General features: G+C 50.9%; 32 protein-coding genes across 32 annotated transcripts; 16 read left to right on the top strand and 16 right to left on the bottom strand.

Moving 5' to 3' along the window:
* Positions 1-10,924: 10,924 nt before the first annotated feature.
* RHO25_010121 (uncharacterized protein) lies at positions 10,925-11,434 on the bottom strand (the record flags this gene model as incomplete). The annotated part of the gene is made up of 1 exon (XM_065603251.1): positions 10,925-11,434. One exon carries the CDS (start codon positions 11,432-11,434, stop codon positions 10,925-10,927), a length of 510 nt encoding a protein of 169 aa, XP_065459323.1.
* A 195-nt stretch (positions 11,435-11,629) lies between these two features.
* Positions 11,630-12,619, top strand: RHO25_010120 (uncharacterized protein; the record flags this gene model as incomplete). Its single annotated transcript, XM_023601638.2, has 1 exon — positions 11,630-12,619. The coding sequence occupies one exon, from the start codon at positions 11,630-11,632 to the stop codon at positions 12,617-12,619; it is 990 nt and encodes a 329-aa protein (XP_023453273.1).
* A 1,194-nt stretch (positions 12,620-13,813) lies between these two features.
* On the bottom strand, positions 13,814-16,123 carry RHO25_010119 (uncharacterized protein; the record flags this gene model as incomplete). Its single annotated transcript, XM_065603250.1, has 1 exon — positions 13,814-16,123. The coding sequence occupies one exon, from the start codon at positions 16,121-16,123 to the stop codon at positions 13,814-13,816; it is 2,310 nt and encodes a 769-aa protein (XP_065459322.1).
* Positions 16,124-17,194: 1,071 nt separating this feature from the next.
* Positions 17,195-17,950, top strand: RHO25_010118 (uncharacterized protein; the record flags this gene model as incomplete). Its single annotated transcript, XM_023601636.2, has 2 exons — positions 17,195-17,819; positions 17,880-17,950. The coding sequence occupies 2 exons, from the start codon at positions 17,195-17,197 to the stop codon at positions 17,948-17,950; spliced, it is 696 nt and encodes a 231-aa protein (XP_023453271.1).
* Positions 17,951-18,995: 1,045 nt separating this feature from the next.
* On the top strand, positions 18,996-19,910 carry RHO25_010117 (uncharacterized protein; the record flags this gene model as incomplete). Its single annotated transcript, XM_023601635.2, has 3 exons — positions 18,996-19,202; positions 19,259-19,581; positions 19,643-19,910. The coding sequence occupies 3 exons, from the start codon at positions 18,996-18,998 to the stop codon at positions 19,908-19,910; spliced, it is 798 nt and encodes a 265-aa protein (XP_023453600.1).
* A 1,557-nt stretch (positions 19,911-21,467) lies between these two features.
* Positions 21,468-27,562, bottom strand: RHO25_010116 (uncharacterized protein; the record flags this gene model as incomplete). The annotated part of the gene is made up of 2 exons (XM_023601634.2): positions 21,468-21,530; positions 21,587-27,562. 2 exons carry the CDS (start codon positions 27,560-27,562, stop codon positions 21,468-21,470), a joined length of 6,039 nt encoding a protein of 2,012 aa, XP_023453262.1.
* A 798-nt stretch (positions 27,563-28,360) lies between these two features.
* RHO25_010115 (uncharacterized protein) lies at positions 28,361-29,008 on the top strand (the record flags this gene model as incomplete). Its single annotated transcript, XM_023601633.2, has 3 exons — positions 28,361-28,723; positions 28,775-28,889; positions 28,938-29,008. The coding sequence occupies 3 exons, from the start codon at positions 28,361-28,363 to the stop codon at positions 29,006-29,008; spliced, it is 549 nt and encodes a 182-aa protein (XP_023453261.1).
* A 964-nt stretch (positions 29,009-29,972) lies between these two features.
* RHO25_010114 (uncharacterized protein) lies at positions 29,973-31,272 on the bottom strand (the record flags this gene model as incomplete). The annotated part of the gene is made up of 2 exons (XM_023601632.2): positions 29,973-31,167; positions 31,220-31,272. The coding sequence occupies 2 exons, from the start codon at positions 31,270-31,272 to the stop codon at positions 29,973-29,975; spliced, it is 1,248 nt and encodes a 415-aa protein (XP_023453260.1).
* Positions 31,273-31,644: 372 nt separating this feature from the next.
* RHO25_010113 (uncharacterized protein) lies at positions 31,645-33,216 on the top strand (the record flags this gene model as incomplete). The annotated part of the gene is made up of 1 exon (XM_023601631.2): positions 31,645-33,216. One exon carries the CDS (start codon positions 31,645-31,647, stop codon positions 33,214-33,216), a length of 1,572 nt encoding a protein of 523 aa, XP_023453259.1.
* A 2,274-nt stretch (positions 33,217-35,490) lies between these two features.
* RHO25_010112 (uncharacterized protein) lies at positions 35,491-36,413 on the bottom strand (the record flags this gene model as incomplete). The annotated part of the gene is made up of 5 exons (XM_023601630.2): positions 35,491-35,715; positions 35,774-35,857; positions 36,006-36,104; positions 36,155-36,259; positions 36,336-36,413. The coding sequence occupies 5 exons, from the start codon at positions 36,411-36,413 to the stop codon at positions 35,491-35,493; spliced, it is 591 nt and encodes a 196-aa protein (XP_023453797.1).
* A 5,589-nt stretch (positions 36,414-42,002) lies between these two features.
* RHO25_010111 (uncharacterized protein) lies at positions 42,003-44,882 on the top strand (the record flags this gene model as incomplete). The annotated part of the gene is made up of 4 exons (XM_023601629.2): positions 42,003-42,130; positions 42,183-42,955; positions 43,011-43,145; positions 43,876-44,882. The coding sequence occupies 4 exons, from the start codon at positions 42,003-42,005 to the stop codon at positions 44,880-44,882; spliced, it is 2,043 nt and encodes a 680-aa protein (XP_023453800.2).
* Positions 44,883-45,088: 206 nt separating this feature from the next.
* On the top strand, positions 45,089-45,798 carry RHO25_010110 (uncharacterized protein; the record flags this gene model as incomplete). The annotated part of the gene is made up of 3 exons (XM_023601627.2): positions 45,089-45,134; positions 45,187-45,347; positions 45,397-45,798. The coding sequence occupies 3 exons, from the start codon at positions 45,089-45,091 to the stop codon at positions 45,796-45,798; spliced, it is 609 nt and encodes a 202-aa protein (XP_023453790.2).
* Positions 45,799-46,064: 266 nt separating this feature from the next.
* RHO25_010109 (uncharacterized protein) lies at positions 46,065-46,813 on the bottom strand (the record flags this gene model as incomplete). Its single annotated transcript, XM_023601626.2, has 2 exons — positions 46,065-46,690; positions 46,753-46,813. The coding sequence occupies 2 exons, from the start codon at positions 46,811-46,813 to the stop codon at positions 46,065-46,067; spliced, it is 687 nt and encodes a 228-aa protein (XP_023453791.1).
* Positions 46,814-51,443: 4,630 nt separating this feature from the next.
* Positions 51,444-53,139, top strand: RHO25_010108 (uncharacterized protein; the record flags this gene model as incomplete). Its single annotated transcript, XM_023601624.2, has 3 exons — positions 51,444-52,077; positions 52,134-52,273; positions 52,324-53,139. 3 exons carry the CDS (start codon positions 51,444-51,446, stop codon positions 53,137-53,139), a joined length of 1,590 nt encoding a protein of 529 aa, XP_023453792.1.
* A 1,326-nt stretch (positions 53,140-54,465) lies between these two features.
* On the top strand, positions 54,466-55,838 carry RHO25_010107 (uncharacterized protein; the record flags this gene model as incomplete). Its single annotated transcript, XM_023601623.2, has 2 exons — positions 54,466-55,716; positions 55,779-55,838. 2 exons carry the CDS (start codon positions 54,466-54,468, stop codon positions 55,836-55,838), a joined length of 1,311 nt encoding a protein of 436 aa, XP_023453511.1.
* A 447-nt stretch (positions 55,839-56,285) lies between these two features.
* On the bottom strand, positions 56,286-57,862 carry RHO25_010106 (uncharacterized protein; the record flags this gene model as incomplete). The annotated part of the gene is made up of 2 exons (XM_023601622.2): positions 56,286-57,620; positions 57,680-57,862. The coding sequence occupies 2 exons, from the start codon at positions 57,860-57,862 to the stop codon at positions 56,286-56,288; spliced, it is 1,518 nt and encodes a 505-aa protein (XP_023453512.1).
* Positions 57,863-58,187: 325 nt separating this feature from the next.
* Positions 58,188-59,235, top strand: RHO25_010105 (uncharacterized protein; the record flags this gene model as incomplete). Its single annotated transcript, XM_023601621.2, has 2 exons — positions 58,188-58,319; positions 58,393-59,235. 2 exons carry the CDS (start codon positions 58,188-58,190, stop codon positions 59,233-59,235), a joined length of 975 nt encoding a protein of 324 aa, XP_023453513.1.
* A 1,202-nt stretch (positions 59,236-60,437) lies between these two features.
* On the bottom strand, positions 60,438-61,691 carry RHO25_010104 (uncharacterized protein; the record flags this gene model as incomplete). Its single annotated transcript, XM_023601620.2, has 3 exons — positions 60,438-61,425; positions 61,489-61,602; positions 61,657-61,691. The coding sequence occupies 3 exons, from the start codon at positions 61,689-61,691 to the stop codon at positions 60,438-60,440; spliced, it is 1,137 nt and encodes a 378-aa protein (XP_023453514.1).
* Positions 61,692-62,027: 336 nt separating this feature from the next.
* RHO25_010103 (uncharacterized protein) lies at positions 62,028-64,114 on the bottom strand (the record flags this gene model as incomplete). Its single annotated transcript, XM_023601619.1, has 2 exons — positions 62,028-63,702; positions 63,966-64,114. 2 exons carry the CDS (start codon positions 64,112-64,114, stop codon positions 62,028-62,030), a joined length of 1,824 nt encoding a protein of 607 aa, XP_023453231.1.
* Positions 64,115-64,735: 621 nt separating this feature from the next.
* On the bottom strand, positions 64,736-65,222 carry RPL43A (60S ribosomal protein eL43; the record flags this gene model as incomplete). The annotated part of the gene is made up of 3 exons (XM_023601618.1): positions 64,736-64,799; positions 64,865-65,029; positions 65,173-65,222. The coding sequence occupies 3 exons, from the start codon at positions 65,220-65,222 to the stop codon at positions 64,736-64,738; spliced, it is 279 nt and encodes a 92-aa protein (XP_023453821.1).
* A 459-nt stretch (positions 65,223-65,681) lies between these two features.
* Positions 65,682-66,988, top strand: RHO25_010101 (uncharacterized protein; the record flags this gene model as incomplete). Its single annotated transcript, XM_023601617.1, has 2 exons — positions 65,682-66,646; positions 66,709-66,988. The coding sequence occupies 2 exons, from the start codon at positions 65,682-65,684 to the stop codon at positions 66,986-66,988; spliced, it is 1,245 nt and encodes a 414-aa protein (XP_023453839.1).
* A 688-nt stretch (positions 66,989-67,676) lies between these two features.
* On the top strand, positions 67,677-68,181 carry RHO25_010100 (uncharacterized protein; the record flags this gene model as incomplete). The annotated part of the gene is made up of 3 exons (XM_023601616.1): positions 67,677-67,813; positions 67,866-68,048; positions 68,100-68,181. 3 exons carry the CDS (start codon positions 67,677-67,679, stop codon positions 68,179-68,181), a joined length of 402 nt encoding a protein of 133 aa, XP_023453838.1.
* A 3,084-nt stretch (positions 68,182-71,265) lies between these two features.
* Positions 71,266-73,312, bottom strand: RHO25_010099 (uncharacterized protein; the record flags this gene model as incomplete). Its single annotated transcript, XM_023601615.1, has 5 exons — positions 71,266-72,069; positions 72,128-72,211; positions 72,270-72,400; positions 72,454-72,960; positions 73,012-73,312. The coding sequence occupies 5 exons, from the start codon at positions 73,310-73,312 to the stop codon at positions 71,266-71,268; spliced, it is 1,827 nt and encodes a 608-aa protein (XP_023453236.1).
* A 2,811-nt stretch (positions 73,313-76,123) lies between these two features.
* RHO25_010098 (uncharacterized protein) lies at positions 76,124-79,000 on the top strand (the record flags this gene model as incomplete). The annotated part of the gene is made up of 6 exons (XM_023601614.1): positions 76,124-76,704; positions 76,757-77,255; positions 77,305-77,376; positions 77,435-77,638; positions 77,692-78,629; positions 78,688-79,000. 6 exons carry the CDS (start codon positions 76,124-76,126, stop codon positions 78,998-79,000), a joined length of 2,607 nt encoding a protein of 868 aa, XP_023453235.1.
* A 917-nt stretch (positions 79,001-79,917) lies between these two features.
* Positions 79,918-81,689, top strand: RHO25_010097 (uncharacterized protein; the record flags this gene model as incomplete). Its single annotated transcript, XM_023601613.2, has 3 exons — positions 79,918-80,241; positions 80,300-80,964; positions 81,029-81,689. The coding sequence occupies 3 exons, from the start codon at positions 79,918-79,920 to the stop codon at positions 81,687-81,689; spliced, it is 1,650 nt and encodes a 549-aa protein (XP_023453834.1).
* Positions 81,690-81,908: 219 nt separating this feature from the next.
* On the bottom strand, positions 81,909-82,850 carry RHO25_010096 (uncharacterized protein; the record flags this gene model as incomplete). Its single annotated transcript, XM_065603249.1, has 1 exon — positions 81,909-82,850. The coding sequence occupies one exon, from the start codon at positions 82,848-82,850 to the stop codon at positions 81,909-81,911; it is 942 nt and encodes a 313-aa protein (XP_065459321.1).
* A 1,128-nt stretch (positions 82,851-83,978) lies between these two features.
* Positions 83,979-85,334, top strand: CPA1 (Multifunctional pyrimidine synthesis protein CAD; the record flags this gene model as incomplete). The annotated part of the gene is made up of 1 exon (XM_023601612.2): positions 83,979-85,334. One exon carries the CDS (start codon positions 83,979-83,981, stop codon positions 85,332-85,334), a length of 1,356 nt encoding a protein of 451 aa, XP_023453832.1.
* Positions 85,335-86,260: 926 nt separating this feature from the next.
* RHO25_010094 (uncharacterized protein) lies at positions 86,261-87,550 on the bottom strand (the record flags this gene model as incomplete). Its single annotated transcript, XM_023601611.2, has 3 exons — positions 86,261-87,249; positions 87,307-87,465; positions 87,517-87,550. 3 exons carry the CDS (start codon positions 87,548-87,550, stop codon positions 86,261-86,263), a joined length of 1,182 nt encoding a protein of 393 aa, XP_023453836.1.
* Positions 87,551-87,826: 276 nt separating this feature from the next.
* RHO25_010093 (uncharacterized protein) lies at positions 87,827-90,985 on the top strand (the record flags this gene model as incomplete). The annotated part of the gene is made up of 1 exon (XM_023601610.2): positions 87,827-90,985. One exon carries the CDS (start codon positions 87,827-87,829, stop codon positions 90,983-90,985), a length of 3,159 nt encoding a protein of 1,052 aa, XP_023453232.2.
* Positions 90,986-93,334: 2,349 nt separating this feature from the next.
* RHO25_010092 (uncharacterized protein) lies at positions 93,335-95,178 on the bottom strand (the record flags this gene model as incomplete). The annotated part of the gene is made up of 4 exons (XM_023601607.1): positions 93,335-93,796; positions 93,846-94,923; positions 94,982-95,003; positions 95,133-95,178. 4 exons carry the CDS (start codon positions 95,176-95,178, stop codon positions 93,335-93,337), a joined length of 1,608 nt encoding a protein of 535 aa, XP_023453724.1.
* Positions 95,179-96,425: 1,247 nt separating this feature from the next.
* Positions 96,426-98,077, bottom strand: RHO25_010091 (uncharacterized protein; the record flags this gene model as incomplete). The annotated part of the gene is made up of 2 exons (XM_023601606.2): positions 96,426-97,051; positions 97,102-98,077. 2 exons carry the CDS (start codon positions 98,075-98,077, stop codon positions 96,426-96,428), a joined length of 1,602 nt encoding a protein of 533 aa, XP_023453725.1.
* Positions 98,078-100,150: 2,073 nt separating this feature from the next.
* Positions 100,151-102,489, bottom strand: RHO25_010090 (uncharacterized protein; the record flags this gene model as incomplete). Its single annotated transcript, XM_023601604.2, has 2 exons — positions 100,151-100,519; positions 100,600-102,489. The coding sequence occupies 2 exons, from the start codon at positions 102,487-102,489 to the stop codon at positions 100,151-100,153; spliced, it is 2,259 nt and encodes a 752-aa protein (XP_023453721.1).
* Positions 102,490-103,459: the final 970 nt, after the last annotated feature.

Here is a 103,459-nt window from a genome sequence, read left to right as displayed (position 1 = left end):
AGTACCTTTTATTATATTTATAGAAAGCTAAAACTTCTCTAGATAAGTTCTATAGTCTTAGTTACTCCTAAGTATCCTCTCGAGAGATCGTTATAATATTATTATATATATTCTTCTTCTCGGTTCTTTAGTACCTAGTATTTGCCTTATAGTATTAGAAACTACTTCTTAGTATCGTTAAGGATTCGTACTATATTATTAAACTCTTAAGTATTAGTACTAAGGCTTCCGTCCGGATTAGCCTTAAGAACGCGTTATTATATAGGTTCTTTTCCTTCTATATAGTCGACTCTTCGACTTAAGGCGTCTACTCTACTATTCTCTTTTCCTAGAGTATAGTAGATTTCGAACTTATACTATCCGAGTAGTTCCGACTAGTAGGCCTATCTATAAGTTAGTACTTTAGTCGTAGTAAAGTAGGTTAGATTCTTATAATTAGAAAGAATCGTTAGTCCTAGTACTCCTTTTATATAGTAGTTCTAGTATTATAATACTATAACGATAGCTAGTAATTCTTTATTATAGATATTATAGTTTTATTCTATAGGTAATATCTTTCTTAAGTAGTAAGCTACTAGGTATCTTTTCCTATTATATATCTACGTAAGGTATACTCCTATAGCTAGATCCGATACGTTAGTCTCGATAAAGACTAGCTTCTTTATATTAAATATTATTAGTACTAGTACTTCGTAGTATATCTATACTAGCTTATCGAATACTTTTTAATATTACTATTCCTATTTCTATTTAAGGTCCTTCTTCGTAAGGTCCGATAGTAGTATAGTAATCTTAGAATAATCTCTAATAAACTTCTAATTATAGTTAGCTAGTCTAAGGAATAATTATATATTCTTAACTATTTTCGGAGTTAGCTATATCTTAATAGATTCGATTTTTTCCGAGTCGATTACGATTCCTTTTATATTAATAATAAAGCTAAGGAACTTAACTTCCTTCTTATAGAATTCGTATTTTTCGAGTACGGTCTAGAATCCTACTTAGGAGAGTCTTTCGAATACGCCTTATACTTATTATTTATATTTCTTAAGAGATCCTTTAGTATAGACGAGAATATTATCTATATATACGATAACGTATATATCGAGTAGGTCTCTAAGAATATCGTTTACTATCTTCTAGTAGGAGGCTAGCGCGTTAGTTAATCCTATTAGTATAACTATAAATTCGTATAATCCGTAGTATATTCGAAACGCTATCTTCTATTCTTCGCCTTCTACTATATAGATAGTATCGAATGCGTCTCGTAGATCGATTTTCGTATACTAGTCTAATTTAGTAAGTCTATCTTATAATTCCTTAATATTAGGTAGTAGATATCGGTTCTTAATTATAATATCGTTAAGCTTTCTATAGTTAACGACGATTCGTATCTTCCTATTAGGCTTTAGAATACCGAAGATAGGTACGCCTATACTAGACCTAGATTTATATATCTAGTTCTTAGCTAGTATCTTACGTAGCTACTTATCTTCTTCTTAGAGCGCGTATTCGGATTTCTTAAATAGTAGTACGAATAGAGGCTCCGTTCCGAGTTTTAAGTTAATCCGGTAATTCTATATCTAGTATTTAAGTAAAGTAGTAATATCCTTTATCTCTTTAAAGAGTCTCGCCTATTTTTAATACTCCTTAGAGATATCGAGTTCCGAGGCTATATCCTTCGATAGTATATTACTTCTATCCGTTCTCGTAACTTATTTATCCTCCTTACTATTATAAGTAACTATCCGAGTTAGACTCGATTATTTCGTAGCTCCGAGCGACTAGAGTATTATTTCGTTAATCTATCTCCTAGCTTTATCTATTAGTAAACGCTATCGCTATATAGAGTTAATATCGATAACGTAATCGTATTATTTAAACCTAAGTACTCCTTGTCTCTAATCGATAATTAGATTATACTTTCTTAACTAAAGTATACCTAGTATAACGTTATAACTAGCTATATTAGTAATATCTAAGATAATTTCCTTATAGTACTATTAGATAGTAAGTAGTAATAGAATAGTTTCTCGTTCTATACTTAGTAACGATAATCCGTCGACTACGATTAATTCGTACTCTTCGTCCTTCGATTAGATAGCTATTCTATATCGCTTTACGAATAATTTAGAAGCAAAGTTCCTGCTCGCTCTAGAATTAATTATAGCTTAGACTCTATATCTATTAATAGTAATATTAGTACGAAAGACTAATATTAATACTTAAGCGCTTTCTATATTATAGAACTCTCTTTAGACGCTTATTCCTTAAAAGTCGATCCTTTTCTCGACTAGGTTTCGATAGTAGGTATCCTATACTATTCTCGGATCTAGTATAACGTATATTAGATTATTTCGTATATAGCTTTTTCTTCTAAAGTTTCGATATAAGTATATATCGACTAATATTATTATATCTTAGTATATTATTCGGAGATTTAGTATATACTTTCTCGTACTAAGTTCGGTACGATTTCTTTACTCGGTATAATATATTTAAATAGTATAATCGTACTTCCGATAGGAACGAGTTCTTATACGAGCGACCTAAAGTCGTATTATATAGAGACTCTTAGTTAGTTCTAGAGCTTAACGCGAAGCTCTTTAAGTACTCGATTAAACTTAGTAGAGTATAGGTATCGTTTCCTACTAATTTTTAGAAATATATCTTCTTATTATATAGCTAGGAATAGTATAACCTTACGTATTATTCCTACTTAGGTATATATAAATATTATAATTTCGTTATCTAGGTCCGATTCTTCCTTAGATAATTCTTCTAATACGTCTTCTTCGTCTATAGATAAGTTTTATTCTTCCTTCTCGGAGTCGTTTTTAGAAGAGATATCTTCTTAGTTTTTATAATAAGATTCGTTAGTTTCTTCCTTAGCGAGTCTAAAGTATAGTACTAGTTCTTATAGCTTCTTTAGAATAGGTAAGAGCCTACTTCTATTATCGTATTACTAGATTAGAGGATCTACTTCTCGAGTTAGTTTAGTTAGGAAGAAGTTATTCTCTCTTTTAGAAGAGATATATATTTAGTATATATTATCGTAATAGAATCGCTAATAAAGGCTTCTATATCTATAACGTTCTTCCTAGTAGATCTATATCGAGATACTTCGTCGCTATATTATTCCGAACGTCCGCTTTTCTTCTCGTATTTCGTCTTCTAGGATCTAGAGTTCGTCCTAGATAGTATCGTATCTTCTATCTAAGGTTTCCTATTATTATTTAAGTTCCTAGAACTATAGTTAAAGGTAAATCTCTTCCTTTTCTTATAAGATTTTATCTAGGAGGATTCGTAGCCTAGTAAGCTTAACGAGTCGGTTAGTTTCCTCTATAGTTTCCTTGTTTTTACGTTTCTAGGTTATTATATCTAGGAGTCGGACCTTCTTAGAAGACTAATTATCGTTATAGCCTCCTCGTTCTTCTTCTTTTCGTTATATTATATTAATAGATTATCGCTATACTATATTCTTAGAACGATAATCTCTTATAAAGTAGCCTAGTTTACTATAGCTATAATAAGTCTTATTACTACTTTATTTCTTATTTAGCCTACTCTTTAGCTTATCTTTTCCTTTAATCCTATAACCTTTCTAGATTATATTAAGTTCTATTAGTTAGAGTCTATAGTATAGTTTATTAGACTAGTTATTTAGCTTCGAATAGTATTCGTAGTTCCTTCTATAGTCTAGAGTAAACTCGGCTATTCCTCTAACTTTAGAGTTATACTTACGTTCTAGAGCTCTTTCGTAGAGCTAGTTATCGATCTTAATAGCTGCTTCGGTTAAATCCTTTAGAGTATCGAGTATTTCTCTATAGTTTATTAACTAGTCCTTAACCGAGTCTTTAAGTCTATATCTAAATATCGTTATTAACGCCTATTAGTTCTATCTAGTTACCTATAAGTATTCCTCGAACTTAGCTATATACTTAGATACTAAGGTTCGCTATCGGAGGTACTAGATAACTCTAATCGCTTAGGTTACCTCGTTAGAAGATCCGAAGATCTTCTTAAGCTTAGCCTTAAAGGTCGTATAGTCTCTAAATATACTAGTAGGATCCTAAGTTCTCTAGCTATCTAAGTAGACCTTAAGGTAGAGTTTAATCTAGTTCTAAGTACTACTTCTAAGGTACGTACTTATAAAAATAGTCTTAAGTATTACTTAGACTAGGTTAAATATAAGGTATATATCTATCTAGTTAACCTAATTATCGAACTTATTTCGGTCTCTATAGTAGTAGTTAGGCTTCGCTAGTTTAAAGCTTCTTAGTCTTAGGCTACTATCTTTATCGTTAGAGTCGTCCGGTAGAGTTAGTCTTAGAGCTTAAACTAGCTTACTACGGCTAGATCCTACTTTACTAGAAGTAGGATTCCTTCTAGAGCTTCCTATAGTAGATATCCTTAAGAGTATATAAAGCTATTAGGTTTATCGGCGCTAGGCTAATAACCTAAGATCTTACTAAGTAGAAGCTTAAGCTCGATCGGAGTTTAAGCTTATCGAGTAGTCTAGAGGAAAGTAACGAAGTAGGAAGAGTTACTTAATTCTAATTAGTAAGATAGAATAGTAAGTTATACGCTATAACTATCTAGAGAAGCGATACTTATCGCTACTAAATATAAAGGAGAATCCTCTATTTCCTTAGGTCTATTATATATACTAGAGACCCGGTCTATTACTCTATCGAGAGAGCGAGAGATCTATTCCTTTATATATAGAGGAGTCTTTCGAGATTAGAGAGATCTCTTTTATCCTATAACTAGGCGTAGCTATACGTCTCTAGGAATAATTAGATAGGAAGTATTATAATAGTTAGAACTATAATACTAGCTAGGCAAGTATCTAAAAAGTAAGATACCTAACCTATATATTAGTATATTAAAGATAGGTATAGAGAGATTAAAAAGTAAGTATAAATAGGAAAGGGAGCTAGGCAACCTATACTACTAACCTAAACTAGATAGGAGGAAATCCTCTAGATAGTATAAGGCTATAAAATAACGATATAGGTATACCTAGGCTATAAGGTATAGTAGGCTAAATATTAGTAGGATAGAAGATAGGAAAGGAATAAGGAAGAGAGAAGAGTAAGAGTAGAAGGGGAATAACTACTAGTATAGAAAACTACTACTCTCTCTACTATTAGACTAACTCTATATAAAGGACTTACTAGACTAGAGAGTATAATAGTTATACTCTTAAGGATAGAGTATATAGAGATAAAGTAATACCTTACTAAAAGAAGAGTTCTAGGATTTATACTAGACTACGAATATAGGTAGAGATATAAGATACTAAAATATATATATATATTCTACCTAAAATAGAATAAGAGAAGATACCTACTATTCTAAGTAGAGGGATCTATAAACTAGAAGGATCTAGCTAATATAAAGAGAGAGCTATATATAATAGTAAAGTAGCTTATCTAAGAAGGAGTCCTAGACTAATTCTTACTTATAAGAGAAGAGATATAGGAGAATAAGAGAAGAGAGAAAAGGAAGGATAGAGTCTAGTAAGAGGAGGACTTACTAGATACCTAGTATTATCCGAAGGAAAATAGAAGCGAAGGAAGCGGCTACGTAGGCTATAAATAAAGGGATATACGAGGGTTTTTCGAAGGCTTTTCCCTCGACCGATATCTATAGAGCGTACTACTTACTCTAGTTTAAAGAGGTAGACCGGCGTATAAGAACTATCTATCTATCTAGTAGTTATTCTATTATCTTCGGTTACTATAAGAGTTACTAGTATTCCTTCTATATCGCCTATTAGTAATAAACTAGTTAGACGATTATACTTTATTAATATTTAACTAGGTAGTAATAGATGTTCGTATAGTAGTAATTAGAGCCTCTAATAACTCGTAGTTACCTAGTAATACTACTTAATACTCCGGCCTATCTTAGTAAGTAAGGATAAGCTAGTTTATTACGTTAGTATCGTACTAGAGTAAGATTAGTAGTCTAGGCTTAATAGTTATTAGATTATCGTATATAGTTTAGAAATACTAAATTAGCGGCTTATTAGAGTTATCGTAGCAAACTTTAGTTAGAGTAGTATTACGCTATTCCGATTAGTATTCTAGCTTTAAGTTACGCGTTTCGAAGATATCTTAGATTAGTTAGTATACTTAATTAAAAGTTATAGAGGTAGGTATAATCCGTCGCTTCTATAGTTCCTCTACTTTTCTAATAAGTATAGTATATATAATATCCTTACGGCTTAATAGTAGTATCTATTACGATTTAAGATTCTATAGATACTATATCTCTCTATCTAATAGTTAGGCCTTAGGTAAGTAGTGCCTTAGGCTTTAGGAATTCTTAGTAGAGAGTATTTCTTTATAGGCTTATAGTAGATAGAAACCTAAGCCTCTCTAACTACTTACTATAGAGGGTTTTACTTTACCTTATTCCGCTATAACTAGATAGGTTAGACCTCTATATTTAATAGGTTATAAGCCCGGGTTTATATTATAGCTAGAAAGCTAGAAGCTAGAGGATATAATAGTAAGTACTCCCGGTAGGAGTTAAGGTACTCTAGTAAGAGACTTAAAGGTAATAGTAGGATCTAAAGCTATAAAAGAGTTAGAAGTAAGAGGAGTAGTCTTATAGGTATAAACTAGATAGTAGAAAGAATAGTATATATAGATAGATAGGATATCTAATATATATTAGTCCTAAGTAGAAGGATATACTATATAGCTATATAAAGATAGAGAATAAACTCTATAAGATACCTAGGCTAGGTACTTAGTAAATAAAAGTTATAGTCTAATAATACTAGGAGTTAGTCTAGTATTTCCTACTACTAGAAAGTAGAAGAGGATAAAGTTAGAAGAGTAGTTAGACTATTAGAGAGAGAAGGAGTCTCCTAAAGATAGCTATATAGATAGAACTTACTACCTATTTAAAGAAAGATCTTATAAGGCTAGAGGATTAGTTTATACTAGGTAGGTTATATTTAGTTAGGATAGTTATAAGGTAGGTTCTAGAGAGACCTACTATTAGCTAATAATACTTTAGAGACTAACTAAACCTCTTACTATCTCTAGAATCTAAAGAAGGATTAGATAATTAGGCTCTAGAGACCTAGTTAGATAAACTAATATACCTAAGATTAAGAGGAGTTATAAACCTACCTTTATTATAAATATAGTAGTACTAGGAGGTTCCTATACTAGAGAGTACTAGAGAGATATACTCCTTTAGCTATTAATATATATACTATATATAAGGCCTAGAGTATAATATCTACTCTAGAGCTACCTAGAAGATAGAGTCCTAGAAGCTCTAGCTAAGAGAGAGGAGTCTTAGTATAGTTAATCCTCTACTAGATAGTCTAGTATAAGGGAATTTCTACCTATATATATACTAAGAACTAAATACTAAGATATATAGGTCCTAGTTTACTATATAAAACAAATTTATTTCTTAGCTATAGTTAGAAGAACTTAGTAATATATATACCTAAAGTTAACTCTTTAGAAGATAAGCTTAATAGGAATAAGATAAGATAAATAGTACTTTAGTAAAGAGACTATATCTAGTACTCTCTAAGAAGAACTTAGAATAATAGTTTAGAAAGATAGCTATATTCCTTAAGAGAGAAGACCTATACTTAACTATTAAGACCTTAATATCTGCTCTAATAACTAATAAGGCAAACTATAAAGTAATCTACTAGATTTAGCTTTATATTAGTAAAGAGGATAAAGAGATAGTATTAGAGAAAGAGATAGTAAAGGCTATCTAGTAAGAGCTAAAGAAGAAGTATAAGAATAATAAAGTATTAGGAAGGAAACTAGTATAGTAGTACTTTACCTTTTAAATAACAAGTTTATAGAGTATATTATAAGTATAGTCTAGCTTACTATTACTTAGGAAGAAGATAAGGGAGGCCTAGCTAGTAATAGTAGAGGTAGTTAAACCTAAGAATAGAATCTAAGTTCTACTTAATAGCCTACCTAAATCTTAGTTATCTATTAGAGATACTATAGATACCTAACTATACTTATTACCTAATAATATCCTTTCTATTCTAAAAGAGAAAGAAGTAGGGATACCTAGGCAACTTAAACTAGAGAGAGGATTAGAGTATTTAGCTTATACTATAAGAGCTATATAGAGATAATAATAAGAGAGAAAGAGGATAGATAACTTAGAGTTATTTAAAGCTAAGTAGTATACTCTATATTAAGGGAAGAGATACTTACTATTAAGCTATTAGTATCTAGAACCTATAAGAAGTATAGTCTTAGCTTTTAGAGATATAAGTAAAGTAAGAGCCTTTGCTATAATAGAGGATAAGACTAAGGAAGGTTACTAGCTATTAAGAGATAGGCTATTAGAGGGAGTATTACGATTTAAGATTCTATAGATACTATATCTCTCTATCTAATAGTTAGGCCTTAAGTAAGTAGTACCTTAAGCTTTAGGAATTCTTAGTAGAGAGTATTTCTTTATAGGCTTATAGTAGATAGAAACCTAAGCCTCTCTAACTACTTACTATAGGGAGTTTCACTTTGCTTTATTCTACTATAACTAGATAGGTTAGACCCCTATATTTAATAGTATCCTTAATTAGTCGTAGCGTTTATTAAACCGAATTAGGTAGGTTACTAGTATCTTATATTTAGCCTCGGAGTACTTCTTCTAATTAGTATAGAGCTTATTAAGATTCGTAGTAGCCTTGCCTTTATTAAACTCTAGAAATATAGTAGTTTGTCTTATTTAATTACTAGTAGAGTTTTAGTTCTAGCTAGAGTATTCGTTCTAAGAGGTATAGATAGGCGTACGACTAGAGTTAGTACTAGAGTTACTAGTTAGTAGTAGAATTAGTTCTTAGCTTCTAAGAACTAGTTATTCTAGTAAGTTCTTAGAGTTAATCGTATCGCTACTTACTAGAGGTACTAGTATCGCTATTACTACTAGCCTTAGTACTAGTAAACTAGTCGCTTATCTCGAGGCTAATCGCTCCTTATATTAGCGAGACTATTATAGTTTAGTAGCTCGCTAAGAGCTATAAATTAATCGTTTATAAAAGCTAAGAGTATTACGTTATCGCTTTACCTCGTCTTCTAGCTAGAGTTAGTATTCTTCTAGTTCTAGCGCCTATCTAATACGTATTACTAGAGTTTATTTAGTAATTAAAACGAGAACTTCTTAGTAGCGTAGTATATTAATTAGTTTACGGAGTAATCGCCTATTAGTTACCTCCTATTACTTGCTAGTAAGGTAGCTAAAAGTATCTACGGCTTCTTTAAATAGCGCTCTATCGTAATAAAAGGTAAGGTTATTAAGGAAGCGTACGATCTAATTATAGATAACTTCCGGCGTCGCTTAATTATCTAGTTCGGTATACTTCTAGTTACTAGTATCGATTAAATTACTAAACTTCTATAGTTTCTCTAGTAGTTCCGATATTATCGTATTATTAGTATTATTACCGCGTACGTACGTACGGTATAGTAGTAGCTACTCGGAGGTCCTAACGATACTATACGTAGGTAATCCCCTTTCGTATAGTTAATACTTCGTACTATAGATATTAAATTAATCTAAAGGATATAGGTTTTAGTATTCCCTTTAGTAGCTATACGACTAAGATACTATACTAGTCGTAGTTTTGCTAAGAATTAGCTATAATTAGAGGTTAATTAAGGTCCTAACGATACTATACGTAGGTTTAACCTCGTTCTAATTACGCTCTTCTAGCTAGCTAATTTGCGTAAGAATTAATAAAGACCTTATACTAATTAGTATAGGTAGGCTCCTCTATAGAGGGTATTCGATTAAGTGTCAAAGTCGGTATAATAAAGATGTCTAATTCTATAGAAGGTAGCGAACGAGCTGGCTCTATATACCACTGCCGGAACGGAAGAACCGGCAGTTAGGGCTGATTCCGGTTCATGCGAGGTGGCTGCCATGGCCAAACCGACAAACTTTTCGATCTTTGGAAGTATACTTGAAATGTGAGAGAAACAGAGAAAGTAGCGGCGATCTTTATCAATGCCACCGTTGGAAGTCGAACGTGTACTTCTATATTACCCGAGAAGCGCACCAGAATACGAGGCCCTAACGAGTCGTGGAGCTGCAATGCTGTTTGTACGAGATGCCGCTCTGTCCTAGCTCCAGCCCTAAGAAGCTGCATTGAAAGTTAGCCGTCACCCCAGCTGGTAAAGATCCATGCTTACTGCCTTTACTGCACTTCACATCAAGGCCATATCCTTGTGACAACGCTTTGTTCAAAAAAACAATACGAACATCGTGGACGTGTAAAGACTCATTGTTCCGAAATGAAGCTCTTTGACCATGAATACGAACGTTCTATCTATGTGCAGCAGCTCTCGGTCTCTCCGGCAGGGGATATCCGAAGACCGTCCTGTCTCTTGGTGCCTCCATGTCTAGTGTCTTGTCGGAGAGGGACGTTTGAGTGTGTGAAATAATGTCTTCTGTTTGTGAGTGAATTAATCGTTTGAATCTCGGACAGGGCTGTGGAAGATGAGAGTCGTCTTGCAGCACGGGGGCAAGTAGAATATATAGATTCAATCAAGCATAGTGGAAGATAGTTCTTGAGAATTTTAAGCATTAGGTTAAGTGCTTCCAGTAAATGTTGTGAGGCCACGACCACAGCGTTCACTTTCAATGAGAAATTCACGGATTGGCACGACACGAGTAGAGGTGAATGGGCCGAATGGAGATGGTGAACAGCGAATAGATGCAGAAGACCCTCTCTGTAGGAGTTTTCCCGACGATGTGGTTGCTTGCTTGAAATGCTTGCTGCTTTACTGAGATATGCCTCCCGCACCATGTAGGGGGAAATTTGCGTTTCAGAAAGATCATGCGTCTCAGACTCAGTGGAAAAGAACTTTGTGAGGACTTTTGCAAAGAGTGGGTCGGCGTACAGATTTCAACTGGAAGACTGGGAGATTTGAGGTTTTGCGGCCTCAACTACCAGCCGAGCCATCTGTTTGTCATCCTCGAATGTGAGCAACCGCTCATAGTCGCAAAGATCAGCCCAGAGGGTCTCGAAATCTTCATCCTCTGGCGTCGGCCTATCGTGGTCACATATGGTTGAATCTGAGGCGGCACTGAACCAGAAAATGATCTTGAGTACACCATGGTTCACGCGCTGGCTGACTGCAATGGGCTCCTGATGGCCAAGCATCCCGTCGACCTGGTTAGTAGCCAGAGTGGGAAGAGGTGTCAGTAGAAGGACAGCCCGATGACCAGTCTCTTCCCATGTTTCCCGGAGAGCTGCGGCCTGGAGAGATTCGTCAATGTTCTTCCTGCCTTTTGGCAAAAGTACTTCGTTCGTCTTTCGACAGCAAATCAGCAGGACCTTTGCTCGCTGGACGTCCAAAGTGACCGTTCCACAGCTGATGACGAACTCGGACGCGAGATGCAATGACTTGTTCATGGCAGATGGCAGAGGGAAGTGGAAGTCGAGAGAGACTCCCGCGGCGATGGAACGAAAGAGGAAAGGCCCGAGCGTCTCTTGGCGTCGATCAATGGGCGACAACTTCTGTCAGTGATAGCATCATCGAAGACAGCTCGACATAGAGATCAGAGCACTCCCACTTCACTTCTCTCATTCACGGCCCATACAATCACCATGGCGAGCAAAAGCATTTGTACAAGCTGCTTACGGGCACTTCGCCACCAGCCCAGAGTTCAGCCAACGCGAAGAATAGCAGTTCAACGCGCCTTCACAAGCGCAGCGACACGCAGCGAAGAGAAGAAACAGCCTTATGCATCACAACCCATCCAACCACCTCCCCCGCAAGATTGGGACGCCCATACTCCCTCCACCGATCAAAATCCGATCACCAACTTCGCGGCAACACTCCGCTCCAACTCCGCCCTCCGCAGCACAACAGAACCCTACATTGCCTATGGCTCAACCGAAGACCTCTTCACCGAGTGCGCCCGACAATGCAACTACACGATCCCATCTGCACTTGAAACCCCACCCGAGAACCCGCCTCAGAACGCCGCGGGCGACCACTTAGGCTCAGGAACAGGATGGTGGCTCGAACCCAAGTCAGAAGGCGGCTTGGGGCTAGAGGTGACATTCAACAGCTGGGCACAAGTCCTCTTCATCCACATGTGGCTACTAACAGTCCGCCTCCGTTGTTTCCCAGAGAAATACGTCAAAGACTGGCATCAGAATCTCCTCGATCACTTCTTCTACGCTGCGGAAGATCGCATGGCGACGTGGCATGGCATGGCAGCGAGAGGAGTACGGAATAAGAATTTGAAGGACCTGTGGACGCAGTGGAGAGGTGTGCAGCTTGCGTATGATGAGGGGTTGATCAAAGGTGACGCGGTCATGGCGACTGCTGTGTGGAGGAACGTGTTCAAGACGGATCCAAACGTGGATATGAAAGATCTGGGAATGGTGACGGCGTACATTTACAGGGAGCTGCAGCGGTTGGGGAAGCTGGACGATGTGACTGTGACAGAAGGAAAAGTGAAGTTCGGGAATCCGAAGACGATTGTGGAGCAGACGAGTCTGAGGAAGGAGGCTATGCTGAAGCAAGCTGCGCAGAAGGCTGAGAGAGTGGAGAATGCAGGTATGCCGCCGGAGCATCAACCTTCGTAGGCATACAGGAGTTGTACTGTGAGAAGGCAATTGGAATGGGAGAAAGTCGTGTACAAGATTCTGAAGACAGCAACATACTTGCTAAACCGCTATTGTAGCAATCGACCCGAAGGATCAAGTCATACCAACCTAGACTATTTTCTCTCCATTAGCACGCAGCAGCTCATCGCCTCTCGTCTCTCGCCAAGAACGGCACGCGGAGAGGTACTGAATCAGAGTAACAACTAGTAACCCTCCCAATTCCGACCCCAGTACATAGAATCCGTGTACAGCATCGTTATCTCCTCAGCAAGCAACTTCAATCCGCCTCACATCCGGAGCCAGCAAGGCGCACAGAGAAGTGCTCGGGCTGAGTAGCGACAAATCCTGATTAGGATGCTGACATGTCAGCTCCTGGCGAGGTGCGGCCTCTCTAGAACTTGGGATTGCGGATCTGGTTGTGTGTCTCGCCGTGTCGCGGCTCAGGCATTGGGTAGTCGTCCGCGAGTTGTTGGAGCTGCTCTTTTGCAGCGATGTGGTCGTCTGCGCAGTCCAGACGCACGAGCCCAAATTTTACACCGATTGAGTCTGCTGGTTGACCTTCGGCGCCGCCAACTACCTCCTGCTCAGACCCGTGACTCACTCCTGAAGGTGGCAAGGTGGTGGTGCACTTCCATCGCGATTCAAGAGCGAGTTCTGGCAAGCGCCTAAGGCAGTGTCTGGGCACGAGATAGGCCGCCAGAATGTTCCTGGCTTTGAGTCACGCCGGTGATGATGTAGCGATACGTTCTTAGACCGTGACAACAGCCCTCTCCATAGATCCTTCTGGCTCGATTTATCCAACCTGTCCGGCTTTGATATCACTCACGAAACGGAGCTCATGTGCATTGTGGTATGCGTATCGCATAATCCTTCCTGAAAGATTTCTTCTCCCATCCCACCATTTGAACAGAAGACCTTTGCACTCCATATCCAGCAGACGACTCGTTGCCGGCCGTCGGAAGGCATGGCGGCGCGCAGAGAAGCGGTCAGATAGGAGACTGACTGGATCGAGCAGTGAGTATGCGGATCGGCAAAAGTCCCCTCAGCGATCAATCATCTTTCGCTGTCATTTGGTTTCCAAGCTGGCCAGAGCTACGTCCAAGCTTGCAATGGAGATCATGCGCATGCATCCCGGCGATGATGCGTTCACATTTTGTCCCTCGAAATTCATCCTCACCACCCTGGAAACGCGTGACCGGACTGCCCGCGATGCTTCCTTCTCCGGTCATGGCCAGGCAGATGGTAACTGCCGTGCTGTTGCCAATGCTGCTGAACAGTGTTCAGAAATCCACCTCCGCGACCTCGATTCGGACCTGGACCAGGATGTGGTTGAGGATGGTAGTGATGAGCATGCCCAGGTCGCGGAGGCTGCGGAGGAGCATGATGTCTCCCGCCCATGTGATGGCCTCGCGCGTGAGTTCTGCCCCTACCAGCGTGCGGCTGTTGAGGACGGCGGCCGGGCGAAGAAGAATATCTGAGAGGAGAGCTTTCTCTTCCGTGCGGTTGATCGCCTGACCCAGTCTTGCCCATGACCGCGCTCGCGATACCACCGACCGCCGCGCCGAGTGCTCCACCGCCTAGAGCTTCTTGAATTCGAGCCGGTGAAGAAGTCCTGCCTCCTTGCCCGCTACCATTTGACATGTTCGGCGGTATGCTCTGCGGTCGTGGACGATGTTGCTGCATCTGAGGCCTCGCCCCCGCGCCCACACCAGGCATACCAAGTGGTCTGCCGCCGCCATGCCCGCAGTCATGTACGCCATCCTTGTGATGTCGCGAAGCACGTACGCCCTCTCGCGAAAGCTTAGCTCTCAATTCCTGCCTTTCCCTATCTTTAAGTCCTCTCCACCAATTTTCAATACTCGAAAACATGACCATTCTTCCCTCCGCCGCATCTGAAGCCATACCGCGCTGTGCAGGATGATGAAATACGCCCGCCACAATTCGTGCAGCTACTCGCCTCGAGTCAATTGTATCATCATCCCATGCATCAACGATCTGTGGGACAATCCAAGCAACCGTATCCATCGCTGCGCGTCCACAAGGCTCATTGAGCACATTGCTGAAGTGGTCTTTTGACAACATACTATGTGTAGGATCCGTAGCATACGGATCGTTGAACACAATGTGCTGAGCGTCCTTACTTGACTTGATCACTGCTGAAGAGCCTCCCTCCACCTCCTTTTTGACTTGTCGAATGATGGGCAGTATAAAAGGCGCGATCAAGGTGAACACCCAGATGTTCAGCTGTTCAGAAATTTTGTCGAGGAGATCCGGTAGGATGGGGATCTTGCTAATTGCAGATGAGATAGCCTTCATAATTCGATCGTGGAACTCGAGGATTGGGTAGATCTGTTGACGGAGGTTCTCCATCTGTATCGTGATTTGCTTCGGATCTCTCGGAGACACCGACAAGTTCGCCATTTGCTGGGCCTGAGCGTTCGCTTGCAGTTGGTCCGCTTGTTGTGCTGGATTGCTATCCCTCCCACTGAAAATGCTACTCGGTAGCTTCATGAGCAGACTTTTCAGCGTACTGGTATCCTTCTTCTGGGCTTCAGCCACAATGTCGCCTAAGTCTCCAATCTCGCTAGCCTCCATCTTATCGGTGAACCCTCCCATGACGGAATGGAGAAAGTCCACTCCTCCGAATGTACCTGTCGTGACAGGATACACTGGATGACGTACACCTGAGATTCTCATTTGTGTCCTGTCACCTACATGCGCAAAGACATTTCTCTCTCCCAGCTCAAGCAGAGCTAGCTCGGCGTAATTGCTGTGGGCGAGGAAGTCTTCCAGGCAATGGCAAGCAGTCCCAAGTAGCCTCAAAGCCTCGAAATAGTCTTCATCCTTGTTGCTCCTCTTGTACCGCCTGCCGAGCTCGATCGCGTCCTGCAAGATACTCTTGCATAATCGTGAGCTCGTAGCGATCCCGATATCCTCGTTTGCAATGTAGTTCTTCATCCCCGTTCTTGGATCGACACTGAGTTCCCTTCTCTCGTCCACAGGTCCTCGCAATCTTGGATCATACTGTCTCGCATCCTGCCCATCTGCATATCCTCGAGGATTGTCGACGTGCTCAGCAGGTATGTATACTCCAAGCCTTTCTTTCGTGACTTCAAATTCTCCCGTTCCGTATCCGAAGCTCATGAACCCTAGGATCCAGACAACGAGTACGACAGCTTCTGCGCTCACGAAGCGAACAGATGCCACGTCGACTGCTTGGGAGTAATCGCGGAGCCAGTTCCCAAAATACAGCCTGCTGACATCGAGTTTGGAGAACTTCTTTGGCCGGCCTAAGAGTCCAGAACTAAAGGCTCGTGCATTCGTGAGGGTTAGCACCACGTCCATAATATCGCCATGCCGATAGTTTACGCCTTCGATTGAGGATATCGAGGCGATGTTGCCGGCACCGAAGGCGTGGGCAGGTCTTGCGAGGCATATCAGTAGAATCAGAAGTATTAGTAGCGGAGTATAATGAGAATACATCTTGCTGGTTAGACCATGCAAGCGACAGGAGTATGAGAGAGCAAGAAGGAGAAGAGGCAAGACCCATACTTAGTTATCACAGCCTTATGACCCCACAGATCTCATCCAGACTCTTGTGAAGCTTGATGTTGGCAGAGTCTCCGCGGAGTCACCACGCGGCATCCGTCGATGGCAAGGTCTCCATGCTTGCGACAAAGGCGTGGCTGCATGGCTGCCAAGGACATGGCAGGTACGCGTTCAGGCTCCAGGAGAGCGAAGATGGGGAAAAGCTGGTGGTCTAGAGACATGTTGCGAAGTTTTGCCCCAGGAAAGACCGAGAAATTGGTCATGCGTGCTGGAGATAGTGCTCGTATAGTCAACAGTTGCCAGTAAGAGGCACAATAGAGAAGTTGCGACAAGAAGAGAGGTGCCAAGTGCATGCAAAGTGACATCAGATGCCAAGACTGGCAACGTCAGGTGAAGAAGGTGACACAGCCGTTAGCTTCCGTCTGTCGGCACTCAATGGGAGAAGACCACTTCACCTCAACACTATGCTGGTCATGTGAAGATGAGTCTGAGCAGATCTCACACCATATTCTGATCATCCGACAGCCACCTCAAGGCTGAAATCTGCTCCCACGCCGGCTTCATGGAAGGGTTTTGACAGGAAGCACATCTAAGGAGACACAAGCAGCAGCCACGTTGGTACCCAAGGGAAGAAAAGCTCACACCAGAGGCAAATATCACTATCTGAGCGTGGCAATAGCCCACGAGCCCATTCCCTGGCGAAGTACGAAGACGAAGCCGAATTGGAACGCACTTCAGCCCGGAAAGGTCGATTTCAGCCAACAGCTGAAACCCAGGGGACCATGCCGCTGAAGACATCACTCTAGAGAGCATATCATTCGTGTAGAGGCGGCGGAAACGGGGAAACAAAATCATTGATGCGCCTTGTGACAACCAACGCTTCGAAATATCCACAGATTCCACAATGCAATCCACGAAAGACTGGCTAATGCTCGGTGGACGGATGAAGCACCGCTTTGGACCTCAGACCGTGTGGCTTGCCGAGGACCTCAGATAGAACTACTAATGTCGAGCTCGAATTTCCAAAATCTCAGGCAGACGTCTCCCAAACTCTTCGCAAACATGACTCCGCCACCTGCATCGAGACCATCATCCTCAGGCCGAACACTGTATCTCACAGTATACAACACAATCTTCTCGCTTTTGTGGCTCTACGTCCTGGTTTCCACGTTCAAAGCACTTCCCGGCGGTAGACTCCATGTCTACTCCGTGGTCGAACGCGATGCCCGCATGATCCAAACACTCTCGCTGCTGGATGTTGTCCACTCAGCCACAGGCCTCATACCAGCACCACTCGGCAGCACGTTCACGCAGATTGCGACACGCGTGATACAGGTCTGGCTGATCTGGGCTGGTTTCTCGATGACTACAGCGACTTCGAGTGCATTTCCGACATTACTAATCGCATGGAGCATAGCAGATACGATTAGATATGCGTATCTTGCGTTGAATCTGCACGGGAAAGCTCCTGGGTGGCTGGTGTGGCTACGCTATTCCATGTTCTATGCGCTTTATCCTGTGGGTATTGTGTGTGAGTGGTGGTTGATGTACCAGGCTGTGACGCCGGCGGCCGAAGTCAGCTGGATTTTGAGGCCAGTTTTCTACTTTTTGCTGGCGTTGTATGTGCCTGGTGAGTTGAAGTGGCGTAAACTCCAACTTTCAAGGGTCGCGGAGCGCTGACACGGCATAGGATCATACATGATGTTCACATACATGATCAAGCAGAGGCGGAAGGTCTTGAGCAAAAAGTCCAAGAGCTGAACCCTACGCAAATTGGCAACTTACGAGGCGCGTTCGAATGGGATATATCCGGGAGTTTTTGTCAGATCGAGGAGCCAGGACGATGAAAGACGCTCGAGAAGCAGTCACGATTCTCCCGGCAACGTTGAATGTCAAGAAATTTGGCCTGCCACGAGGAAGTAAGACCTTCAGCGCAAGGGCTTCTATCCGTCTCTGAGGAATTGGTGGGGAAAGTCGTCAGGAACGCCGAAAAGTTCAATACAAAGACATGACTCGGCCGATCTCAGCTTTGAGTCTGTATCATCTGATGCTCACCAGCTTCAGCTGCCATGACATTGATTCCTTCCGAGCTCTCAGCCATCCGGTGGCCCATCCCAGAAAGAGCAGAAAGAGCAGCCGTGGTCTGAAGTCTGCCCACGACCGTATCAATCCTCAGACGTACATGTCAGAATCATAGAATGACAGTACGGTTACCTGACACGTGTATGTCAATCTAATCTTCCAGCTTGAAGCGCGCAAGCTTACATATTTAAAGACACGTCCTATGCGCTTCCACAGAGAGAACTCAGCAAAAATGCCACCACCAAGATCTCCCACGCGCTGGGCCAGCTGGCATTAAGCAGCCCACGAGACCTAAGAACAGAGCAGAAAAAGAATCGTGCAAAAGAAGCAAAATTCAAAGGAAGACAAAAAAAAAAAGAACAAAGATTTCGAAGAGCAAAACATAAGAACAAGGATGTGGTGATCCGTCTTATGAAACCTGGCCAGGGTTTTTTGGGCGTAATCAGCGCCGAAGTTGGGGTCGCATGCTAGTTGACTTGACGGGGTCAACTACGCATGAGGTTCTGGAGCAAATGCTCCCAAGGCTGATTCGAACCAGTGACCTGGCTCCGAACAAACGAATGTTCCGCGTCGACCACGAAGCCACTCGGGTGATTGGCGACAGCAGCAGTTTGTTTGTTGCTCTTAGTACTTCAGCTGCAGCCCCGTTGGACCCCAGAAAGACTTAAGATTTACTAGCCGCAGATTTCACATGTGAAAATGCCAAGACCAACAAACAGTGCCAATGCATACCGAGCTCTTCTGCGCGACCACTTTTCTCGAGCAGGCGCGAACCAGACAAGCCGACAATATGTCGCCTCTGTCCGGGTCCACGGCCGACAACGACGTCGAGATGATGGATTCTCGTGGCGGAGAGCTCGAAGAAGGCCCACGCCCCAGTCTGACCGCGAAGAATTTGAGGCTTTTCTTGCGGCGCCAGAACGGTGACGAAGTATATACCTTCACAGTCGATCGCTCTGAAGCCCACGATTGCTGACCAAGTTATAGGACGAGATGGACGACGACGAGGAAGAGGAACATGAAGACGGAGACAAGAACAAGGCGCAGCTTCCAGAGAACCAGAAATGGGATCTCTCGCGACTCGAGACAATGCGCTTCGCTGAAAGCCGCGCATTCTGCCGCGAAGCGATCAACCACTACTGGGGCGATGATTGGGAAGAGAAGATGCCAGCACATCTGAAGCCAAAGAAGGGCCCAATTGATCGAATCTCAACCGAGCTGATCCCGCTGGAGTTCGTCAAGTGGCCTGGGTCCATGCACACTGCCATGGCCTACTTCGCATCGAGAATTGATTTCGACCGCGCAATGGCGTAAGTTCAAGCCAATTGGCTATGGATAATCTCCGGTTTCGCTGACAGGTCGCAATACCAGTGTATTTGAAGAGTGGTCGGAGAAACGGGAGTCCAAGTCCATCTCCTTGCTAGGACTGACATCGTGTGTGGTCTGGAAGGAGTACTACGACATTTTTGGGCGTGTGGAGTTCCAGGGAGTCAGTGGATATGGCTCAGACACAGAGAGGAAGGAGGATCTTGTGGATGATGAAGAGGAGACGTTAGACGGGGAAGAGGATGCAGAGATGCAGGAAGAGGAAGCGAACGGGCTCAAAGCCGGCTGGACAGCTACTTTTGCGCACCGCTAGTAGGGAGCTGTGTACAAGGTGCGTACTGGCCATGTGAAATGCCGAGCCATCCTGTACATTCTTTCCAGTCTATGCTAGGAAAACTTGGTCTTAGTAGCTCTGTCTCGATATTCATTTGATGACAGCATGCCACTCGTTGTTCCGGACACCAACGAGGGTCAACCCCTAGATTCTGGAGATACGCCTCAGTCGAAGCGTTTCTCTGCTAGGTGCAACAACTGCATGCTTCCAGAGGTCTACAAAGTTCCCCGAGCACGTTGGCGATCATTCCGGAGTCAGTCATCAATGGACCGCTTCTCGGAAAGAAGACAATAATTCGATGCTGTGTAGTGTCCGAAACACCAGAATGGTGTGATCTTGTTTGTCCAGAGACGACTCTTTTACGTATTGTGTCTCCAAGACCAAATGATAGCTCCACGTCATTGAAAGCTCAAATAGGTGTGTAAGGGGATCTTGTCTATCTGCAGAGACCTCTGGATCACGATGCGTCTCAAGGTTCATGTCGGAAGGCGGGCCTCTGAACTTCCACGAGGACTGGGATAATGGAACTGCGATGCTTCAGAGGCATTCTAGACTCGATGTACTTCTCAAAATCTATGCCGCCTCTGCGTGCTTTCAGTACGCTACAAAGTTCGATGGGCACTGACCTTGTTTTCTTGGAGATAGGCTTGCATTGCGTCGATTCTCCCAATAATCATTCACCAGCATGCCACCTTAGTTACAAGTAGCACAGATATCCGCTTGCTAAACCTTTGGAAAGCTTCCAGGGCCTGGAGATGATAGGCGTCTCGCTAAGCCGATTTCTGAGGAAATGCAGCGCGTCCCAGCATTCAATTGTTCCAAATAGCCACTGGGGTCATGTATCATTCCACTGGAAGGATTGGAAAGACTTGTAAATCTCAAGTGAACGATAGCCTGTTAGGGAAGTGCCGTCCGATCCCATTCGCAGGGCCAGCGTTGGAGTCACGATCCTCTAAAAGACGCGTTCAATCTCCGTTTCCAATGCGTCCTGCCCTGCAGCCACATCTTTGAGAGAGCGCGACAGTGGCAGCTGCCTGTCTGTAGAGTGTAATCGTTCTTGTCCGATGCCGTGAACTCTTTGCTGTTGCCAGATCAATATAAGGCCGGTAATACCACAGCTTCCACACCACACTAACTCACCTGCCTATGAACATGCGCACCCGCTCTGACTTCCATCGTCCTTGTACTTGCCCACACCGTGAAACGGAGAGGAACACGAGAGATCGCCCCCAAAAGACACAGGATGTATGAATCCAAGCAGCAGTAGACGTGAAACATTCATGCCGAGAAGTATTCGACGAAGTCAGTCTACACATACACCGCAAAAGGCCCTTCACCAGCCCCTATAGGAGGGAAGAGGAACATGAAGCGAAGTACCTTCCTTGCACCAGGCAATGCCGCTCCAAACAATGCATGCAAAAAGCAGTCCCAAGGGTATGAAGCTCATTATTCGTTCTGTCCTCTCCATCCATTCTCTTCTCGTTGTCCACTCCACTCTTGCCCGAAGACGGAATGAGCCACACGTGTCGTGTTAGACTAGGCAAAGTAGCTCTTCCAGAGCACGCCCTCAAGATCGTCGAGTTGTTCGGGATTGAAAGCCTATAAGAATGTTAGCAAACAGTTATCTTCAGGATACTCGACAGGCTTGATCTTACCTTGACATCCACATGCCAAGTATCTTGCCTCGTCTTCTTGAAGTCACTGAGCACGGTCTTGACGCTCTTCCCCACCATGCCGGGATCATTGGAGGCGCGGCCAGCAAGCGTAGCCAGCACTTCAGGCAGCCATTCAGGTGGCGGAGAAGTGTACGGGAAAGCTTGTACAAGCGCGCCGAGCCCAAGAACAGCGGCGTGTCGAGTGAGGACGAGCTTGTTCTGTTCTTGTGTAGGAGTACTGGTGCCCTCAGCACGTGCGAGGCCACCCTTCGGCTTCTTTGGCAGTGGATTCTTGATCAGAAGATTCGTGAAATGCTTCTTCAGCTCGGCAATCTTCTTGGTGCGATAGTCTGCTGGTGAACAGCGAACCATGCCACCGAGGGTCGCGGCAGCACCTAGACGCACCTCGAGCTGGACATCGTGCAACATCTCCCGCACGCACTTGAAGAGATCCTCGCCTTCCTTTGCGTCCATGAGGAAAAGGTTGCGGAAGTAGATGACTTGGATGATGATGAGTACTCGCAAGCGTTGGTGCCACGAGACTGAGCTCTTGGCGATTTGAACAAGCGAAGCGACGAACGGTACATCCTCACCAGGGCGATGTGGAATGTTGGGCAGGTGGCGGAAAACATGATAAGCCAAGGCTTGCAGCTCGGGATCTTCTTTGATGTCCATCATGTGCAATAGCTGTTCCATAAATTCGCCAGGGAAGAAAGGAACCAAGGTAGTAGAATCATACGAGCCGAGTGAGCCATCCAGCCACAGCAATACTGTCTTGCTTGCTTGTGTGTAGGATGTCGGCGTCTGCGTTCCCACAGGACGTTCTTTGCGCCAGTTTTCGAGGCGATCAAAAACGTCTTTGACGATACTGCTGTACTCTTCCGTAGGCTGGTAAGGCCTGCTACCGATGGACGATGCAGCCTTTTGACTCTCAAGCAAGGTCGGCACGTCCTTGTACGATTCGTGATAGCGACCGCGGAAGATAGTAGACAATGTGCTACCCATAACTTCTCGGACGCTCTTGTAGGGATGATCGAGATGATCCAGGAAGTCCTGGATGATGGGTCGATGAAGTTGGAAGTGCCATCCAGCAGCGCCAGCAACAAGCTGCAGCAGAGTGATCTTGGAGCTCTCCTTGAACGCAGCGCTTGTGTTCATGTCGAGACGGAAGCCCGCCAACCAGTCAATCAATGGCCACGCACGTCGCGGATCCTTGCCCCCAACGATGAGTGTGACAAAAGTCGACCAGTATGAGATATTCTCGGGAGTGAGACCATCCGTGAAGATACGGCGCACGATTGGAAAAGCAAAGCCCCAGATCTGAGTACGGAGATCATGCTCGAAGTCCTCAGAGCTGCTGAGCATGGCGCCAATGATTTCGGCCATGGCTCGATGCTGATGCTTGTCGCTGCCGTCACCGTACACAGCTTGGGCCAGATCCTTGAAGTCGTCCCAGGTAGCCTGTGTCAGACCATCGGCCATCAAATCCATTGCGTAGGCAACAATCATGGAAAACGACATGCGAAACCTATCAGCGTTGTCTCGTGGTTCTTGCTTCATGTAGCCGAAGTACGTGGAGAGCCAGTGTCGATCGATGAAAGAACCCATCTTCGCGCGCACCTTCTGCTCAGTGGCATCGTACTCGAGCTGACTTGGTCCTGTGCGGAAACCGCGCATGGTCTTCTGCCACACGAGCCAACCTGGGTAGTCAGCATCAATGTACGCATCGGCGTCAGGCTTCGCGAACGTGTCTAGGTAGCGCTGCGTCCAGCTGGGGTCGTCTCGCTCAGTAGGTATTGAAACCTCATCCGGATCCTTCTGCTCATCCAACAGGTAGTTCTCGTACTTGTGACCAACAAGTGCTCTTGTTTGTGCCAAGCTGAAAATTGCGTTCAGACTTGTGCCATACAGAGTGCGCAGCTGTGGGTGGGGATCAATCACGCCCTTCACCACGAGCTCGAGCATATCGTCCGAGGCGATTGTCTCGAATCGGTAGTCCAAACCAATAGCCATGACAGCGGTTCTACTAGCTTTCTTCCAGTGGCTGTTGCGCACGCTTTCGATGAGCTCGCGCGCCATCTCTGATTTGCGCTTCTCGACGACGGCGCGCCGGTTTCGCACCTTTTCTTTCTTCTGAGGGATCAGAGTCTTTGCGTCGTCCAATGAGCGAGCAACGGTCAGGCCGGTCGAGTCCCGATTGTCTGGCCAAATCGCTTCCAAGGTGGCTTCGTCGAGGATCACCATGCGATCCATAGCCTTAGTCATATCCTGTATTGTAAAGCTTGACTGGCCGACAAGCTTCTGAATGCTAGGCCTATCCGCTTCAGAGACTTGGATGAACAATCGAATCATGCGAGGCGCGAAGTTCCAATTGCGACCAATTGGCTTTGCAAGACTGCCAAAGAGAAGCGTGAAAACAGCACCCTTAATCTTGGGGTGATCGCCAGCTTTGATAGCATTCTCCAAGGCATCGAGCAATGGCGGAATGATAAGTGGCTTGGCACCGACAATACTCTTCATTGCCTGTTCACCCGCAGACTGGGCGGTGCGTCGGATGTCAGTATACACCGAGGTGCTCGAATGCGCGAGATCAAGCAGGAGTGTCTTGTCAAGCTCTGATGCCGCCCGCGGATGCTCATTGAACCGCAGTCGCTGGAAATGGTAGAGATTGGCTCGTCGCACAAGCAAAGGCCGAGGATACTGCTTTCTGGTTCCAGAGAATTTGAAAGGATGTATGTCCGCACTCAGGAGGCGTGTGAGTCGGTCTAGTACGTGGGCTGAGCGTTCTATGCCAATGTCCACGAACCAGGACCGGTATGCAGTGTACAGTGCGTTGAAACACGGTACATCATCCTCCTGGTTCTTGACGAGGAATTCGTGCACTTTGTGCAGAGTCTCGCCAGCAGTCTTGCGTAACTGATGCACAGTCTCATGTTGTGGACTGTGAATGTCGAGAGGGTAGCCAGTTGGATATTGAAATGAACGCTTGACCTGCTCATCTTCGGGAACGCTCAGATCCCCGGCGTCAGCAATGGAAACAGTATCAGGCATGGCCTCTTCAAGAGTCAAATTGTCGTCAGTGCTGGCCGGGCTGGCGTTGACATAGACGTAAGGCGTGACTGTGCCATCGTCGGAACGGAACAGTCTGGACATGCCGCTGATGACCAGCCGTAGCAGCACAAGATTCCGAGATACCTCGTCAGACCAGTCTTTGCCAGTCCCGTCACGGGTGACCGATCCCTTATCCGAGATCAGACTGTTCAATGCTTGAAGAGCACGCCCGCCTTGAGTCTCAAAAATGCGCACGGCAAACTCGAGTTCTGCTTGGCTAGGAACGTGCCAATTGATGTCGACATCTGCCGGGTCGGTGATCTTGCCCCAGCTCTCTGAAGTAAGACCGCGATCCAAGTCGGCCTTGTTGAACAGGTCGAAGTCTCTTGCGTAGGTGACCGTCAGGTTGAGCAGCAAGTGATGCACAAAGTTGGACACATGCACAAGTGGGATGCCCTTGCAGGTGTCTTGCATGAAAGTAGCGATGTCGAACAGCTCGTCCTGGAAGTCGAGCACATCTCCTCCGACATGGACGACGCACATACTAAGCAGAGACACATGCCACACAAGCGCTCGATCACGAGGCAAGATTTCACTACCTGTGGTGCGGGTGGAGCCGGCGCCATTCTCCGTGATCTCAGTCTTGATGCTTGAGATAAGATCAGGTAAGAGTCTGTGCAAAGCCTTCTTTGGGGAGATCTTGACAAGTGCGTTACAGATGAAGGCCATTGCGTCTCGAGCTTGGTGGACGACGTGATTCGACACGAATCGAGCAATGTGCTCGAGTGCGATGTCGTACAGTTCGGGACTTAGGCTGGCCAACAGAGGGCTAAAGGTGGCCGGCAGTGTGTTGACCACATTCTCCTCAGGGCTGCCGCTCTTCACTCGCGCGGCATCTGGCAAGTTCTGCAGGAGGGTGAACACGCGTCCCAGGAAGCTAATCAGGAATTCGGCAAAGCCAGCTGTGGAGGACTTGAGGATCATCTCCTCGTCTTCGTCGCTCAGCTCAGCGGAATAGTCAACTTCGAGCAGTGGTCCGGCCTCTTCAAAACGTGCCACTTGGCCCGTGATCCACTCTACTGCTATCCCAGTGCCAGTTCCTGCCGCTGATGGCGAGCCGTCGTCGACCATTTCAAAGTCCCCATTGAGTTCACTCTTTACCCTCTTGGTTTCTTTTGTGAGATCGTAGAGTGGGATGTTGTAGCAGACGGACTGGATGAACGCCAAGCTATGCATGGTCTTGTCGAGATCGTTGGCGTCGACGCCGGGCAGTGCCAAGCCAAGTAAGGTCGTAAGATGGCACCGATATCCTTTCGTTCGGGCGATGATCCTACTCAACATCTGTAACGCACGGATCGATGATATCGTTCTGTGGACTTCGACCAGACCTTGCATCGCAGGATAGATGCGCTGTAGTGCTCCTGGAAGAATGAGGTTGGGCTCTAGGAATGCCAGGCTCTGCAATGTGCTCAGAGAATAGTTCATGGCGGTGCCGCTTTTGGCGTAGATGCCCATGAATACTACATCTCGCAGACAAAGCACGAAGCGACGTTTCACGTCTTCGTTCAGCTTGCGATCTTCCGGAATCTCGTACTCGCCGCTTTGCTCACGATTCCATCGCATGACGAAAAAATCCGCCAGGTAGTACACGAGTTGTGCTAATGACTTTGTCCAGCCGCCCGCATTTGAGGGATGGAAAAATGTCTCGATGCCTTGAATGAGGGCTTCGAGCTGATGTAATACCGAACGTCCGTTCTCTGCCTCAAGGCATTGCGGGGACAATGACATGACAATCCACCTGGCAATGCTGTGCGAGACTGGGTGTTTTCTGGGATCCCTGTCGAGGTATACGCCAACACCAGCGGCAAGGTCCACAGTCGGGCTGTACGGGGTCGTTGCTTGGCCCACAGGGATCTCTAACAACCGCAGAATAGCTGTGAAAACCATTGATGACTGTTCGTCTGTGAAGATGCCGCTTGGGCCAAATGGAATGTGAGACGCTCCAAGGCAGTCCCTCGCTTGCCGCGAAAAGATGTCAAGCATACGCATATCAGTTGTCATCGATCGATTGATCGTCGACCAGAGATGGAAGAATGTGGGAAGGTAGTACTGCGGCTGCAGCTTGGGATCGTCGGCAGGAGGCGCCGCAGTCGGCAGCATCAGATTCAGCAAGCCGAAGACCACGAACGCTTGTTCTGAAAAGGACATGCTGTAGTATGGTAGAAACTCCTCCAACATGGCCGGAATCTCTCTCGGATCGAAGAAGAGCTGGGCGAAGGTGCACAACTTCGTCAGGGTCCTGATGTTACGCTTCGAACTGTAGGTGTTCTGGGTACTGCTTTCCGATGGAAGCACAAAGACCTTGATCTCCTTGAAAAGAGGCCGCCAGTCTAGCGTGAGGTCCTTGCCGGGTCGTAGGTAGTGCTTGCGCTTCGTGAGGACCATGAACATGCTCGCGAAGCGTTCTGACACTCCATATTCCAGACCTGGCGCCAACGCGAGCTCGTAGTAGAGCTTCACAAGCTTGACGCGCTGGACCTTGGTCAGGTCGAACTTCAAGCTCATCCATCCTCGAATCTCTTTTGTCCAATGCACCGCGCCGGGTACGAAGTCGCCCGACGCTACTGCGATGTAGAGATGCTTGAGCATTTCATCCAGGTCCTGCTCGCGCTGCTCCCGAGTCTCCGTCTCGTAAGGCAGGTACTTCTGGTATGGAAACACCCGCGGCCGCGTTCGGCCCAGTCGCTCGATGTCCTCGCCATCGTCGACGCTCTTCAGACTTACTCGGTTGCCAACGCCTGGCGAAGTGGCGCGCGAGTCTTCCTCGCCTGATGCGTACAGAGCAGGTCCATTGCGATCGTTGTTGTGGTGGGCTTCTTCAACCAGCTCGGACACACGATCATGTACGGCGCCCACGTCGGTCATGTTTGGCGTGTGTTTGGATGTGAGACGCGCCAGCTCATTGGAGGCGTCGAAGGGTATCCGTCGATCAATGTTGGGGCGGGATCTGATAGGCGGGTAGCGATGCTGGTGAAGTGAAGCTCACACGACACTCGAGGTGCAGCTGGATCGGCTATGGGAGCTGGAGATGCGCGGTGCTGGTTGGAGGTGGTGGCGGCGTGGGGGCGTCGCACAAGAAGCCGCGCTCGGATACGTGTCGAGGTCTCGCCTTCCCAAAGAGTGGCCAGCTGCAGCAAACGGATGGTTGAGTGGTGGGATAGGCAGGAATGGTCGTGTCTTGTGTGACGCTCGCTGTCTCTCGCTCTCTCGCTGCCAAGGACGAACCGACGCCGCTGTGGCTCGGAAACTGTGGCGCGAACTCTTTTGGCGCGAACTCTTCTTCTTCTCTCGCCGGCAATCACTCGCAGGGTAAACGGAACAAGTACAGACAACAAGGACAGACGAGTAGATTCCGTCAGAGGGCAAGACAGCGGCGATAGTTGATGGCGAAGGCGCACTGATCAGACGGAGACCTCTGGCGTCTCTTTGTATCATCGACTTCAGGCAAACCACGACTACGCAAGCCCTGTCGCCTCCACGCCCATCTAGACGCCTCCGGCTGACACATGCACGTCGGCGAACTCATCGACATACATCCGTTCAACACGCGTCACGTGTTGCTGTGATACATATTGCCACGAAGACGCCAGGTCGAGACGATCAGCACTGCAGTTGCCCTCGACGCGTTCGGAACGCGTCTTCCTGGTCGCGGTCCCCTTCACCATGTCGACATATTACGATCCCAGCGCGATCCTCACAGACGCTCAGAAGGCACCATGCACCTTCGAATTCGCCGCTCCCCAACTGGCACCTCTCAACAACGGCACTGCTGTCGAGCAAGGAACGAAACTCGAACTGCCCCTCTGGCTTGGCGGAGTCCTGGGCGCATCGGAACCGGCTGGACCTGGGACAGGATACCTTTGCACAGTCGATATGCCTAATTGCCTGGGAAAGCGCGTCATCAATGCCTTGAGTGCTGATCCTAAAAGCGTGGAGCTGAGGCAGCAAGCACAATGGTTTTATGGTATGGGCGAGCACATGTTGACACTTTTCGATGACGAGGCTGTCGCGGAGGTTCTGATTGATGTAAGTGCGCTTGCTTGCGGTAGTACTGGGTTCTGCTGATGTGTTCTATAGTCGTTTAAGCAGCGTGCGATGGAGATTGCGGACAAAGCGCAAAACAGTAGGCAAGTGCAGCAGGGTGGAGAGGGAAACGAATTCCTGGGCGGCTTGGACGAAGCCGAGCGTCAATGTAAGCTTGAAGACTACATCAGCTCGCTTGGTTACTGACAGAGTCTAGTATTTCGTGCCGCTCACGATGGCAGTAGAGCCGTCAAAAACTGGTTCGACGTTGCCTCGCACAAAGCATAGCAGCGTCCCTTGGCTCTTTTTCACTACGTGGAGCCTCGAGTATGATCACGGCTTGGACTTGCCACTTGGAAGAAGCTGCCGACAGCACGACGCCAGGCTTGCGCACCTCCGCTGCTTTTGCCTCCATGCTTCGCCCTCGTCTGGCCGATCTGATGCTGTCGTGCCTGGATAGCCGATGTCTTGGTCTTGGTTGAGAGGGCCGCATTGTGCCATGACGCTCTCTGAGCCAATCTACAAGACCAATTTGCTGCTTTTGGCGCTTCCATACCTTGGTCGTGACATCATGCCCTTATGCCTGGTCGTCTACGATGCACAATGCCCAGAGCAAGCGCCACATCGGATCGCTATCACATTTGCACTCCGATCAGAACCAGAACACAGCGGAAACAGTGGAGCTAGGGCACCATATTCGGAACTGAGCCTGCCATCCACACGCCGTGGACCCACGCCATCATCCACCTTCAGGACGTGCTCACATTCCAGCGGCTTCTTGCTCCGTAGGGAAGTCCCCATTTGGCAATGTCTTCGACGCTTCCTCGGCGGACAGCAAGGGTTGAAGGAATCGTTCACAATCCGTAAGACGATGCTAGATACTCCAGTTGCTACTGGTATGGACATGCTGCACCACATACTCTTTCATCATGAGCCAAGTCGATATATCTGGTCTGGTTGAATGATCAATGGGCCGCCTCAGTTATCATCATTTCAAAGCGAAGCAACAATCCATATAAGCGTATTCTGAATTTTAGGCAGCACATACTTGTCTCCTAAGGTCCAGCTTGCAGCAGCTCTCTCAGACGAGCCCCTCGGCCATCGTCTTCTGATGACCTATGGCTTTCTGCGCCGCTTCGAGCTCGCCTTTGCAGCAGACACCGTGATGGAGAATTATGGAGTCGTCCGAAAGTAGTGAAGTTGGAAATAGCATCGGGTGCTCTGGTGTATATGTCTCCTACATACTGACCCTTCAATGCACATGCCCAAATTGCGTAAGCAACGGCAACAGCATCCCTCCTACTGTAACCAAAATATCCGAAACGCCCCTTTCCTCTACACTCTTTGTCGCAGGCGGACTCCCTCCATAGCCCTCTTCCATCGGCACGCCCGCATACCCATTCATGCCGCTCTCGCCTTGCCCGTGAGCAGAATGCGATCCTGCTAAGGTGTGCATCGCAACGTATAGGAACGTGCCGCCACTGAAGAGCAGCAACGTACCAGTGAAGAATTCTGTGCTTGCACTTTCTACGTCTCCGCCGTACCCAAATCCATGAATGGCCAGAAAGGTGAAGATAGCTCCTATGGGCGCAGCTGCGGAGAAGACAATGAGATGCGTTCTCGCTGTTCGTTTTGAAAGGCCTTGTTTGAGGAGGACTGATGTCAAACCGAACGCTGCTGGGGCTTTGTGGATCATCAATGCCAGGAAGATGATGAAACTCAAGTTGCTGCTCGACGTTGACGATGCGCCGAGGGCGATGCCGTCTGCTGCGGCGTGAATGACCAAGCCAATGGTTGTGGAACTTGGACGAGATGTCGGCGCTTGCGCGGTCTCGGCGATGGGCTCTGGTGCATCTCCAGGTGGCATGCCGTTCGTGAAGCTGAAGGAATTGAGGTTGATCTGGAAGCTCTGCGGTCGCGAGCTCTTGTGGAGATGTCGCGGGAGGGTGTCGATGAGGTACATCAATATGAAACCGAATATCATGGACACTCCGATCCAGACGTGTGGTTCGCGATCCACAGGCTCTGGTGCTGGGCTTGGGGCACTGGGTGGGGTGACAACTACTCCTGGCTCATGGCCTGGGTCCGAGGATGCGGGATTCGAGCCTTCGGCCTGCGGCGCAGTCTGAAATCCATCGTCTGGGCCACTTCTGAAGCCCGGGTGTGTATTGGCATTCACTTCCAGCGCTGCTGCCACTGGCGAGTCCCGAGCAATGATACTTCGGTCCTCCTTAGGCCATTCCCTCGCGAGCGCAAGTCCTCTCGCTGCGACATTCGCGTTGTGTCCATGATCGCTCCCACTCGCTGCATATAATGTTTCGACGCCCTCCGGTATGATGACGATCAATGCGGTGCCGACCAGTACGCCAGTCCCCAATGCTGTGATCAGGCGCAATTGGCGTGGTGTGAGGGCGAACGAGAGAGGGAGGATGCCAGCAGCGAAGGAACTTGAAATTGTCAATAACGTGCTGTCTATGCTATGCGACCACATTCACTTACGCGCCTGCCATGACAAGGCTCAATAAGAGCAGCAGCAGGAGTCCGTCCCACATCTTGACTCGGGAGTGTTTATTGCGCCAAAGCGTACTGCTCAACCTCCTGCAAAGACTGGCAACTGACAACCATTGGACCACGATCTCCTCGAATTCTCAAATACCGCTGCGATGCCCGAAACACACAATCGTCAAGTCGTATAGGTCGTAAAGTGAGTGCATGTGAAAGCCGAATGGGAGAGCGAGTTGTTTAAAGTTGGCAGTTCGGAGCTGAGGCCAGTTCGCGCTCCGAGCTTCAAACGTCAGTCGCGTCTTCTCTGTCGCGTGTTACACGTCCTTCCACTAGCGTCGCGGCAGCCTCCAGCAAACGCTGCTCATCAACATCGCTAATACCAACACCGGACATATCACACCGCCTTCGCGACGCACACAATGGCTCACCAACCGACCATCGACATGGAGGACGATGACGAGTTGACGGCCGAGATTCAAGCGCAAGTGGACGAATGGTCCAGCAACAGCAACGAATGCTTCACGATTCAACTCACTCGCCAAGATGGCTCAGTTGTGGCCTCATTCCAACCGGAGTTCACATATGCCATGTTTGGCGATGAGGAAGCCATCTTTGGGTACCAAAACCTAGGCATCACTTTATCCTTCCAAGCAGATCACCTTGACCCTCAATTACACATCAAATACGGCAAGAAGTTCCCAGCCCAGGGCGAAGTGAGACCCACAGATATCAAGACTGCTCTGAAAGAGTTTCTGCCTGCTTCAGCGTTCGACAAGGATACATCGAAACGTACCACCGACTTCAGACCTCCGGGCGAAAAGATCCACTCCTACACGAGGAATGGAAAGAGCTACGAGACATATTGCGCTAGCTTGGCTGATCCAGCGGCGCGAGAGATTCTTGAGAACATGCAGATACTGGTGCCCATGTTCATTGACGGCGGGAGCATGTTGGAGCTGGAGCAGGATTGGACAGCCGCCCGCTGGAAGATATTCTTAGTCTACGAGGTCGACAAGTCCGCGTACACCTTCGCAGGCTATGGCACATCATATCGCAACTTCACATTCCCCGAGCGCAAGAAGGCCGTGCAGTTTGATCCGTTCTCGCCGTCATCGCAGGGGTTGGATGCCTTCCTTATTGTGGATGGCAAGACCAACGAGCTTGCGCAGCCACCGGATTTCGCTTCGCCTCTCGACCTACCATGCCGTGAGCGATTATCGCAGTTCCTCATGCTTCCTCCATGGCATGGTGCCGGACACGGGCAAGAACTCTACAATACGATGTTCAGGCATCTCACATCTCCCGAGTGTGTACGCGAGTTCACAGTGGAGGATCCAAACGAGAAGTTCGATGACCTGCGAGACTTTTGTGACTTGCTAAATCTGCGAGCGAACTTTCCCGATTTTGCAGGCCTCCAGATCCAGAGCGATCTGTCTCCCGACAAGATCGATCCAAAACTCAGTATCCCAGTCGATCTAATCGTACCTGTTGGCGTGCGCAAGGACATCATGATGAGAACAAAAATCATGCCCCGCCAATTCGACAGACTGGTAGAAATGCACACACTCTCTCGCATCCCTCATCAGAATCGCTCCCGGAGCCGTATCACTAAGAAGTTGAAGGCGAGCAATGAGAACGATAGAGCCTACTACCTCTGGCGACTGTACGCCAAGCATCGGCTGTACATCTTCAACAAGGATCAGCTTGCACAGATCGAGCACCAGGAGCGCGTGGAAAAGCTGGAGTCCGCGCTCGACAGCGTTGAGCATGCCTATACCGAAATGATCGAAAGAATCGAAGAGCGCGAAACGGCCATCGCCAATGGCGAAATTGAGAGCAGTGACAATGCTGCTACGAAGGCTGGCGCTGCCAAACGTAAGCGGCCGACCATTACAGACGATGAAGACGAGGAGATGGATCAGGCTGCTTCACCTGTCGACACAGTTGCCGAGGTGGATGCCAACGGGCATAAAAAGGCGCGAGTGGCTTGAGATCTGCTTCCGACAAACAGGGTGGAGCATCTTACAACAGGTACGAACCATGAAACGCAAGAAATCAGGGCGTCTTTGAGTCAGGTTGAGACTAGGCTCGCGAGCGCCACGTGCATCATGCATTCACTCGCGCTTCGAATGCGCATTTACCGACACGATAGCCGCCGCTTGCCGGCGTGTAATGAACTGTCAACCTGAAGTTTGCGCATTCCCGAAATGGAAAGTCGCGTCTCCTGACAGGGCCAATGGGCAGGGTTGCTGGACCTGATGCGACACAGACACACGGTTGAGTGCGGGAATAGCATGGGATTGCCAGACACGATCCAGGTGTCAAGTCTGCGCAAAGGCAAATCGGAACCAAGAATGAAGGAAGAAGCGCGAATGATGACGCGAAGCGCGACCCTGGAAAACGTTGATACTTTATCCGATCGTCGAGCTTCATGGACTGCGAACCATTTTAGCGAGCACGGCATGTTCGACTGCCGCAAAATCAATTAATTATACTCGTGATCGTCCAAGCGCTTTGTTGGAATAGGTAGGTGCGCAGTCGTGTGTCGGCCACTTTTTTCTCATCTTGTCCTGGGTTCCTGGCACGCCTGGTTGTGCTAGGCCTACGCAGCGATCTAGCATCTCGCCACAAGCGGAGGCTCGCGCCCAACCTGTCAAGATGGGTGATGGTACGGAACATTCCTATACATTCGCCTCTGCGCATGATCACAGCAGTGCAATACATCGTCCACACCTCGACCCATTTACAGAAGCAGAAACATCGACAGAAACCTCGCCCGATATGCCTTCGCCGGCATATCTACAGAACAATAAGACTTTGAGAGACCTCTCGGGAAAGTGGGTGATGAGCAAGGGCTTGAGTGTAGGCATTCCAAAAGCATTGGAAATTCAAGGTATTACACCCCAACTTCCGCATTTCGACATTGGACAACAAGCCAGATCATCTGTTCTTACTGTTCACAGGCTACCCATCTCCAACGCGCAAAGCACTCCTCACATCTCCCATCTACTTGACGATCACCCAATCGCATTACCCATCCCAACTTCTCATTCGGACTGAGATCCTTCGCCAACCTCGAAGCAACTATTCCTCGCCCTCGCATTCCCCCTCAAGAGCTGGGTTACAACAACAGGTAACGAGCAATTTGGTACCTCCTAGTACGACGGAGCGCTGGTATCCGCCACAAAAGGTTGGGCAGTGGAGCGAGTGGACGAATGGTGTTGTTGAAGTTCCCATGGCGGAGAAGGAGAAGAGTTGGAATATGAACTCTCAAACAAGTGATAGGAGAGTTTTGGCAACAAGAGGAAGATGTCGGTGGGTGAGAGGGAGTGAATTCGAACATAAAGAGGGGATTGGATATTTGACTGAGGGACTAGGTGCGTATTTCTTCAAGACATGTCGTTCTCTCGGAATCGTGTTTGAATTGTGGAGCTCAATCCACCTTCGGCCGGAGTTCCGCTGACTTTTTGTCTCTCAGCCCGTTCGGACGAGTTTTTCGAGACCGAAGTGGAATGTCCTGAAGGTGGTTGGCGGAATGTGCAGGTCTGGTTCATGGATCGGGGGAGATTGGTGAAGAGGGTGGTGACGTTTGATATAAGGGAAACAGAAGGGAAGTTTGCTGATGAGGTTCGGAGTGTGGAGTCACCGCCCGGGCGCAGAGCGGAAACGAGGTGGGTATATGAGTTCGAAGGGAGGTAAAGAGGATCATCGACATAAATGTTCTCTACTGCCACGTCAAGAGTTGTGTGAGTGACTTTTTAGAGTTGTGATCGGGAATCGGAGCTGGACTCCACCTTCCTCAACCCTTCCTTCCCACTCCAACGTACCAACGACAAAACTGCAACTCCACTGCGACTTTCGATCCTTCTCACGCGGTGTACCCACATGGCCTGAAATTTCGACACAAGCCACCTCTCCGCTTTGCGACTCTTGTGACGCGAATTCCCTTCGAATCTCCAACTACAGCCTGGTCAACAGCACAGGCGTTTCGAGCCCCCAAATGGCTCGATAGGAAATGGCCGGGGAACAGCTACCGGCTCGACCGAGTCGAAACGGTCGTATCTCGCAAGTGGCTAGCTGCCTCGACATCTTCGGCACTGGTTGAAGATTTCTCCTTGTCAACTTCACCTGCTTCCTCACAGTCGCAGAAGACACAGATCCCTCCAGCATTGCCATGAGTCACGAGATGGTCAGTGGCTCTTCATTTCGTCGACAGCTCCTTTGGGCTGCAACTATCTTCTGGTCTCCACTTGACCAAGTCAGAGCTACGCGATGCGACCTCTTGTTATACCCGACATTGTCGACTGTTCGGGGGAGACATGCGGCGTTGGAGCTGGTTCTTCTTTAATATCAGCATCGCCGCTGTCTGTCATGAAGTGGTCGATATTGAGGGCATTGTCTTTGCTGAAGACTTGTTGTGGGGCCTCCTTCAGTTGGCTGACGACCTTTTCGAGATCTGCTCCCAGACGAATGATGGCAAGTATCATGGACTGCAAATCATGGTCAGCATGGCCTGCCACTCATGCCACGGCATTTGGCACAACCCACCGACTCTTCATCCGACCTCGTGCGCAGCTGGTCGAACAGGAATTCTAGATTATCTGATTTGGCTGTCGCCTCGTCAAGCTTCATCTGGAATCAGATAAGTCAGCAAATCTCTTCTGTTACTGCGACAAACAGGCGTTTGAAGCATAAGCGACCGATCTCTCCTCGGTGGATGCCGATGTTCGTACAATGAGCATCTGGAGGTCATGTCGTTTGCTTGTCGCTCTACACACACCTTGAGCCAACCGAGTTTCGTCAATCCCTCTTCGTATTCATACGAGCAATCAACTCCGCGTTGTGTGCAAGGCCCGCAAGAGGGTCGTTCTCCAGAACACTGGGATCTTCTGGTCAGCGATTGGCGATTTGGTGCGAGAAGCTGGCTACCTTTGCCTTCCGCTTGCGACATGGCCAACATGCCACCTCAACAGCCCTCTTGATGCGACCCCTTTCACTACTTGGCGAGGATGTTGCCCGTCGTTTCGTTTTGTCCTGGCACCTGGTGAGTTACGAGCCACCGCCAGATAAGCAGATCCAAACATGAGGCACCTGAGGCGGGAAAACGCACACTTTCTGGCCTGGAATCCGAGGCAGAACCGATACCGTCGACGGTATCGGCGGTGAGCTTACCACGTGTGCTTGACATGACTGCCCAAAGGGTCTTACCGCGTGTGCTGCTGTCAAGCTGACCCTTGTCGTCCGAGATCGAGATTCAAATCAGGCAGATCGTGGCGCCCTATTAGGCGTTGTAGTGCGAAGGGCTGGCGCAAATCTGGGGTCGAAGTGTCTCGAAAAACTTGTATGAGCTTCTTCGAAGATCATGAGCAAGATCCACGTTCTCTCGATATTTTCCCTGGCCACCTGCTACTTCTTCTTGGGCACCTCGCACGCTTCCTCGATAGTCGCCGACGTTATTGGCAGGTAGCTGGCGAGCTTCCTGCACGAGGCAGATCCTTGGTGCTACCTCCGTGGAGACGTCGACGCTGATAAACGAGCCTCGCTTGGCAGAAGTGGGACTGAAAATGTGTTAGGGTGGTTCAATAATGGCGAAGCCTTGCTTGGAGAGAACACGGCCAAGCCAGTTTGGGCATGAAGACAGCGACATCGACCTTACACCATCAAAAAGCAGGAACCACAAATTTTCATACAAGCATGCGATGCGCGACGCATGACGGCGACTTTCATGATCACTGTCATGGTCATCATGCCAGTGTGTGCACCCTAGTCTTGCAGGGTGCCATCTCAGACCGTAAGAAAGAGTCTGGAAACTGACGTGACTGTTCTACTAGCCACGTGCATTGCCCTAAATGCCAGATCCAACCAGGATGGCGGGGAATGGTTGGTGACGGGGAACGACCCGACGTCGAGCGGGTCCACCGATGGTTGCAAGCCCAAGATATAGTCGTCAAAGAGCGGCCGCTGCGTTTTCTCGGCGACGTATCGTGCTGCCGCAACCTATCAATGGAACTCGGCCGAGCGTTGTGTCCGATTCTTACCTCCAATTTCGGCACGACCTCATGCGCCGGACAAGGTCTTGCACTTCTCGCAGTTTTCTCCGAAACAATCTCCTTGCAATTGAGGGATGGCACGTGATCTATAACTCAGTCTTCATGCTGCATGCTGCTCATCGGACCACGAATCTTATATCAGATGTTGCACTTGAGCAACAACTACGACTTCGCGTACTGGTCCACGGGATTTACCCCTTTTAGGCCTGGTATGATCACGGCTTGAGGACGCGATATCATGGTAACACCCACAAAGCTTCAGCAATCTATTCAGCGCCTTGGAGATCTGCAAACACGCAACGCGGTGCGCCCGAAAAGCGCCAGCGCATAAGCACTCTGGATACATTCTTCCAGACAATGCCAGCATAATGGACGGCCACGTCTAGTCGGTCGCTTGGAGAGCAAGAGAGCAGCCCATGAGTAGACAACGCCGCAATGTGCCGCAGCTTTGCATGCATGTAGGACCCAGTGTTGCGCCGATGGCGGACGTTGATCCAAGCAGGTTCGCCTGGGATCGATTGGGCCACGAAGCTCGAACGAGACCGATAGAACGTCGACAGCATCAAGTCCCTCCTCGAGACCCAGCCAGCCAGCACAGCATTACGCACTGCCTACCGTCCTATCACAACTTATGATGGCCCCTGCGACTCAAACGTCGCTCGCAGCGTATGCAGCGTACGATACTGGCAATACGCAGAATGATGCGTTGTAGTACAAGCCTGCCTCTGCGGCCGAGATTACACTCACCTGCACGAGCACGTTAAGACCGGTGCGCTCGTCTTAAAGGCATCGGACTTACGACCGGACAGTTCTGTGGTGCGACCACAGGACGATGAGTGATCAGTATCACGGCAATCGCTGCTCTATTGGGCCAGAATCAGCTCTGGCCCGTCCTCTGCGCGTCAATGGCCAACGATTTAGCTGCCTCCTGAGCCGTCGCCGAGCGCTCCCTGATCCCCAACAAATGCACACATCGAGGAAGAGCATGTCTTGGACCAGTCAAGGGACAATGAAGGCATTCAGTTGCCAGCTGGATTTGACAACCTCGAAACACAGGCAACGGCGACAACTATGAGCATATGTTCTGGCGGCTCATGATCGCTACACAAGATTAATTCTTGCGGAATACATCACTTCCTTCATCCAGGCAAATACCCATCGATCGCCAATCTTTTGCTCGTGCGCTCCGAGCACGGCCGACAATTGCGCGTCCTCAGGCGCACGACTCACCGCGTAGTCATTCAAATGCAGATTAGCAAGACGTGTTCGACGGGCTTTCTGAGATGAACACACAAAGGAAGCCGCGCGTAGTCAGAAATCGAACCTGCATCTCAAGACTAGGGAGTGAGCACTGGCATTGTCACTCTGCCTCTGCCGGATCGGACAGCGAATTGCATTCATTCAGCTCTGATCAGAGGGACACGGAAGCCCAGGCACGGACAAGCTCCTGCAAATGTCCAACGAAGCTCTTCTTGTTGGTCGGATGTTCCTTCAAACGAAGCTCCATCGGACCAGGACCAGTGCTAATCCACATAACTTCCCCTGAATGGCCTCATGGCTTCATGACCTGAACAACTGAGGCAATACAGCATTCATCACCTGTGACCCGAGCAGACAGCAATTGATTGACGACCAAATTCAACACTCATCCAGTCTCCCGGCCCGCTTTGCTTGAGATCAGAGATGCGAGCGTGGTAAGTGTGGATGAGCCGGCCAACACGGTATCTCATTGATCTTTGGGACGCTACACAATGCTGACCGATAGCGCACACACGAATTGTGCATGTCGCAAGTCAACGCTGCATTCCAGTGGACGCTCTTCGAGGCTTGACGCTTGTCTCGTAGCAGAGGCAAACGACAGAGGGCTTAAGACATCACAAAGTCGGCTTTAAATTATCACGTATCGATCGAGCCTCGCGACATCATTGCAAGGCGCGCATCGCTCGATAACTCGACCACTAGAGGGTTGAAACTACGGCCAGACTCTAGTAGGTCTGCGGTTGTAGAGAGCTCAGCTCTCGGGCCGACGTCTAAGCCCTAATCAAATGAAACGTGGCAGGCTGATTGAGAACTAACCTCCTACAATGTGCTCCGAGCAAGTACAGGACAAGCGAGGTGAATAGTCGCAGCGTGGTCTGTGCTCACGGCTACAATTTACATCCGTCACAAGTCCAAAAGTGCCAGAAAAACAACTCGCTCGGCGCCGAAAACGCTTTGCGCTTCGCACAGATTCAGTCTTTTGTCACATCCTACAGCCGTGAGGATTGCGCTTACGCATACGCATACGGATGAAACGGTCTTTTCTTTCTTGTCCCGCACTCCTACCCGGTGGCACTACATTCTTGGTGTAATTTCTCTCAGGAGACCAGCAGTGGTCATGATTCAGAAACACAAAGATGTGACCCCTGATATGAATCAGTGTGTTGTATAATTAAGCGAGGTGTGTAGGATTCCAAGATTTCATGATTCGAATCTTGTATTCTTGCATATTTTGTGGAGGAAGGTCTCGGCGTGCCACGTGTGCAGCTGTCAGTCTAGCCCGCGGTCTGCGGGAAGTGGGTTCTGGCCTGCAGTACGTATGCAGGAGCGCTAGCGTGGTTGGTGTGGCAGATGACCGGTGACATACCTCCCAGTTATAGCAGAGGGATTGATGCTGTCCAACTTGGTGAACAGCTGAGTAGTAGTATCATCAAGGTGAGATTGCTGGATGAGGCTGACACCACCTCGAATAACATGGAGCGTTGAATGTCGTAGAATAGTACTCGAACGCGAAGAAGTCCTCCCGTGCAATTCCAAAGAGCATGTCACTTCCCTTGTGCTGTCCATCGTAAAGTCAATGTGTTCGAGGGGAACATCGTGCAGGTCGCAGTCGTAGCCGCAGAGTGTTAGTCATTTGCAGAGCTTGACTTGCGACAACTCCCAGTTTTCCTGTCGAGTCGACTGGCAGCTTTTTTTCTTGCCAGGATGCCAGACAAATTACCCTGCCTTTTGGAGCTTGTGCGGACTACAGGTTTCCGGAGGGCGGGTGCAGTATCTCACGCTTGGGAAGCGTTTTCAGACTGTATAGTGTCTTGCGAACCCTATGCAGTCCCTTGCTCGTGCTTCTCCCGATGACAGTGAAGCACGCGAATGCTAAACAACAGAGCTGGCAGAATGTTTCGTCCTTCGAAGAATTCGTATGACGTGATGGTGCTTAGTCTAACGGAGACTACGACTTGATTTCGACGTCGCTTGCCAGGCAATTTCTCAGCCGGTTCGACACATGGGTCTTTTGGTTGACGGTACTGATATTCGTTCGCGTCGGCAACATCGCCTCGTCCATGGACTCGAACTAGCTACCTTTGTTTGAATGGCTGCAGTGGCTGCACCTTCAGGTTTCGTCGTGTTTGCTCGGTCGAGAGCATGCTCTTGGAGATGGATTCCAAGCACAACTACAAGCATCAGTGCCAGCAGATCCGCACATTCTGAAGGATCAAAGCCACAGCAAATGATATATGTCAGACCACTTGGAACTATTGTCAGCGTGAATCCTCCCAATCGAGCACAATCTTACCCAATCTGGTGATATTTCGACATTCATTACAGACGGTCGGATTAGCAGTCCCTGCGAAAGACATTATTGTACTCGCTCAAGAACGAACTTTCATGTTGGAAATTGTCCTCCTCGACTGGCCAAAGACCGCTTAGGGACATTGCCTACACTGGCACGAAGACTGGCCGAGGCAACCGATATGGAGAGAGCAGACCAAGATCGAGCAGACTTTTCCAGTTATAAAACAATCGTGCTGCTCACGTTTCCTCATCCATTATCAAGTATGACATGCATTTGAGAGACGATCTTGATGAGACACCTTCTTAGTCATGAGCTCGGTCTGCCAGCGTGAAGACCGCCTTTGCCGGAGTATGCAATGTGATTGTTGTTGGCGCAGACCGTCGTGGATGAAGTGAGCCCGCATCTTGTTTTTGCCACGATGTGGAGGGTCGGGACATGATTCTGATCCCTGGTTCTTACTGATGAAAGGACAATGCTCTATTCTAACTCCGTCAAGAACATGTGCTGTCTGCCACTTTCAACTTGCATTTGTGCTGCTCGTGCACGTTGGTTCGATCTGGCTTGGGGTATCATGGCGGCTGTGGGGGTCATTGAACAGCCGGAAATACGATAGCGCCAACATTGGGAGCAGCGCACGATAAATGAAGAAGTTGATAAATGCCTCGCAGGAGTGTGGTCGCTGCCAATTGTCACGAAGCGGAAGGCAAAGCCGATGGTAGCCCCCCAGGCAGTCTGTGCACGTCCCGGTCGCTCCCGCATTTGGCGAGAAGCAACCGGGATGCGGGCCCCTCCAAGTGCCCCGCTGGGTTGCGGACTGGAGAAGCAAACGACGCATTCGTTGTAGCCGTTCTGCCAGGCCTCGTGCTGGGCGGCAGAGAGGATACCATAACCGCGGCATTTGTTAATAGCTTGTCATGGTTTAAAGGTAGAGCCATCACCCGACACTGAAGAAAACTGCTGCTTCTCCCCCCAACTTCCCAAGTTCTTTCACCTTGTGACGTTCTTCAGCCCAGCATACTTCATACTCCACTTTGCTGATATCATACTGGGCTTTGCTCCATCACGAAGCTCAGATTTCGTACTTGCTACGTAGTAGGAGGCTGCTCACGAGCAAAACTAGAGTGCACGCTGGGACGATTCTGAAAAGCAATTCCTCAACAATTATACAGCGAAGATGGCATCTGGCGTGAAAGCTGAAGGAGGAGCTGTTGGCGGCGAGAGCATCAACACCGAGATTGTGACACTCTCGCGATACTTGAGTGAGGAGCAGTCAAAACACAAGGAAGCAACAGGAGACTTTACGTATGTGTGAGAAGAAATCTGACCAGCAGATTCACTAACAGACGTGGGACAGGCTGCTGTGCCACGCACTGCAATTCTCCTTCAAGTCGATAGCATATTACATCCGACGAGCCTCGTTGATCAACCTTTCCGGACTTGCGGGATCCTCGAACACAACCGGCGATGACCAGAAAAAGCTTGATGTGATTGGCAACGATGTGTTCATCGCAGCAATGCGTTCGAGCGGCCGTGTCCGTGTCCTGGTCTCAGAAGAAGAGGAGGAAGCTATCATCTTTGACAACAACCCTCATGCACGCTACGCTATTGCCTGCGATCCCATCGATGGCAGTAGCAACTTGGATGCTGGTGTGTCAGTGGGCACAATCTTCGGCATCTACAGACTCGAGGAGGGTGCAAAGGGCACGAAAGAGGACCTGCTCCGGCCAGGTACCGATCTCGTTGCAGCTGGGTTCACCATGTACGGTGCATCGGCTCAGCTTGTGCTCACCATGAAGGGCGGTGCTGTCAATGGCTTCACCATGGATAATGCCCTCGGCGAGTTCATCCTTACACACCCGAACATGCAGATGCCCAAGCGAAGAGCAATCTACAGCTGTAACGAGGGTAACAGCAAATACTGGGGAGAGCCAGTCAAGGAGTGGGTGGAGAGCCTGAAGAACGCCGAGAAGCCATATTCTGCAAGATACATCGGATCCATGGTGGCCGATGCCTACCGGACACTGCTGTACGGAGGCATCTTCGCCTACCCAGCCGACAAGAAGTCGCCGAAGGGCAAGCTCCGAATTCTGTACGAGTGCGGTCCCATGGCCATGGTTTTCGAGCAAGGTGAGTTGCAAATTGTTTGGATCCTCCAAGAAGAGATTTGGCTAACAGAATGCAGCTGGTGGTCAAGCCGTGGACAGCAACATGCGCCGGATGTTGACTGTCGTGCCTGAACACATCCACGACCGAAGCGGTATTTTCTTGGGCAGTTACGATGAGGTGCAAAAGGTCATTGATATCCACAAGAAGCATGGTATGACAGCATAAGTGCGGCCAGAAGCAAATGAAGGCGTTGTCCGGTGGAGGTTCACCACAGACTTGATAGCGCATGAATCATCAAGCACTTCGTCGTTTCAGAGCAATCTAGTGGCTGAGTGATCGCGTATTTGATATAGCAAGGCCGCGGAGTTGGTCATACCTTGTGCTGCGACGCGTGATGATTTTCCTTTACGCGTCGTCTCTGTGTAAGGCTGTGAGATCAAGATCCACGAACTGGCTGTCCCTCAACGCGATGTCACTGCGCTCCAATGAGTCCGGTATGATCTGTAGAATATCGTACAAAATGGAATCCGGCAGTGTCCCATGCGATACGAGATTGTGCTCCTCTGGGCCAAAAATATCGCCGAGCGCGAAGCCTGATCACGACACAACCCGCGAATCATCTCAAACTCAATTGCAACTTCCAAGCCACACCTTTCCAGCATCAGCCATGCCATCTTCAACCTCATTATTCTCGCCGCCTCCGCTAAATCACACACTGTCAAGAAAGTCAAGACCCGGATGAGCCTCCGCGTATACCCAGTGTGCTTACCGCACCTTCCGCAATCCATGTGACAGCAGGTCGTGAAAAGTTGCCCTACTTCTCACCATAGACATCTCTGCCGTGCGCTATGACCATCATCTAAGTAGAAGAAAATGGTAGACTTCGGTATGTCTTTGAGCTATAAGCAACAATTCCGGGAAAATATTGCTGAAACGAGCAGGCTCATGGGGCGACCTTGCCCTGCGCACTTTCGTGAACGTCAGCCCTTCGCCGCAGTGGGCGAATAGACAGATTGAGCCGTTCCTGGGACTTCCGTTTGGAACATACTTGCGTTCTCCGCCACCGACTAGACCGAGGCGGTTGACGGCGCCGCTCGATTCATCCCAGGACAGTATCTGGCAGAGACTGCAGGTCTTGGCGTATATGGAAGCGGAACAGCGATGCAGTGAGCAAGAACAGTCCGGATTCCTGTCAAAGTTGCCGTACGATGTGAGAGTCATCATCTATGAGATGGTGCTCGGAGGCCAAGTCTTCCACTGCTATGCCCAGAATGCGAAGAGTCGCATCACTCATTATGTATGCAACCGGCCGGAGCAGATCGAAGAGGAAGGCTCCCAGCACAAATGCTCCGACGCCTTCTACGACCAGCGTCCCTCAGTCACGAGAAGGAGTGCTATGTCAGGACTCCTCGCTCCGCTTTTGACCTGCCGTAAAATGTACTCAGAAGCCGTTCCTATCCTCTACGGCAGCAACACCTTCGTGTTCAGTCAAAATTTCGCAGCTTTCGGCCTCTTGAAGCTCAAGCTCCCTCAGCAAAGACTGCCTTGCTTTCGCCGATTTCGTTTGCACATGCGCATCCCAAGGCATCCGGACCTCAACAATCGAGCGAATCGCGACTGGGCAGACTTGTGGAGATTCTTTGGGACAGACATGACAGGTCTGCAGTCTTTGTACCTTGAGATACAAATGCTTCAGCCGACAGAGGCGCAGATTGAGGAGACACCGGACGATCAGGCGTCGAGTTGGCTCAAGCCGGTCGTTGTCATGGCTGTTGAAGCGCAACGGGCTCGTGGCTGTCAGGTTGAGATCGAGATTCGAGGCGTTAAACATCGTCCGGCACAGATATACGTGGAACTTGCGGGAAGTTTCCCAGATGCCGCCGAAACAGAAATCATGGACCAGAGTTGTGCTGTTTTCCACCAACGCATCAGAACGTCTCTGGGCTGAACACACAGGTCGTTTGCTCCGCGCATCAGAGCAGATACCGCGATGTGCGGACTACGAATGGCCGACAAGCGTCGTAGCTGCTAGGCAGCCAATCACCTCAACCAGCGATGGCTGAGTGAATGACGGCAAACGGCCGTTGCCAGTCTTAAGTTGGTCAGCTGTCGCATCGCCGACACGCAACACGATCGAGATCACCAGAAGACAGCATGGCTCGCTCATCATCAGCTCGTCGCCGTCTCGGTACCGCGCGCGGTAAGACGAAGCAATATTGACGAGACAAATTGAGGCTAATGCTATGGCGCAGGTCCTAACCTGTACGACATTCTCCAAATACCACAAGAAGCGAGCGCACACGCAATCACAGCCAGCTACCACGCACTCGAAACCAAAATGAGAGAGCAAAACCTGGCCTACGACGAACCAACCGAGGCGGAGCGAGAATTGAAGATCAAGGAGTCGAACAAGGTATCATTATGAACGCCTTTTGCGGGACACTGCGCTTACAATTTCATAGTTGCGCAAGGCTTTTGAGATCCTGTCGAGTCCACTCGAGCGGTCGCGCTACGACGCCGCCGTGCTTCGTCACCAAGGCGTTCGTGGCGACCATTGGACTCCTTCGAAGGAGAACAATGAGGGAGAACAGCGGGTTCGCCAACCTGCCCACGGCGACTTTTGGACTCCTTCGAAGGATAGCAGGGAAGGAGGACAGCAGGCTCCCCAACCTGCCCGCGGCGACTCTTGGGCGCCCTCAAAGGATAGCAGGGAAGGGGAACAGCAGATTCGCCCACCTACCCGCGGCAACTTTTGGGCGCCCTCGAGAGACAACAGGCAAGGGGACAGCTGGGTCCCAGCTCGAGATGGAAGAGACTGGCCGACTCCGCCGAAACGTACTGAGGATGGCATGGAAAATCGTTGAATCGCAGAATCGCAGAATCGCACACAAGACTTACGCCACCACGCCGCTGAGGTGAGCTCCAATCGAGGGCATTGGGAATAGCGTAGCACTGAAGGAGCAATTGCTTCCGCGGACACGCACGATTCGCTGCCACTGCACTGGAATGAGTGCATCATGGTCATTGATGGAATCGAAGGGAAGCCGAAGAAGCCCACAGCCAGACACTAGAAGTTTTGAACAGCTTCAGGATATTGTACACTATCCACATACTTTTTTGTCTTTACACATCATTGCTTTGCCTTGGTCGCATCTCCACTCTCCAAATACTTGATCAGATCCTCAATCGTGACAACTTTCAGTCCGTGACGTCTCGCAAATGCCAAACATCCATCTCTTCGCATCATGCCGAAACCGCCCGACATCTCCGCTTTCCCAAGCACATCCTCCCCGTCCTCCACCATTTCCGCAATCACGCCAACTGGCTCCTTCCCAGCCAATCTACAGAAATCCACCGCCGCTTCAGTGTGGCCCGCACGAACTCTGACACCACCCTCACGCGCCTGCAAAGGTACGATATGCCCCGGTCTCCGAAACCAATCTTTCTGTACAGCAGCATCTGCCAACCTCCGACATGTCAAGCTACGATCTTGCGCACTGATACCTGTCGTCACGCCCTCTGCAGCATCTATCGTGATTGTGTAGGCTGTTCGATTGGGATCGAGATTATGCGTGACCATCTGCGGGAGCTCGAGACGTGCGGCGAGGGCGGGGAGGATGGGAGCGCAGATGTAGCCTGACGAGTAGCGGATCAGGAAGGCGGCTTTGGCGGGAGTGAAGTCTTCGGCGGCGATGATCAGGTCGCCTTCGTTTTCGCGGTCGGTGGAGTCCATTACTAGAATGAATTCCCCGCGTGCTGATGGGCCGGTATTAGCGATGCGGGACACAGCATTTGGCAAGTGTTGGAGAGGTTTTCACCGAATGCTTCTACGGCGTCGGGGATAGTGTCGAAGCTGACATCGCCATTGACGGTCGCCATGGTCGCTGGCCGGAAGGAGGAGGAGGGATGGTATTGCGAGTGTGAGAGACGCGACGGAGGAATAGTATAGTATGATGACTCGAGAATCGGTCCCTCAAAGCTTAAGATTCCGTAAGACCTGGTCGACTTGGTCTGATCCTAGCACAGCTGTCACGCGTTGCGGAGAGGGGTGAAGTATGCTGATGGTGGTGAGGCTGGTGGGTGCCAGACAGTAGTAAATACTCGAAAACAGTAGCAGAAATGGCGTGCCATTGTCTCTTCTGCGCGCTCTGTCATCCAGTGGCTCTCTGGTGGGGTGGGGTTTAACTACGGATCAAGGCTGCTGCGTACCGCCGACCGCCGAGCTGCTGCATGGACGAAGATCTCGGCTATGTTCCCTCACGCCCTCCCTCCTTCCAGACTCGCGTTCCAAGACACGCGCATGTGAAATCGACGCCTCTTTTTCTTGTGCGGAATTGTGTCGATTCGGTCAAGTCAGACCTCGGCGAAATATGTCATCTAGATGCTGCAGCGGAAATGGCAGCGGCGGTGCTTGCTCGTCCTCCCAGCTGTGCAGAAAATTCCCTTTTTCGGTGCAGGTAGGAAAAAGCTGGGTTCTGGTCGCTACACCATCGGCGTCATCACAACACTCGCGATCTCTGGCCGGAGTCAATGTTATACAGATATCGAACACTCACATCAGAACATACGCCGAGTACTCGGACCGCATCCCTCGGAAGGTCGCAGACGGGAGCTCGCAGAAGGACAATGCACCGAATAGTGACACTCACCTTTTGAGGACAGCGCAACAAAAATATCGCGCTGCGTGCTCTACTCCCTGAGCTTGCACCGAATCCCTCATGAACTACCTCCCACTTGTCGACCATCCACTCACCGGGCTCATGTGCCGCTGCAGCACTATTAACTCACGGCATGCAAATTGTTCGCACATATTCTTGGACCACAAATTTGGCTCGCGGAATCTTCAACAGCATTCTCTGCCGCTCCTCATCTATGAATTCGAGGAGACATCGCCAGATAGCACAGCCACACAGTCAATTTCCAGCACTGGATCACGATGCTCTTGGTGGCAGCGTAATGCTGGCGGATTATATGCGGGTTTTTGTCAGAACACGGCCCAGAACACGAGCATGTCGCGCTCCGAAGAATGCCCTGCGGGAGCCGTTCTGTCGGGGACGCAGTGCCGACACAAGCATTCCAACGACCAACTTTATGGGCGAAGCCGGGACGCACTGTTGCTGCAGGGAAGCTTAAGCACGGTCACATCTCAGGTTGCTGCATGAAAGCCAAGCTCACGAGATTTCCGCTACAATGCTGGCTCTCCCCATCGGAAGGATGATTAAGAAGCTGCGCATAGACGATATTGCAGCGTGGTTGACAAAACTGCTCTCCGGAGACGTCACGCGCGGGCAGGACGGCATTTTCGCCAGGCGAGCGCAATCTAACCGGCAACCACGAAGCACGTGCGCTTTAGTTTTGGAAACCAGATCGGCATGAAGATTGAATTACCCGGCGCCTGTCAAACAGGCACACTGGTGTCTCGTGTGACGGTGTGAGAGCTTTCCCCAAAAGCCAAACTCGATACCTGCAGAAGCGTTGACATGAAAGACGTTGGAAACCGTCAGTCGCCGTTTCAGATGCCTTCCTATCTGAGCACTGCAGATTGATCCACGATCCACTGTCTTTGAGATCAGAGGCAATGAATGCATTCACTTGGACCGATTGAAATAGAACCACTGACCAAGGTAAACGAGGGTTCTGACCACCCCTGCACAGGGGTGAACGCTGTCCAGGGTATTTTGAAACGCTATTCTTACCTAAGTCAACACAGACATTCCATCCTCACTGGCAGTGTCCATGAGTCCTGACCAGGCTAACTAGGTTGCAACAACCGGTTTGAGCTGGACAGCATCTTCGGAGCCTAGAGATGACTCCCGCGAGCGATTTTCTCCAAAATCCACTGTAGTGGATCAGCCCACGGACGATTGGGCGCGAACACCAGGTTCTTAGCATTCTGCGACAGACTGCGAAGTATGATGTGAGCTACGTTGGCCTCTGCCTTGGCGGAGAATCGAGCTGCGGAAATGACTCACGAAAGCAACAACGATCCGAACGTTCGGCTGCTTGCGCGCACGCGACGATGAGCAGAAAGCGGCAGCTGAATAGTCCGTGAGCGAAGAGATGAGGTCAGTACAAACTTCGCAGCGCATGCGCGTGCAGCTCGAGCCGCGTCGACCGGGCCAGCACACTAAAAGGCGAAATGAGTCCGTGTCTCTGGCCCTTACACACGAGCGTGTCGAAGAGGCTCGGCTTTCGACGCCGTCAGCGTGGGGCTCAGTTTCCAGAAACCAAATCTAGGACTGGAAGCGGAGCTCCAGCGTAACCACATGGCGTCAGAGCCCGTCGTCTCGTAGATGAAATCCATGGCTTCTAGTGCGCATTCTAGAGGCATAACTGCCGCGACCGCCGTCTCGTTTAGATGAGCGCAGCTTTAACCGGAGCGCACATCTGATTGTTTGTCCCGATCGCCATTCATGCGAGCATGCGGTGCGCGTTCGGTGCCAAATCGAGTTCGCACCTGACAGCAGAATATATAAAACAAGGATCCCTGGCTCTTCGGGTTTTCTGCAATCAACTTTTGCTGAGTGCTGGGAGTTTGACTCGCGGAAGGAGGCGCTTGCACCATCCTAAATCGAACATCCCCAGCAGTGAGCACCAGACACCGGAAGGCAGGCCGCGATCAGCTTGAAGTCGGTAGGCAAACAAGAAGCAACGGTGTCCGAAGCGATGCACAACGTTGCCTGCTGCCGCCCTGGCCGTGTATGCATGGCAGATCTGCCGTCGCTCTGCCGTGTTCTGGGTTCAGTCAGTGCAATGCCTTCCGCTGTGCCGCTGTGGCTTTGACCAAGAAGTCGGCCTGTCGTTAGCAGTGTCTACCAGGGTTATCCTACCCGCATGTCAGGCGCGTGCGCTTTACGTGGGTGTTATGGACCGCAATCTCTCGACTACGGAAACAATAATACCTGGAGCCTAGCAATTTATGTCGTCGTGTGGTGTGAATGCTATATCATTAGTACGCCGCGTGCCCTGCACTGACTTTGGACTTTCTTTCGCTTTGACCCTACATCATCATAGTCACCACATACCACCTCTCTACACACGTTCCTTCCTTGGACCCCTCCTACCGCATACTGTTAATACATCCATTCACTGTACAAAGCACAATCGTCATCGACTATACGGCCTTGGCATCTTACTGGAGTGAGGACGTCAGCGAGTCACACCAGTCCCTACCTTGCAACTCGTGGACATCTGAGCGCCATTCGCAGGTCGAATCCGCGCTATCGAGATTGAGTTGACTGCCGCGCGTTGGAGCATTGAGGGATCGAGACCGGCAAGGGAAAGGATAAGGGAATACGACCGTGATAGGCGGAGGAGAATTCGAGGCAAAAGGCAGCTTTTGGCCATACGGAGCACTGGAATCTGGCGACCAACTGGACACCACAACTGGGGAGTAGGGTGAATCGACCGGGTAGAACTGCACTACGTTCGGGTTCAGTGTGAAGACGAGTGGTGAATAGCATCTTGCGCGCTCATCAGTACACATTTGGACGTCGCGACAGGTTGCCGCAGCAGACCCTTACGTTGCAAACCTCTCGGAATAGCCCCCGACGATAGTGCGCGATCGTCAACTGGCTCACTGGCTGGTTTGCGCCGCTACAAAACACCGCTCGCAGCGATCAAAGGCTTGAAGAGTGGTGGCGTTGACGGGAGTGAAGCGTGTGGATTGACAGCCATTCCGCAGTCGCGCACGGGAAAGAAGATTCGCTAGAGGCTCATCAGCGCGAGCTGAAACAAAAGTGCTCAATCAACGCGTCGCATCATAACAGACGCAGGAGAGTTCGCAGAGGAGCGAGCACCCGAAATAAACGGTCAGGTCTTGGCATTGCGGCAGCGGCCGTGCCCATCCCCGTACCTTCCTCGACCAGAAACGCTCGGATCATCAGAACGCGCGAAACAGTTCATCAAACATCCTCTCTGTATTCTGCTTGGAGCGTTTCTTTTGCACATTTGCACCACGGCGAGGTCGTCGAGGGCACCCTGACAGGTACGTGGACCCCAGCAGGCACGAGCAGACGGCGCTGCGGGCGGTGGAAAAGCCTGCACCTCCTTTTCCCGCTCGCAGGAGACGACGCGCAGGAAACAGCCAGCGGGCAGCGAGCGGAACAGTGCATCGCTGCCTCGCCCGTCGCACTCGCCAGCCTGCGGGCGTGTCTATTCACTCGCAATCGTGGCAGCTGCTGACCGACTGCTACAGCAGGCACTCTCTCTTAGCTGCAGGAACGCAGTGACCTTCGCGCGCGCGGTCCCACGCCCGGACCCAGCATCCTTGATCGGGCTCGAGCTTCGACAGCAACGCATCTCCATCGCCCATCTCGCCCACGCACGCCGCCAGCGAGCTCGACCGCCGACTCGAGTGGTCGTGTAGTGCCCGGTCGCCACGACACACCACGACCCTCGCGTCGTCTCGGTGCTGCTGCCAGCCGAAAAATTTCTGATCCAGTCAGTACCCTCTTGGTGCTCGAGTGACACGCACACGTCCACACACCCACACCGCACCAAGCATTGGATGTCTCTACCGTCCATTGGCAACATCTTGCTTGCGCAGCGTCACAAGAGGAGGGACAGTCTGACCGGCGCGGCGGACATGGACCTCAACACGTTACTGAACACTAACAGGGCGATTCCAGGCGCAATAGCGAACCGAAACATGCAGTACGAGGTCCCCATGCAGATGAGCATGAACCACGACATGCACACCCCCAATGGCCACTTCACCGGGCAGAACCTCTACGTGCCCAACGCGGGCAACAGGATAAAATCCGAGAACGGCTCTGACCGCGGCGTCTCACCACACTCCTCCGAGCACTCCTCACGCTACTCGTCCCAGGCCCCGGCGAACTCGGTGGCATACCAGCAAATCGCCGCCCAGCTCACGAATGGCATGCGGTACCCTTCGCCGTCGATGCCGCAAAACAACTCGATGCCCATGCTGCAACACTCATACCAGCCCGCAGGCACGCAAGACGGCGGCTACCCCCAACAGACACCCACACTAGGTGCTACCCAGCAAAGCACCCCGCAGGAGCAGAGCCCGGCGGAGGGAGGGCGGAACAGTACAGGCAGCAGCGGTTTGCCCAAAGCATTCGCGTGCTCGACATGCTCCAAAGGCTTTGCCCGACGAAGCGACCTGGCGCGTCATGGTGCGACAAGCTCACGTTTCATCCCTTGTGGCAAATCACGCTAACCCGTGACGTAGAACGCATTCACAGCGGAGTACGACCGCATGTCTGCGACCACCCTGGCTGTGGCAAGCAGTTTATCCAGCGCTCAGCGCTTACTGTTCACTCACGTGTGCACACTGGTGAGAAGCCGCACATGTGCGAGCGTTGTGGCAAGGTAAATTATCAAACCATCTCATAAGCAGACGCCGACTGACCCGCCACCAGCCTTTCTCAGATAGTAGCTCGCTCGCACGCCATCGTCGCATCCACTCTGGCAAACGTCCATACAAGTGCCCCTATGCCGACTGCCAAAAGACCTTCACTCGTCGTACCACCTTGACGAGGCATCAGAACCACCACACCGGGACGATTGAAGAGTCAGAGGCAGCCACTGCTGCGGCACTTGCCTCACGTGTATCCATGCAAGGAGGTCGCTCACGAGGATCCGACGAGGAGAACGATTTCTCTGGTGATGGGAAGTCACCACTCCCGCAACCAGATCGCCAGTCGACCAATTCGCCAGCTGCTGGTATGAACGGCATGCCTACCCTCCAGAGGCAGCCTTCCGACTTCTACATGAACGCCATGAACGGCGGCATGGCTGCTGTGCCACCGCATATGCGCAACGAGGTCCAACCCTCACCGCGCGCTCAATCGCCTCAACAATATCCAATGCCACCCAACCAGGGCACACCCCAACAGCGTCCTCCACTGACCTCGAACCCATCAGGCAGCTACAACGGACCTCCACAAATTTTGGAGCCACCTACGACCAATGGTCAACAACAGGCGGCAAGCGGCAACAATAGTCCGCATATCAATGGTGCTATCAACGGATGGCAGTCACCACACAACGCCATGTCGGCTCAGCACCAAACCACTGACTACGGGTATCCAGATGCGAACGGGTACGCATCGCACAACGTCAATGCCTCCCACATGTACTACCAGGCACCGACAGTGTCTCGCCCACACAGCACAGGCCCCGTCGACTACAACAACGGCGGGCTACGACAAGAGATGTGGACGCAGCAGCAGTAGACTTATGTTGCGCTTGCCACACACCAATGGCAAAGAGCTGCGACATCAATCTCCATTCAAAGTCACAGACCATCAACGGCCTAAAGGGCAAGAGGTACAAATTGAAGCCGAAACAAGGCACCCCTTGGCCCAATTGCGTTTCCATCGACGTTGCCGGAGTTCATGGCCCGGCGTGATACCCCAGATCCATTTACGGTTGCATTCGGCGAGATCCAGCTTTCCTGAGGTTGTACGGCGTTTTATCGATTCGGAGTTTCATCACCGGCTGTCGATACCCCCGTTCCACCAGATTATACCACTCACATTTCATTTGTTCAGACCGGCCTTGTCCAAAGGAAGTCCAGTCGCTTAATTCCGAAGTTGTCTTTTTCCTTTCGCGGGCGCCACAAAAAAAGGGGAGGGATTTTGTCGGGCGTGCTTTTAGGCACATATTTGGTCGCCTGTCTCATAATGAGTGTACGACTGTGTCTGTATCATAGGCGGCAACAGGCTCAGGCTTCGCAGCTGTCGGTCAAGGCGGGGAATACGGGGAATATCAAAACAAGGCGATCACAGTCACACATGACTGATCGACATTAAACATAATACGGGGTCGCACAAGACGGCCGCCACGGGGCGCGAGGAGGTGGAAAGAAGAGAGAGAGAGGTCTGAGTCGTCTGGCGATTTGGCGCATAAGGGTGACTGGATGGACGAGCAGGCTTGCCGTCCTTCGTCCGCGAACTTGGAAGAGACAGATCGTATGTCAAAATATAGTAATAATATTCGTGCGTAGTGTTGTCAGACTACGTACGAAGCAATAATGCATCAGCACCACTCACAATAATCTTCGCCTGGTCACTATCACATCTCTGATTCGTTTCCTAGTTGAGACGAGCGGCGAGAGGCCGTTGGTGGCCGATAATGAGCCACGGTTCAAAGGCTCGGCCGGACTCTCATTATATCACATGCATCACGCTTGTGCGGATTGCGCATTCATCTGCTGCCTGGGACTGAATGATCAGACCAATGACTTGTGACGAAAAGAAACAAAAAGCACAATTCAATTGAAAATGCTGGTAAGGTCATTGTTCACAGGCAGCGACAATCAATTCTTGATGACATCCAGCCAACAGCGACTTGTCTCAGCTCCTTCCCAACCCCCACCTAACTAAACACTTGACACTGACCTCAGCGGAACCGCAATTCGGATTGGAACAAGCTTTCGGCAACAACCACGCATACGCACTTACGCATTGCAGCACACAGCATCATCGCGAACCGCAATATCCTACTTTTTGTCGAGACGTGGTCGCTTTCTTCTTGGAAATTCTGCGCCCGTCGCATGAATGGCGAGATCAATCCCTCAAGCGAGTCCGGAATCGGTGGCTTCGCCTGCCTCTTCTTCAATTACCAGCACGGCTCGCGTTACGAAGAGTCGATCCGACAGACGGGCGACGAGGACGAGGAGGGGGATGTTGTCGGCGCAGGCGAGTAGCCTTGGTGGGGTGCAGGGCATGGTGGATGAGATGGTGAATGGGAATAACATTTCAAGGTCTTCACGAGGAAAGGGAAAGGCCAAAGTCGCAGACTATGATGAAGGAGATGTGGAGATGGTTGAGGATATAGGACAGTGGGATGATGAGGAAGAAGCTGAGCCGGAGACCTGCCCGATCACGGACAAGGACGTCAAACCGTTTCCTGTCATGGACCTGCCTACGGAGATTCGACTGGAGATTTGGAGGGCTTGTCTGACAAGGCCTTATAATATTCTCTTGTCGAAGAGGGAGTTGCCGCCTGTGAGTAAAGAGGAGAAAGATGGGGAGAGCTTCGGGGCACACGAGACGGTGGAGGGCGGATCGAGTTCGGACGATGAGGAAGAAGAAGAAGGCGGACAGCGGCTTGGTGGCACACTGGATTCGCAGGCCTCTTTCCGCGGGTCGTCCGCGAATATGTCTGGCTACCTGACGCGTAGTTCTCGCCAGAGTCGCATACCGTTGAGCACTACCGCACCAGCCGCCTCTCCGAACTCCTCCAGCAATGAGCATGCAACGCCAGGTGTGGTTCGCCTCCCAGGAAGTCGACCTCGACGCGTCGCAGCCGACACTCGCCGATGGAATCCTCTGCCAGAACCGGAACGCAGCCAGAACCAGGATCCACTAATCACAAACGTTCTTCGAGCCAGCAAGGAAATTTACAAAGAAGCCCGAAGTGTGCTCTATAGCGAGAACCACTTCGTCCTTGACCTCAACACTGCCATGCAAACACTCGGCCACCTCCATCAACGCTCTCGTCGACAAATTAAGCACGTCGAATTGGAAATTCCAACCTATAATGAAATTTTGGAACGTTTTCAGGAGACGGTACGACTCAGTTTACGATATTGCTCTGGACTCAAGAAATTCATCATACACATGCCGTTCACCCTACCGGGGGCGGATGGTAGTGGAACGACAGGGAATACGACGGTATATGCCAATGGATTCGATATCCTGCGATGGTTGCCGCAGGAATGCGATATCGTTGTGAAAGGGAATATTTGCAATGAGATTGATACGGTGGTGAATAAGCATTTGCTTTTGGCCAAGACGCTTGATAAGGTGAGATTGTGATGCACAATACTTGTTTTGAATTTAAGGTGGGTGCTAACGAACTTCTGCAGCTTGCTTATGCCAGACGCCAATTGATCTCCAATGAGACGAGCTCGTCGTCGACGACCTGAGAGCATAACAAGCATCTTGACTGGTTCTGTTGCACTTGAGCGATCCTAATGATCTCACATATGAGTCAACGAACAGCAACTAATGACAGGGCTTCTTGTGCCTATCCTTGCGGGAGCACTAAACACTCGCACGAGCATTTCATGGGTCTGGCCTATGATATAATCTTGCTATGCACACGGCATTGGGAAACTGCAGCTTGTTTCGAGATGCATATCTCGCGGCTTGCTTTACTGAGCTTTTGCCGCAGACCCCCGGCTGGAACCATCGTTCTTTGAGAGAGATGGATTGTACGATACATGAGTAAAAGTCTGATGAGACACGCGAATTGCTTTTATTGCATAAGCTTGCGTTTCTAGCATGTAGATAGATCCGAGTGAGTACAATGAATGCAGATTTTTGTACATATAGATCGCTTTCTGATCGCCTGAACCTCATTGGCGTTCTCTCTATCGCTGATGCTGAATCTTCCGCTCCTCTTCTAGGCGTCTATTCACCCGCTCCACCACTTCCTGATCATACACTTCCTCCGGCGCCTTACCTTCTTTCATCACCAATTGTTCGTGCCTCACCATCTCATCTTTGGTCATACATACCAGATCTTCCAATTTCAGGATATCTGCTTTCTGGCCTGCAGTTTTCGTGTCAATCCAATCTCCCTCCGGCCTCCTCCATCTCACCAATGCTAATCGTGCGGCAAGTCCAGTAATCGCACTTCGTCCATGATAAACTTCTTCCACAAGATATCCCACATCGTCCGCAGTAATGGGCAATCGCAAACCCACAGGATCCAAACCCTGATGCCTTGCGATTTTCTCCTCAAAACCTTGAACCTGACCTAGAATGCCTTCGTACATTTTCTCTCGGAGCTTGTTCGGTAGATAATCATGCGGATAACCTGAAATTTCCAACATGACATGATTGGCAACACAGAGGCCAAAGACTGCGGGCATTGTGCCGAGGACAGGTAGAATTCGAACGCGGAAGTCGGGAAGCACACCGAGTTCTCCCACGGAACCTTTTTGGAATTCTTCTTCCGGGAGAGGGAGCAGTTGAGCTTTTCCGGGTCCTGTCTTTTCGGAGGAAAACACTACTGGAATTCCATCTTTCACGCCTCGTTTGCGGAGTTTGCGGCGCGTACTACCTGCTAAAGCGTCGTCTGTCGATGCGGAGATATCGCCGATGAAAACTCGAGTGGGATCGGATTTGCAGCCTGCGCCCATGGAGGATATGACGGGGAGGTTGTGGGTTTTGCAGTAGTATAGCAGGGCGACTTTTGAGTCGATGTTGTCGATTGCGTCGATGACAAAGGTTGGGGTTTGGCCGTCTTGTTCCCAGGGTGAGAGTTGCTTTTCTGCTACTGCTTCGCTGAAGAGTTCGTTGCGGCAGTCGAAGTTGGTCCAGGGGACGATTTGTTCGAGACGTCGCTGGAGGCATTTGACTTTGGGGGTTCCTACGTCGGCGAGAGTTGCTACGGCGTGGCGGTTGAGTGAGCTCAGTGTCACTTGGTCGAAGTCGATCAGTCGTAGCTTGCCGCAGCCGGAACGAGCAAGAGCTGCTGCTGCGTGGGAACCTACGCCACCGCATCCAACCACAATAACGAAAGCGTTGCGAAGTTTCTTGAGGCCATCGTCTGTTAGGAAGACACGATTACGGGCGAGTTGTTCGAGGATCAGGTTGTCATCGTAGTCTCCCAGTCTTGCTCGACGGGCCAATGCAGCACTTCTTTCATCGTCTCTGCTTTGCTGGCTATTTTCGGGCTCTGCGCCACCGATATTGTTAATCTGGCTTCTCGTCAGTCAGCGTTCTGTCTTGTTTGACGTTGAGATAGATTCTGACATACTCTGCCAATCTCATGCGGCGACTGCAAATCAGGAATCGTATCCTTCAGATCATGCACATCATAGCGTCTCCTCGCTTCTTGCAGACCGATCACTGCGGTGGCGGCAAGTGCTCCGGAGACGACAGCAGTCACGCCGAGCTGCACTCTATGCGATCCGGCGATGTCTGCGAGCCATGATGACATGGTTCTGCTGATGAAGAGTCGACCGAATGTGAGGAAAGAAGACTGTGGTCATGTACTTCACATGCAGAAAGATTGACGTGACGGTCGATCCTTTCTTGGCTGCGCTGCCGCTGGAAACCCTGCATTTTTGGGGGCAGCAGGTCGACTATGGCCAGCTGGTATCCCAGAGCTTAGCCCAATGCTCCTGAACACGAACACACATTCACCCACGACATTCCGTCTGCAACGCCTTTTTCTTTTCGTTTCGAGCTGAGGCTCATCGTTCTCCTTCCATTCTGAACATCCGGCGCATGACCCGCTAGCCAAATCAACAGCACTGCCCACGATGGCGATTCTCTCCATGGCGAAAGTGGCCTCCGTACTGCTGGCAGCATGGACTGGCTTCACCCAGGCGCAAAATGCAGGCGAGCCATCAGACATCAAGTCCATACCTCTGCGGACACATACCTTGCAGTCGGTACGATAAACCCATTCTTCCTCGAAAAGTCCCGCAGAATGGGCATCTAGCTTACACATATCTCCAAAAACAGCCCTTCCTCGACTCCGACATGCAATCCCGCTGGTGGGACTACGGCGGCAGCACCGTAATCCGCACCGACCAATACATCCGCCTCACAGCCAACCAACCCTCGCAAGCAGGCTGGCTCTACAGCCGCGTACCCCTCACAGCCACGAACTGGGAAATCGAGCTCGAATTCAAAATCCACGGCACAGGAAGCCTCTTCGGCGACGGAATGGCATTATGGGTGACGAAAGAACGCGCAGAAATGGGCACAGTATTCGGCATGAAAGACCGCTTCGAAGGTCTTGCGATTTTCTTCGACACGTATAAGAATAATCGCCCGGGAGTGGTGTTTCCTTATGTGATGGCTATGGTCGGGGATGGACAGACGGCGTACGATCAGCAGAATGATGGGAAAGCGAATGAGTTGGCGGGATGCTCGGCGAGAGGATTGAGGAATCCGGATTTTCCTACAAAGGCGAAGATCCGGTATTTTCAGGATAAGAGCTTGAGTGTGGAGCTCATGTATAAGAAGGAGGATGAGTGGACGAAGTGCTTTGAGGTCGAGGGTGTCAAGTTGCCGACTGTGACTTATCTGGGCTTCAGCTCGGAGACGGGAGAGCTGGCGGATAATCATGATATTATCAAGGTGGAGACTAAGAACTTGTACTCGCCCACAGGACAGACGGGTGCAGGGAGCAACAAAGATTCTGGTCGTGGGAAGAAGAACAAGGGATCGATTTCCCGTCCGCAAGGCGAAAGTGGAGGTTGGGGTTGGTTCTTCGTCAAGTTCATTCTGTTTGGCATTGTCGTGGCAGGTGGCTACATTGGCTTCACGATCTACCGAACAAAGCAGAGGGATAGATTCTGAGGTTGGCAATGGAGCAAGATTTTGTTTAGATGAGATGCATTCAGCAAGCGTATGTAGTATGATGCAAAAAAGCACAATGTCTATGAAAAATGAATTCAAGCGACAGTAAAAGCACCCTTGGTAGGTATGAATTGTCCTCAGATCAGCTCTCTAAAAGATACCATCAATGACAACCAGGTCCATGACAGACCGGTTGCCCTCATATTTGGCTTATTTTCGTTGTTGCACAACGATCATCAGCGGACAAAACAACCGTACCACGACCTCCGCCCACAACCACCTCCCACCTCTCCTCCAATCTGTGCGTCCTCACTGAGCATGCAGCTGAACTTTCGAGTCGAACGGAGCAAGTGCCCTACGATTGAAAACTATCTTTTTGTGCGTGATCTCAGCGCAAGACGACCTTCCTTCCTGATCCAGTGAAGGAGACAGGAAAAGAAGGCGTCTTTACTCGATCGAAAATTTGTCGGTCATCGGTACACCATAAGTGCTAACACGTTGGCAAGATCGTTCAGTGCTTCTCAGCTCGGCAGAGATGTGGTGGCTTGAAGTTGAAGGGGTTGTGTGGCGTAGGCTGAAGTTGAAGTTTTTGGTGAAAAGGCGGCTACCCTAGGATTTCTGTTCTGACTCAGCCATCGACACGACCGCTGTAGTGAGAGACGAAGCGAGAGGGGAGAGGAAAGATCTGTGATCAGTCCTTTTTTGCCTCTGCGCTCTGTATCTGCGGCTACGTGCAGGAGCGTTGTCTTGTGTTAGCTCGGTGATTGGTTTTCCTTCATCGGGACGTTGCTGGTGGGAACGTTAGCTGTGTGACGTGAAGCTCGCTTCGCGCTTCACTTGCCCTGCCGTTTTCGTGCTTCACTTCATGTGGTGTTGTGGTTGTGAAGCCAGAGGCCGCAACGTTGCGCGGGAAGCTGCATATTGTCATTTTCGGCTGCTCGGGCCGATGACAGGGATCACGCGAATTTGACGCGAACCGGGAGCGCGTGAACTCTCCTTCCCTTCTCACTTCCACGATGACATGACATGTCTACAAAACGTTTGGGCAACGTTGTGAAGACATTCAACAGCGTACACTCACTAGCGCTGCTTCACCATGATTGGTCAAAACACATCACTACCCTTGCGATCTTGGTACACAAGCCCGGGACGAAGCACCTGAGAATTTGGAACTTGTCGCCTTGATCTCATCTGTCTGTCGTTCATAGTCTGGATCTTCTCCCAACCTGCCCAAGGCTCTCCTCAACCAACTTCATCACCTTCCTCGCACTGCCAACACTGTTCTGGCATCCAGCTCCAGCGTGGCCATAAGAATGGACAATTCTCCTTCCGCCCACAACCTCCCTCTCAACCCTCGGCCCACCTTGTCTCCCAGGTCTCAATCCACACTGAGTGCTAATGAACTCAAAGCTTCCATCCGGACCCGTCAGCAACTCTGGCACCATCCAAGAACATCTCTCCAGAATCCTCTTCGTCACAGCCTCATCCGGCTCCGAACTCCAATTCCCAACCTCCTTCGTACCACCCAAAATCGTAGTCCCAGTCCCCGGCCTCGGAATACAATACGAAGTATCCCCCTTCCCAGTCACACCAGAATGATATCTCGTCCTCGTAGCCTTCGCTTCACCCTTCACAAGCACAGTCTGCCCTCTAATCGGAAACAACGCCTCATCTCCACAAAGCTTCTTCGCCCCAAGTCCCGTACAATTAACAAAAACATCCACACTCCCACGTCCGATCGCCTTCGAGATCCCCTCAGCCGCTTCTAACGCCTTCTTCAAACCACCATCAACAGGTAACTTCGACTGAAATATCAGAGCCCCAGCCCTCCTCGCCCTCTCCTGCAAATAAACCAAATGCCCCGGTGCATCCAAACTATGCGCCCTCGAAAAAGCCGCAAACTTCACCTCTGGAGCATTCTTCGGTCGTCCATCATTCACCTCTCTCATCCATTCATCCTCCTTCTCAAGCTCTCTATACCCTTCTACATGTTCCTTCCACCACAAATCCTCTGCAATCGGCCCATCCCAATAATGAATCGAATCTTGCATTTTAATTCCAGATTTCGGTAAATTGGGATCTTTGGCTTCAGCTTCAAGCAATGAGTTCCATTCTTTGAAAGTCTGGATATCCCAGTCGCAGAGTTCGGGTTCAGAGGTTGTGGCGTGGGTGCGCCAGTGTGCGCCGGCCCTGGAGTGAGGATCAGATGAGACGGATTTCTATGATGTACAGTTCTTTTTTGAGTCTAATTACCATGGTGAGGTATATTCTATGCTCTCATCTCCTGGTACGTGCGCTGCAACGATGGTGACTTTATAGCCGGCTTCAGATAAGAACACGGCGTTGGAGAGACCGATCACGCCGGCTCTGTTGGTGGAGCTGTCAGTGGTATCTTTGAGCGATGTAGAGCTGAATGCTCACCCAATGATAATAACGTGCGATTGCTGCGACGCCATGGTTGTCAGATATGTTCATTACGAAAGTGTGTAGTCGAAGCACAAATACGCCGTGCACGCCTTAACATGTACAAGTACACGCCGAAGCCGGCCGAAACATGAAGCTTGGCCGAAAGCTACTGGATCGTCGGCCAAGGTGGCATAACTTGAGAAGCAGTAGAGGAAAGCCATTGGCATCGTTATAGGCAGTGATATATACAGTGCCATTATCATAGTCATCGCGTCATTTACATCAGGGTATCTAGATCGTCATTGCGTCAAACCCTTGCCCCGAGGGTGAAACGCCATTCCATGCTCGTGTAGCGTGCAAAAGCACGCCTCCAAAACAGTTCAATTTCAATCCGACGCATCTGTTGTGGTATCACCAGCCTGTACAGACACAGTGTCTCCAGCCTGCAGAGACAAAACACTGACTGCTTTTGCCACCTCGTCATTGGCAATTCCTTGCAACCGCTCGCGTTCCTCCTGATTTGCAAGTGTCTTTGCACTGCTGACCATGTCGTATAATTTTCGCGATACGGACTTGTTGATATCCGTGAACTGGTCCTTGTTGATTTCCTTTCTTTCGTAGCGAGGCTTGAGTGAGACTTTCACCATGCGCTGTATTTCCTCTTTGGCAGGATAAGAAAGATTGCGTGATGGGGAGTGCGATCCTGCGCGGTCATCAGATGAGGATGCGCCGTTCCGCTCTTCGTCATCGGCGGCAGTGATGCGGCGACCTCTTGCACGGCGTCGAGAGCGATTGGCTTGATCCGGATCATCTCGAGTGGTGATTGGCGAGAAGGGAGAAAATGTAGCCCCGGGCGAGATCGCAGGCAGGATATTAGATGAGAGCGGGGGAGAAGAAGGTCGATGAGGAGGTGGCGGAGTGGTAGCCTTGGGAGTACCTGGTTCCGATGACACGGGCGAGTGAACTGGTGAGGTGTGTCGTGGCGAGTACTGGCCGTTGGCATGGTCTGACGTTGCTGGCGATGCTGCTGATGCTGACTTGTTCTCAACCTCCCGCAATAATGAAGAGAGGAAGGTTGGCTCTTCACCTCGTCGCCTTGCCGCAGCAGCAGAGGACTCGGGCTGTTCGGGCGCAGGTGGACGTCGAAGTCGCGGACGTTTCAGCTGTGGTTGTTCTGCCGATTGTTGTGGCTCACTCGGAGATGCTGGCGAATCGGTAGCACGACGTTTGCGACGTCGCACCTGTGTTGGTGCATCATCGGACTCTCGAGCTTTGTCGAACGCATTCCAGGCACGCAACTCCTCTTGAGACTCTGGTTCAGGTCGGGGAAACGCAGCATCGTTGTATCGCAGATTGGCACGAGCGATTCCCTGGAGGCGGTTGGTTGCCCCTGCCCGGTTGGCAACGCGAAAACGCTCCTGCCAGCGGAGAAACTCCTGTCGTTGTTCCGCGATTTGTCGCTCGTCCACTTCCTCATCAAATGGAAAGTCGAGGTCCAGATCAAGTCGACGCGACACTTCCTGCCATACGCGTGCCCAGGTAGCGTCGTTGTTCCTCCGACGTCGAGGTGGTGCTGCTCGGTTACCGTTGCCATTCGTGTTGCGTGCTCGAGGCCGCCTGCGAGCAGCAGCGGCGAGTCCTGGAAGGTCGGCATCGTTCTCAAGGTCCGCCAGGCATGATTCGCAGTACCAGACTTCTGGCGCATCATCATAGCCTGCACAGAACACGTGGACAGTTTTGTCGCACCCATCGCAGAACATGACACCGTGATTGTCGTCCATCACACCGCAGATCAGGCACGGCTCGAATGCTTCCACGTCAAAGAGCTCGTCCTCTTCAACGATCATGTTGGGATCTATCTCCGCCTCTTGAGTCTTGTCTTGGACTGGATAGCTTTCATAGACAGCTCCTCCCACATAGTGGCTGACCTCAACAACATTGAAGACAGTCCGGCAGATCGGACAGCTGTTCGCGCGTTCGACCCATGGTTTCAGGCAAGAGTGGTGTAGATCGTGCTTGCATGGCAGGAGATGGGCAATGTCTTCGTCGTCAACTTGGGCACTGTAGAAAGAACACGTTAGCATTCGTTGCTCTCTGCAACCATACTGGAGGCCTCCATTCGCCATGCATGTGCGCAGAGCGCGGAAAAACCTCACCTCCAAGCTTATCTGGCGAATATCATGGAGATCTTCAAGCCGTCCAAGAGAGGAAGTATCGTGTACCGTAACGGTAGCGATATTGAGCATGGCGTGGTGGCCTCCAGTATGGCATGGTCGCCGTGACAGCGAGGTCAAGTTCTCGTGCAACGCATCGTGGGGTGGTACCTTTTCGCATTGGACTTGATTGGTATCTTGGCGTCATCGCTCTCGATCTTGATACCACCAATACTTGGCGCGGCAGTCGATTCGGGCGGTTGATCATCGTCAGGTGATGTGCGCAGGTCACCTAAACACACGATGCACGCGTCCGCCATGTCTTCTTGTAGTCAACAAGGTGTTGCTGTGCGTATATGGAGGCGCGGACATGTGGTCGAGGTTCGAACAGCATGAGGTTGAAGGAAGGAAGACGAGCGCAGGTGAGCTTTAATAGTCGGCGGGAGCGGCCATCGCGGCCTATGATTGGTGCCAAGCGTGCCTTGAGCTGATGACCTGGATCCGAAGGTCACGCCTCCGCGACGACGTGCATGACCAACCAAGTCAGTGACAAAAACCCTAGTTCAGGTAGAAATGCAGCATTAAGGACTGGTTCGTATAGTGGATGCACCCACATTGCGTTTAGTTAAAATTCCGCGTCTGTATTTGAGGTCAAGTGAGGCCGCCACAGCGTTTCATTGCACCTTCAACTCGCTCCGACGGTCGCATCTGTGCACGGGGACAACAAAGGAACAAAAGCCAGGTGCGTCACAGAATCGGTCGAGAGAAATGTAAACCGTCTCTCATCGAAATACGTGGAAAGGAGGTGGAGATCGTTTCTGAGAGTTTCATTCGTCGAGTTCGCTAGAAAACCGTGGCCTCATGCTGGGCATCACATGCTGAGCCTGTGCGAGTCCATGTATAACTCCGTGGTATCCTCCCCATGCACCGAAATGGACCTCCTAAACCTCAGCAATCTCGCGCAGACGTCTGATGGTAGAGCGGGTGGCAGCAGCAGCGGGTGTCCTGTTGTGTATTCGGTCAGCACTCCTCCTGACCATCAAAGTTCTCTCTTCATGTCCAAAACGTACGACACGACGTATGCGCCTCCAGCGACAGTCTTTCCACATGATCGGCAGTTCCAGATACCGACTGCTTGACGCTTGACAGTCACCTTTCCGCAGAATGTGCAAGTGTAACGGGCGTGCTGCGAGATTTCGATCTTCTTGACCTGCTTACGCAGGGAAGCACCGTAGCTGTTTCCCCATTGTCAGAACATGTCCTCAAGAATGTATTTGCGTGGCCTCTCGCAGAGCCATGTCATCCTCCATGAGTTGCAGGGTGCCAACTCGTGCTCCGTCTAATCGAGGGTGTCGCGGTTCGTGGGAGGTGTGCATACCGGGTACCGTATTTACCGGTGATTCCGACCTTCTTCGTGCGCTTCGTCATGGTAGCGGTGTTATGTGGTTGACAAAGGTTTCGCTGGGTGGTTGAAGTTCAAAGTCGTGTAGAGCGATTGGCTTGAGAAAATCGAAGTGCACCTGGCTTGGCGTTGTGGTTGCCTTGGTGCCTGAGAATTCCACACGTCAATCGCGCCCCTCGCCAGAAAGGCGCACATCAAGGTGCAACTTACAACACGGCGAAAGCAAAGTCGTGCAATTAGTTGGAGCACCGGGACAAGAATTGGACCGGTTTTCGCACGTATGGAATGCTTTCACAGCATCAAAATCCACGTGCTTGGTCCATTCGTATCGTGCAATGAGGCAGACGAGCCTCGTCATCATGTGCAAGCCGGAAGTCGACTGTTCTGAGCTCCTCTTCCGACCAGCCTAGGTAGAGATACCCGTACATCTATCATTCCCTTTCCTTCAAAGTACCATCATACCTACATCCACATCGTACACCAAAATGGCACAATCTCAGCGACAATACGAAGTCATCGTCTACGGTGCCACGGGCTACACAGGAAAATACACTGCTGAACACATTGCTCGACAACTCCCAACAAACCTAAAATGGGCGATAGCAGGGCGAAACCAGAGCAAACTCCAGTCGTTGGCAGAGGAACTTCGCAGAGAACATCCTGATCGACAGCAACCTGGCATCGAGACCGCGCAGCTCAATAAGAGCGACTTGTCCGCCCTGGCACAGAAGACCCAAGTCCTGATTTCCACTGTTGGTCCGTTCCACAAGTATGGCGAAGCAGCCTTTGCAGCATGCGCAGAGACAGGCACGCACTACCTCGACTGCACTGGCGAAGTGCCATGGGTGTATGACATGACCGAGAAGTATCACGATCTGGCGAAGAAGAACGGTGCCATCATGATTCCGCAAAACGGTGTAGAGAGTGCTCCCACAGATCTGATCGCTTGGGCTCTAGTCACCCACATTCGTCAAACACTCAATGTTGGCACCCGCGAGCTTGTAGACACCATCTACGACTTGAACGGAACACCGAGCGGCGGCACACTGGACACAGTCCTTACACTTTTCGATTCCTATGGGCTTGGGCAGATTGCGAAGACCATGTCTCCGTATTCATTATCGGTCGCTCCGGCGCCAAGTCATCCTGGACGTCCATTGCTCGAGAAGCTCACTGGTCTTCGGACTGTGCCAGACTTGGGTCTCCTCACGGACAGCATCCAAGGTCCTAGCGACACTCCAATCGTGAACCGAACCTGGAGCTTGATCGACAATGGCAATTACTATGGCCGCAAATTCAAATTCAGCGCTTACATGAAAGCCCGCAACAGCGTCCAAGGATTTCTCGTACATCTTGCTCTCACATTCGGCATGGTAGCATTAATCCTGCCTCCCGTACGTTGGCTACTGAAGAAGTTCGTCTATCAACCTGGAGAAGGCCCAACAAAAGAGTGAGTGATGTCGTTGTGCGGAGATGAGGCCGAGAGCAGCGACGCTGACGCATAAACTATAGGCAAGCTAGCAAGGAGCATTGCGAATGGCGTGCAATTGCCAACGCAGACGTGTCAGACGAGAATGATCCCAAGCGAGCATACGGTCGCATGCGTTGGAACGGCAGCATGTACGACTTGACAGGCGTTTTCCTCGCCGAAGCTGCCGTCACCATTGCCCGCGACAAGACCTTCGCACACGAGCTAGGTGGTGGCGTCTTAACCCCCGCAACACTGGGTTCGGCATATCTCGAGCGTCTGTCCAAGGCAGGTCTCGTGACTGAGATCAAGACATTGCCATAGAGACAGCTTCAACTTTTTTTGAGATCAACGAAGACCGTTGCGATCGACGAAAAGCGGTGTAAAAACGCGGCAACGGGAACGACACGATCCTTCCGCTAGGAAGAGCACAAGAGAAATAGTTGCCTGAGCCGTGGTTGTTCACCGCCACTGTCACGAAGCCCAATTGCCACACAGGGTTCCGTTGTATACTGGCTGTTGCCCGCCTACACGCTATACAAGGTGCGAGGTTGATGAATTCTACCAACCAAACGCCAACAGAAAACTTTCCCACAGAAAAAACGCGATCATCACAGTTTTTATGCTTCGTGTTCCAGTCCAACCGGACCAATGCCACGGTACATGTCAACCTCGTACTTTTTGTGTCTTTGCTCCGCAATCTATGATGTTTGTCTTAGTCTGCCGCTACCAATCCGATCGAATTGCGTGTTCCTGCAGCGGGCACTCTTCACTAGCTTGAGACAAAATCTCTCCACTTCCATCATCGCCCAGTACACACTGCGCAGAAAGAAACAATACTTCGTTCTTCATTTTCTTTGCCATCGTGAGCAAAAGACGCCAATTCTCGCAGAACGTATGGGGTCATGAAAACAGACTCAGAGCCTCTGCACCCTGCATGAACGGCCCATTGGTATCCACATCGGACTGCAAACCGCCGCGGAAGCAAATACTGGTCGTTTAGTGCGCTACAATGTGCTATGGAACTTACGTCGTATCGTACTCTTGTGGCCACGTGGTCTACACGACAAGTGTATGTTTGCAAGATATCGCACCACACTACCTTTGCGAGCCGCGAGGTATGAAAATAACACAGCCGCCTGGGAGGTGGTAAGTACAAGGTGCTCCAGGTTGCATTTCGGCAGCCGCTGACTTTGTTTAGTGTGGAGTGCTACGCTCGTGGGTTGGAACCAAACCAAAACTTGCCTACCACCGCGAAGTTCACTCCAGATCCGGAAGCCAAGGAGAATACCTTACCAGAGCTTGATGTCAGATTCGCTCGTGACAGTGAAGGGTCTTCGAGAAGCAGTGTTGGTAGCCTAGCAGCTTCCGACATCGCGAAATGGTAGGTCGGCGTGGGTAGCACTCCAGCGGCAGGATTCTGATCATTTCGTAGGATCATGGCGTTGCCATCTGGACTGTCGCCCACATTCGAACAAAGGTCCTTCATTAGGTTGGATGAAGGACGCTGGTCTTGAGCGCGAATCAGTTCCTCGCTCTGCGAAATCGACATTGCAGCTATGCATTAACCGACGCTTCCGGTCCCTATCGGTAGAATTGGAAGCGGCTCGCTCGCAATGAGGGCTTCAATCTGGGAGGCGCCTAAAGTGCCAAATTTGACTCTCAAGTCGCGGGCTGCATCAACCCTGCAACAGCAGATGAGACCATTTGGGAAACGGTCCGTGACACACCTCATCTTGGCTGCTGAAAGAGTATATCACTCCCGAGCTATGCCAGTAACGACCAAATGGATGACCAGATCGGCCGAAGGAGGGCAGTGTTGGCAGCTACACTTCTGTTGTCTTCGAAAGCAAACCGCGTGTTCGTCAAATCGGATCGGGTTGGCTGCGCAGGCCTGTTGGTCAGGAGAGCTCAGTCAAAACTTTAACCTTGATCCGTATTTCCATATCAGCGCGCGCGCTGCAGCGAATTCGATTGCTCTGGTAAAGCACGATGCTGGAACGGTTCTGGAAATGTGCATCTCAAAGCTCTCAGAATTCAGTTGCGGTCATTTTGAGACCACATTCCTGAACGGGCACTGCGCCTGCCCACTGCTGGTGGGCGAATATCACGCAGAAGATGCGCTCTGTCCGAAGAATTGCGGTAGCCCGGTCTCACCGGTTGCATTTCGAAGTATGCTTGGAGTAGCATCAGACAGAAGTCAAGTCCTAGGTGGGTGGTTCGGAGAGAGCGAATTCCCCACGGAGAGGTGCTAACCGAGTATAGACATCTTGCCATGGGAGAAGCACGAAGCGCGCAGCACGACACAGAGGAAACAGTGGGCGTTGCGCAAAGATTGTCTTGTCCCACCTGTGGCAGCACCTGTTCACCCTCCTCCGTCGAAGATCATCCGCACCTCGACAGTGCTCCACTCACGCGAGGCCAGCACAGGCGCGACCTGGGGAAGACCGCTGCGTATGATATGAACAATCTGCATCGAAGTCGCGTCCCGACATGCAAGACGCGCAATTCCAACGCAGCGTTGAGACGACGTGGAACGTTCCCAACCCGCCCGTACAGCCTGCCTGGCCAAGTATAGCTTTTTGCATGAAGAATGATGCTTCACACAGCATCGTCGGGCATGCGTCGGCGGCGGTAGACCAGCATCTTGATCGGCTCCATGCAGCGAGGCGGGACGAGTTCTGGTGACAGGGTGTTTGACGAGGGCAGTCGCGGACGACGAGCCGGTTTCAGCCTACTATGAGGAAGAGACCGTAGGATCGGCAAGCATACTGAAAGAGGTGCAAATGCTATCAGACGAACGAAAGGCGCTCCGGAGCGATGTTGAAGGACGAGAAGGTGGGACGCGGATGGGACGGGGGCTTCAGACTGCTACGCAGAAGCGTCGCACCTTCATTGTTCCATTCCGATGATTACGTCATGCTATTTTGTCCTTCGACGTTCTCCTCGCTCTCCAACATTTAATTGTACTTCCTCAACGTCAGCCATGATGACAAGACCCACGACCTCCAGTCGCCGTACAACACCCTTGGCAACATGTTTGACCGTTCGTCGGCTGGCCTCCAAAACATTGATACTAACAAATTCCAAGAAAATCAGCCAAATCCGTACCCAGACTCTTTCTCGCCTTCCCTCCTATCCGTGTGGGTTCCTGACTTACCAGATAGCTATACGTCGGATCACATGTGAACGCTCCTTCGCCATACGCCGCAACTTGCGCACATGAAGTAGCTCCTTGGCCTTGTTTCGGCGTTCCTCCTGCTGCGCAAAAGGCTTTACCGTAGCCAGTTGGTTGACAACTCGCCTGCGGACAGCGTTCGCTGATGCGTTCCCTCCCATTAGGATCGCATTGGACCTAAGGATGAACCATTATTGCTTGTCGTACGATCATGTGCATAGCGTGTGGGTCTGTACTAACGATAATCGAGCCGTCTCGAGAACAGAACTGTGATACAAAAGGTCAGTTGAAGGGCTGTATCCATTATCGGAGTCTCGAAGACTGTATACGCACAAGGCGATAAGTTCCGTCTGCGGGACACACAACTCCGTTGTCGCCTTGCGCTTTGGTCATGGAAACCAAATTGGTTGCCAGGAGGATAGTCATCAAGCCAATGTTGGTAATCGCCATCTCGTCGGTATCCGGAAGCCACGTACGCTATTGGAACACTGCGGTTATCTCTGACAACCTGTCAATCACGAGTTTCTTGTAACAATGCCCGAGAGTGCTTCTCGACACCCTATTAGCAATACTGCAACTCAACAGGTGGACAGCGCTGAGGTAGGGCTTTATACTGGGTCATCTGGCCGACATCACCTTGTACCTGGTACGCAGTGCCTGCGCGACGACCAATGCCTGTCCGAGAGGTGTGCCAAAGAGTGGGCGAAGCTTTCAGCACAGACATCGCGAACGGCGCCTAAGTCGCTGTTGTTTCGCAGCCTCTATGAGCGGTGCGATCACCAGCGATTTGCCCGAGTCGACAATAGCACGCAGGGGAACTGCATCCAGCAAAGCCAATAATGCAGTGGCACAGTGCCTCGAATCTCAACTTGAGCGATTGAGATACTCGGCCACACCATGTTATCGGCAAGGAGGTGACTTCGAGACAAAGCTTCAGCAGCGACCGCAATTAGCCATGTTGGCACCCTTGCAAAGAGCAGCGAGCACAAACAACTTCCTACAGACGGCAAAGGGCACCAAACAACCAGTTCCGCGCCGACAGCACACCATGCGGACGTATTGAGCTCGTGGCCATTCACAACACTATCGGTCTCTCACAATGGCCTTACTTCTTGCGCCTTCATTCATTCCCCACGTCTGCGAATATATCCCCTGTCCTCTCCTCTTCGAGCGTCAGCTTTGTCTGACTAGACTGGCACAGACCATCCGCTTCTAGTCGCCCCAGATCCAGACCTGTCGAGACTTTTCGTATCCTGGTACGACCTGGGTAGCCCACGACCGTTTCGAGCCAAATGTATACATGCTTTCTCCTGGAAAACTTCACCAACTCCGCTGCTAGCATAGGCGATCATACTGGTATTTTCTTGCCAATGGCAGTGTTTCCGTGTCCAGCCACCAGAAACCATTTTCGACCATCTACACTCTATCCCCATGACGGCAAGATCACTTTCTGGTCCTCTGGCGGCAGATATGCAAAGGTCGTAAATGTTATCGAAGCTCGGGTCTCCAGGTCAACGAAGGCATTGCTGAGAGTTTGAAGAGCGGTCCTCGCTTGAACACGATCCTTCGACTCATAACCACTAATGAACGTTGTCACAAGTCGCATCTTTCGCTTTGGACTGTTGGGGAACGTGAGCATCCACTTGGTCTGGAGCTCATCATTCTTGGCCACACCGCCTTTATCCATCGCGTCAGGAACTTTGACGGTGACAACTTGCCCAATAAGATCCGTTCTCTTTGGATGAATCGCCATCCAGCCTATTTGTGCAACGACTCCTTCAGGCTTTTCGACCTTCAGCTGTAAAACCTCATGAGGGTGGACCTCTGGGGTGGAGGCGGAGACCGAACACGTCGTGCCTTCGCCCGCTTTCTTGAAGTAGCCCTTGACCAGCCAGGCAAAGACTTTGGGCGTAACTCCTTCCGCGAATGGCTTGTTATATGAGATCCTAGCGCCACGATCACCTGCTTTCACGTTGTGGTAACCATATTTGACGTCCCCACTATCTCTCAGCGGCTGTGGCAGGTTGAAGAAAGCGACAGCGCCGGTGACCTCTTCATCCTCGGGTTCCGCGAGAGCTCGCAAAGTATACACACCGTCATCGCCTTTTGTCACCTGGCTTTCAATGGATGAGGCTGCTCCGGAAGGCGTTGCGTTTAGTTCACAAATGCCGTGCACCGGTGCACAATTAGGTAGACCGATGCCACGAACAGGGCTGGCTACTGTAATCTTCGGGGATTGTCAGCATTGTGGCCCATCGATAGGAAGTTTCTGTCATCGCACTCACAACAACATTGTCTCCGAACGTATAGACGTCCAACGGCATTCGCATGTCCAGAAGTTTTTGTACAGGAGCCTGACTTTCGATTTGCTAGAATCTCGAAGGTGAGCAAGAGGGCGACTGCGCGAAACATAGAGATTCGACTGACCAGAGCTGGTTTGAGGTCCTCGATGTATATCTTCCGAGCCTCGCTGAGTTCGCCGCTCATGATATTGCCCTGCACGTCAAGGAGCGACATGGCGATTTTCCCAGCAAGGACTGACGGACTGCTCTTCAACCCTGCCCATGAAAGTCTGTTAATGCGGGATTTCAAGATTATCGACGCAACTTACAATCGTTGATGCCCTGTGCCAGGTCGATTGTTAGCAGGGCATGAGTTTGGACATTCCTCACGCGTCGATAGAACTTCCCAAAGTCGACCAAGGCAGCTTCACGCCGATTTCTCTCTTGTCTGGCACTGCCAACCACATCACCAGCGGGTAATATCGACCCTTGCTTTTTCTCTTGGACGATTAAGGCCATGAGTGCAGTGAAGTACTCTGCATACTTTTCCTCAGCTTTGAGCATATATAGCTCCAGCATCTCGAAGGCTGTATGCATTACAATCCTTTTGACGGCATCGATCGCTCCAGTAATCGCATCAGTTTTCGCTTCCTTCACGACTTTCTCGGCCTTCTCTCGAAGTGTAACAATGTTCTTCAGAAGCTTCTCGCCCATAGCGGTATCGGACAGAGACACGGGCGTTTCGGCGCGTAGACCCTTTGCTTCAGCTGAGTGTAACTGCTTCGTGAACGTCTGCTCCACCAGGGAGCTCTCTGGGCTAGCGCTCAATGTCTTCACTTCGGCTTGTCAGCCCAGCATGTCAGTCACTCCTCGAAAAGGACACATACGTGCGTCCCACGTCCCTTGGACCTTCTTGACGGCTGCATTCAGCTTCGCTATTCTCTCATACAGTTTCTCTTCATACACAAGCCGCATGAGTTCTCCGAATTCTTTCTCATTGAACTCGCGATCCTGGCCACCAACATTGGCATGGAAAGCATAGTTCGACATGATCTCAGCGATTCTGCCGCGGTTGAGTCCAGTCTCGTCTCTTTCAATCGGGAGATAATCGCGGTAAACATCTTCATCAGCCAAGCTGGCGAACGCATCCAAGATGGCAAGCTTCGTCGGCAAAGCTGTTGGGCCCATTGTGTCAGTGTAATGCCTGAAACAGATCTCGATTAACAAAGCATCAAGATGAACCAAGAGCAGTGGAGCGTGTTTAGATATGTTACGGCAGCTGAGCTTGGACAGACAATGCAGCCCAGAGGAATGCCCTTGCCAGCTACCAGCAAAGATATTAGCTTGGAGTTACTGTGACAATGCGGCCCATTACTTTGTGGCGCCTACGACACGACCCAAGCGGGCAAGCGGGCTGTACACGTACTGCCATAGCTTTGGAGCTCATGCATTGGAAATGGAAGTCATGAGATGCTCTCAATGATTTGAGTACTTAGCCTCTCTGGTGTTACATGACAACGACAGAGGACGACGAGAAACGTGGAAACAATTCGAAGAGCAAAGGCCTTCGGAAGGTATTCGCTAATCGAGGACCTGACTCCTGAATCCTGATGCCTCGGCCACGTGCATACGCCACGTTCCCATGGTCCCATCAAGGTTTGGATTCAAATCCATAGCGCCTTAGTCCTCAGCCAGCCACTTTGCACTCCAATTTCTTCCATGAGAGTAGGCCGCGGGTGCACGGTTGTACGGTTGTACGCAGCACTCTAGACCTGTCTGCTTCTGCGCATTTACAATAAATAATGCCCAAGTACGTTTGTTGAGTCCGCTCCTGTGATCTGTTGGTTTTGCTATTCACCAAGAGTTCTTTGTGTTGCATTTCCGGTCGACCATGCATCGTAACATCCTTTTCGCTTTGGTGGCGCTCATTGCATCGGGTACAGATGCGTATGCCTCTAATGGATGCTCAAGATACGCTGCTTTCCTACCACTGTCCAAAGTGCCTGCTGCGCAAGCATTCTGTAAATCCAGAGTTCCAGTCTCGACTCGTACATTAACGATCACACAACCAACTTCAACCTCGACTACGACCACAACTAGCACGCTCACTGTCACCGACACCGTGACGAGCCCTACCATTGTCTCTACTCAGACCATCTCGACTGTCACCGGCACAACGACTGTGACATCAATAGACTCTGTTCTCTCCACAGCTAGCACGACCACAACTATTACCTCCACTTCTACATCAACGGTGTTTACGGCGACCATGGACTTTACGCCGGGCGGGAGGAAGAGAGATGCTTCTCCAGCGCAGACGCCTGATCTCCTTCGCTCATTCCGCGGTCAGAGACTCGCGTGCATCAGCACTGTCTGCTCCTGCATTGTGACGACGCCAACGGCCACAATTCGTAAAAGACCCTCCACCACCGTGACCTCTACGAAGACAGAAACATCAAAGTGAGGAGAGACTTGCCGTTGCAATAAAGGCGCAGAAGCTGACATTCATCAGTGCGTTGGTCACGGCCTTCTCATCGGGAACCTCTACAACAGTCGTGAGCGTTCTCGCCACCACCTCTACGACGATTTTGACGAATGTGGTGGTCACTACCACAACCGTGTCATCGTCCACAGTGACTGTCACGACAGGTAAGCCTTCACTATCATAAAGAGCACGCAGTACATACAGCTGACCGGGCCTACCTGCAGTGTCCACGACATCCATGTGCCCCTCCAGCGTCCCCAAGGCATGCAACAACAATTCCTGCAAAGTCCTTGAAAGTGACCCCGAGAATTGCGGCAGCTGTAATAATCGGTGTCCAGTAGGAACCACTTGCAGTGGCGGGCAATGTGTTTCGACCACCTGCAAGGCAGGAACATCATGCGGTTCCGGAGACAGCTGCGTTTGCTTCACGAACACGGAGGGAACTGGAACTTACAGTGCGAATGCAGTTGGCTGCCCCGGAAGCTGCGGAAGCTCGAGTGACTGCCCGGCCGGATCTTCATGCAGTACCTTCGGGTGCTGCATCGAGGTTCGCGGTATTCAATCGTGCGCGAATCCGAATACGCCGGACAGGTTGTTGCGGAAGAGGGGGGCCAAGTTGCTGTATATTGACGAGAATGGCCGCGAAGTATTGGGTTGAAGGAGCTGGGGACATCAGTGGAAAGGCTGTTGTTTTCGTACACGAGAGGTATGGATAGTCGTACACCGTCTCTCCACGGCCGTCCAAGTAAATATGTCGGCGCTGTGCGGTACTTAGCAATGGTCTGCCATGGATACGTGTTGAGCTGGGAGTTCCATCAGCATGGCAGTATCCTCGAGAGGCATTCCTACCACCCAGTAAACTCATTCTTTGCTAGCTGTCCGGCCGAGCCGTAGTATCTTCAATGCCATCCTCGTCCGTCTGCCGAACCGTAGGCCTTCTCGGTTACCTCTAGTACACTTGTCCCCGGGCCCGCTCAAATAGACGTGGTGATTGTGCGCCGTGATTGAAGGTCAGTAGATGCGCAGATGCTCTGGACTGGACTTGGAAGTCGGGCCAGATTTGCCAAGAGTCCACGATTTGGCTTCTCGGGGCTTGAACTTCAGCTCGCCACTTCTTCTTTCGTGGCTGCAGTCATCCTTCCTCTGTGGCGCCGACAGCTCTACGCCGTGCTTGCCAGCTCGCGCCAGCGCGTTGTTGTACCGGCGTGATTCGTGGGAGCTCTGCAAGAACCAAGTCTTCACGACCGCCACAATGGCAGCTCTGGTGTGCAATGAAGCTTGTGAAGCTGACCTTGCAGAATATGGCGAAGGCGCGGATTGCTCGAACGCGCAGCAGTGGTGTGATATCGCTTATCACGCCGCCATGGAATCGTGGTCGAATCGAGGCAATGCGGCTCCTGAGAATGATCATGAGGAAAGGGCTTTGTCATGAAGTCCGTCAAGGTCCCGCTGTTCACCTGTAGCAATACCATCCTGAACATCGAGGGTGCAGTTCAACAGCACCCCGAACGAGAATGTCACCTCCAAAGTTTGAGACGCAAGGACATCATGCCTACTGCCAGGCGAGCATAGACGAAAGGCTCGAATTTGGCGAAGTCCTGAAGTCGACGCCCACAGGAACTCGATATTTGCACATATATGCTAACGAACTGCAATGGACGTCTCTCCTTCCAGATGGATCGAAACCTGTCACCTTCGCTGGACTGACCAACTTGTCGAACCTCCGAGTCGTTCACATATTTGCGCGTTCATTCGCAGCGAATCTCAAACCGAACACCGTCATCAGATTCGATGTCAAGGCCGCAAATGGAGACCCTAATCTCTTTCGACTGGCGATCGTCTATGAGACTTGTTCATCTGGTCTGCAGATCGGACATGTCGGTCGTGCCGCCGGCCAGACCGACTCTCTTGCGACAATTGCTCGTGTGAATGGCAGCAGCTGTGCAGGTATCCTTGTCGCTGCGCCTGTGGCAATCAAAGATATCCCCAAATCCATTGTGCCCATGATGGAATGGAGAAGATATCTCTATGAGATTCCACAAGTGCCTTTTGGCGAACTTGAGTCTTTCCAAGATCTCGTTCCAGCAGCGCAAACGTAGGTCATCGTCGCGAGACAACAAGACGCGAGACTGACAGGCAGACTGTAGCCATCTACCTGGGCTGCTCCACTCACTCTTTGTGAGGGCCAGCAAACTGATCTTCGAGGACGATAAGACAAGTCGAGAGGTTGCCGTATCCATGCTGAAATACGTTGTCATTTGTACTCGCAACTCCCTTCGACATGCAACTTTGTGCTTCCACTCCCAAAGGTTGCTGAGACCACTTGACCTAGCACGACAAGAGCCGGGTGTTCCGCCATTCAGTACGGCTGCTCAGTGCTTCGAAATTCCGAGATTAGAAGTGGATGCCTACCTGATCAATGCAGGCAAATGGACGGACTATTTGACCAGCCTTCAGAACTTTGAGCAGCTGATGAGCACGACGATCAAATCAAACACTGCACTGAGAGATGACCAGAAGAAGGCCAATAATGCCATGCTAGAGAGCATGAGTCTGCTCGCAAAATCATTCATTGACGTCGAAGCGCTGAGAACAGATGCTCAAGATGCCCTCCTGCAGGCACTGAAACTTCAAAAGGAGTACCAGGTAAGACTGATCCTGTCTTTCGGGTAAGCACCAAGCTGACTGGGAGCAGAAAAAGCAAGAAGACGTGGACAGCAAGTTTAATGTTGTTCTCGCAGGCATGGAGAGCCATAAACGGGATCAGGTAGGCAAGAATGACTGGTCAAATCTCACGGCGTGGCGAGAATTGATCTCTGCGACAGAAATCTGAAGAGGATTATCTCGCCGAAGAGGCCGTCTTCAACGCAATCTTGAAGAGTCAAATTCGCAGGTTCGTCGATCCAAAGACCATCGACTTCTTGGCTCCACTGACCGGGATCAAAGTATCTGCCGTAGCGCTCAAGCCTGGTGAAAAGATCGAGGGAGCGTTCGAAATGTTAGGTTTCGCACACGAGCAGTCTAAAAAGGTAAGTCCACGTGCACTGCTGAAGGCTAGAAATCCTAATGATGTCTTTGACAGGATGCGAAAGCTTCGGCGGCCCGTGAGAAGTTTGCAACTGCGAGTAAATTCTTCATTGAGCTCATGCCATATCTGCTGTTTGATGTCTCCCAAGTTCGCGATACTTTCGATTCTATTCGACCGTACATTGACGAGACAAAAGAGAGGCTCCACCTCTTGCAACCTGCTGAAGCCTCCGAAATGTTCGGTAAACTGTCCGGTGGGCCTCCTCTCGACTTCTTCAGCTTGAGAAATCGCTGGGATACCTTCAAGGTCGGGTTCAGTCGTGCTTTCAAGGATCTGCGCGAAGCTCTCAAAGAACTGTCAGAAACGCATGAAAGTTCAGAGTTGGGCGAAATCAACGGGCTGAACGACTACGAGGATGAGATCAAGAACATGGCTATCCAAGGTCGGACTTTGCTCGAAGCTATACTGAAAGCGCTGGAGCTCTCGACCAAATACTGCCGCGGAGTCAAGGAATACAAGGCACGAGAAGAAGTGCAACAACAGATCAAGAAGATCGCACAGGACGTCAAGACCAACGGCGCGTTTGACAAAGAGCTTGCCACCAGGCAGAACGCGCTGCACACACTGCAGCAATCAGTGCCAGACATCAAGTACGCTATCTATGTGCGATTCTTCGAAGCACTGCTCGGATATACATATCGTGTTGGATCTGCCAAGCTCCCTTCCACCATCAAGATCGCGGCCGATATGGATGCAGCCGGATTTCAAAAGGCCCTTCGCGAGCTTCAAGAATTGCTCATGGATAAGGACGACCTGTCGCATGAAGAAGATATCGGCGAGAAAGGTGCCGCTGTCATATCGACCAAGAATCCAGGCGCATTTGACAAGGACTGGAAAAAGATTCTGAGCAAAGATGGGTTCTTGCCTTTCACTGTATTGCCCGAAAACGTCGCGCTCAAGAACTACTATCGATGTCGCATTACTGATATGTGGTGAATGACATCCGTCTCATTCGAGCATCCAGGACAATGCTGACCATGACGCGACTAGGGCGACTTTCGTCGACAGCCACAGCAAAGAGAAAGAGATCAGCTACCAGATTTACGTCGGTCCCCACTTCTTGGACAAGAATTCTGAGGGTCAGCTGTTGCATTTTTACATGAAGCCGTATGTGCTTAGCAAGATTGGAAAGGAGAATAAGTGGACCGAGCAAGCTCAGAGGGCTTATGCGAGACCTGCGGTGTTTTGTACTGGAGAAGTGTTGATTGCGGACACAGACCGCAAATTGATGGACGATGTGGTATCGGTTTCCATTTATTTCAGATTCAAAGGGGTGCCAATTGCATGGGCAAAACATAATTAAATCGAGTCGTCGTATAGATCGTGTTCGGTGCTGATGGTATGGGATTGGTTCAATGACAATCGTTGCGCCCGTAATCATGTCTGTAGACCTCGGATCTGCTTACTCTTGTCGACGTCGTTACTTTGTGATCAGCTTTGTGATTACGCACAGGTTCGCGATTATGTTGTGTTCCGAAAGCATCCGGTTGCTCCAGCGGTAGGAGCATGGCACGAAGCTTTCGAGGACGTGGCATTGATGCTTGTTCTGCCTGCAGACCTGGTTGGATTAGGTCACTTCGGAATTGGATTTGTTGAACATCGTGGAGGAGGATGCAAGTGAGGGCAGATTCAATTGTGCCCCGGCGAAGCATAAGCCGCTGCGGTGGCCACGCTCAGCCCCAGACCCACATCTGCTCCTGCGAAACACCACATTCCCTTCTCGTCACCTACCAAGAAATCGGAATGACAATGATATGTGATCCATCATGGGCTTCAACACACGTTGTCCATACTTCGTGACAAAGCCAGCTCTTGACCAGGGTTGACCACGCGACGCGAAACCTTTTCCAGCCTCGATTTCGATGCTTGCCCTCACTCCATTATGGCGCACATACCCTGCATACGCACGGTATTTGCGGCAGATTGTTTCTGGGGCAAGCAAAGTGCAAGGGCCAGCCACAGCCGACGAGCTCCTCCGCAACTTCAACTCCTGCGATGGCTGCCGATGCTTGACTAAGATTGGTCGAGTCGTCCTTGGTCAGCCTCGGTGACAGTGATCTGCAGAGCGCTAGCCGGCTGAGATAGCTTACCGCGCAGCTCCAGAACTGCGAGTACCTGCTACTCGTATAGAAGGAATTAAGTACTCTCGGGCATACTTTTTCCTTCTGCGCGTCTCACGATCTTCTTTCCTGCTGATACATTTAGACGAATACCGACACGATGCCGTTCCTGGCGAAAGAACATTTCCCGCTGTCTCACGAGGACATTTTGTCCTGGACTTTCGACCATGTCAAGTATGATTGGGACAAGCCGATTTACATTGATGGGCTGGATGATAAGAGGTCGATTTCTGCGCGGCAGGCGAAGAAGATGGTGAGACAGCTTGCTGCGGGGTTCAAGGCCATTGGCGTCCAGAAAGGCGATTGTGTCTCGATACACTCGCTGAACGACATCACATACCCGATCTTCTTTCTTGGAGTCATTGCTGCGGGAGGAGTCTATGCTGGTACCAACCCGGCATATACGGAGCATGAGTTGACACATGTATGTTCTGCTCTTTGCTCGATTACGTCGTGATCTTGGCTGACAGCGGTTGCGACAGACAACGAAGATCGCCAAAGCGAAGTACATTCTCACACAACCTGCATTCCTACCCAACATCCTCAAAGCCGCAGCAGCCAACGGGATCGATAAGAAGAATATCATCATATACAACCCTACAGGCGAGAAGGCGCCAGAGGGCTTTCTGCAATGGGCCGACTTGTTCAAGCATGGCGAAACAGACTGGGTACGATTCAACGACTACGAGACAGCATACCGAACAGGAGCAGCGAGACTATACTCTTCCGGCACAACTGGTCTTCCCAAAGCCGCTGAACTATCACACCTCAACCTCACCGCACAGCACATGCTGGTGTACGAGACGAATCCGAAGCCGTATGAAGTTCGACGCTTTCTGCCCTTGCCCATGTTCCACGCAGCGACAGCTCCTAGCGCATTCTGTACGCCTCTCAGAAATGGCGATGCGGCCTATGTTGTTCCACGATTCGATCTCAAGACGTGGTTCTGGGCACACGAGCACTATAAGATCACCGACATGGGAGTCGTTCCTCCTATCGCAGTCCAAGTAATCAACAGTCCGATGGCGAAGCAATACAGTCTCAAGTCATGCAAAGTAGCACAATGCGGAGCAGCACCTCTAGACAAGGGCCCTCAAGCCCGACTTCAAGCCCTTATGGCTCCGGGTGCACCTTGTTCGCAAGTCTGGTAAGACAAAAAAAGCTCATCTACAAGTGCTCTCAAAAACACCCACTAATCTCTCAAACCACAGGGGCATGACAGAAACCTCCTGCATCGCAACCCGAACCCCCTACCCAGCCAACGACTCAACAGGAAGCGTCGGCAAACCCCTCCCAAACCTCGACACCAAACTCGTCGACGACTCCGGCAACGACATCACAGCCTACGACATCCGCGGCGAACTCTGCGTCCGCGGTCCCACAGTAATAAAAGGCTACTTCGAAAACCCCGAAGCCAACGCCCGTGACTGGGACTCCGACAATTTCTTCCACACAGGCGACATAGCTTACATCGACAGCAAATCCGGAAACTACTACATCGTCGACCGCAAAAAAGAACTCATCAAAGTTCGAGGTTTCCAAGTCGCTCCTCCAGAATTGGAAGGTGTGTTATTGTCGCATCCGGAAATTGTTGATGCGGCTGTGATTGGGGTTCCGGATCCTGTGAGAGAGGGGGATGAGTTGCCGAGGGCGTATATTACGAGGAGGACGAAAGATGGGGCGCCGACGGAGGAAGAGGTTAAGGCGTTTGTGAAGGAGAAGTTGGTGTATTATAAGCAGTTGGAGGGTGGGGTGAAATTTGTGGATACGATTCCGAAGAATGCGAGTGGGAAGATTTTGAAGAGGTTGTTGAGGGAGCAGGCGAAGGAGGAGTTTAAGGAGGGGAAGAGGAGGGAGGGGGCGAGGTTGTAGGACTGTTCTGTTGTTCTGTGTTGTAGAGGCTACAAAGAAGTACGAGATGTTCGAGACGAGTATCGTCATAATCTCATGATTGAACGTGGTTTGGACAAAATTTTCTCGAACATCGTAGCGAACAAGATACCAGTCCTAATGATACACAATCGTGAAAGAATTCTGATGACAATAAACCATTTTGATCCAAATATTGCACTTCTACATCTTCCCCTCGCCTCACAACCCCGGCCAAACCACACTCCTCGCATGCATCAAATAACTCAACTCGGCCAACCTCGGCGTCAAAATCCTATCCGGCAACTTCTCTTTCACCCACATCCCATTCCAATCCGCAAACAAATACGCCTTCACAAATTCCCAATAGTCCGGATAGAATCCACACATTTCCCAATCCAAAATCCCGACCACCATCCCATCTCGAACAATAATATTACTCGGTGTGAGATTATTATGCGTCAGCACGATCTTCTCACTTCGCATAGAACGTAATAACCGAGCGACCATTTGTGTCCAAGAATTATCTCCGCGTTGACGTAGAGTGTGCACGAGACCTTCGATGAAAGCGCTGGGGTCGTTGTAAGGACCATATTGTAAGTCGTCGTGAGCGAAGAATTCGTCGAGGCAGGGTTCGGTTTTGTCGATGCTGCCGCTGATTGTGGTGCTGGTGATTGAGCGGAGTTCATCGAGGTAGTGTTTCAGTTGGGCGGTGATGGATTGCTTTTGGGCTTGGTCGTAGTGCGGCCAGGCTTGGGAGAGGGTTTGGCCTTCGATGTGTTCCATTATGAGGACGCCGCAGCCGTCGGGTTGGATGTAGGAGTCGTAGACGCGGGGGACGGGGATGGAGGTTTGGGAGGCGAGGAGTTTCATGGTTTCTGCTTCGAGGAGGCGGGCTTTGGAGCCTGTTTTGATGACGATGTTGTGGTTGAGGCGGAATGCTCGAGAGTGCGGGCGTAAGAGGATGCATTGTTTTAAGAAGGCGTTGTTGATGCGGATTCGTTCGCCGTTGTACTCGTTGGGGTAGCCTACGCCGTCGCCGGGTTTGGCTTCTTCGAGGGCTTGGAGATATTTGCTTGGGATTTTTCGGAAGACTTGCTTGAGGGCACCCATGTTCTTGCTGCTTGGAAGCGAGATATTCGAATGTACGATGCCGTTCTGCATGATTGTCAATAGGAGGAAACAGAGTGAAAATTTCGAGAGGAGGCGGCATTGTGAAGAGAAAGTACAGGCGCAGGTATGCTGAGTCGAGGGCGAAGTTTGACGGATGTGCTATGTTGTGCATGACCAAGCTGTCACTGTCGCTGCATCACTAACTAGAGCGCCTTCTGTCTCACATCTCATGGCCTGACATGTCTAGTGGCAGGAGACTTTGACATAGCAATCCTCGTCGACAGCGAGACGGGTCACGTATTCTTGAAGCTAGAGCATCCTCTCGCTGTGGAAGGGGGTTTTGACAGCGGCATGCGAACAAGGTTCACAGTGCCGGCGAGTCGTTGGCTTGAGTCGTAGACGGCGTGATTGAGACTTCATCTGGCATGAAGGCAGCATGGTTGTGCTCGTGCTCGTCACGGGATATGGCATATTCTGTTCGCTGCCCTGTCCTGTCGTGCTGAGAGCGGGGTGTGCAGGTCAAAGCAAGGGCTCAATGGCCGAGGGCGGAGGTGGCAGCGGAAAGTGGCAGACGGCGCGGACAAAGAGCGTGGCAGCAGCAATTATTAGTCACTTGTGGGCGGGCGACGGGTTATTGTCGCGATAGCAGCCTCCCTCTGCTGCACACCGACTTGCTCTCCAGAATCGACGACCGGCAAACACACGTCCTATCAGCGGCGTTGCCATTGCCTCCGCGCCATTGGTCTGTGACTCTTTTGAGCGCCGAAGGGCCGGGTGGACAGATAAGCTTGAAAACTTCGAACTTCCCGCGCCCGATCTCTCACCCTCCGACCACCAACACCCAATCCCATCGCTGCTGACCATCTCATGCTCAACTGCTACCTCGCTGCCGACATCAACCCAACTTCCTCCTAGACACCAACCCCTCCGTCTCTTGAGCTGGTCGCGTTCATGGTGTTCGCTCCCACACTCTTCACCTCGCAAGGTATGACGCATCCGACACCGCCCGTCGCCCGATAAGACCACCATCACCATCACGCAAAAATCACCGAGCTATGGAAAAAGGACGAGCGACGCAGATGCTGATCAGACATGGCAGACTACATCAGTGACCACTTGTGGAAGGCCTTCAGTGGTTAAGAAACCTCACCCCACCGCCCGCTACACCCAACCTCAACCATGGCCTCTGCCATCCTTGCCCGAACTTTGAAGCCTGCTGGTCTGCCCAAGACTGGCATCACCAAGGCCTTCATCAGGAACAATGCCACTGTGGCACCAGAAACCCGCATTGGCTCTGCTCCAAATGCCTTCAAGCGATCGACCAAGCCATCCTTCGATCGAGCCACCTTCACCATCCGCGATGGTCCCATCTTCCACGGAAAGAGCTTCGGTGCAAAGGCCAACATCAGTGGAGAAGCAGTCTTCACCACATCGCTCGTAGGCTACCCTGAGTCAATGACCGATCCTTCATACCGTGGACAGATCTTGGTCTTCACTCAACCACTCATCGGCAATTACGGTGTGCCATCCGACGTCCGTGACGAATACGGACTGCTCAAGTACTTTGAGAGCCCCAACATCCAGGCCTGCGGTATCGTTGTTGCTGATGCTGCTCTCAAGTACTCCCACTGGACTGCTGTCGAGAGTCTGTCCGAGTGGTGCGCTCGTGAGGGCGTTCCTGCCATCTCTGGCGTTGATACTCGCGCTATCGTCACATACTTGCGAGAGCAAGGTTCTTCGCTAGGAAAAATCTCCGTCGGCGAAGAGTACGACGCAGACGAGGACGAGGCGTTCAACGACCCATCTGCCATCAACTTGGTAGCCAAGGTCTCCACCAAGGCACCTTTCCACGTGCCATCGCCAAACGGCAATGCTCACGTCGCTCTGATCGACTGTGGTGTCAAGGAGAACATCATCCGCTCCATTGTGGGACGCGGAGCTAGCGTGACCTGCTTGCCATGGGACTATCCAATTCACAAGACTGCGCACCACTTCGACGGAGTCTTCATCTCCAACGGCCCTGGTGACCCAACCCACTGCCGCAAGACCAGCGACAACCTCAAGAAGCTCATGGACAACAGCAACATTCCCATCATGGGCATCTGTCTCGGCCACCAGCTTCTGGCCATCGCATCCGGCGCCCGCACCGTGAAGATGAAGTACGGCAACCGTGCCCACAACATCCCAGCTTTGGACTTGATGACCGGCAAGTGCCACATCACTTCTCAGAACCACGGATACGCTGTCGATGCTGGTTCCCTACCATCGGACTTCAAGGAGTACTTCACCAACCTCAACGATGGCTCCAACGAGGGCATGATCCACAAGACTCGTCCAATCTTCAGCACGCAGTTCCACCCTGAGGCCAAGGGTGGTCCACTTGACAGCAGCTACCTGTTCGATGCCTACCTCAACAGCGTTCAGCAATACAAGGCTCAGAATGATGCTCTGAAGGGTGGCAAGGACAACAGGCCCAGCCCACTCTTGGTTGATCTGCTTGCCAAGGAGCGTGTTGGCGTGTCACCAGACGCTTAGACTGCCACTTTCGCTCTGGTTGGTCTAAGTCTGTTTGCTGAAGCGTTTTTGCTATGAGGGATTGTGCTTGAAATTTTCCAAGCTGGAGTTTTTGTCACTTGTCAATGATGCTTCCTTACCTGCGTCTGAGCTACTTGTTGAGATATCACGAAATTCACAAATTTGATGCCATTACTTCTCGAGCCTCGTCATCTGTCCCACATATATCTAAGACAGGTTAGAAGAGAAATATTGCTGGACATTCAACCATATGATGAGTCGCTGATACTGTACGACTATGCTCTGTAAAAGCTACATGCACAAACTACATGTATCGGAACTTACCTTGTATGTGGCATGGAGTGATGAACGAAGTGGCTTTTCCCAAAAGGCCATTCCAGGCTTTCGCAAGCTGAAAGCCTGATGGAAGCATGACCAGCCCTGCCGCGTCACAAAACAGGATATCACGGCAACATAGCGTCTTCTTGGCTAGACATCACGTAGCGTCCGTCAATACCGATCCAATGCTTTTCAGAAGAATGAGAGGCTCGAGTCACTAGAGTTGGCCAGGATTTTGTTTCACATGCAGGTTATTGAGGAAGTTCGTGACGGGCCTTCTTGCTTGTTTCGATGCTGTACTCAGGTTCGTACTGTACGTGTGACACGTGCGTGCTGGAAGTGGGAGTACGGGCGGAGAATAATGAAGTTCAATTCCGAACATGTAGCAGTGAGCGTATGTTTTCGCTTCTTGTCTTATTTCTACGAATGTATACGAATTGTGATGGTCATGACTTCTCCACTTCCCGCTTGCCTGCTTTGCTGTCGTGATATCTGCTTGACCAGGAAACCAAAAACAAAATCACATTCATGGGTATCATCCATAATCAAAAACCCCAAAAGAACTCCAAAAGGCGCCAAACTTCAAAAGAACACAAACGACGAGGCTGTTAAGCAGTGCCCACAGCACTCTGCTTCCGACTCGCCGCAGGCGCGATCATGGACCTTGCACCAGGCACCACACACCCTTTCCTCGCGTGCACCATGCCGTCTGCATCGACGACGGGCCCTTGAGGTATTGAACCGAAGAAGCCTCCGGCTGTATTCGAGCTGCCGAACATCCCCGATCGATTCCCCGCGAACGCCGAAGGCAACATGCCTTTCATCCTGTTATATTCGTATTTCTGCCGTAGAGGCACTGGCACTGGCTGATAAAGCGGTTGTCCTCCCCAAGACCTCGCAATACTCGACATGACGGCTTCGCGCTCTTCTTCGCTATCGACGGGTCCGGTTGGCAAATCGTAGTCGTCCGGATTAGGTGCGTTGGCGTCGAACTGAGCTTTTTGCTGTTTTGCTGCATTCTTGCGTTGGTATTCCATGAGCAATTTATCGTATGGTGCACTTCTTCCGGGCACGGCTCGTTTGGCTCCCATGCTGTGGCTTTTGCATGTCAGACTACGAGCGCATTGTCCTCCTTGTGGGAGTTCCACGCCGCATTGCTTCTCCACGTCCACGGGGGCTTTGGGTCGAGCAGCTTTGCTTTTGGGCTCGTCTTTCTTTTTCTTCTTTTTGTTGGGACCGCCGTCTTCGCCTTCGTCGGCTGCTTTGCGTTTCTTGCTTGCTGTCATGCCGCCTGTCTTGCTGGCTGTCTTCTTGGATCCGTCCTCTTCCTCATCGCTGCTGCCCGCTCTTTCTTTTCGTGCTGCTGCGTCTCTTGCATCCTTGGCTTCCTTCTTCTTGCGCTGCTTCTCTTGCTTCTTGTTTAGGCAGCCTTCTACATGTTTTACTATGACGTGCTTGGCGACCGGTCGTTTGCAGTGGGTGCATCGTAACAGCTCGGGCTTGTCGGCCATGGGTTTGCCATTCTGGAAGGCTTTGGCGATTGTGGACGGGACTTTGTTGACACTGCCCGTTTTTGGTGTATCTTTGGGTCTCGGACCTAGCAGGTGGTGTCAGCCTTCGCACGAGAGCATCTGCCTAGTCGTGCAAGCCGTACCTGCGTTGACCTCTGTTGCCCAGGCGCCAGGGTTCTTGACCTTGGGCAGCTTCTCTTTTACCTCGGGAAGGACTTTGACAGCGGTGTCGTTCTCAATGTCCTCGAAAAGATCGTCTAGCGATATGGCACTATCGCTCTTGCTGGGTTTCGCGGCAGGCGCTGGAGTGGAATGTCAGAGGTGTGGGCGGCACAATCTAGCGAGCGACGCACCCTTGCGGCCGACGACACCGTTCGTCGCCGCCATCGTCTACGAGGTCTAGTGATCAGAGCGAAAGAAAGGTAATGAGTGGCTCATTGCGCACATTTGCGCGTGTCGCTCGAGTGACGATGTATTGAATGAGGGCGACGCAGCACGCGACAAGCGGCGCCGAGAGTGGGTCTTGCACGTGAACGCAGCTTTCGGGTCTCTCGAGGACGACTTCATCGTCTTTCTGGCAAAGTCCTCCTCCACCCTTTGGACTTCGAAAACGCACTTGCAGAAATCACCGGATACATCTCAATATGCGATGATCCAGAAGACATGCCTCTCTTCGGCACAACGATGGATCGAAGAAACGAGGTCTTCCAACGCTTAAAGCCACCATGCGTAGCCTTAAGTCAGGTCGCTCTGACGCTCAGTGCGGCTCGCGGTGATGCCAGCCAGTTGATCGCGAAACTTGAAGACGTCCAGAAGACTTTGCAGTCAGTGGCATCGCGGCCAGCATCACTCGATTCCAAGCTGGCCGATTATGTCTTCTTTCCGCTCTCGCAGGTGCTCAAGGTCAGCCAGCGAGTGCCAATTCGCGCGCTCGAGTTGACCTTGCAGTGCCTCGCCATCATTCTTGAACATGGCTGGCGGTCGCAGATACAACCACAGCTTGCTGCTCAAGTCGTCATCTTGTGTACTCTCATGGCTGAAGAGAATCCAAACGGACTTTCTTCAGCACAGACGACTCATGAATTGCGTACAAATGCTCTCGATTGCTTACGACATGTGTTCGAGTCTGCGAGCGGATCCTCAGAGCTACGAGATGCGATGACAGCAGAGTCAAATGTGCCCCAGTTGGGACAGACAATCAGCACGATCCTTGACAATGTTCTTGGAGCACGATCGATAGAGACTCAAATCGCCGCCAGCCGTGCACTACAAGCATTGGTGACACGCGTGGCGACTATTGACATACAAGCAGGGTTCCTGCCAGGCATCGTATCGAAATTGACGAAACTGCTCACACCAAAGACTGCCCAGCGGCGCAATCACGAAGTTCTGGTCCGCGCACTCGAAAGCCTCACCCACCTTTTCAGAGCCACTCTGGGTGACGAGATTACCGCCGGCCTCACAGAAGACCAACATGCTTCGGATCGCGCCCGACTTTCGAGAGTTGTTGACCGGAAGTGGCTCGAAACAGCGGCTTCTCAGCTGAAGCCAGCGATCACGAATATACTCAAGGTCCGTGAGACAGAACGGGACGATGTGAAAATATCCCTCGCGCAGTTCTGCCTCACTGTGATGCACTGCCGCAGAACTCTGGAAGACTCAGCCCCGATTTGTTTGGAAACTCTCCTGATCCTGTGTTCCGAGCAGAGCGATAGCATCATCACGAGTCAAGTTGGACTACTGGTCAGCCAAGATGCCTCTGTTGCAGCACTCTTACAGGTCACTCTACACGATTGGATATCGTCGTTGCCCACGAAGATGCAGGCAGCAGATGAAGCAGTGAAAGTGGAGCGCATAGGGCAGATCAGCACAGCTTACGATATCCTGGTAAGCAGTGGCACAGATACGACTGTGGTTGACAAAATGCTGGTAGACATCTTGAGGGATAGCGTAGCGATCACCCTTCAGCCTCCTCGTCTAGCGCAGAAAGAAGCAGATATTCGGCCGCCAGTGCAGTCTATGGAGCTTGATGTACATGACAGGAAGAGCAGCACCGAGTTTCACACGCCGCTGGTGAAGTATCGCGCTCAGGACGAGGTGCTGCAAACAATTGAGAAGTTGGCGAACTCTATCAGTCGACACTCATACAAGATAGTCAGCGGCGAACTTTCCAGAACCATGCGTCAAAGCCTCGGAGAGACGCAAATCGCCACATTCTGGCTCCTGTTCAACACCACACAAAGAGCGCTAGAAGAAGGCACTGGCGCAGATGAATTCCTTGTCATCGATAATGGAACGCATTCAATCGCTTCTGAGAAACTGGAGGATCTCTACGCCTTCTCACTCGACATCTTAACGGACAACTCTGAAGATGTAGCAGATCCTCGTCTGCAAGCGCTAGCTCTTCGCTCTCTGGCACTGTTCAGTCGTATATCGGGTCAAGACTTTCGACATGAGCTCATTGATGCCCTTTATCCCGTCCTGCATAGCCTGGCTACGCCCGACGCGTTGCTGCAGCAGGACAGTATGACCACGCTGAACATCTTCGCCTCGTCTTGTGGCTACGAATCTGTGGAGAACTTGATTGTAGAGAATGTCGACTATCTCACCAACGCCGTGTCATTGAGGCTCAATGCTTTCGACGTGAGCCCTCAGGCACCACAAGTGTTGCTCATGATGGTGCGGCTTGCTGGACCAAGCTTGTTGCCGTACCTTGAGGATACGGTTGACAGTCTATTTGCTGCTCTGCAAGACTATCACGGCTATCCACTTCTGGTCGAACTCATTTTCAGAGTACTGAGTGTGGTTGCTGAGGAGGGAGCCAAAATGCCCCAGCTTGCCATTACAGATGGCACCAAACAAGACCTCGCAAAGTACTACGAGGATCGATGGCAGCCGGTGACAATAGATGGCTTAGCCGCTTTTTTACATGAAAAGGTGGCAGAAGAGGAGCACATCACTGCAGCTGAGATAAAGGAAACCGAGCCGCATCCGAAACGTCCATGGAAGTCGATCGATGAGAATGAGACAGAGGAAACGGGTTCAGCAGAGGACGACCAGCGAGGAGTTGATATTCCGGACCCTCCTCCACCGGCCCCGAAAACATACGGCCTGCTACTTCGCATCTCGGAATTGACACAGCACTTCTTGCCCTCAGCATCTGCGTCTCTGAGGTCTTCTTTACTCAATCTGATCAAAACTACGACGCCAGCGATATCACGCCATGAGAATTCGTTCTTGCCGCTCATCAACACGCTATGGCCGGAAGTTGTATCGAGGCTCGACGATACCGAGCCATACGTAGTGGCCACTACTTTGGACCTTATTGCTATGCTGTGCGAGCATGCCGGAGGTTTCATGCGCACTCGAGTCCAGCAACTTTGGCCTGAGCTACAAGAGATGTATAACAAGACCGCTGCGAATATCGTGCAGAGCGTGCAGCCTCGGAGCCACGGCACAGGGAAGGTAAAAGATCAACATACTACTGCCATGGTGCCCAGCAACACCGCTCTCAGCCTTGCCTTAATGCGGATCAAAGCAACGCCAGCAGACTACAGCGATACTTCGACAAGGTTGCTTTGGACATCGTTGTTGGGTGCCATTACCTCCATCGTCAAACACATTTCCTTGGCCCCAGAAATGTTCGACCATGCTGTTGAAATGTTGGCGCCTGTGTTGGATGATGACGAGACCCGAGCCGCTCTGGAAGCTGAGAATGCCGACGCTGTTTGGCTTGTGATGCTCAGGGGTGGTAAAGTGAGCCCACCGACGCCGCCGCAGGATGATACCATCAATTCGACGTTCGTGCAAGTAGCGGGCTAGGTCCAAGCGAACCAACATTGAAGATATTGATAATCAGCAAGCAATCTGACCAGCATAAGCAGTGGCTTCTAGCGACTGATCAGAGATGCCGAGGTGCGATAAGTTCGAAAAGCAGGATGCGATGCGTTTGCGCCGCGGTCAGCACTGTTTGTCGTACCCATGTCGCCCAACGCGGCGATTATGCACAAACAGCAATAGGATCGAAACTTCAAAATGGCCAAACATCCAAACATCCAAATACAAGTAGCAGGCCACGCTTTGCGGTGAACTGATCTCCCACATCGTTGCATCGAAATACCGCTTCCCAAAAACTCGACCTCAAACTCCGCCACCGACTCGCACAAATATCTACTCATCACCACCAAGCGACGGGTCATTGCTTCACGATCGGTCGCAAGAGAGACTTACACAAGATCTTCGTGCGAACTCCCGCCCATCTCACGTTTCTTCGAGCTTCAGCTGTCCAAAACCTACCACCATCGGACCCGACGCCGACGAACCCTGGTCGCCAGCACCAAAGGTACATCATGTGTTACCACGAATACACCCATTACCCCCACTGCGAAGAACACATCCCAATGCATGCGCACATGTGTCCCAAGAACATCACAGGCGATCAGACCCGAGTCATATTCTGCGAAGACTACCAAGCCATTCGGAGGGAAGCTGGAATTGGTTGTCCGCATTGTGAATGGAGGAGAGAGAGTTCTGTGACGACGCCGAGTTCTTTGAATGGACGGCATTCTTACCCAACGCCTCCGAAGACTGCATCGCCTGGGTCGACGAGGTGAAGAGTTGTGAGCAGAGGCAGGTTTGAGAATGGGGTCAGATGTATTCGATCGATGGGCAAGGGCTCTGTCCATCATGCGCTTTATGCTGCCCTGCTGTGAGGCCAGAAGCGATGGAGAAAGTCATTGATGACAGCTGAGTCAATTTCGAGTTCTGATGTAGGCTTAGGATGGGTGCGGTCGTTGTATGAGTATGTTCGGAGTGATGCATGGAATGGCGGAGCGTGTGAAGATACAAGGACAAGTGTGACATGCTGTTGAGAGGGTATACGATGGAGATGAGCAGGAATTGGAGTTGATATGAATGCTGGTTTCTATAGTCTGAGGATACCTTCGGTGAATCGAAAGATATTAGCTTTGACTGATTAGCGTCCTGAGTCTTTGTTTCCTGTGCCCTCCCAAGTAACTTGAGCGAATAAGCTTTGCGGTCTCTGTTTATCATGGCACCAGACAGTATTCACGTAGCTCACCCGAGAGTAGGCAAGTATAGTATCAAAATCTGTTTTCTCTTTCCGTAAATACAAAGAAGTTGTATTCTATATGCACCTCAGAAAGAAGAAAAAAAAGAAAAAGAGAAGATTGAAGAAACCAACAACCAAAAAAGCCAGCCAGCCCGCACGCATCGTGTTCGCCCTTTCTTCGCCAGGGCAGAAGTGCCTCATATGCGCCGCTTTTTCTGCTTGTGTTGTTTTCCCCATCGATCGAATCAATTGCAATGCAATCCCGCTCCGCTCTCTGGCTGCTTCTGGTACTGGTTCACTGCTGCTGCTGGATGATACACCAATAACATCCATATGATTTCTTGCTCATCGCGCGAAACCCCCGATTTTCCAAGAAACTTTCCAAACAAGAGACACCACCAAGAAAAGTGGTGGCTGCCCCATGGGTATCGCATTCCACCACGCTTGCTCTCCCTCCAGAACACAATAACTCTCGACATCGTTCCCTCCAGGTATGCGTTCGTGCGAAAGGGTAATTGTATTCTTTCACACGCCTTGGCTTTTGGTCGATTGAGGTGTGTTGTAAAACAAAGGAAAAGCAACACCGAAGGGGACGCAGTGTAAATTTTGTAAATGCAGATGTGCCTGTAATGCATCGCCGGAACGCAGTAAGTTGATGTGCTGAAAGCGGTCGTGATCCGCAAGTCAAGAACGCCAGACGCCCAATTTTTCGTCACCTGGCTTTGGAGACTACCATGTCAAAACAGTATAGAGTTCTCTTGTGGGGGTATGATGTCGTGTCATTCGCAGATATGAGCCCAGGCCGAACCAAAACTGTCGGCGAGCATGATCTGACTATGCTGCTGCTGTACATTGTAGTATGTCGCGTGATCCTGTCAAGAAAGTGCGGTCTGTATCTGTTGCCGACCTGGTTTTCGCCGAGCTCGCTGAGGTGATCTGGTAACACATTATCTAGATAAGCATTCTCTGCCGCGTCGTGTATCGAAATCAAAGGGTATCTTGAGCCGGCCGTTCCACGCAGGCAAAGAGAGCCACCAGTGTCCATCGTACAAGACTCGACTGCAAGTCAAAGTCCATGAGTATTCGTGTCGTAGCGTTAATCACAAAGCGACGTCGAGCACCAGGCTGACATCGGCGACCTGATCGCCAGCAAGGTCTTCTAATACTGGAATCAGATCCAAGAGCTCATTATCGTGCGCGTCGCTGAACCAGCTGCTGATCGGAACTGCATGTTGCGGATGGAAAATGTAGCTGGTCGGCGAGTTGTCAATAATGATGGTTTCCTTCAGGTCTCGTCCCACTTGACTCAGGTCCTTGACATAGTTTCCTTGATGATTGTAGCAGCTTTCTCGGAACAGCCTGTGATGCACGACATTGTGGATGTCGAGCTGGTCGAGGAGTGGGTCTCCGTATTTGGACACAGAAGCAGTGAAGACCACGACTTCATAGATCTCTCCGACCCGTTTGAGGAAAGCATCAACGCCAGGCCGTTTTATGACGTATACGTTGTGATATTGCCCTTCGATTTCAACAGGAATCGTGAAGTCTGCTTGATGAAGAATCTATAGAATGTTAGCCAATGTCGGAGAGCTGATATTTGCATCCACGTACCTTGAAACTGCTGTGTACAAGCGTTTCATCCAGATCGAGAACAAGACACTTTCGACCCTTGTGCTCAGGTCGCGTTGGAGGAAGAAGCCATTTTGAAGTGCCCTCAGGCGTGGAGACCATGGAGGTCTCGTTACTTTTCTCGTTAGTTCCTGGAGGAGGACCGGGCGGGGGCGGCAACCCAGTCGTTGGCTGCGCCGTCGATGTCTCTTCTTGATGAGCATGTTGCATCTCCTCGATTTCCTTTTGTGCCTCTTTCTCAGTCAAGACGTTGGAGTCTTTCATCTCGATATCTTCATCACGCTGCTGCTGCTCAGCAGTCCGGTCAAAAATGGGCTCATCTTCCTGCTGTGGAACGGTTGGTGTGGGTGCTTGCACTTGCACCGACGGACCAGGTGCCAAACTAGCTGCACCGCCTGTTACGATAGGAGGGACAACGGCTGGCGATGCTGATCCGGAGGCTGCAGCATCGATAGAGTTTCTGGGAAAGGTGGATTGAATTGCAGCAGTCTTCTCATCAAGAGCAGATCCAGACGTAGACGTCCTTGGTTCGCCCTTGGACCCATTGGCTTGTGGGTGTTGCTGGGCAGCCTTCTCATCGATGACTTCCTTCGACTCGTCCGCGCTCGTGTTGGCGTTGCTGCTGCCAGCTTGCGTGACAGCTTGCGGTTGTTGTTGCGTTCTTCCTTGCAGGGGTTTAGTCACCGGCTTGGCAGGCTCTGCGGCATCCTGACCGTCACCGCCAGGAGACTTGTCAGAAGCACTGCAGCATAGTATCGCAAACAGGCCCGACTTCTTCTTCGGTTTGTTTTCGTCTCCTAAGTTCGTCCGACTGGCGGAGGCGCCAGGCGCAGATCGCGTGGACTTCTCATTTGCAGGCTCGCCTCGTCGCCCCCGACGTCTACTTCCAGTACTAGGGTCTCGTTTCCTTCGGCCAAAGCTTCGCTTCGAGCGTGGCCCAATGCTTTCTGATCGATCGGCGGCGGATACGTTCTGCTGATTTGGTTCTAGAGAAGAGGATGCTGGGACGCTGGCTCCAGCTCCGTTCTCACCTGCCTTCGTCGCATCGACATTCTGTGCGCTGTATCGTTGTTTAGTAATCGCTAGCGGAGATCATCGTCATCGGGCTTAACACGTACGTTTGCGACACCTCTGCAGGCCCTATGTGCAATCAAATGTTAGTCTCGTGACTTTCGAAGCTCCCTTCTGCTTTGCGCGCTACGCGATGGGCCCACTTTCACATGACTTGCATGTGACATTGTACCTCCACGTCGGCTGGAGTGAACGCACCTTGTCCTACACCTCCCGGGACAGGCTGGGTGCCCGGTTGACTCATCGCAGTGCTCGCGGTCACTGAATGTGCATGTATGATGGAAGAGCGGTCGGGAAAGTGGAACCAGCGGAGAGAGACGCGCTACGGCCGGACGGTGTCCTCGGCGATCGCAAGGTCGGTGTGAGATGCTGGCGGCGCGTTCGAGCGAGCGAGAGCGGTGGCAAGTATTGTGGCAATCGTATGTGCTCGCAGCGCGGCCGAGTCGTCAGAGCAAGCTGGAGGTGCTCGAGGGCGGCTGTGCTGCTGGTCGGGCTGGAAACGCGGGCGAGCGCGGTTCGGTCGCGATTGCCCTTGGCGGCGGTGGCGGCGGAGGAGCGGTGTAGCGGGGCGACGCGCGTGAGACGGCGGTGGAGCTGGGTGGATGTTGCTGGCACTCGGCCCACGACACTGGCCGACGAGGTGAGGTGGTGGTGTTCGGGTCACGGTCACAGATGAGGTCTCGAAGGAGATGCAGAGCGGCTGGGCGGACGACGTGCATTGACCTGACCAATTTCCGCCTCACATGCACCAGCGCTCGCCTCTGTCCAATCAGGTTCGGATCGATCGAGTGAGTACCACTCGACCACGCGCACGAGAAACGCTCCTACGCAACCGCACTCCCTTGTTAACGGCGCATCCGCGACTGGGAAATAGCGTCACCTTTTCACCTCCGCCTGGTCTGTATTTTCCGCACGCCTCACAGATGCGGCCCTCGTCCAGGATCGCGACTGAATTCGCCACGCCCGGCCTCGCAAGGTTGACCAGCGTAGCGCTCGGGAGGCGGCTTCATGCAGCTCCAAAACCGGTTATGGAACGTGCTCAATAGTCTCGCTGATCCTCAGAAGGCCCACTGTCAATGGATTCGCTTAGGAAACGCCTGTTGGCGTGGAGGAAAGCCGTATCAACAATCACAGAATACAAGAACCACCAGAGCACCGTGTTCTGCTCCAGTCGAGATCAATGAAGTCATCTCTGCGTCGCAATTGGCGGGAGCTTGGGGTCGTGAAGGATGAGCTCCGCATGGGATGCTGGACGATCTCCTCGTGTCCGGCAAGCATGTGAAGCATGCGCTTCGACCGCATCTCACTCGCATCACATCAGAATGTTGGATTACACTGAGCACACGTAGCGTTGACAACGGCAGCACAGACTACAGCATGGCCGATCAGGACAGTGCTGAGAAACAACTGATTGTGATACTGTAGCACACGCACAAGAGACAGCATGCCACTCGCGGTGGCGCCGTTACACGGATCGCACAGCATCTACACCTAAGAGGTTGTATTCTGTACGCTTGCAGCAGCAGCTCTGCCCGCACGTCTCCCAAAGACGCCACCGGCTGTCAGACCAGAGCCACCTGGGTAGTTGGAGTAGAAGAGGCCCCCCACCATTTCTCCCACGCAGTGCAACCCTCGAATTTCTGATCCGTCTTCACGCAGTACGGCTGCATTTTCCGGGTTGATGGCCAGGCCACCAAAGGTGAACGTGATCCCAGATGTGACCTTGATGGCAAGGAACGGCGGTTGATTGACAGGTACTGCCCAGTTCGACTTCGGTAGTCCAAGGCGAACAGCTGCGGATTGCGTTGACAGTCCATCTTTGATCGCAGGATTGAGCTTCGCATCTGGATGCTCTATTCGATAAGCTGCAACGGCGGAGTTGTACTCGTTGATAGTCTGTACAAACTCGCCTGGTTTTCGCAAGCCCTCATCATGCAATTTACGAGCCAGGCCCGTAATCGAGTCCGCTGTCACCTTCCTCACGATCTCGTCGCGATACTCTTCGGCTCTCAGCCACTGCTGACCTTCTCGGTCCCACACCTGGAAAGCGATCCCTTGCGGCTGCTCCAGAATCGCTCTGCCAAACTTGGCATATGTATAATTGCGTAGATCAACTCCTGCAGTCAAGGTGAGTACAACGAACATCAAAATGGACAGAGTTGCATACCTTCGTCGACGAAACGACTGCCCTCCGCATTGAGCATTAGACCGAGTGGGTAGCCAGATTTGGTAAACTCATTCGTCTTCTCTCGATCACCTCCGGACTTGGGTGAATCTGCGTCCCAAGCCACACTGTGACAACCAGTAGGACTGAAGTCGCCCACTCTACGAGCACCAATATCGATCGCAGCTTGTAACATGTCACCAGTATTGTATGGCGTGCCTCGAGTGTGCGCCAACTCCCAACCAGGTCCCATCCACTTCTTTCTCAGCTCCGGATTGGCTTCGAACCCACCAGCAGCCAGAATAACATTCCTCGTCCTCACCTGATACCTCTGTCCACCTTTGGCCACTTGAAGCCCAACTGTCGCACCATTTTCATCAACTTCAATCTTCTTCGCCTCGCTCTCGAACGATATCACACACCCTTTCTTCCTCACCGCCTGCAACAAATTCGCAATCAGTCCCTTCCCACCATCCTTCACAGTCAGACACAGTCCACCCCAAAATTGCCACCTGCCCTCAACTTGATACGCCTGTCGCCTGAACGACAGCCACCAATCCACACCACCAACTTCTTTCAGCCATCGTACAACATCCAAACTCTCTTTCACAACAACATCTCCCAACTCCTTACTACTCCTCCCATCCGTGACTCTTTGCAAATCCGCGTGGAAAGCTTCTTCGGGGTATGCAGGAAGATCAATCTTGTCTTTCAAGTCATCAGGAACATTGGACACCAGTGGCAACATATCTTTGAGGCCATTGTGTCTCGTGCGGTAAGCCGCAGCAGTGAAGTATCCATTCCCGCCAGCCCATTCTTCAGGAGCTTTTTCCACGAGCAGAATACTGGGCTTTGGCTCTTGCTCAGCAGCAGAAAGAGCCGCAGTCAAAGCCGCAGCTCCCGTGCCCACGATCACGATATCCCAAGGCTTCGCCAGAACCTCGTCCTGTTCTTGTAGTTTTTGTTGCGACATGATCATTCGAATTTCAGCGTCCAGGTTTTCTATTTGTGTTCACGGTGAGCGATCAGAAAGCTGTAACTCTGCAAATCACGATTGCAAAAATTGGAAAGTGTGACCGAAGATGAGATGCCATGGCAGACCTACTCCCGTGGAAAACGATCGCCCCAACAGCTTCATCAACATGTTGCTCCTGCTGTGTGCCGAAAGCCGATATAGGCCGAGTATCATTGCCTGACATTGATGATGTCGTTGCGTTGAAGCAGGAGCCTGATTTCAGAAGCTCAATTCAGCCGGCATCGGCAGCGGCAGTGGCGGCTGAAGTAGCAACGGAGCTCTCGACATCTTGCTGCTGTGAGCTGAGAAGACAAACACCCCGAGGAAATGTCGACCAATTTTCATCAGCAGCAAATCCACGTCGCTTTCCCGTGATACATACTCAAGTCACTGTGCTCCGTCTGCGTCTCCTTACCGCGACTTCCAGAAAAAAGGACCAAATACAAGCCAGAGTCAAACCCAAACCCAAACCAACTTCAAGTTCATCAGCACACGAGGTGCCAGCCAGCAAGCCCTCCACGTCTCCCGAAAGAAAACAAACCGCGTCAGGCGACCACACTTCCAACCTATAGTACAACACACCGCAAATCCACCTATACCGCTATACCGCTCTTTCGCCAACCAGCCAATAACCAAACTCCACCCTCGCACTTCGTCCCGCCAGGTCCAGTCCGGCACCTGCAGACTCTGTCCTCCCAAACACAACCCACCACTCCGGTCACGAGATGACGAACAGTAGCTCTGGATTAGCGCCGACTAACCAACGCATACAGTAGGAAGATCTCGCTTCTCCATCAGATCCAACTAACTAGTAACTACTGCATACCATAAACACACGCATAACTAATATAAAATCCGAGACATCATCACGCCACAGCGCATAATAGCCACGAACTGCTTATTAGTACCACAACTCTTAGTCACTAGATCCATAGCCATACCAACCATCCGGTCAAAGTAGTCCGCTTCATCTTTTTCAGCCTCAACAAGGATCCCAGTAACAGGACCCCTTCCTTCTTTCTTCAAACTAACTCCAAGTTAGCTCCACGATCTCATCAGATCCATCTAAAACAGAAAATAAACAACTGAGACAATGACGTGCGCAAAAGTAATAATATAGGGGTCTGAAACGTCGACAGGCATGTGCATGGACTTCACCTTATCATTTTCTCCTCTCAAACTTCACTGTAAGCAGGCGGGAAGTACGTCATGTAAAGAACAACGCATGCTGCAACACACGAATTTGTTGAGATCGAACAAAGGGAAATGGCGTCCGTATTCATGTGTATGTGAGAGAGGAAGTTGAATGATGTATTGGTAGTTGTAGTAGCAATCATCGAATTGAGAAAATTCCTGTATCTGCAGAACACGAACACGAACATGCCGGGCACACTTGCCGCACAGCGACTCAAGCAAGCCCAAATGGAGAAGTAAGAACCGACCTTCCATGATCAAAACGCCATCGCTCCTGTTCAAAACAAACCCCGACCATGAGCCTGAACAACCCAGAATGATGAGAAACCATCCCAAGATAGAAGAACCCAAGCCATGCCTTCCTCTCTCATAATCCATCCACAAAAAGTTCTTGTTTTTTGTCCATGCAGAGAAGAGAAGAGTGATTCCCAAAACAAAACCCCAACTTTTTACGATGCGGTTTCCCCATTCCCCACCTAGAGAGCCAGCATGCCAAATGAGCAACTCAATGGCACGCATACCGGGTTCTCAGGATTAAAAAGCAAGTCTATGCCAGAACGCCATACATTAAAAATTCGGTACTCGCTAGAAGTGCAAGAGTGAAACAAAAATCCCAAACTTCCCCCGACAAGAGCAGTAGTAGCGTGAACACTGCATCTCCCAAGTCCTGCCACGCAGTTCTGTTGCTGGAAGTAGTCGGTAATGCGGAGAACATCTCCGCTGATGATCGTATATCGTGCAATCGTGATCGTCGTGACAAGGTCGCTGCGTGCTCCCATATCGAGTGACAAAGTCGAGAAGAAACAGAAGGCAGAAACACCGCAGTGACGATCAGTCAAATTCTCAACCACGGATCGCGGTGGCTCGGGGCGTATCAGACAGGTAGCCATCGCGATGAGAATGGTTGTAAGGATATCCAAAGGCCACCGGTGACGCAGAGCGAGAACCCAATGCCTGGCCAGTCACCTGCGCTGCTGGAGATTGTGAGCGAGAGATGAATGGACCAAGAGCGGGAGACTGCGCTACTCGTTGCTGGCTAACCTCTTGCTCATTCGTCGGAGTACTACTGCCAGAAGATGAGCTTGAGTTGCTGGAGGAGTCCGATTCGTTCGCACCATCCGTGTCAGCAGGTTTGGCCTCCTGCTTGACAGGAGCAGACTTCGGAGCAGTCGTAGCAGCAGAGCTTACTCCTTTGGCCGGACCAGGTGTGAACTGGATAGGTGGTCAGCGCTGTGATTGTGACTGGGTTCCTAGACCTTGGTGATAGAGGGGCTGGTGCGGGCAGAACCTACGTAACAGAACTTCTGGACTAGGTCTTTGTACTGGTCAGATCCCATGGCCGGCCGGTCAGTCGTGAGAGCATCGGGTCGTTCTGTCGGCGCAGGAGCCTTGTCAGGCTCGGTGCGATCCAGTGGACCAAAGTAGCCTCCATTCGGTGGGATACGGCCAGCGTTGCCATTCATCATCAGACCACTGCGCTGACCCAGCTTGTCCTGTGCGGTGCCGAGTGCAGCGGACAAGGATGAGCTGAAGTCGTATCTGCTACCAAGGCCGTGCTGGGGCTGGGTTGGGGCAGCTGCACTAGTAGCGAACATTGGGGTACGCTTCGGCTTCTGCTTGAGTTTGATAGACCCGGTAGACATAGACAACAGGTCGTCTGCAGAGCCAAAAGAGTACGCAGAGGTGTGCGCAGGGACAAAGTCATCGTCGACGGACTCTCGGTCTTTTCTACCGCGGGCCGATGATGCATTGTGTCGACTGCGGGGAATGGCATTGAGTGGTCGCTGACCAAGTTGGTTATGCCTGATAGAGACCTTCTTGGCAGCCTTCTTTGGCTGGTCACGGTGGAAGTCGATCTGATAATTCATCATGTTGTTGCTGTCCCAGAACTCCTGACCGGCGACACTGTAGCGGACGCACAAGAGCAACGTCTTGTTGTCGATGTTTGCCTGGTCTGACAACTTGATGTGGAAGTTGAAGCGGTCACAGCCATCCATGGATGGTGTGCGAATATCATTGTTATATTCGGCAGCCACTTCGGAGGTGGTCTTCCAGTAGTCAAGAGTGAAGCGGGCGACGACTTGTTTGTGGAAAGAGATGTTCTGGACTGCACACACTCCGACTAGGGTGGTCTTGTCTGCTGACAGGAAGATCCTCTCAACACGGATGGGCTGGGCTCGGCGCTCAAACGAATCCTCGGGGAAATTGGCGATCTTGATTTCGAGCTCAGGCTTCTTGCCGTCATCATCGTTGAAGGGAAATTCGGACTCGCTGTCGTAGGTTTCGACAGGAGATGAGCCCGCACTGACGGCGATGGGCTTGTCGACTTGCAGAAAATGTCTGGTCTGGTTGTCGCTGTCGTTGAAGTGGACGGACTTGTGGTATGTCGGGGTGCCAGGCATGCTCGAATAACGCCGCCTGGATGACGGCCGCAACGCCGGCTTCACCAGCTCGCCGGACTTCTTCCGCACTAGCGCCGGCTTTGACAGAGAACCTTCGTCCTCATCGCTCTCGTCAGACGTGTGCGATGGAGAATCGGCGAACGTTGTTTTGAGAATGACCTTGGACTCCGTCGACGACCGGGAGTGGGAGATTTTGCGAGCCTCGGCCGACAAGGCTGGCCTCATCAATGCTGTGGGTGAGGCCGATTCTGAGGTGGGTGCAGAGTCGGCGTGCTGCTGTTGGAGGTGATTACCGACCTTGTCGGGCGAACCATCCCTACGGAGGTTAATCTGCCGCACTGCCTGTTGCAACTGATCCCAATTCTGTTCCAGCTCTCGGCCTCGATCACTATTCCCACTTTCGTCTCCATCAGAGTTTTCCGACGAGTCTGGCGGGGACATCACCGCGCCAGTTGGAATCCGCAGGTTGTTAACCGGTGGTGGTGACTGCCGCAGACTGCTGGAAAGTGCAAAGTCGGTAGCGCTAATAGTGGCATCCGGTGCGTCTGTCGGGGTTGGCGGAGCGCCATCCGCCGATGTTTTGGAGCCCCACGACGGCGATCGACGGTGTCGGTGCAGATACGATGTCGATGAGTTTGATCGGGGCGGCTGCGGTCGAGTGCTGGCGGGCGAGCGAGGAATGTTTGCATCATCTTGATGGTACGACGAGCTCCTGCTGATGACGGGGGAATTCGACTTGGACGACGCAGGAGATTGCTGCGACGGGGGAGTGTACGGCATCGCTGCTCTCGTGAGAGTCGAGTCGAAGATGTCGTAGGGTTAGTGTGTGGGAGCCGCGCAATGCATTAAAAGGTGGGTGAAGGGCCAGTATCGGTACACTGGGATTGGCGTATGTCAGCGGTCGAGGTCTGGCACATTCTTTGTCCGCGTTCGGCGTCGAATTTGCAACATCGACGATAGCGACACGCAGACGGCGGAGGTGAGACTTACAGAATGATACAACAACGGCGTCGGATGCGAGACGCCGGGCGAGTGCAGAAGGGGATCCAGTAGGTTCCAGTCGGCGAGAGGATGCGTCGACGACAGGTGCGCGCAGCTAGTGAAAGCCGGGCAGTCGTGTATTGTAGTGCGGGCGGCGGGTGCGCTCGAGGTGTCTTTCGACAATGACGGCGCCGGCAGGCTCCTGCTGTTGGCGATGGCAGGTGCGAAAATGTCGATGAGAAAGCCAGGTGTGTCTCAACCTGGGTTGGTCCTGCTCGTGGGTGCGTGGGGCAGCAGCAACCAAGATGTGTGCGTGTTGGGGAGCGGCGGCGACAATTGCTCAACCACTGGCGTCGCGCTCCGATCAACAAAGAAGCCCTCGATGATGCAGCCAGCGGGCGTGGTTCAGAAGCACACGTCGTCGCGCGGGGAGGCCTGGGGGTAATATCAATCAGTGAGTGCTGCGAGCAGGCAATGGCTGGCAATGGCCTAGAATTGGAGGGCGGCCTGGGAGGGACGGTTGAGCGACGTGCGGAAAGTTGAACCACGAGCAACCTGCCCGCCGGGCACTCGCAGCACAGGGATCTTCAGCAGGCGGCCGTAGTCTGGCTCTCTACTCCACAGCATGCAACGCGCGGGCGCTGAGCAAGCGAGCGCTTCGATAGATGCACGATCCACCGCGAGCCGCTTGTTGGGGACAACCTAATTCCTCACTGCAGCGCCCGCCAAGCAGCCTGCGATAGCGGATGCGCCGGCCTGCAGCGATCGC

Source organism: Cercospora beticola, chromosome 6 (assembly GCF_033473495.1).
Source record: "Cercospora beticola chromosome 6, complete sequence".
In the NCBI taxonomy this organism is placed as follows: Eukaryota; Fungi; Ascomycota; class Dothideomycetes; order Mycosphaerellales; family Mycosphaerellaceae; genus Cercospora; species Cercospora beticola.
The sequence above is the reverse complement of the archived record's forward strand: the minus strand, read 5'-3'. Positions and strand labels throughout refer to the sequence as shown.